A 102,627-nucleotide genomic window follows, 5' to 3' on the forward strand; every position below is an offset into this window, starting at 1 on the left:
TGGTAACTCATCTTTTAAGTTGGCAGTTACTAGTTAGTACAAGTAGGTACTTCGTTGGGTACTTCCATGTTTGAACTTCAAAATGTCAGTCTTAATACGCTGCCAACCTAAAACTTAACGGCATAAAAAGTGTTCCCAACATAAAACATGTTAGTTCTAATGTTCCCTATAGTTTCTGATAATGATTTTTTAAATTAAATTTAAGCACCGAAATAGAAAAAATAGTATGAAAAACGCGTGTTACAATGCTTTATTGTAATACTCCTATCTTGCGGGCACTCGTGGCTACGCTTCGCGTCGCCACTCGTGCCACAAGATAGTCGTATTACAATAGGTCGCATTGTAACACTTGTGTTTCAATATACTATTTTGTGGTTTACCAGGCCCTCATGTTAATTTTAATATCAGCCAATGCATTTTATCAATCGTAATTATAAGTATATTATAGCTATCTTGTGAAGAATGCTTATAAGTACTTACCTCTTTGCTTTAACTAGTTAGTTCTACTACCGAGTTTACCCATTTCCTCAATTCACTTTTTTTGATTAATTAAAAAAAGGTATTATAATGGGTCTAACGTTAATTAAAGAGAAGCCAAAAATTCTTTCTGTATATTTGAAAATTGTCGTACACATAGTATCTATACCCTCCGTCATCAGTGCTTTAACATTTGTTTTGCACAGTATTTTTGATATAATACATGGCTGTAGAAAGGCTTGTGGATTCAATTCTTCTGAATGCTTTAATAACTAAGTAATGAATTCAAGGCTGTTTCGTACTTAACCGTCCATCTAGTCGTCGGGTTCCAAAACGTGTACCTTGCTGCGGTTTCCCGACTTTTCAGATATACATGAATTTTTTGTTTCAAATATTGCAAATTCTTCTTGATGAAGAAAACGAGAAAAGCTTCCCTGCGGAGTTCGGCTCTTAAGTAACTATTGTATTATTCGTTTCTTGATATAGCCTTTAGGTCAACATAAGCTCCTAGAAATTATAATTACCTTGTCAATAAATGTATGGATAATAATAGGGAATTAAATGAAAAAATGAGGTTCTAAACAGCAGTAAGTAGAGTCCAAAAACCACAATTAGTTAAATGCGAGATTCTGTCTCCACCTGCATTTTTGAAAGGGATTCATATTCCAATTATTTGGAGTAAAGTTTCTTACCTATAATAGCAGCAGTATCGTTTTCAACAACGACCGTTTCAAAATGAACTCGATTTCCACTTCTCCACATGTGGACAATTAACGTTTGGCTCGGTTCCACCACTCCCGCGAATCGTGCCTAGAAAACGGGCCAATAAGGCCGTGAAATTATTTTCACTTCTTACTTTAACAGCCCTAAAGAGCTCCGGGTCGTTAGACGCGAACGCACCCATTATTAAACGAACCGATATACCCAACGTACACAATCCGTGCAGTATTGGTTTGTCATATCCGACGAGCGTAGAAAAATTGGGATCGATATGGATTGGATTAAAATCGCCTACAAGTGAGTCAGAATAAAACTTAACATCATAATGCCTTACCGCTTAATCTGTAAAGCGCTGCTTGGTCTATTGTTGTTTTGTACGTTAGGGATAGGTCGGGTTTACGGGCTGGTTTGGGCAGACAGGGCACGATGTGCTTGCTAGTTCTGGGCCCACCGAAGTTGCCAGCTCCAACGGCAAATAAAACATACTGATTTCGCATAATTATCGCATCTTGCTCATTGTAACAGTTACCTAAACTTTAGTTTTAATATAAATATTCTATTTTTTCTACATCTTACTCTCCACGACAACTAAGGCACCAGATCCCTTATCCAATACCTCCACCTTTTTCGGAATACTCAGTAATGTACCAGCCTCAGGAAGGCTTTCGTAGATCTCCAGGTATTGTTCACCGTGAAGTGAATTTTCGAAAGAAAGTTTTGTTCCATTAATTGTTTGCGTTAATAGAAAAGGTATAGTCGCTTGATTACCAGGTAAAATGTAAAAGGACGGAATAGCTCTGAAGCTGTGGTGATTTTCGTACAATAAATTTCGATCCTCTTCATTTTGAAGGGATGCTCCCACTAATAATAGAAACGCATTATTTTGACAACGAATTGAAGGAACTACCTCCCAATGCATACAGAACAATATCTTTAGAAGAAAATGTAAATATGTCGGTTTCCCTAAAGGGAGTGGGTTTTTCTTCTCCTTTAGAACGACATATTTGAAGCTTCCCAGTGCTGCATCCAGACGATTCTAATATTGATCCGTTCTCTTGACAACTTTCGTGACATAAATAATTCTGAAAACATTTAGTTATTTTATTTTATTTTTATTTCTAAGTGGGCGGAGTTTCAGCTAAAGCTGCTCTACCAACCCAACCCACTATACATTTATAAATATCCATGCCCGAACTGGGATTCCAACCAGAAACCCTTAGTACCGCAGTACTGCGCCACCCAGGTCGGCTTATTTACGTAAAAAAATACTTACAACGGGTACATTCAATTCCGATTTCAAATCTTGGTACAATTCTTCAGGAAGAATATCTTGTGTAAGCCTGTTAGTGGCAAAACTGCCAGAAAGACTCGAACCCGAAGATGTTATAGTAACTCGACCATATCCTTGCTTTTTCATAACTCGAAATGCGGATTGTGGTATTTTGAAGCTTCCCTTTAAATGCCCAATCTGAATTACATCTAAAAATTTCATAAATTACAGACTATTACAATAGTGAATTGTACCCCAATCGTCTTCAGAGAGGTCTACAAAGCTTCTATCTCTTAGAATACCAGCATTGTTTACAAGTATATCGATCCGCCCATAGGTATCTAGGGCTGTTTTAATTATTTTCGCCACCTCGGATACGGAAACATAATTGGCCACAGTGGTACAACCTGTAATGCGTATGCAATTAATGCAAAAGTGCAATTTAGTTATGGACCTGCTTCTTTAATTTCTTTATCAACAACATCTGCTGCTTTATAGCCCGTACTTGGTCCATGAAGATCATCGTCCATATCGTTTATAACAACTTTTGAACATCTGGATGCAAACAACAAAGCGTATGGTTGCCCAAAACCCGCATTGGTACCAGTAATTACCGCTACACTACCATCAAATCTAATTTTCGACATTTGAGGTTCAATCTAGAGCCACTCCACAACTCAATTAGCATAAGAATAGGCGCACTTAATCTCTTGGCATATTAAAACAATAACTCAATTGCTGTTATCAGTAATAAGACAATTATACTCATCATGTCACACCTTTACGACTAGATTAATAGTTCATTTTTATCAGCTTTGAAGGTAAGTTTGTCCATATTGGAAGTTCTCAGTTATGAAGATCTAGATATAACTAGATACAACAATATAGCTCAAAAGACGGTGCCATCTATTTCTATCACTCTCAGTACTTCAATTACGATTAGCTCTATCTTTTAAAAGGTTCTCTCATCATGGAAAATCAAATTCACATTATGTTGCGTCTCGCATTCAAATTATCAGATTTGAGTGATATAACACTGTACAGTGTACAACATGCCAGATCTATGTTTATTAAGGACCCGTGTCGTTATCCCTCTGTTCATCTGTCTGGCCGTATGTTGTGCGCACGATAGACATGATTCTAAGGTCTTTAAACTTATTGAATTTGAGGTCAAATGTCCGTCCGCGAGTTTGTGCACTTACTTTGGTGACCGTTGACCTCAAATTCAATAGAGTTCTTACTTGCACCAAGAGAACACAAAATACCAAGTTCCAAGACCCTCAAAGGCGTTAAAGAATGTTATTGTACGGACGATCAGTCGGATCCTTTTGATACTCCGTTGTATCGATTTATTATTTATTCAATTATCACAAAAATTGAAAATGTGATAAATAAATAAACATGCAAAAGAACCAGACACATCAAATAAAGATTTAGTAAATAATTAATAAATCCAACGCATTAGCGATTGGCTAAAGCGTATTTTTCAGACGTACTAACCGATCAGACGTTCGTCTGCGCCGAATCGAAAAATTATTCGACTATCTTTTTCTCTTTTCCCCCATCCAACGTGGTGCTAGTGTTGAGATCTCATACCCTCAGACGGACGGAGCTACGTAATTCACTCAACTATATATTTTTTTTTCCGCGGCTTGAATAACAGATGGATAACTAGTCAAATGCTCGCGACTTCATTTTCGATCCACCATCGTGTCAGTTTGAAAAATATGTACACACTGTATTGAGTAGCATTTTTTATTACTCCGGGTATAATTTCAAAAATAGCGAAACGTTGAAGGTTGTTTGAACGTTCTTAAAAACCAGAAAACTTTCTTTGCTGGGTGCAACTTTTAACTAGCACAGAATATTGCGAATACAGTCATAAATTTCGCAGATTGATTACCGATTGATATTTTACAAAAAAAGAAAGTATACTTAATTACTGAGCAAGAAATAGCAAAAGCTGTATATACGGTGCGGTAAACTTTATTATATAAAAGCAAAAATTGAACGGTATGTATGCAAAATACATTTACGGAACGAGAGTATCCACAATTAATACGGTACTTACAAATGTAACTAGCAAAACATCAAAGGCAAAAGATCTTACGTTTCGGTTAAGACACCAAATGCAAAAAGATCAATGATTTAAATACGGTACGGTTGAAAACGTAAATTTACGGAAAGGCTCAACATTACGGTACTTACGAACGTAACTTACGAAGCAAAGGGCAAAAAGATCCCCTCTAAACAACGGCTTTACCTTTTACAAAATTCGGTCATGTAATGGAGAGAACGACGGTTTTCCAAGCCGACAGTATGTATTCGGGTATCTACATTCAAAAATTAAGACTTCCTTGATTAATTGTGCGGTCTGTGGACGCCCCAACAATCTGTAATTGGTCTTAACATTTAAATTAATTAAGATACTGGCCTAAACCTGCATAGCCTGGCAGTTTTAATGCTCGTTTTAAATTAGCATAGTAAACTAAAACCTGCTAATAATTATTTAACGGGACTGATTCCAAAATATTCTATATTCTAAAATATTAATTTGGAATCATCTTCTAAATGGCAAGAGCTGTCGCGCGCACCAAAAATAATTGAAATATCTTGACGGGAACGGTTGCAAACGGCGATTTAATTACAACTTTTGTTTGCTGTAACGGCAGCTGAAACACAACTAGAAATTAAATCAATTCCCTTTACCTTCTACCATTGTATTTATAAATACAATGCTTCTACCTTCAACTCCCAAATACTTTCGGCACGTTACTTTTTCGTAACTTCAAGATACCGGGTGTTTACATACCGAGTGGTCATGAAAGTATATAAACTTCAAGGTTGAAAATAGGTGCCTCATTATATATTGAGCATTTTTAACACCAAAGGTGAAACCTTTGTTTAAATATCTAAAGGTAATATTTTGCTTGTTTCCACCAAATAATACACTGACTTTGTCCACGAGCCTTGAAAATTTTGGAAATTACGAATTCCGGCCAAAACGATTTAACTTTTTGAAAAGCGACCTTAAAAATTCTGATACCACGTCAGTAATCTAGTCACCCCAATGACAAAAACGCGAGGACCGTACTGGTCACTTCGAAAATCAAAACACGAATCCTTCAATTGTAGGCACCTTGAATGCAAAAATGGAAATTCTTCTTTTCTAGAGCATCGTACTGGTCACCGCGAATGGCAAAACGCGAATGCCTAGATGTTTTCCAAAACCAATCCCCCCTTTTATTACTGAGTCAAATTTGACTATCACTCAAAATGGCGATGTCTAAATTTTCATTGGTTGCTGTCTTTATTACTACCAAGAACAAACGGTTAAAGATCCTACTCAATTCAAAATATGCAAGATCAGCAGTTCCCCAGTACGAGTTTACCTCACGACGAGCTATATCTCCATTAATCAAAGCTGAATTTGCACCCCATCGCCGATATCTTAACGCCTTAAGCCCGCTTCCCAGCTTCACCGTCTGATTTCTACGTAGGTATTGCGGGCGTAAGCCGTTAATCCCTGGGCCGGCTAAGAAGGAATTGATCCCCTTCTGTATCCAACACAATGAACCATTATTTTACCTCGGTTAATAACATACTTTTACTTTACACTTAGTTGTATACACATGCAATTTTTTAATGTAGCTTAGCGGAAGAACGGGATGTAAATATTATTGTAGCGAATATTCCAAAAATCCCGATAGACATCGAGGCGCCATGAAAGATTAGTGGGCGGTGAAAAAAAACGAAGGCAGATATGACGCAATCTCTCTCGGAAATATGACGTGTTGTGTTTTAGAACACTGAAGTAAACTCGCGAACACCTGCGTTTACTATATAAGTAAATCGAATTGCGTTTCATGACAGTTCCAATTTCAACGCCGCAAGTAATAAATAGTGTGCGCCGTTATAAATTGGGTATATGTGGTTGATAAATAATATTTTAATTGTTATAAATCGATTCATTTCAAGACTTTTTATTATCTGTAAATATATAAAGGACGTAATTCAATTTACGTTACATTATTATTGTAATTTGTAAGCTTTAAGTTTATTGTATTTCAAAGATTGCGAAGAATTATATTTAAACAAGTGTTCAGCAAATAAAGGAAGTAAGGAAACCTTTAATATGGAAATCTGATAACATAAGAAAAGTTATATGAGTTGATCATATTATTTTTGTTTATAATATTAGCCCAGCAATTTCCATAATTTTCATCGGTATCTAATGACAGAATTCAGACTATCGCATAATATTGTATTCCATTTAACTTGACACCATGGTGTTATGCCATGGATTTTCTCAATTTGGATGTATAGAAGATTTGAATAAATTACTGGAAGTGGTACGTAAAGAGGCTATCTTTGTTATCAATGAATAAATTTGTCTTCTTATAGTCCAAATTTATACGTTTTATTTTAATACCTGTAACAAAAAATGTACATTTGAGCTTTCGGAACGTTTCTCTGCAGGTTAACAGAACAAAATACCGTATCATCATTGAGTTCTAAGTTTAATATTGCGTCGTATTGTTACAGTTCATTTCGTATATAATGGGATTATGAAAGCAGTGAAAACTAATTATATATACCAGCTCATCATGGAAACTTGTGTTAATCAGTCTAAAACGTCAGAACGCGTGTAACATATTGCTTCACAAATGCACATTAGAGAATTCCGCATGTGTGAAACGAAGGCGCTTCTAGGGATATTAATGTAACAAGTTAGTGTGAAATGTTCACCAAAATGACTACTTGTGGCTGAATAACGACGCTTCATAAATCACGAGTGGGTTACAATCGTTTGCTATATCCCGCCTTTCTTACTGCCCATTACCTACATGAATTTTTTTTGCTAAATATCATTTCGGAGCCCAAAGTTATGGTGCGCATCCTTTCGTGTAGCGGCTTCCTCCTGAAAATGAGGAAAAGTTGTATATTTTTATTTCTTACTACGTCCGTCAGAAGTATAACCATTCTGCAACTCTGTATAAATCTGCATTTCCGTTATCCTTCCGACAATTTGTTGAAAGTACTGAATCACAGGTAAATAGCTTGAAAGATTGGAAGGTACGCGACTGATTCTTCAACTTTCTACACCAAAGCAATATGGAATGGAAATTTGTTCATATTTGGAAGCAACAAAGTTCGGTAGCAAATAATATTTTAGTTTGAAAAACTTCACAAGCGCAAATCGCACCTTCTTGTCACACGCAAGCATAAATAAGAGCAGAAATTTTTTATGTGTGGGGATTTTGGACGAAGGTACATTTCATAACATTCGAAACGACCATCGTAAAAAACATTTATTAAAGATTGCTTGTTGTTTTTATTAGCCGTCCAGCATCACGTTTACTTCGTGTTGATTTAGAGTTGTCGTGGAAAATGCCATAATACTATAGAAATACGTGCCCAGCATCCAAAATAGCCTGAATTCATCTCAACACAATACTCCCTTCTTATACAACCGCAATATTAAATAAGGAGCCCAGTCATTCACATCCCGACTTCATTTTTGTATAAAGCTCTATTATATTTTCCATCTACCAGATAATAATTTTCTATTATTGTTCATTAACTCTTTTATTTCCTTTTTTATAGAGTCCAACGCCGCCGCAGTACGTCTTCTGGTACCACAACAACAACATGATTAATTATGACACGAATAGAGGTGGAATTAACGTCGAAACACTTCCGGGTCATCCAACACAAAGTCGATTAACCATAACCGATACGCATGAGGCGGATTCTGGAAATTATACGTGCTCTGCTTCAAATACCGAACCGGCTTTTGTTTACGTTTATGTGTCCGAAGGTAATTAATATTCACACCTCTTAGTTAGATTTTCGTTTTGTTCACACCCCATGATAATGAATGTTATATTCAAAATTTAGAAAAGTTTCTTATGAATTTGGGTGGGTTGGAATTATTCAAATTAAATTATTCTAACAGCGAAATACAATACAACGAACCTATAAGTGAAATATTTAAAAGTACAGAGAAGTGGTTTAAGGCTATAAAATAATAAGTATAAATTCAATTTTTTGAATAATTGCAACTATTTTTGCCGTTTTACAAATCGTTTTCGACAGTTGTGTAGAAGATTTAAAATAAATCAAAACATTTATCAAGGACTATAGGATAAGATCTTTTGATAATTTCATAAATGCCGGAATCAAATGTCATGCAAGTATCTTATCATTATTTCTGTAAAAGTAACCATATTTGGGAGTTAATTATTATTTTATTTAGATTGTTCATACTTTATGTAGTAAGTGAATGTTTCACATATAAGGTTATGAGATTTTTTAGTTATTTATTTAAGATTTAACGTTCATGTTTATGGGTTTGACATGTTTTTAGTCGAAGTTAGCTGTTATGTGAACATGAGCAGTTTAATGACTTAAAATAATTCTAAAAGTAATACATAAATCACTCGAAACGATATTAGCGAAACAGAATTTGACTTCAGAGATGAGGTAGAAGCGCGAGATGTATCGTTCTCGATAAATTTGTCTATACAGACCATTATACAGACATACAGCCCATTTTAGATGCTCATGAAATTGAAATTTTGCTAATATCAACCTACAAAATATAGGTTAAATCAACGTCTTTCGTAATTTGTTGACCATCAAATGACCTCAAACAACATTAATTTTAGATGTCCAGTGTTCGAGTTTGCAGCCTTAAAATTTTACTTGAAAGTAATTTCGCGTCCAAGCCGAAAATTCGAAAGTTATTTCACCTAAACTAAATAACAAAATACGAGTACTATGAGTGACTATGACCAATTACGACGTTGCGTTTTATAAAGTCGCTAGGTACAAGAAATGTGCTGCTGCTCGAAGGATCAAGTGAGATACAGCAGTAAAACCAGTCCATGCTTTAAACAGAAATTTAATCAAAATAAATTAGCCTTGCATGAATAAATTTTGAAAATGATAGTTCACCGAGTAGAAATATACGCTGGATAATAAATAAAGTAGGTACTGGATTAAGACAAAAACTAGCCAACAAATTTATATGAAATTGTACAGCAATAGTTATTAAAAAGTCAGGAAAATGACACGTTACTGACGAGGAAATATTGAAGTACGAGGCCGCTCTGGGACAGAGTACTTTAATTTCCGAGCCAAGTAATGTCATTTTACTAACGAGTTTTGTATTAAATTTTACCCGAAATCCTATTTTAATACAAAACGTTTTGTAACTTTGGACCTACAAAAAAACACCCTGTAAGCTATTTTTTAATGTTACATATTATAAGTAGACGTATTTATTTGACCCTTAATTTACCCAGAATAAAAGATACAGAACCTGGAATCAAAATTTAAGTAATAATTTTGACAATATACTGACGCTTGCAAATGTCAAATTTTTCTTACAAATCGAATTATCTTTAAACTACTAGTTTTTCGGATTATGAACCATATAATAAAAAAGTCGTACAATTACACGTAGAATTAAAAAATGCATTCACATACAGAGGATTCAATTTAAAAAAATGTACAATTTTGGCGTCCTACTTTGTGAGCGCACTCTGTATAATTCCAAATATTTTTTCAATGTGGATAATATTCAACCATATAATACAAAAGCACTCTGTCGAAAAAGTGTATCTTCAAGGCATTAAGTTACTCGGCACAATCGTTGACTCACCCTGTACTATGTGATCAAAAATGAGTAGCTGTCGAGTCATGGGAAATCGTACTTAACTAACTTCCAAAGGCGGCAGCAACAGCGGCAACTGGGAGTGATGAAGGAAGCATTAAAGAACAGTGAGGGAAGAGTTGAAGGAGAGGTAAAGAAGGCGAAAATGCCGCGAGATGGTGACGTAAGTGGACGCAAAATAGACGTGCAGTACGTGACGGTGGCGTGGAGAAGGCGCGGAGGAGGAATGAAGAAGACGTAGGGGAAATGTGAAACGGATGGAAAAGAGGAGGTGAAGGAATTATAAAAATGACTGACGGAGCATTTAGACGCGGCGGAGACGGCAAGAGGTGTTAAAGAAAACGTGAAGAAGATGTCGGTATGGCAAAAGGGTAAAGGGGGCATAAAGTAATAATAGTAAGATAATATAATATGAACTTTCTGTCTGTCTGTTTCTAAATTCTTTAAATCGGGTGCGTTTTCTTTTCCCCTGTAAACTGTTCTACTTTTTCCACCACAACCCTTAAACCTGCCATAAACCCCGTACATGCGGGAACCCCTCTTTAATTCTTCTATTTCTCTGTCGCACTTCTGAAATCTTTCCACGCACCCTTGCTTTAATTGATCTGTATCATGCGCATTTTAGCGCATTTTTTAAGATTTAAAAAAGGGGCATTGCTTGCGTTTTGTCCGTCTGTCCAGTGTCCGGACCCACTTCTGCAGTTTTTCACTTTTAGGGGACGATCCTAGAGTCCTGGATATTGTGCAATAGGTAAGCGATACCTTGAAACTGTGCCAGAAGGAACTGTTTTCTACTAACTACTGCCCTTCCATCTTACCCCCTATCAATATAGGGGGTGCGGGGACGGAGAACTGGTTTTATCCTTCCTGATGCTCTAATGAAAGCTCTCAACGAAAGAAATCAATTTATACTAACCATAGTCCTCCTTGACCCTTTATAGTGATCGTGATCGGTTATAATTCCTTATATTTCAAGAGGGGACAGTTTGAGGAAGATATCGCAAAGGGGTATTGTGACGTCTGGAAGAAGTACATTCATCGATGATGGCAAAACTTTAGGAACGAATATCTCAAAAACAGTTATTTGAAGGGGAGTATATCTATTGGTGCATTCCAAACTTTCAGTGTAAATGTCTGCAGAAAGGAGTGTCAGATGACACACTCTCTCCAGTTTACACTCTCCTCTGCGGCTTTTTTTTGTTGAAGTCAGACGCTATTTTGTTAATTGTTGCCTCTGATTATGATCTTCAATGCACTTCATTCCAAAAAGTCATGTACCCTCAATTTTATAACGACGAATATGTCTCTTTTTAAAGAAGTCGTACTTATCTTATCACGTAAATAAAATGTTATCAATTTCTTTCTGTTCGAAACTCGTTTACATTAACTACAGACTACAGATGCTCCTTTTACATGAAAATCATTTCTAAAGACATTCTATGCAAAAAGAAAAACACCTGAACGTTGATCATTTTACAATGTCTTATCAATTTAAATAGAAGCAATAATTTTGTGTTTTTATCTAGTAATGGCCTACTTCAAATTAAATACAAGAACGTACCATCCACAATGGCATCAGTCTTTATCATAAATTCGTAAATTAAAATTTTGCGTGGTGTCACAGCAATATTTTATCACTCAGTTTCATGTCGTCAAAATTCGCTAAGAATTCGTTCGGTGTATTTTCCAGTGTGTACGGCTTTCTGCAGTATTCGCAATGGCTCTATACAGCGTATACATACGTGAAAATAAACGAGTGCTTGAGAAAGCAGTCGTTCAGAGGTATATAGGCAGAAGTATTAAGGTCGAACGAATTTGGGAGAATTCGGACCGAATTTCGTGTCACCCTATTAAATCTGTACGTATGCTCACAAACCTCGTACGAAGGCCATAAACGGTAACTGTACTCCACATATTGGGATGACAAAGAGAATCAATTAATCTATTAATATGTCAGTTTATTATTTGTGAATATTTAGGTGGCGCTGGGAAATGACTTGTCGTAGCTCGCTATGTGCCTCTAAAACTGACTTTGTTGCAGGTGACAACGTCGACGCAATTCTAATGCGAAAATCGTGTGCAATGTGCGTTGCGAGCCAACTAATACTTCTACTGATACCAAGCATTGCTGCAGCCATGCGATAGAATAATCAACTTCCGATAGCTCAAAGTGCATCTTCGTTAATGAAAATATTGACTGCGTAAAAGAAACCAAAACCAAGAAACAATGTATAAATGTGAACTAAAACAAACTTTTCAATTCGTTTATAGTGTGTATGTGTTAAAAAATCACAAAATATGTTTTTAAGGAAAAATTCAAAAAATTTCGCAGGGTATTGCAGCAGGCATATATTGTATATAACCAAAAAAAAACTCTATTTTAAATTTGAGTAATAGAATTGTTAATTTTTCGTAAAAATTTTAAACTAATTGGAACTTGGTGGAATTATGCCCGATGGATTGTTCGTCTCGTGTAAGAAATATATTCAAATTCATAATTGCACTACATTATCAATATGTATATTTTTCTTCTCACTGTTACCTTGTATAATTCCTATGTTGTGTTATAGAAGTATGAAGAACGAGATTAGATACGAATACGATTTTTTGTAACGTTCGTAGAACGTATTGTAAGCGCGAACTGCCAAACAGTTTAGTTTACTTTGCCCTAAGTCTTGTTTGTATTGCCAATCATCTTTGAGCATGTTTTTAATGTAAAAAACACATCTAATGTAAATATTAACAAATTTATCTATATTAAACTAAGGGAATGAATGGATAGACTGATGAAAGGTATCTATGTGACTAAAAAATGTGTAAAAGACTATGCGTACTAAACCTATATTGTATTACCTAATGAATCAAAACTGCGAATGATGAGTGCTAAATAAATTTACAACTATATGTTTAGAAATCACATTGATAGATTACTTTGTTATGTTTTTTCTTTGTTTTGTTTCGAACTGTTAATGATTGTACTTATATGCGTACATAAATAGAGTAAGAATGTTTTAAAAATAGTTTTTAAAGAAATTGTATTTGTTATTCCCTAATTTTCCATTTCAACTGTAAGTCACAAAGTAAGGATTCACATTAAATGCTAATTAAATCAACATTAAGTTATCTAACCTTCACTTAGATTTCGTCATATGAGCTTAGATCGTGCTAATTGAGACTGGAAAATGATTAAGGACTTCTCTTGTCTTCTAAATTCAGGGTAAAACGGGTGTGTCTGTAAATATCCGATGAAAGACGATTTGGGGCACATGTCATAGTTTAAATATAAGTACATAGTTACGTCAATTAATTAACTGCCTAAATATGCCAATAAAAGCAAATGCTTAATAATAAAAGATAATGAGGACTATAAAATCTAATCGCAAGTACCTTTAACTGCTATTGGAGTGGAATGGCTGGTACGTTCACTTCAAAAGCTAATATCTCAAAATCGGTGAGGCCGGTTTTAATGGATTTTTTTTAGCATAAGGACATTAAGGGTATCGATTTTATTTTACAGTACGATAAATCGCGTGACAGTCGACGAAAGTTCGTATGTATCGTGCAACAACATAATAATGACACAAAAAGCCTCCTCCGTTAGGTACTGGAAATCGTTTTGAAAAACTTTAACTTCCCAGAAGGAAAAAAGAATAGTGTAGATACAATTCTGCTTAATCAACTAACAAAACGCACTGCACAGTGCTTGGGAAAGTAGTTAAAAGTTCAGTGAAGAACAAACAAATGCTACTGGTACAGTAACATGACCAAAGTCAAAAAGTGGTCGTCGTAAGACAAATGCCGATGATTTTATAAAGGACGTTGGAAAGTGCTATACTTCATTTCACGGTTTTTACCATGCGTTTCCATGGCGTTTAGTCCTATCTATAAACAACAGCATCAATTTTTGAGTGACAGTAAATCGCAATGTCAGTAATATTCAATTGGGAGTTATTAAGGAGCGCCCGAGTTAATCAAGCAAATTCATGAAAAAAGACACTTTCAACACGTGGTATACACGAATTTTTTTTGCATAGTGATGCTTAATTTTCCATAATTGAATAATATCATTGACATTCGCGATTACTGTCACTCAAAAATTGATGCTATTGTTTGTAACAATTGGAAATTGAGTATAAGAGTAGTTTAGGATAGCGATAGGTATAGTAACATTTTAGGATAGGATGGAATAACTGCATTGAAAGTTGCATATATGTAGGGTAGTACATTTCTAGTTTTAAACATTTAATTTCATCTTAATGTCATTTTTCTATAATCCACATTTTTTGGAGATAAATTTTGAAACATAACGTATTTCTGGAATCCATTGAGAGATTGGCTTTCAGCGTGACTAGTCAGAATTAAAAATTGTTAGAGTTTGAGTGATTTATCGGGGGTAGTAAATACACGAGCTTGATTTTTAATCGGATAATTTTATTTTTACACGAAGGTTTTGTTGCAACGGAAAAAACTAGAGATCAAAAGTTTAGCTGGAGCGATTTTATCTTATTCTTTTGATCCTGATTTAAAACCAAGATTGAGTGTATTTTAGGGAAATTAATACAAGACTAAATTTCACAACCACTGTATATTTTACGCATTGCTACAGCACGTATTTTTATCGATGGTAAAAAGCTACCTAGCTTTTAATCAGATAAAAAATCATCTGATTGGTTTCAATTTGAAACAATCACTAAGCTGATTGGTTGAATATTAATGGAATGGAGGTAATCAGATTATTCAATGACATTTGTCAAACTTCCACCAGTGAAATGTCGCGAAATTTTTTCGTATTAACGGGAACATTCTTCTTAGTTTGTTAATCAATTTCGACAACTGACTTATCACCACATCTTTTAATTTGATCACTCATAACGAATTAGTTTGGAGCACAAAAGTTCGAATAGAATCAATAGCAAAATGAAAAGCAACTTTCGTAATTTATTTTGACGTTTATTGTTGTCATGGAACTAATGTCATGGCTTCGGGATTATCACGTATATAAATATAAATTCGTGTGGATAATTACGCTTAGCCCCAGTTGCACCAACAAAATTAAGCTTTGCTTAAAGTTAAGTCGAACTTAAAATCTATGGCAACGATTATTAAGACAATCGTTGCTATGGTATTTAAGTTATGCTTAACATTAAGGGATACTTAATTTTAGCGGTGCAATTGGCCCTTAAAGTTTCTTTTGATTCATTAAATAGTCTTTTTTGAGGTGCTGTTCCACTCATGCTAGTAACTAGCATTCGTGGCAGCACCTCAAAAATTATCCACAATACTTCGACTACTCATGGTATTTATTGATAAAGCTATAACACCTTAGTTAACCTCCGTAAGATTTACCTTTTACTGTAAACAACCAGCAGAAGAGTATTTCAGCTTTTTTTAAGACACCTGTCACCTACCCAAGTCTCCCCTTGGATCAGTGACGCGGCACTGAGAACCACCAGGTTTGTTAATCACACAATTATCTATATCTTACGCTTACGATTTCTTGTGGCGTTTCCTGTCCAATCCGAGGTCCAATCTAAAAATAAGGTCGGAGGTTAACTTTTTGGAATTAATTAATATACTTATATCATTTACTTACTTCATTATTTTTATGGCGCTGAGTTGATCCCTCTTCAAGGTCTATCTAAGTTGACGTTGAGAGCTTTAAAGTTTGCAGGTTTTGTTTCATAATTAAATTCAAGGTATAGGCTACCTACTGCAAACAAATCCAGGACTCTAGGACCATTCCCTTAGAAGTAGTTTAAAACTGTAGAAGTGGGTCCGGACGGACGGACGGACGGACAAAACGCAAAAAATAGCACATTTTTTTAAATTGTTTTAGTTGCCCTTTACAACTAGTACACGTAAATATGCACGTTCGCATAGAAACGATCGCTTTTCAAAAATCGAGTTCCTGGCCTTTGCTCTGGTCGAATTGTTACTATAACCCACAGATAAAACACCCAATTTATCTATGCTATATAAGAGATTACTTTGTGACGGAGGTAAACAGCGTCATCTGCGACTATAGTGCTTTCACAACCCGTTACCTATAGTAGAAACGAGTAGATTACTGGTTTAGTAAATTTTATTGATGTGTGGACATAAATCAGTGACTTTTTAGTTATCCGTTAAGGGAAGTTGACAGAAGTCTCGTCATGAACAATCCTGAATTATACGATACCGCTGGGAAGGTCTTAGACGCTCAAACGGAATCTATTGTTAAAAATTACATACTTCAGTTGCTTAGAAATGGAGATCAAAAGGTTGTCTTAGATGTAGGCTCTGGGCCAGGTTGCTTCAGTTTCAATTACCTTTACAAACCGCTAAGTGCCGAAATAAAAGAAATGATTGGTATAGATCAGTCTGAGAATATGGTGACCTACGCCAATAAACACTATGGAAATGATAAACTCAAGTTTGTGAAATTGAACATTGAAACCGATTGTATACCCGAACAACTTTTGGGACGATTTGATTATGTATTCTCGTTTTGGGCACTGCATTTTCTTCACGATTACACGTAAGTAAACGACGTTTCATAAGGGTCCCTTACCAATATGAAATTCCAGACGTGGGTTTAATAATATATTTAAAATGATGAAACCAGGTGGATACGCGTTGATGGTCTTTCCGGGGAGTGGTCAGCTGTATGATATCTACAAAACGGTATGGACAAAGCCCAAGTGGAGCAAGTTGATTGGCGAAGATAAGCTGATGAATATGCCATTTCATAATTGCGAAAACCCAGAAAATAAATTGCGTGATATTTCGAGTCCCCTTGGCTTCGAATCACTACGTTGCGAAATACAGGATCTAAGCATTTACCTTACCTTGGAAACGGCTAAAGGTGCTGGTCGGCATTTTTAGTTTCATTTTTTTCACTTTATATACTCTTACAGATTATTTCGCTTCGATTATTCCGGTGTTTAGTGACGTTCCAAAACACTTGCAAGAAGAGTTAATTAACGACCACATAAAAGAGTGGGCACCACGTGACATTTCTTTAAATGAAGATGTGATGTATGGTCTCGATTATAAGCTCATGGTAATAAATGCTAGGAAATAGCAAATTCCGATGCATCACCTGTTGGTTAGATGTTTACAACTAGGAAATAGGGTTAGATGTTTGGGAACAGAGCTGGGCAGTATTCGATTTTGTAAATACTTTTTAGTATTCAAATCCTTTAAAGTATTCAAATACTTTGTAATTAAATACTTTTATGGAAGCAGTATTTGTATTTGTAACTCAAATACTTTCACAAATATTTAATAATAATAATAATAATAATAATAAATTGTCTTTTATTGGATAGTGGATAAAATATATAAAACATAATAGAAGAAAAAGAAAAGATATAATTTTGACACAATCCAATGGGGCGCAGTTCAGATGGGGTACATGACCACACATCCGCTCTTCCATTTAGTATTCGAATACTTCGCAAAGTATTTGGCTACTTCGTAAAGTATTCGAATACTTCGCAAGGTATTTGAATACTTTGAGTATTCAAATACTTCGCATAGTATTTGAATACTTAACCTTCCTTTTTTACCAAAAATCGACTACACCAAAATTTCTCGGGAAACCACTTTTTCTTATTAATTTTGGTACGTAGAATCCAAAACAATTCTTACTTTTTCGATTAGACCTCTCAATAAAAAGTTATGGACAAAAAACAAATTTCAAAAAAAAATTCAAACTTTTGATCTAGTAGCCCAATCTTCAAACTGTTTGAAATTATGGATTCTATGGGCCAAATTCTATAAGAAAATGTTTTTTGCCGGTCGATCTCAGACAATTTTTTTTCCGGCCTCAAAAAAAGGCAGTACTTTCAATAGTCCAATCAAGATGTACATCCGTGCTTGCAAAAGGTCCGGTCGTTCTGAATTTGTTATATGTTGTTAGTACCTAAACCAACAATAAAAAACCAGATTTGCAATTTCCAAAATGCTGTGCGATCGGCGGTATATCCAAAAAACCTTGAAATTTTCGGACTTTTTTCAGTTTTTACTCAATATCTCAGTGAAGGAATGGTCTGATCGGTATAGTCATTCTATAATCTTTTAAGGTAGACTAAATTTGCTACAATTTGAGACTCTAGCGAGGTCTATACAGCCATTGGCTCCCAAGATACAGTTCTTCGAAAATAGAAAGTTTTTTAAAAAATAATTTTTTTTCAAGATCAAGAGCGCATTTCCCAACGAAGTTGGGTGCGCTAATGCAGCCACTTTCTCGGTCCGTCCGTCTGTCCGAGGCCTTAACTACTCCTACAGTTTTCAAGATATTAAGTTCGTTGTTTTTGCATTCGGTAACGTATAGCGTCTAGCACCTGAGCCAAGGAAAATCTTGAGAATTAAACTGCGCAATGTCAACTTACTTATTTATTAATATATTTTGTTAAAATTTTAACCACAGATACTTCTGGTGAAGGCAAATGTATCGCATATCGTAAAAATCAGTTGTGCGTGTGCGCAGACTGCGCAACGGCAACTTTCTTATTTATGGGGATATTTCTTTGAAATTTTAACCAAAGTTGCTTTTAGTGTAAGCAAACGTATCAAATTAATGCGCGCATGCGCACTGTTATTTATCGAGATATCTTTTTGAAATTTTAATCACAGATGCTTCTGGTTTAAAGCAAACGTAACTGATATTGCATAAATTAAATGTGCTCATGCGCGAACTGCGCAACGCCAACTTTTTTTTGTTACGGAACCCTTCTTTTATGTGAAAGGGAAACAAAAATATAGATTTGTTCGCGGAGACATATTTCTTAATTATTGCAACAACATAATTTCATATAATATTGACGTGGGATTCGTATTTTAGAAGATATTGTACACAAAAATTGGCCATTTTGAAAAAATCATTTGTTAAAAAATCCTATTTTCGAAGAACTGTATCTTGGGAACCAATCGCTGTATAGACCCCGCGCTAGTCTCAAATTGTAGAAAATTTAGTCTATTTTAAAAGATTACAGAGTGAATATATCGATCAGGCCCTTCCTTCACCGAGATATTGAGTAAAAACTGAAAAAGGTCCGAAAATTTTATGATTTTTTGGATATACCGCCGATCACACAGCACTTTGGAAATTGCAAATCTGGTTTTTTATTGTTGGTTTAGGTCCTAACAACATATAAAAAATTCAGAACGACCGGACCTGTTGCAAGCACGACCCCCCTTTTCATGTTTAAATTTAGAGGACTATAAGTTATTCAAATATTTGAGAACAATTTAGACATGTTTAGGGAAAGTTTCCATTGTCACAAAATCAAATATAAAAATCCGACACAAATGAATACCGAACGATCCTGGAGTGTGCTACGGGGGTTCCTTCTGGACTTGAAAATTACCATCGGTTCCGCCCGGCAAAGCAAACCATCTTCTTCTCAGGCTGCTCAATCGATAAAAATAAATGCTCCGGCTAACTCAAATCGGTGGGCTTTTAACTCTTGTGAAACTGCGTAACAAACCTTAACCTGCCGCCTACCAGTCTCCTGGCGCAACTCCTACTCCTCTCTTTCCTTCCCCTCGTTCTTCGTTAAAGACATAGGCACATTGAAACCAAATAGATAATATATTTAAATGATATTAGAGATACAAACAAATTACAGGGATCTAGCAGTTCTTCTCTCCTCCTTGTAAAAAAAAATAGCTTAACAATGACAACTAAACTAAATAAAAAATCCTACCAGGTGAGACTAATTTACTCAAGGGGTGGCCATCCTCTACAGTTTGAAAATTTCAACAACAGGTAATCGTTTTTTACTCCAGCGTGGGCTGGGACTTATTTAAATAAACACAAAAATTTATTCTACTCTTTGGTAATCGTTCATTGGACTTTAATAAACAATCAAATCAAAATTTTTTCTATAGCTTCATTACCAAAAAGTGGGATTTTACAGAATGTTACAAATTTAATTAGACTAACCTTTACAATATTTGTACAGCCGATCTTGTGAACTGCTCTTTCCTCTGGTACAGGGTGGATGTGATGAAACCTGACACTTAGGTCTCTGTGACTTTCTAGGGGGTGGCTTGAAGTTAACACACGGAAACAAAATCCACGGTGCCTATCCTTCCTCGGAACGAAAGCAAAGTTTAGTGTTTGAACGGAAGCTTAGTCCAGGAAATCCTTCGCGTGGCGAGTGGGAGACGGCTACTTGCCAAAGTTTCTACACAGCAGGTGTATTTAATTTAAACAGTGACCCCTACTATTTCCTTCCACCGGCTCTTAGAGTTTATTGACTTTGATTCGCCTGCGGGAGACGGATTTTTGAGTTAGCGGCACGGCAGAACACAAATTTTTATGATCACTATCCGACGGTAAACCGCGATTTGTTCTTGGGTGGTTCGACTTATTATTTCACCAGCTCTTCTTGGGGCAAATATCTCTCCAAAACGCAGCGCTCCTTCGACAAATGACCGTACGGCACTAGTAGGAAATTCCACCTGGGGCGGATCCCGAATATCGGCGCCTTGAGGACTAGGGCAGCACTTTGAATTATATATCCTCGAGAAATCACAACGTATCCTAACGCGATTCACTGCATCCAAAGTAAACTGGGGTGAAGCTCAAGGGTTCGCCTAAATATCACCTGATCGGAACCTGGGTCTTCGTCGCCAAAAAATCAACGCGAAAAGAAAATAACACTTCGAAACGGGTGCAAAAAGCACGCAACTGCGAGCAACCGAAATAAACCGGTGGCTCAAACCGCTAGGTACCCCCAAAAAACGATCACTCAAGGTACGTGTTGACCCCTTGACGTACTAAACCGCGAGTCTCCCCAAAACGATCACTCAAGGTACGTGTTGACCCCTTGACGTACTAAACGCGAGTCTCCCCAAAACGATCGCTCAAGGTACGTGTTGACCCCTTGACGTACTAACCGCGAGTCTCCCTCAAAACGATCGCTCAAGGTACGTGTTGACCCCTTGACGTACTAAACGCGAGTCTCCCCAAAACGATCACTCAAGGTACGTGTTGACCCCTTGACGTACTAAACGCGAGTCTCCCCAAAACGATCGCTCAAGGTACGTGTTGACCCCTCGACGTACTAACTGCGAGTCTTCTCAAAACGATCGCTCAAGGTACATGTTGACCCCTCGACGTACTAACCGTGAGTCTCTCCAAAACGGTCCCCTTCTTCAGAATTGAAATGAGAAAACCACACCCAAATTACCATAAAACAAAAATGGCTCCCGCTAGAAATTCTCCCATTGGTTTAGATAAAGAAGACTTAACCCACTCTAACTTCGTCGTCACCCTCCAGGAACTGCTGAATAAGCTGATCTCACGGTTTTCTGCTGACGAAATGAAGACCCCTTATCCCTTGATGGCTCGGTGCTATATCCGCTCCTATTCTCGGTCTAGACGGCGCCTTGGGTGATAAACGAACGACAAAATTCGCATTACTCATGATGACGTCAATCAACTTTGCAATCTTCCCACGACGAAATTAAATCTGAGCGAAATTAAATCTATCGGACCATAGTCTTGAGCGAACCGAAATGCCCAAACACAAAATTTCTAACCGGAACAAATAATGAAATATACAGGGTGACCTGCACTATCATGACAAGAAATTTCGAAATTTTTAATGAATCTTGGCGCGAAATAAAACCACTCGTTACAAGTGAAACTTTTTGATCTACGTAACTTAAAAACAATATGGATCTTTCTTATATCCTTAAGACCATGTGTACCAATTTTCAAAGCGATCGCACTTTTCTAAACACACTATCATGCACACGGACAAACGGATGGTCAAAAATGGATCTGTTCCAAAATCGCTAGGATTAATTTCAGAAAGGCGTACGTATCATATGCACGACGCTTTGAAAACTGGACGTAAAAGTATTTAGTATTCAAACACCTTTGATTTGTGTAAAGTATTTACTATTTAGTACTTATTCAAATACTTTTTGAAAAGTATTCTGCCCAGCTCTGTTTGGGAAGGTGTTCTTACAAACAGTATCCTCATTCAGGATTGATGAACATTACTCCATCAATCCCTCATTGCTTCAAGAAATGTTCGAGCTACCCAGGAGCTTTTAGAAACAAGTATTGCAGGGTACAACATCAACGGCTTCTTTCTTTTATCTAGGCAGCGGTAATATTGTTCACGTTTTTTTAGCGTAGCACAACAAAGTTGGGGTAACGTTTATGTGCTCGATTTTCCGTCGTCTGTCTGCCTGTCTGTTTCATAGAGATCTCGGCCTCTGAGCCACCTGGAGACTTCGGATTTTCGCCAATTGGTAGCTTATATTTCTACATTTCTACCTCCACCCCCCTGTCAGCCACTGATCCCGAAAAAGAGTCGCGCGGGAAAGTTATAGTTTGTACAAACCAATTCATTTCGATGGAGCCTTTCATTAGAGTAGCATAAAGGGTAGGACGTGTGTCTACTCCCCGCTCCCCCCCCTCCATTTTCAAAGGTTTTACTTGGCACCGCTAAAGGCATGCGTATGCAAAATCTGAGATCACGTTGATGGCTACCTATTGCAAACCATTCAAGTGGGTCCGGACGAACAGACGGAGGGACGGACAAACCTCAAGCAAAAGCACATTTTTTTATTCTAAAAATAAGTTATGTTTGAGCTAATTTAACATGTTGCCAAGTGTCTCGTTTGAAACTTTATACGATGATCGCGAAAGCATTTGCGAGCGGTTCAAGCTATTGGTCGAGAAAGCAGTTGCCTTTCGCAACTACTATCTACACCCTACACATAACTTTCGCATGGAAACTATCAGTTTTAAAAAAATGCTCCCCTGACCTTTGCTCTGATCGAATAGTTACTAGATTAATATATGTGGAGGAGGTAACCAGCGTCGACATCTGTGAATATGTTGTTTTCACAACAACCGATTAGTATTAATTAGTAGATTACTAGTTCATCAGCAATTGATGTGTGGACATAAAGCGACAGCATTTTAGAGCACAATCTCCATTACTTAAGCGAAGTTACTACGAGTAAAATTCTTCAGCACCCAAGAGCCTCGTCATGAACAATCCTGAATTATACGATACAACTGGAAAGGTTTTAGACGCTCAAATGGAATCTATTCTTAAAAGTTACATACGCCAATTGCCTAGGAATGGAGATCAAAAGGTTGTCTTAGACGTAGGCTGTGGGCCAGGTCGCTTGTCTTTCAATTACCTTTACAAACCGCTAAGTGCCGAAATTAAAGAAATGATTGGAGTCGATCAGTCTGAGGATATGGTAACGTACGCTAATAGACACTACGGAAACGATAACCTCAAGTTTGTGAAATTGAACATTGAAACCGATTGTATACCCGAACATTATTTGGGGCGATTTGATTATGTATTTTCTGTTGGGGCTCTGCATTTTCTTCGCGATTACACGTAAGTAAACATCTTATAAGCGTGTCTTACCTTTATGACATTCCAGATGTGGGTTTACTAACATATCTAACATGATGAAACCAGGTGGATATGCTTTGCTGGTCTTTCCAGAGAGCGGTCAGATGTACGACATTTACAAAACAGTATGGACAAAGCCCACGTGGAGCAAGTTTATCCGCGAAGAGAAACTAATGAATATGCCATTTAATAATTGCAAGAACCCAGAAAATAAATTGCGTGATATTTCGAGAACAGCTGGATTCGAATCACTACGTCGTGAAATACGCGATGTAAGCATTTGCTTTACCCGGGAAAGGGCTAAAGGTGCTGGTAACCATTTTTAATTTCACTTATTTCACTTTATATACTCTTACAGATTATTTCGCTTCGTGTATTCCGGTGCTTAGAGACGTTCCAAAACGCTTGCAAGAACAGTTCATTAACGACCACATAAAAGAGTGTACACCACGTGAGAATTTATTAAATAACAATATGGTGTATCGTCTCGATTATAAGTTCATGGTAATAAATGCTAAGAAATAGTAAAGCAAGTTAATTAAAGTTGTGTGAGAAGTTTAAAGCGGTTCGTCCGTTTTATGGAAAAAGTTTGTTAAGCCTCGTTTGAGGCCAAAGGGACTTAAACGCATTTTTGTGTGTTTAGCAGATCAGTATTCTATTAGCCAGTTTTGATTACAATATCAATAAGATCTTGTCGAAGGCTACCCCATTTCCTTTGTCGGTACACACTTCCGACATCCCGTTCACTCGCAATCCGCGTTTGAAGTTTTGACTCCACGATCAGTAAGATCTTGTCGGGAGCTACCACATTCCTTTTGTCGGTACCCAGTTCCGACGTCCCGTTCACCCACAATTCGCATTTTGGTGGATTTCGATAAAAACCCGCTACAAAATAGTACTCAATTTACTGCTCGTAGCCGAGTTTCTATTGGTGGCACGAGAAAGAGAGACCGCGATTGGAGCTCGAAGAAACTTTTGGGCGCCCCAAGTCGACTACTCCTCGAAGACTTCTTATTTTCACTATCGATTGCCTGCATGCGTGGTATTTGGTCCAACCAAGCTTTGTAAGCTTGTCTTTGTTTCAGGAATATTGTTTTAATATGCGTTCCATGTTCCATGTGTTGCCGAATAAATTTTCATCTTTGTCCATCAATTAGTTGTGTGTTTATTCAAACCCATTGTGCGACACGGATAGTGTTCAGATTCAGATTTACCTTTTCCGATCCAAGGTTTATTTCAGGTGTTGATCAAAATCCCCCAAATCATCAATTAAGGTCAATATTGGGATTTTTTGCAGCAGATGCCGGAAGTGTACGCGCGCGCAGAAATTAAAAAAATTCAAAGTTTCAATTTTGATTTGTTTAAGCCCTGGTTTAAGCTAACTGGACAGGTGTTTTGTGGATGGTGTAGTTGACCGCATTTCACTCAGCATTATTTATCTGGTGCCCAATATGGGGCCACAGCAATTTCAAAACTGTGATAACCCCCCCCCCCCCAGTGGTGTCATCCGGGGTATACGAGAGTATACGGCGTATACCTTGCCCTTTTTTTCCTAGAAGCGTATACCATGACCTTTTGTTAAAAATACGGAGGTATACATATACGCGGTATATACGCAGCAATCCACAGTTTGAACTGGGAAGCCCTCACATGACACACAGTCCAGGAAGACAGCGCAAGAGGACTACAGCACAAATGAGCGGATGTATTATAAATAAATAAATAAAATGTGTTATATACCTAACTTGAAACTTCCAATTCATATTTCAATTTGTAAGGTATAATTAAAATTAATGTATAATTAAATTTTCTTTTCTTTTTTCAACAATTAGGAAACTACTTCCATTACAAGAAAGGCCGATTTTCTACCTATGAACAGTGGGTGTTCATTGTTCATTTACAATTTTTTATTTTTTTATCCGAAACGTACTATTATACAATGCGGCGGTTGTAGAAGTGAACTTGTGCGGGATGTTACGACTGTCGCTGCGAATGCTTTCAATATATGGATGTTGCAATTGAGACCATAAAAAGTGATATTGTTTCGGTAAACAGTTTGCCTAAATGTGCCCTTTATATTTGTTTTATCCTAATTCCCTAAAAGCAGAGCGACCAGCGTATACTTTGCCATTTTTTTAGGATGACACCCCCCCCCCCCCCCCCCCCGGACCACTTCATATCACTCATTTTCACTTTTACACACACAGAGATGGACTCTCAACTCTTATAGTTGTATATAACAATGTTACAGAGAGTATGTGCTGATGCAACTAGCCGGTAGGTAAGTCTGTCACACTGGGCGATAGGTTGCTAGCTGATAGTTGGTCACGTGACACACTCGCCCGAGTTAATAGCTCGGAAAATTGAACATGTTTGATACTTGATGGAAATGAATTTTTACTAGCGCGCTGCTGTTAGTCGCTGCACAGATTAACTATCTGTGGTAGCTGCTATTCCCTATGTCACATGATCACAGCGTAGTATTTTGGACAGTCTTAGGGACGATCTATGTCGAGTACGTAATATTCCAAGATCTTTAAATTCATTGTTCCTTAATAAAACGTTACCTTATATCAGAGCTAGAAAGTAATCGATTACAATTGATACAGTATTTAATGACTTTCTGTGTAATCAGTAATCAGTAACTAAATACTTTGAAAGTACTGTAATCAGTATTGTAATTTATGTCTTACTAACCTATCATAGCACATTTTATATCTGTGATACGCGGGCATAAAGTACCACTTTATGCCCTAGGGCATTAAGTATCACCATAGTAACTCATTTATACTTAATGACGAAACAAACAAATATTTGCAGGTCATTGAAAATTAGAAACGTCAATTATTAATTGTCAATACCTACTAAATCACAAGATTGGCCTTATTTCGAACAGTTTCTGGAACTTCCTCCTCATTCACAATGAATTGAATTATTTAAAATTACGTTTGACGTTTGGATGGTTTCAATCACATTAACAAATTCGAACCACGCATACTCGATTAAACATAATGAATTATTTTGTAAATGAATTTTGACGAAGAAAACTACTTGTAAAACATAAAATTGTGTATGTACCACGGGCATAAACTAATGTTTATACTCTCGGGCGACTTTTTAACTCGTCGCCCTCGAGAATATAAACATCACTATTATGCCCTTAATACATAAATAACTATTAATTACTTTTCTCAGTAGTTAGCAGCACTTTTATCCATCAAACTGTCAAAATGAAATGTCACATAAGTTTTTTAGACGTTTATTCTTTACCAAAAAAATTACTCGTGTAATGATCGTGAGATCTTAATGTACAATTCTTATCTGAAAGAGAAGCTTGCAAAGGTAGGTAACGCTTCGCAAGAAACATCACAATAATTATTGCTCGATGTTATTCGGATGTCAATGGCAAATTAGAGTCAATGACATACTTGCGAAAATTTAGCATTATATGAAAATTGAAAATCCTGTTGAAGTTTCCACTTCATTTACGATACTTTCCTCGATACCGTCACTTTTCTTTACCTACTTGTAAAACAATCTACTATTTCCGCACCCATATATGGGTAGGTATTGTTTTTATCACAGAAAAAAGTCCGTTGTCGTTGTTTAACGGTTTATATACTTCTTCTTATACAAGCAAATCCATGTCAATAATTGCTACATCGACTAGGTACTTCGCTTAATAAAAGACAAAGCAGTGCATTAAGAAGTAAATAAAATCGTGCTGGGTCTCAACAGATTCTACCGTGCAGAAAGGTTACATTTTGAAGAAACACATTTTTTTCGAGAGGAAATCATTATACCCACAGCATTTCTTAAAGCTTCCGAGGCTATACGAATTAAATAAAACGTTCGTTACATTGCCAATGTTCAAAATCGTACTAATCGTCTGGAAATAATAAAACTGTTATGTTAGCATATATCGAAAGAACAACGGATCACAAGGTTCGATCCACGCCATTATTTGCTGCATAAGTATCGTAATGGACACCTTTATGTTCATTAACTGATTTCAATCAGCACTTGGCGCGACACCACTGTCTTCTTTTCTACTTGCCGAAACTGGTAACTTCATACACATTTCCAAGCGAAAACTTTAGATAAAGGACTTAGAATAGCAATCCGTCTATAATTTGGTACTTCAGATATGCTGCCTGACCGAATATGGGAACAATTCTGACATACCAGTTTTGAGAATAAGCTTATAGATTTGAGTAAGTGGTCTCTTCAGCTCTATTCACGAAATTGGATTTAGCTTGATTCAAATTTGAAGTTTCGTCCTAATGTTATTAAACTCTAGTTAATAGGATTGATAATATCAAACAGGATACCTAGTTTTCCAAGACTATTGGCCAAACAAATTGTACCTATAAGCAGTATACAAAAATTCGCAAAAACTTCTTGATTTCGTCACTCTAATCCATTTGGAAAAGTGCTTCGTAGAGGAGCGGAAAGTTTGCATATCGAAAATTTTACTTCGTGTTAGGTAGTTGCATGTCTAGAAAATGGGCAAACGGACGGAAAATGAGGACGTTGGCGATAAAAACGATATCTCAAAATGCGTAACTGGGTTTTTGAATGTTTACTTCTATAGCACTCACATGCCGTCCTGTACATCATGTGGTGCTCAACAGTTAGGTATATCTTAATAATAATAATAATAATAATAATATATATTTGGTCTAGTTGATTACAAGATTTGGATATAAGGGAAGTCGTATAAAACAAACATATGTAACATAACACATTAAAAACAATTTAAAAAGCAACACATTTACCTACATTAATGTTTAAAATTTAAATAATCTTGGACGGAATAAAAAGCGTTTTTTAAAAGTATTTTTTTAACCTCGCACACAAATTTGCTAGTAGTTAGGGTTTTTACATATTCTGGTAGCTTGTTATATACTAACGGCCCTACATAATAAGGATTTGAGTCTGTGTTTCTTTACATTCTAAACTCTAAACTCTAAAGCATAAGCAATTACAATCTATGTCGTAATACTATAATCAACGAAATGTTTGACTTAATACTAAACAGTCCCTAATCTGCAAATTGGGACATTTTGACGCGGAAAGTAACAGTGATACTGATATTATTTGTTGACTATTTTTTAGCGTAAATTACAAACAGCCTATAATCAATAACGTATTGGATTTGTTCATTATCTGCATTCCTTCGTGGGGTCCATTCTTTCATGTGATCTTCTACAAACTCACTGCGCAAACCCTTAGGTATCTTGTCAAGGACAGGAAGGCACGCCCATAAACAACCTGAAATGTTAATAGCAGTTGGGATTCGCTAGTGAAATAACTCCTAGATATATTTTATAATCAGCCTTTTTTGTATTTATATTATAGAGATATCATACATCTATGAGCTTGACGCATTTCACACGAAGCAAAAAACATTTCTGGTTGAAGTGATGAAAAGTTCAAAGTAATTACGTTTCTCGATGACCCCTAATGATACTGAGTGTCTATTAAAAAACTATAGTAGGTATACGATAATTAGAAAACGTATATTTTTGATCAACATCATAAAATCGCTAATCATAGCAAGTCTCAGATATTCAAAGAAAATAAATAAGAAATTTGTGCAAATACATAAACTACACCATAGTATAAGAATAGAACAACACTATGACTACACCAATCGAGTAAAATGATATTTTTGTTTCGCGATTTTTGGACCTTGAACTTTATTACTGGGTGCAAATTGCACTTGCAGAAATATCTATCTCATCCGATACTAATATAACGTAATGTTTATATCACCTTTGGCTGTTTCCTCACAAAAATATAGGCTGAATTCTCTTATTTCGGAAACCATTGTGTGGAAACCAAGTGGACACAAATATTCTCGCAGTGTTTCTTCCCGATTTTCACAATTTTGAAAAGGAACATCCATTATGTCGTCTTTCTCGATAAATTTCGACCATTTTGGGCTTGTCCAAACCACTTTGTACATGTCAAAAAATTGGCAACTGGCTGGAAACACCAACAAGGCATCCCCACCCGATTTCATCATTTGTAGTATTCTGCCAAATCCATACCTATAATCCATGTTCTGATACATTATTGACTTTCGCGTAAGTGACTTACCTACGTATAATCACTGAGGTACTGTAAGGCCCAAAACGAGAATACGTAATCGAATCGTTCTTGAAAATCTGAAGGGATCTGATCGGTTAAAAAGTTAAACTTTCGAAACGTAATTGCTTCGCATCCGTAGTGGTCATTTGCGTACTTCACCATGTTCTCCGATTGATCAACGCCAATCATTTTTTTTATGTCGCTGCTAAACATTTGATACAAATATTTATAAGAAAACCAACCGGGACCGGACCCTAAATCTAAAGCAAGTTTTTGCTTCGTCCCATTTCTTGAAAAATGTCCTAAATAATCTTTTATAACACACTCCATATGAACATCTAAAATTTTGCCAGTTTTGTCGTATAATTCTGGGTTATTCATGGTTAAAATGACTTCAGTAGTCTAGTACCTACTATAATATGTTTCTCGGAACTGAATTAGCTCTTGGTGCGTTCGAGTATATGTACATACGTGCTTTATCAAAAAAGAGTTCCATAGTTCAAGTAACGAAATTATTGTCTTAATATTCATATTGTGTAACAAATACGTAAAATAGACTTACACGACAAGAGCCGAACGATAAGCGGCGTTTCACCACAACACGTATCATATCGGCTACCTAACAGCCGCTTGTGTTTAGAATTGAAAAACATTTATTTGTTTAGGTATTAAGTCTATGGCGTTGACTATACATATAATGTAGTTGACAGACCATTTTTTTTTTATTAATGCAGGTCCTGAATGAAACTGTTTTTAAAACCTTATCAAGAAGAAGTCATAGGTCCCTCACTTTATATTGTAGAGAAGTTTGGAACTGTGTAAAATAAAATTGTGTTTCCATTTGAAATTTTGGTGCAGACGATTTTTGGTAAAAAAGGGAGGTCTGCCTTTTTTTGAGGCCCGAAAAAAAATTGTCTCAGATCGACCCGGAAAATAGTATATTAAGATACAAGTGTATAATCAAGTCTTTAAAGCACGCGCAACGAGTTTAATGGCACGACGCAAAGCGGAGTGCCTTTAACGTTGCAAGTGCTTTAAAGACCAATTATACACGTGTGTCTTATAGTATTTTTTATTATACCTGCAGGTTAATTAAAAAATAGCAAATACAATGAAAGCATATTGACGTTGTCCTCGAATACATGTCTACTTTAAGTGGGCCGGGTGTTCGTAATTTTACGATTGCCATGGAAATGTCACTTGACGTTTGGTTATAAAAATCATCGAATTTGTTAATAAAACGATTTCCGTTGAAAGAGATAATACACCGTCCATTAAATCGCTTGTTGAAAAATCTAAACAAACGTTGGTAGGTGAAAAATCCAAATCCAGTAAAGCCTATTATAAAGAATATGAAAAGTTGTTTCCATGGCTGAATAGGAAGTTACTTACGAATAAAGTCTTAAATGCATCGATAATGCTGGCATAATATGAAGGAAATGTCAAAGGTATTTAAATCTTCTATCTTTTGGTGCATTCATTCAAAACTTGAAACAATGCTGCGATTAAAAAGTGGGACAGATTTGGAAGTGTGCCCTAAATTACGCGCGTTTGTGAAAGCTTCAACCAAAGGATAGGTACAAGCCAAAAGAAATGTTTTACATTTACAGAAAATGACCTAGGAAGATTTTTTATTTCTGCCCCAGATGACAGTTTCAAAAGTCATACTTGAAGTATCGTTCTATCGTTACTTAGCAACTTTAAAGCACGTGTGTTTTAAAGGTCTCTTTTCGCACGCATTTGAGTGTTTAAAACGGAGATTGTGATTCAGGTATAATAAAAAAAATTTTCTATTTCAGTGTCACAATGATGATTTTGTACAACTGTTTTCGGCCGAAAACAGTTGTACAAAGACAGTGATTATAGTCGTTTTTTTTTGGTAACTCATCTCTAAGTTGGCAGTTACTAGTTAGTACAAGTAGGTACTTCGTTGGGCACTTCCATGATTGAACTTCAAAATGTCAGTCTTACTACGCTGCCAACCTAAAACTTAACGGCATAAAAAGTGTTCCCAACATAAAACATGTTAGTTCTAAATGTTCCCTATAGTTTCTGAGAATGATTTTTTTAATTAAATTAAAGCACCGAAATAGAAAAAATAGTATGAAAAACGCGTGTTACAATGCTTTATTGTAATACTTCTATCTTGCGGACACTCGTGCCTACGCTTCGCGTCGCCACTCGTGCCACAAGATAGTCGTATTACAATAGGTCGCATTGTAACACTTGTCTTTCAATATACTATTCTATTTCGGTGTCACAATGATGATTTTGTACAACTGTTTTCGGCCGAAAACAGTTGTACAAAGACAGTGATTATAGTCGTTTTTTTTTGGTAACTAATCTCTTAAGTTGGCAGTTACTAGTTAGTACAAGTACGTACTTCGTTGGGTACTTCCATGTTTGAACTTCAAAATGTCAGTCTTACTACGCTGCCAACCTAAAACTTAACGGCATAAAAAGTGTTTCCAACATAAAACATGTTAGTTCTAATGTTCCCTATAGTTTCTGATAATGATTTTTTTAATTAAATTAAAGCACCGAAATAGAAAAAATAGTATGAAAACCGCGTGTTACAATGCTTTATTGCAATACTCCTATCTTGCGGACACTCGTGGCTACGCTTCGCGTCGCCACTCGTGCCACAAGATAGTCGTATTACAATAGGTCGCATTGTAACACTTGTCTTTCAATATACTATTATCTACGAGTAAAACATTACACATTCACGGAATTTAAAGTTACCAAATGTCAGTGTTGTGTTTATCCACGGTGCCAACTTAAAATTTGTCAACGTAAAAGGTGCTGCCAACTTAAGATATATTAATTCTAAAGTTTCCTGTAGTTTTTAATAATTACTTTTTAATTAAATTAAAGCCCCGAAATAGAAAAAATAGTATGAAAAACACGTGTTACAATGCTTTATTGTAATACTCCTATCTTGTGGACACTCGTGGCTCCGCTTCGCTACGCCACTCGTGCCACAAGATAGTCGTATTACAATAGGTCGCATTGTAACACTTGTCTTTCAATATACTATTTTCTTATAGAACGTAGCCTGTAGAATCCATTCAAACAGTTCCAAGATTGGGCTACTATATAGTTCAAAAGTTACAGCCCTTTGAATTTTCTTTCGAAATTGGTTTCTAGTCTATAACTTTTGATTGAGAAGTCTGATCGAAGAAGTACGAATTGTTTTGGATTCTACGCACCAAAATTAATAAGAAAAAGTGTTTTCCCGAGAAATTTTGGTGCAGTCGATTTTTCGTAAAAAAGGAAGGTTATACACTGCCTTTTTCTGAGGCCCGAAAAAAAATTGTCTCAGATCGACCCGGAAAAAAAATTTTCTTATAGAACGTGGCAATAAATTGAGTAGGTATATACTAATCGTAGAAGTATCTATCCTATAGAATATCTAAAAATGGGATAGAAAACAACGCTGGTAGGGCCTGTAAAATTTTGGAAAGGACCTCAAAAGGTATAAAGGCAGTTTTGATAACACCATCTATAGGCTTTGGAATGTTTTCGATTACTGGGTGAATTCTTTGAATGCTCTATCAAGCATCAAACTTTCTAAAACTATAACATTTATGTGATGCACTTAGGGGACTGACAAATGGTGTAAAAACTGTGGAAATGGCCTAGTTGCTTCCGCAAAAAATGGTAAACTGCTTTGGATAGCCTTTGAACCCATCGACTTCCCTAGCCATCGGTTACAACGTGTTCCAAACCTTCCGGGTTGGTCCCAATTCCTTCCAAGAAGACTCAGAAAATGAATGAATTTGAAGTATAAATGAACGGAACTTTTACTGCTATCCGACTAGAATACAGGAACTGTAATAATAGATGTAAATTGAATTAGTAAGGAAGCTATCGAATTTTGAAAGTTGGAAAGCGGCACCGTTTAAAGTTGGCACTACGTGCTTTAGAATTTTTATTTTGTGCCTAAATATAAAATAACGATTCGGAAATTTATCTACTGCCGACGCAAAAAGTGTGTGCACTCGAGTTTGAAGGTTAATAAAAAAAAATAACCATTGGGTCGATTTTAATGGGACTTGTACCAAATTAAAGCCTGTTTTGTTCTGCACTCCTTTGACCTAACAAAAAATTTTTTAGTAATATTATCACTACAGCCCGCGTACCATAAAAAGTACCCCGTTTTCGCGGTTTCCTACGTCGCGTCGCGGTAAACTTTAGACTCAAATAGAAACAAAACTATTGCAGTTTGTATATTTTAAAGCAGATATCCAAATGCTGGAGTCGCTCCTTTACCGCTACTTTACGTAAGTTAGACCTATGATTCCATTTTTCTGCGCGCAGAGTTAATTCTACGTTGCTTCAGGATGGAAAACGTGATTGTAGTGGCAGTTCCGGCAGATATTTTTCTATAGTGAAATTTTCAGTTTTCTTTTCGTGGAAAAGTGTTAAACATGGTACGTAGAAGACTTAAATACAGACAGATCGAGCTTTTAAAAGCAAGTGCAGCAAAGACAAGATATGCTGGATCCCCATCAGGAAACCAAGGTAACAATGGAAACTAAATTACTGATGAACTTGGGGCCCACAGTGGCCTTATGAACCTAGCAGCTAGCACTGCACATAGGAATCCAAAAAACCTGGCTCATGCTCATACAACCATCTATGACTGAATAATGTGTAACATCTGAATAGATAAAAAACATATAAGCAGGAGTCGCTCACTACAGAAAGCCCAAACCCAGATACCGCAAGAAAGTTCAAAATCATCAGCCTGTTGACCTGAGTTGGAGGGTGTAACACATCCATGCTCAAGATTATCATTTGTAGAATTATAGAGATGAATCGGCCTACATGAAGGAAGAAACCACCACTGAGTACCAGTATAATAAGACAGGTGTTAGAATCTGGGTTTAAACACACCAACAGCACAGTAAACCAGAGATTGACGTGCAATGTGTCGAATCTAGGCAATCTAAGATGGGTCAATGGTGATAAATTCAACAGTTAAACAGACAACAAATTCCTTCTTCTGTTTGAATGTAAACATGGTCTATGATTTCAGCGGCCTTTAAATCAGAAACACCCTGTATCTGGACAAAACAGTGGATTTATTCCCGTTAGTTCAAAAGTGCATAATTTCAAATTTCTATGGCTTAAAAATTATAAACATTTAATAGGGTTATGTTTATTTTTATTCTACTTTATTAATTTATTCTAAACCAATTTCAAGGGAGCAACTTGAATATGTTAAGGTTTTATCATTGTACAACAAACCTTCAATATAACTTGAAGTAACTGCCATTCGCAAATTTTATTTATTAATTTCCTCTTTTTAGGTATCTCATTAACTTACAGCGGAACACTTTTAAAACTTTTATACACAACACTGCCCAGTCCTTAAAATGTACACAAAAAGTACCGTTGTCATTGTGTTCTGTAACAAAATTTGGACTTTTTATAACATCGAGCTCCGCTGTAAAATTGTACTTCGGCAGAGCGGCGCAGTGCAAAGTATCTCGCACCAGGTTAACAGGCTATCGATCAATTAGTGATAAAGATTTACAGTTTGATTGGAACAAATTATGGCATTATTTAAAACCACACATCAATTTTTTCCTCGCAGCAATATTGGTATATTCATTGCGGATGGTTGTGCTTAATGTACATTTGACTTTAGGGAGCGTTAGCGGTTGCAATTTTAAACATACAAATTCCACAGTTGATGAGCGGTATAGTAAATGTAGTTGCACGCTTCAGCGATACTCGGGATACTGTCATCTTCCTGAAAGAAATTAAACTGCCTGCCCTACGCCTTTTATCAATGTACATTGCACAGGTAATATTGGAAACGTTTGGCGGATATTCTTAAATGTAATCACAGAACAGTCCGTATTTACAGCTTTCTACATAAACATGCTGTCTCATCTTGGAGAACGAATGGCTTACAATATTAAGACGGACTTATTTAGTTCAGTATTGCATCAAGATATTGCATTTTTTGATCAACAGCGTACAGGGGAAATCATTAACAGGTATGTACTGTATGTGCTATTAGAATTACGTCTGCCGCCTAATCCAGTGGTGCTGCCAGAAGTGGTTTCATTGGGTGAGTCAAGCATCACTTGAAAGGTGACAAAATTGTTATTCTATTTTACCTGTACATTATTAAGATTGGTTAGCGAGATGACATAAATTGCAGGTGCCCATTGTGGAATAGGACACCACTTATACAGGGTGGAACGTTAGCCTTGAAAACATCCCAAGGTCTCAAGCCGACATTTATTTTGGGACACCCTGTATATTGAATTTTTACATAAACTGATATTAATACTCAGACTAAAACGAGTCTCAGTGAGTGGGAAAAACTAAAATAATTCAATACCCAGTTGACAGCGCCTTAACCGCTGATGTAGAATACTTTTTAGCGCATTTTCCAATTCATGGTGGAAGGCTCTATTATGGCACTTATTGTCAGTCCGTCCGAGGCCTTAACTACTATAACAGTAATCCGGAACAAAGATCAGGAAACTTTGTTCCGGATTATCATTTACCCCATTTCGAGCTTCCCTGAGAGAATGGGTACTCAACAAGTTACTATAACAGTTTTCAATATATTTAATTCACTCCTGGTACCTGAGCCAAGAAAAATTTTGATAATATTAATGTGCGCATGCGATCAACTTTTTTTTTTTGATTAATATATTTTGTTGAAACTTGAACCACCTGATGCTCCTAGTAAAGGCTCGAGTAAAGGTAAACATCGCATATAGTAAAAATCAGATGTGCGCATGCGTAGATTACGCAATGCCTCCTTGCTTATTTATGGAGACATTACTTTGAAATGTTAACCAGAGATACTTTCTTGTTAAGAAAAATATAGTTCATATAGCTATGGCGCTTTGGGAAATACTCATGCATTCGCCTTAGGGCGAAAACTTTTTTTAATTTATTTATATGGTCAGCACTTTTTCCGAGGTGCGTCAAGTGAGAGGCACACTCTTAACATATATTTTTTTTATATTCTTTATGTACATGAACATTGTTATTGGGGTAACCTGTTATGTTCATAAATAAATAATATTTTGGGTAATTCCCCTGGCAGCGCCACAGTGCTGATCATCTGTATAGTATTGGAAATACTTTAGGTTAACGTCCGATGTGCAAGATTTCAAAAGTAGCTTCAAGCAAGTTATTTCTGGTGGTTTGAGAGCCACTACGCAAATAATCGGCTGCGCAATTTCTCTCATTGTGATATCACCACAAATGACACTTGTGACGCTGTTATGTGTGCCAGCCGTAATCACAACGGGATCTGCTTTGGGTTCGTTGCTACGGAGCACTTCAAGAAGCGCCCAAGCTCAGGTGTGGTGTACTTATGTATATATAATTTTCATCGTGGACATTTTTGCTTTGACAGATTGAAAAATCAACAGCAGTTGCCGATGAAGCAGTCAGTAACATTCGTACTGTGAGAGCGTTTGCAATGGAAGAGCTGGAGCTTGACATGTTCGAGCGCGAGGCAGAGCGGGCGCTCGTGCTGAATGAACGGCTTGGTTTAGGCATAGGATTATTTCAAGGGGGTGCAAACTTATTCCTAAACAGCATGGTATTGGCTACACTGTACATGGGTGGATATTTGTTATCCGTTAATCAGCTATCACCGGGGCAATTAATGGCATTTTTAATGTCTACACAAACGATCCAACGTTCACTGGCCCAAATCTCGCTATTATTCGGATCAGTGGTTCGTGGAATGGCAGCCGGTGCTAGAGTTTTCCAAGTATGAATCATGATTTAAATTCTCTTATACCCACAAGGATTCTTTGATCCCAATAACAATTGCAAATATAAAACTGGGGAAATACTCCATCCACTCAGGTTAATGGTATCAGCGCCACTCACAAGGATACAAAACTATACAAATTATAAAATCTGTACCTATGTGGGTTCAGGAGTATGTAACCCCACGGTGTGCAGAATGTAATAGTGAGATAAACTCCATATACTTTTTTTTAATATTGTGGGATTTGATTTAGCCAAGAGTGGGTCTAGGTTCAGGGCACATAACCGCCATGGCGCCATATACTTACGGATAAATTGATTTTCGATTTTTTTCGATATTTTTAATAGTTTCTCAGAAAAAATGTAAGTGGTTTTTTCGAAAAAAAATTAATATCTCCGTAACCCGTTTACCGATTGGACCGATATATTCGATCATTTTAAAGAGCGTTTAAACGCGTCTCACGTATAAATTTGGTTTTAAAAAAAATGGATTCTACACTGAAAATCGAGGACATTCAATCTAAAATGAACAGTTTTTGTAGATAGAGGAACGATATGAACATTTTTTCAAGTCAGTTTCTTTCTACTGAAGGACCTCTCACTATTCTATTCTTTGCACCAATGTAACCCTCAAGAACCTTCCACAACTACTTTTCATTAACTCTTATTTTCAGTACATCAATTTAAAACCCGGCATGCCTTTGACAGGTGGAAAGATACTCCCCTCGGAAACTATGAGGGGGGAAATTGAGTTCAAAGATGTTGTATTTGCGTATCCCACTAGGCCAGAACAAGTAATGTTTTCCAATAACTTTTTCCAACTTGTAAAGCTTTGGATCACTTGTAGGTCATTTTACAAAATTTCAATTTGCGAATACCAGCCGGTAAAACTGTGGCAATCGTCGGAGGTTCTGGAAATGGAAAGTCAACAGTAGCTGCATTACTAGAAAGATTTTACGAGGTTAATAAAGGATCAATTACACTAGATGGGGAAGATATTTCCGAGTTAGATCCTACCTGGATGAGGCAATCGGTTTTGGGGTACATAAATCAGGAACCAACACTTTTTGCTACAACAATAATGGAGAATATTCGGTATGGTCGACCTGATGCTACCGACACAGAAGTAACAGACAAATGTAAAATGATTTTTAACACATCTTGTAATCATAGGTTATTGAAGCAGCTGAACTTGCAAATGTACATAGTTTTGTTATTGGATTCCCAAGAGGCTATAACACATTAGTTGGCGAACGTGGCACAACATTATCTGGAGGGCAGAAACAAAGAATTGCAATTGCCAGAGCGTTGTTAAAAAATCCTTCCGTTCTAATTTTAGATGAAGCTACAAGGTTTGCATGGGAGTTAGTATGTTTACCTACAGAGTGTCGTTCATGTAATTTCAGTGCTCTTGATACGGAATCTGAGAACATAGTTCAACAGGCTTTAGACAAAGCGAGAGAAGGGCGAACTGCATTGGTTATAGCTCACCGCTTATCAACAATAAAAAATGCGCACATCATTGTAGTACTTAGTAAAGGACGCATTGTCGAGGTAATAATCTTAACAAAACGTTCCACTTCTACACAAAGTGTTCCAGATGGGTACGCATGAAGAACTTAAAAATTTGAAGGCGCACTACTGGTCTCTTAATTTCCAACAGAACAGCGGCGAATAAAAAAAAATAAGAATTTATTACTAGTCGAGATTGAAATACAAATATTTAAACACAATTTAAAATTATTTAATACTAGGGTCAGTTCTAGTTTCCCTTCGAGTATCTCTTCCAAAACTTTTTTACATCATCATGGCCTGATTTATTTACAACCATCGTTCGCTTCTCCTTATTGCTCCAAATTAAATATCCGCTTGATTGAGCATATTCACGTAATACATTAAAGTCCGCCTACAATACATTGCAAATAAGTAAAGTCGCACAAACTGAAACAAAATCATCAAAAAACCAGGTGCCAAATTCTTGACAGAGCAGCTTCCTAGCTCAAACTAAAATCATTTTTAACAGTCTTTATGCCAAAATTTTAACGAAACCATAATACCGGTTTTATAAAAAAAAACTTGAGTCTTGCCGTTATCTCGGAAAATGGCCTAAGTACAAACGGAAAAAAATGTTGCTTAAAATGATATAAAACGTCGAAATTTTATGAAATTTTGACATGTCCAAAAAACGGTGACCGCAATAGCCATCTAGCTCAAACTGAAAAGCCGTATGAAAAGCTAAAAATGCAAACTTTAACGACACTTTGCTGACGAAACGCGTTTTTTTGGTGTTGACTACAAATTTACTTAATTAACAAAAAAGCACTTACCTGAGACAAAAATTGGCTATACAAAACTCCATCGGAATAAACTAGACGATTTCGTTCTAACTCCCACAGCTTGATTTGATCGATGACCGTGGGAGGTAACGCACTTCCCACTTCGCTCTGAAGCATTTGAGGATGTGCGTGTTGAGTGAGATATCCGATAATTTGTTCGGCAGTTATTCCCCCTCGTAGTGCTTGCCTAATTGAGTCGCGAGTCAATATTCCGACTACGACATTTGGAAATCGATATAATAAATCTGTAAATAATCCTAAAAGTGCTACTTGTAGATTGGAATCCGTATAAGCGTAGACCCTGTAATTTGTTTCGACGACTATGTAACCTTTCGGAACGTCTTCCTCTAACACTTGCGTTCCTTTACTTTGGCTACTGGTTATATTTAATGCTAATCTCGTCGGGTAAAAACGACCCGCTTTGCGCTACAATTGGAAGAATTACTTGTGGGTTTAAGGGTGCAGATAAACAAACAGATTTCTTATCGTATAATCTACTGAATAAAACTAGCTATATGGTCGCAGTGCTATAATCTCAACACCAGATGAATGACAACAAGATAATATTATACGGTGTTCCCGAGGATGTCCCACTTGTAAAGAAAACTTCTCACAACACAGCTTCTATCTACGGAAAATTAATTTGTATGTATTTTTTTGATAACAGTTGCAAATACGAAAAAATTACAAAGACCAAAAAGTTTCTAAACAAATCAGAAAATTAATTTCTTATTTTACAATCTACCAGCGATGCACCGAAAAATATTCACGGGGAAAAAGTGATAGTGAATCGCGCTTCACATCTTCAAAATGTAAACAAACTAATATCAGCAAATTCTTCAGAGAAAACAAATATCGTACTAAAAAATTCGGCGCTGTCACACTTGCGGGTCCAAGTAAAACTGCCGGGTCGTAACCAATATCCAGGTAGATCAACGTAAAAGGTAATCCAAAAGAAAGAAACGATGAGAAACTTAAAAGAAAACTATAAGGGTTGAGTTTTGAGTAAAGGTAAAACTTGAGTGAAAATATGTAAAACACCAATCCATAAAAACGTTTCAATGAAGCCACCACAGACATCAAAGAGAAGGACACTACAGGAATTAACTTGCATCAAAGATAGAGTAATATTATCTTTGCTTGCATCTACACTAATGGATTACAAAGAAGATACCTAGATGGCGTAAGGATATAAATAAGCGCAAGAAGTCAAATACTTAAACGGAATTATAAATCAGTAATATCAATTGGCAAGAAAATAACATTACAAAAAGAGTGAATGTTTTTAACGCAATAGTACTAATGTCGAGACTAATGTATTAGGGCGCGGACGCGATATTAGAGCAATGGGTTTAGTATTGTATGTTTGTCTTCAAGTACCTACGGCCTTGTGTAGGTGTAATCTAATCTCATCTAAGAATACCTATCACCAAACATTCCCCAAAAATCTTTTAAACTGCCATATTTTTATAGGGAATGCTGAATGGTTTTCCATTGATTGCATGATGCTATGTAAACATACTTAGTGATGACGTCATAATACTCCAATGACATGCGCACAAATTAAAGAAAATCGTACTATATCTAGTATCTGTATACCCTACTACACTCTGTGCTCTGATATTATGCCTCTGATGGAGACATGACTATATATAAAAAATACAAGTTGATATGCCCAACCTATTTCGAAACTCACAAACCACCACTGGGCTGATATCTGGGCATTCAACAAATGACACCTTTTTAAACAAAATTCTTTCTGTTCATATGCATTAAATAAAACATGTGGCTTTCTACACGAAATTGCAACCCTCAGATAGACAATGGATGTAATTTCATTATTTGCTCACCTTACATGTTAAAATTTTACTGTACTGTACTATAGAGATCAAATTTTGTTTAAAACTAGGTACCTAAGATCAGAGATATAGCTGCAAACCATCTATGCATCACATTAACACTCTTCTATGGTGAGACAAGACAATCCAAAATTGCAATTGGGGCGCCTAGAAATTTATTGAGTTGAAAGTCATGAAGAAATTCTGTTTGTTTATCTTTGAATAAATGTTTTACCTTTCTTTGATACACTAATCCAAATTCACGCAAATGTTGTAAAAATATCAATAATCTAGGACTCATACCCTCCGTGCTATAATCCTATAAAAAAAACTCGCATTCAAGCCTAGGTCTACAGGTGAAAAATGTCTCACCTTTCCGAGTGTACTAAAACTAAGTTGAAACAGAAAAGTCAAACACTCTGCTAGATCTAAGCCTCGTTGCTCGACCGTATCGAGATACTGCAGCACAAAGTGCCACACTTGTGCTTGCCTATCTAATAATAAAAATTGAAAACCTTGGCGCGTAATCACAGGACTGCCGTCGCTTTCGTCCCGTTTCATTAGGCCGGCGTGCAATAAGATACGAACGGCGTCGGCCGATATTCCTTCTTGCTGTTGAGAGCCCACCATATAATGAAGGACGCACTCCCATCGTTCGGCGGAATATCCGTCTAAGAATGCGACATCTCTCGCCTTATTATCGGGATCTAAGGCAGAAGACATACTCCATGGTTTACCTCTGAGGAAATTCTTTCAATTACACTGCAGAACTTTGTAAGTACTCACCCCCCCAAAAGGGCTATTTTTAGATTATGTTTAAAAGTTGATGATAAAATCCATCCTTGTAAACCTCCAGGAATTGAGGCTTCCTGCCATACATACAGATTACTTAACACTTTACTAACATACACATGCTCTCTAGAAATAAGCAGATAAACCTCAGGAAATGCGTATTTAAAAAGTACCTACTTTGAAAACGCTTGGTGTCCCCAAGACGCTACGACTGCTTGGGGTACCGGTTGTTCAACAAACAGAATACGTATCACATACTGGCGTGCCAGCTCAGGCAATTCTCTACAAGAAATACTTTACAAATTCTTACAGAAAATGTTCAAGGCAGCACCTGTACACTGCTAAACATATAGTAGGGCGATTATACAGCTTTTCGAGAACATTTTGAGGTCTGGTAGTTAAATAATCGTATAAATTTTTACATTCCAAGTTGGTTGGTTGTATGAGCACGGAGTTATTTATTTGATTTGAACTCGATATGCCATTATCTGCCATTTAACTTAATATCACAAGTATATTTATTATTGTAGATGTATTTTACAGAAGCAAGTTTTATAGGTTAAGTTTACATTATCATATCCCCTGTTTTAACCTTTAGGGATTTTTATTTTATTCAATACCAATCTGTTATATATAGGAGGGCTCGATGTATCATGCCCGCCAGGAATGGCGGACACAGAACACCCGATACCGGTCTACAATCGTATGTTTTTCATAGCGAACCATACGATTGTAGACCGGCATCATCCTGTTCAAACCAACAGGTTCCAAATGTTGTTTGTTTTGCGAGCCGTACTTCGTGGTATTCATAATAAAAAATTTGCTGTGGCTAACATAGATGCCGCGATTCTGCCCTTTTATGTCCAAGAATATGTCGAATATGCCGGAAATGAAAGTTTGACACACTTGCACATGTGCGATTCTGCCCAAAAGCTTTTCAGCTCTTCCTTTTGTAGCCAAAAATATGTGTACTAAGTTTGATTTCAGTCGGTTCAGCCGTTTAGCCGGAAATGAGAGTACAGACAGACAGACCGATCGACATTTTGCTCGATTCGGATTCCTGGTGCTTCAAAACGTGTATTTCCTTACAACAGCGTGCGGGTGGTAAAATGGTACCCAATACAGTAGGTACCTATATTCTTTTTTCACGGACCGTATAAAGAAATAAATATGATGATTTCTCAGAATTGTCCCCAGACGCGTCCTTTCCTCCTACGCCTCTGTAGGAACACATTGAAAAACTGCTGTTTTTAGTTAACCTATTTATTTCCTAAATGTTTAATAAGAAAAATTAGAACATTTCTTATTCATTTACTAGTTTTAATTATTACAGGCATTAGACTCCCACTCTCAAGAGCCTGTGTTCACTTCCCGATCACAATTCTTCTGTTCAGGGTTCGGCTAACTTAGTACCTAGGGTAATGGTGCGCTGCTAAGGACCGCAATACTAGTCAGATTGCCGCTAAATGGACTCCAGATATGGCCAGGCCTAGAAGTACGTGGCTCTAACACCCTTAGACCCGTAAAAAATATTCAGATATATAAATAATATATTATAGGTACTTACCTACTACTTATTAGATTTATTTACTTATTTTGTAGACCATGTTACGAGGTTTGATTACGACTCCGAAAGTTCGGAACTTCCAATTGATTTTGCATTTTCGATTCCAATAAATTTTAATCTAGTTATAATTTTATATTATATTTTTATATTTATTAATCTAGTTATATCAGACGATGCATAGCGATTTCCTCACCCCATGCCTTCTGTTGATTGCTCTTTTACTTGTTTTGTTCATTAAATCTAATATGCTTCTTTTATTTCATTTACTACATGTTTGATTGTTTTATTTTCACACCCGGATATGCACCTGTGTATTATTTTTTCAATTGATAATAAAGATACCTATAACCTATAACAGACCCAATAACTATATTTTTATTTTATTAGACATTTCTCTTCTGCCTCAATTCCAATAAACCAAAATTGAAAGCTTTGAATTCGGTTCCCATATATAACCGCTTCCGTAATATCCCTAATTACAATGACAATTCAACACATGTATAAAAAATCGCATAAGACGCAGTGCAATTGTCACTTTTACAGCGGCAAAAGTTACCTGCAACTTTTCCAGCGACAAATGCACTAGTGGTTTTTTCACTTATTCATTTTCGAACCAATTATCACATTATCCTTTCCCATATGACTAGTTTGACGTCTGTCAATAATTGATTAGTTGGTGAATTTCTTGTTCGTTAAATTGTCCTGCCGAATTACACTCGAGGTTTGTATTTAAACCGAGTAAATTTGGGTTGTTGCAATTCAAATCTGTTTCCTTTTAGCAATTGAACTCGAAAAACTGTCAACCTAAAAATGCTCCACCTTCGGTGTCGCATTTTTATTAGTTAACAGTTTTTCTCGTCTAATTGCTAGGCAACAGATTTTCATTACCTTAACAACCCAAATTTACTCGGTAAAATACAAACCTCTTGTGCAATTATAAGTGACAATGAAACTATGAATGTCATATTTTATTACCACCTGCGCACTTCTATGGTAGCAAATGAGTACCAATATTTTATTACTTAGTATAGTTTACTGAAAAACATATAAAGGCAGTAGAATTTAACCACAAATGAACAACAATAAATAACGATGTATATTAGTGTCTCATATACAAAACAAAAATTTATACAGGACGGGTGTAAACTTAAAAAAAATACAGATGTTGCAAATTAAGTAGAGTGCACAAAGCAAATGTTTTCAATTTGGGATGGAACATGGTAATTGTAAATTTTGAATTTTTTTAAAAACAAATCTGTACTGCAATCAGCATTAAAGTCCTGCTACAATAATGCGAGGATCTTCGACAGCCGCTTTAATTTTCCTTAGGAAGAACACAGCCTCACGACCATCAATTAATCTATGATCATACGTCAACGCGATGTACATCATTGGTCTGATGACAACCTGCAATGAGCATTTTAATATACAAACATGAACGCAGATTAAAAACATACTTGTCCCTTAAGTGCGATTGGTCGTTCAAAAGTACCATGCATACCTAATATCGACGATTGTGGCGGATTTATAATGGGCGTGCCCATCAAGGAGCCGAAAACACCACCGTTGCTTATAGTGAAGGTACCTCCGTCCATATCCTCCACAGTTATTGCTCCTAAAAAAGAGGATCAAACATTTGCACGCAAGAAATAACGAACAACAAATAAAGCTAATGTATTGAGTGCCCAAAACCTGGAGCTTTCAAATTTCCCGTATAGTTCAATAACCCCCCCTCCCTCACTAAATCATGAACAAACCTTTTCTAGCCTTTTCTCCCAGTGCGTTTAGTGCAAGTTCAATTTCTGCATAATTCATACTTTCCACGTTTCTTAACACTGGAACAACGAGACCTTTAGGTGTTGCAACAGCAACAGAAATATCAACATAATCTCTGTAAATAATCTCTTGCCCTTTTGCATCGATGACTGCATTTACAACGGGTTGATCTTGCAATGCATATGCAGACGCTTTCAAGAAAGCGGACATGAAACCGAGTTTAATACCATATTTCTTTTGGAAAGCATCCATGTTAGCTTTGCGGAATTCCATGATAGACCTGAAAAATAGCAATGTTGACAAATAAGTACTAAGTGATTATGGATTGAGTACGTCATGTCAATCTCATTAAATGTAGTAAGCATAGCATTCACATTTTGTGCTTCTTTTAATCTCTGCGCGATTTTTTGCCGCATCCTATTCATCTTAACTCGATGTTCCGTTCGGGTGCCGGCAATTTCCTTCGTTGGATCCTTGGGTGGAACCTGAAAGATGTTTAACTTGACGCATTGATTTTGGAAAGATACGGATGTACTTTGAGAATTGTAGGTGCTGGTCCCACGGGAATTGCAGATACAGGGGCCGCTGGTTTTGGTGGTGCGGTAGCTGGTTTGGGTGGGGCAGATGGAGGAGCTTGCGGGGGCGGTGGTGGCGGCGTAGCGGCCGGTTTCGGTGGCGGAGCCGCTGCTGGTGAAGGTGGTGCTAGAGAAATAGAAACAATAATATTTTATCCTTTAACATAATAATAATATCAGCTATTCTACTAGATAGACTGAAATCAATTTTTTGTGTTTTCAATTAAACCGCCAGTGGTAACGGCGACGAAAAGGAAAATGGAGACCAAATATATTGAGATCGCCATTAGATTTTTGGGTCATTAGTATAAAAATTCATTACATAAAAAATTGAATTGAACTTTCATATGTAGCATTGTACCTTTACAAGTACTTATTCAATTATTTATGGCTGTTTTTATTTTCCTTACATTCGCCAACATTCTATAAATGCTCGATGCTCACAGCTCTATAATCTATATAATAGTGAATAGGTAATTAGAACAGTTTATTGCAGCATATTGCACCCATTAAATAACGCAAGGCAGTTACTGTAGTTTCATAATAAAACATTTGAATACAAAACGTTCAGCAAATTTAAATGTACATTAAATGAAGTCTCCAATTTTGATAATTGACTACTTTAGAAGATGACTCCAAAAAAAAAGTTACAGCGAATACTTAAATAAGGTAATTTTCCAACCAAGGATGACACTATAAGTGTAGTCAACAAAAATAAACAAAGATGCATAATTAATGGGTCATCCATTAAATATAAACTCGCACAAATAGAAAAAATCAGAAAAACGATTAATTACAAAAATGGGAAATAAAATATTATCAAAATATCAACCACAGTCTTTCCGTAGATTACCACTAACATCCTACACCCTATATTGTTTACAATAATTGGCATACTATAGTGACTAAGATCGCAACCAAACGCCACGAATTAATCAAAGATCCATTATTCCATTAAAAAATACAGGGTAATCATTGCTACACCAAAAGAAGTAGAAACTGTACATTTACTCGCCAAATAACAAATGTTCGATGTGTATCCCATTTGTCACATAACACACGTCCAAACAGCTCAGACCATTTTGTAGTATGTCCATACCTATTGTTACCTGACCCGAGTCATTTGCACTGGTACGCGCGATCCAGCGATGTGGAAGTTCGTCATTTAATGTCCTTCATTTAGGGGTATGTTTATGTCTATTTTTCTTAGTTAAAAGAGAGAAAAATGTTTAATATAAAAGTTTCTTTGTAATTTTTAAATAATCTGCCATTTTCAAACTAAGTATACGGGGTCAGCTAAAAAAGTTATCAGACTTAACCTCATTTTTATCTTCATAGCTTGAGCTAGGTGGCAATTTTCCAAGGTAACGGCTCGACGGATTTTGTTCAAATTTTGGATAGATATGTATCTTAGGCATACTGAAACGAAAAATAACGAGCATGATTTTTGAAAATTTTGGATTGAGCTAGGAAGCTGTTCTGTCAAGAATTTGGCAACTGGTTTTAGGGTCGAAATTTTTTTAAATGATAGTATGGGGTAAAAGAAAAACTTTTCCAGACGATTCATTTTGCCTTTGAGAGTACTTGCCTCCGACAAACCGTTTTTGAGATATTCACTGTTATACGTCTTCAAAATGCACGAAATCATATTTCCAGGATTAATGGTGGGATCCCAAGTGTCGATTTTGTCTGGTTCTGGGTGTTATTCAGCAGATTCCTATATAAACGCTCTTTAAGAACGTCTGATTTGTAAATTCAGCTTATAGTCGATGCCATGTAAGAGAAATGGGAACAAGTCAACGCAATCTATCCTCGAATCTATCACACTTCCACTAGCGGAGTCTTATAGAGTTGGATAGGGCATTTATTTCAAAACACAGGGCAAACCGTAATAGATAAAAAGTTGCGCTAATCACACATTCATTACTCATAAACATTGTAAAAATGACACCATATAGGTAAGACACTTTTTTGCAAGAATGATAAACTATGCAATTTTGCACAAAATGTGTCTTCTTAATCCGTTTACATAATCATTAGTATTGCAGACGTGAATACGAAGGAAAAACCCCACTCATTGAAAACGGGTTGAAGAGAGAAGTATGTCCTTGGTCGACTTTTTTGTAAAAAGTAACTCTAAAACTCCACTAGCAGAAGTGTAATATTATACTGAACCCACTTTTGCAACCACTTTCTTATGTTGGACGACCACGAACAGTTTATACACCTGTATTTATTTTACACTTGGGTTCTAAATACAGAGAACCCCCTCCCTGAACCCCTGGAGACTATGCAATTATGTTTTACTTTTAAGACAAGTCTTTTAGTTACTTTGACCTTCTTAATTACATTGCACAGTTCCAGGCAACTTTACCTTAATATTTTAGAGGCAAGTGCAAGGCTGTTACCACACCTCCCACTTACACATATTGCCATTTAATTAGCAATAAATACCCAACATTATTGTGCTGATTCACATTTCTCATTTCTAAGAACTCTAGGAATGCATTATAACAAAGAATTTGGATTAATGTTTTTAAATCCTGACGTTATTTATCCTAACTCAAGGTTAAAGGAGAAAGTACCTGCTATAATTTAAATCAAGCAATTAAAAAAAATGGGGGCCACTGCCTAAATTTATCTAATCACCGACAGATGACTGATATAATTCTTTATATTTACATAGTTCCCTTGACCCTGAAATTAATTATCTGAAAGTACTACCTAATTGCTAAGCAAATATTTAAAAAACGTAAAACTATACTGTCCAACTTTAAGATACTCACGTGTGGGTGCCTTGGCAGCAGGTGCTGGTTTAGCACCACCGCCTGCGCCGGATAAGTCAATTTTTGCCAAAGGTGTTTTAGCCTTAACCGTCGAACCATCCTGTACTAATACTTCGGCAATTGTGCCGTTACCGGGCGACATGACTGGTAAGGCGGTTTTATCCGTTTCAATCTCTGCGATAACTTCATCTGTACTAACACTATCACCAACTTTCTTCTGCCACCTAAAGGATAATTGTTAACTTTAACTTTGAACAGGGAGGTGCTAACCTGATGTCACCCTCAGACACTGAATCGGGGAAATCTGGCGCACCTACAGTGACAATCTCAAATGACGGTCCGGATGTACGAAAGTGCCTAACCGATAATGGTACCAAACGCAAATTGTGCCTAAAAGTAATGGTAAATAGGTACACTGAAATTTTAACATGATGATACCCACCTAAATATATCATCGCCGTGGCTAATACGACATGCTCTCTGTACTAATTTTGTGGCTTCGTAAAGCGACTTGTGTCTAATGGGTACCTGAAAAATTACATAATTTAAATCTTACCTGTTAAGGTTAAGTTTAGACTGTTATGTAATGGGTAATTTCTACATGGAAACTAAAGAAATAAGATGTATGATAAGTACCTCGGAAACGTTTTTTTTTAAATAAATTTTTACTATTCTAAGTAACGGCCGTGGTAAATTACGAGAAGAGACGGAGAGTATACCAGCCATAACTACAAATTAGGATTTAACGAACCGTCTGAACATGGCAAAAAGAAATCGTCTGGCATTGACATTTGACAAACCAAAGTACCCAAACACGTGAGCACTTGAAGTATGCACTTTTACCTTACGAATAATATACAAGTTGGTGCATAAGATGAATCACATTCCCTAGCTGTTGTCTTTTATTTTCCAGTTTCAGACTTGTCCTATTTCTCTTCCTTCCCCTTCAAACACACTTTTCTCCTCCATCTTACGCTGCCCAACCGTCTCGATTGGAGGGAGCTGGGCTATTTTTATCCTGATTTTACGCTAGAGGTGTATCTTCTCGGTAGCATTGATTTAATCAATGATGGTAGTTTTCTTATTTCATATACATTAATACTTGCGCACCTCCCACATATGAGGTTTTTGAATATGTTCAACAGGAAAGTCCAAAGAACATTTAGACCAAATTTCTCAACTATAAACTTTTTCTTTTTATTTGTTGATTTTAGGCGATTTACTGCGGTATCCACAATTTTCGCAGCACTATGTATATTGTGGCTACGAAAGCGTTATGTGAGCTTAGTTGATCAAATTATGATGAAGTTTGTTTTTGATTTATAAAAGGAATAATGAGCAGCTCTGGTATTTATAATAGGATTATTAAATTAATAGAACGGTGGCCTCTTGACAAAAATAAGCCAGGAAGGTTTGTATATTAATTTTATGCAAAGGAACCTAACCTAAAATCCCCGTTTAACCTAAAACCTTGTCATAGGGATCTGGGACAGCACCTTCGAGATTACATAACTAAAGCTAATCAAGACGGATCATTATCCGGTAACGAAAAGTACTGGGACAAGCAGTATTTGGCAATTCAACGGTTAGTCAATAACGAGCACGGTAACAAGTACATTCGGAGCTTATCGTCAACATCAACAGGATTAACTGCAGAGCAGTGCAGTGAAGCTTTGACAAAGGAAGTTTTGGATACTCTCGAGAAGGAGAGTCGTTCTCTGTGGGAAAAGATATTTTATTTTCGGTCTAGTAAATAATGTTGCGACTCCTTAGTAAGGGCTTACCCATAGTTCGTTATCAATGTACCCAAGCTGCATGCAAAGTTGCAGAAAATGCCCCCCATACGCCTGTAATGGCTAACGAAGTATTGCACTACCTGGACCCCGATCCACATCATCTAATTTTAGATATGACATTTGGGGCTGGTGGTCACAGTCGAAAAATCTTAGAGACCACAGCAGATGTCACCCTGCTTACATTGGACCGAGACCCTTCAGCCCAAAGGTACATGGCTGATTTAGCGGTCGACTATCCTGGTCGAATTATACCACTCCTCGGACGTTTCTCAGAACTTCCAACTCTTCTAAGCGCCCTTAACATTGCACCTGGTTCGATTGACGGCATATTGTTTGATTATGGTTGTTCTTCAATGCAGTTCGATATTGCAGAACGTGGCTTCTCTGTCTCAAAAAATGGACCACTAGATATGCGTATGGACGGTGATCGCTTTCCAGACAGTATCACTGCCGCCAAAGTTTTAGCTAATGCAACTGAAGAGGATCTGTATAAAATATTAAAAGTGTACGGAGAAGAGAAACAGGCACGAAAAATTGCACGAGCCATAATCGAGACCAGATATTTATTTAAGAAATTAACAACAACCGAAGAATTGGCAGATCTAATCGACTCAGTTTGTGGAGATGAAGTTCGATTTGACAAGCTGCATCGAAAGTCTCACAATGCCACCAAAACCTTTCAAGCTTTACGCATTTTTGTTAATAATGAATTGAACGAAATTAATTACAGTCTGATTTTATCTCAGAAATATTTAAAGTTAGGTGGCAAATTGATTACAATCACGTTTCATTCTTTGGAGGATACAATTGTCAAACGACACATGCTCGGAAATATCATCCAAAATGTTGCAAATCAATTGCCACTTAAATACGTTAGTCATAGTGTTAACATTGACAATGATTTCTTTGTTGAGGCTTTAGAATCTAATTGGAAGTGCTTGCATAAACATGTTATTGTACCAAGTGCTGAAGAGGTGGAGGCTAATCCTAGGAGCCGTTCAGCAAAGTTGAGAGCGGCTGTTAGGATTAAGTGAATGTTAGAATTAAAAATAAATTTATTGGATTTGTATTTGCGTGTTTTTTCTATGGTACCACTACCACAATATGTTTTGTAGCAGCAGCAGATTTTTTAAATATTTGTTTATATATATTGCAACCATGTTTGGTGCTTTATGTGCACAGCTGTAGGTAAGAGACCAGGTTTCAAAGCTTGATCCTTTATAGTCATCGTTATTCCCTTTTGAACAACAGCAAGAGTTTTATGCAGCAGCTCTCAAAAAATTTTTTTGAAAGGCTTGATCCTACTGGGTGTTGGTTTTAATAATAATAGCCTTTATTTCTCACACATCTTATAAAATATGCCAAGAAGAGAACAAAAACAAAAATTTCCAAAGATGGGGAGAAATCACACGGTGACAATTCAAATTGTTAGAATGCTACCTTGGTCTTCCAGTTGAATCTGCAGTCAACAGCCTAGGTACATCGCCTCTTTTTGGCTTAAGACTGAGAGCTCTAGAGTCTCAACGCGTCCCGCCGGCGTGTGTGGTGTAGTGCAGTTGAGGACTGCAGTACTAAAAGGGTCCCGGAGTCGGGCATGGATATTTGTAAATGTATAGTGGGTTGGGCTGGTAGAGTAGCCTTGGCTGAAATCCCACCCACTCAAATAAAAGCAAAAATAAATAATAAACACTAATTTTATACAATTGTTATACAGGGTCATTCTTGACGAGCGTCAGTTAGAAAGATATGGAAAACCTTTGAAAATGAAGATAAACTGATAAGTTCTTTAAGGGTTTTGGCACATGATGAATTGAACTAAAATATTTTCAAAATGGCACCACTTCCGGAAATACCGGAAGTAGCCAACAACTTTGTTATTTTATATAGGGACCCCCTATTTTTTCTACATTTTCGGATTCTACGTCGAATTTGGAGTACAACGATACCCCATAGTTGACCCTTTGCTCCAAGGGCTTCGCCGATATTCAAGTTTTTGTGTCTAAAATTGAATTTGCAGGGGTAACTTTAAAAATTTATTATTCGAAAACGGTGAGAGATATTGCAAAACAGTTTTCAATACTTTATTAAGGAAAGATCGAATTTTCTTATGGTATGCGTAACAGTCTAAAGTCTGAGACTACGTCACTTTTTCAAAGCTCTCATCTTTTAAACTTTTAAATATCAGTAATTCCATTTTTTCACCACCCATATTTTGTTCTACACCCTTGTTTTCCTTTTTTCCAGACCTTTAATTTGATGCAAAATGTCAAAAGCTGCTTTAAGCGGTTTCCGAGATATTCCATGTTTTAGTTAGGTACTTCTTGTGGAAAATTGATAAAAAAAATCGCTTGATGTTATTCTTTTGTTTTTATTATGATAATGTTTAAACGTCAAATTTTTCGCTGTTTGAACTTATAGTTCTGGTCAATAATGGCTCGTTTGGGTTACACTAATGAAGATTTTGTGATAATACACGGTGATTGTAATAGAATAGCTGCCAGGACTTGTCTTTTTTCCGAAAGATACCCTGACAAGGCGCAAATAAGAGGTCCCTATTTAGAATAACAAAGTTGACGGCTACTTCCGGTATTTGCGGAAGTGGCGCCATTCTTTGTGCACTCGTGTCTGATATTTCAATTTCTCTTTGGATATCATTAAGCGATGCAGTTGGATTTTCAGCAAAATACACCAGTACAGTTATTTCCTGTTCTTCAGAGTCTACCACAGGCTTCCTTTTTTGTATTTTTGTTTGAAAGATACCGTTATTCGTGAAATGTTTTAGTAATTTGCGAATTGCGAATAAAAACTTAATTTTTTTATCAATTTTCCTCAAGAAGCAACTAAAACATGAAATATCTCGGAAACCGTTTGAAGCAGCTTGTGACATTTTTGCATCAAATTAAAGGTCTCGGAAAAAAGAAAACAAGGGTGAAGAACAAAATGAGGGGTGCCATTTGAAAAAATGGAGTTACGGATATTTAAAAGTTTAAAAGTTGAGAGCTTTGAAAAAGTGACGTAGTCTCACTTTTTTAGACTGTTACGCATACCATAAGAAAATTCGATCTTTCTTTAATAAAGCATTGAAAACTGTTTTGCAATATCTCTCACCGTTTTCGAATAATAAATTTTTAAAATTACCCCTGCAAATTCAATTTTTGACACAAAAACCTGAATATCGGTGAAGCCCTTGGAGCAAAGGATCAACTATGGGGTATCGTTGTACTCCAAATTCGACGTAGAATCCGAAAATGTAGAAAAAATAGGGGGCCCCTATTTAAAATAACAAAGTTGATGGCTACTTCCGGTATTTCCGGAAGTGGCGCCATTTTGAAAATATTTTAGTTCAATTCATCATGTGCCAAAACCCTTAAAGAACTTATCAGTTGATCTTCATTTTCAAAGGTTTTCCATATCTTTCTAACTGACGCTCGTCAAGAATGACCCTGTATAGCGGTCCCATTCCACACTCCCGGGTCCCGGCGCGTCTCCTCGTCGACGTGCGCACAGAAAAGACCGGCAAGGGGGTGACTATGGAAGTCGGAATCTGCTATCAGTGTGTGAACTAACCTGTCAAAGTTACCAGCTTTAAAAATGGACGGCGCTTGAGCATCGTATCGTGCTTTTGGAAGTCGCCAAGGGCATCGCTGCGTTGCTCGGAACGAGCAAAGATAGTATGATCTTTGGAACGAGCAAAGATTAATGTAGTATGATCTTTCGAACGAGTAGTGGAATCGCGACGGTGAACCAGAAAGAGCGGGCGCAATTTTGTAGAACTGCGGAGGCAAGTCGCGCTTCATCTTGAACAGCTATAGGAGACTATAGTCAATGTCTGAAATACATCGAGGAGAACGTAATAGTAGATCTCTTGATTCAAGCGATTTCTCGCGGACGATGGTATGAATTCGGTTGGCGAAAGCCAAATTGATAATCAGGAATCAAACTAATTCTTTGTGTGATGAACGGTCTAATTTGCTTCACCGGAATTCTTTAAAATAGCTTAGATTTGCAGTAAAGAAATCTCATCATTCGGAGATTGTGGAGAAAATTTACGGTCTTCGTCGTCTTGAGCACAACGGTGGTATGGAGGCACAGAGCGCGACGCTGACGGACCTGGTGGAAAAGGTTAAAATGCAGACGAGTATAGTAGAGATTTTGTTTAGCAGTCTCCCAAAGATGTAGGTATCACGTATATCCTGAAGTCAGCTGGTTTGCATCAGGGTGTCAAGTCGTCCCCTTTTCTCATTGATGTGGGATATTTCAAGCCACGTACATGGCAAAGACATAATAAAACCACTTCCTGATAACTTGGAACGTTGCTATTCGTGGCTGTCAATAGTAGACAGACTCTTCTATCCATCATCATTGGTAAACTTTCAAATCGTACGCAGTTCGATCAACCTGAAGGTTTGTCTTAGCAACCGTGGCGATGATTCTGGTTTGGTTAGATATAGGTACTGATACGTGATACGAATTGGACACGGAAAGCCGAACTGATCGAAAGTTTAACAGGGGATTTTTGTTGACTTGGTTTCTTTGTGAAAGAACGATTGCATCCCGTTCTGAAGCTCATCAAGCTACCAAACTTTTAGTTCATCCGTCCTCACATAGATCTATAGGTAGGTATATTGATTTACATTCATTGACCCGGATTATGTGCGTTTTTGTAAATAGTTCAACCTGCAAAAGGGCATAAGAGAGAAATGGGATTGTGTACATTAGTTGATAGAAAAACGTGAGGTTGGTTGTAAAATTTATACACTTTATACAATTTAAAATAGTCCTTCAATTTCTCCCGTTTCCGTATTTAAGTCAATGTCGTATATCGATGGTCGTGTGGGTAGTCCTGGCATTTTGGTAATCTGTAAATAACAATTCAGCTATGCTCTAATATGAGTCTCGGAAGCACCTACCTCTCCACAAATCGGAACTATAAATCCGGCTCCAGCAGATAACGTCACATCGTTGATTTTCAGGGTAAACCCTTTTGGAGCACCCTTAATTGTAGGATCGCCTGTTAAAGATAAAGGCGTTTTGGCCATACATATGGGTAAATTTCCGTAGCCCTTTAATATAATTTTAGATACTCATCGGTGTAATGGTAGAAGCTCACCTGTGCTTGGTATTGTTCAACCCTTCCCCTAACATTTGGAGCAAGTTCAACTGCTTCTGCACCATACATATCTCTCGCTATTTTGCTCATTTTTTCTTCCAGGGACAGATTCAGATCGTATAAGTAGTGGAAGTTTGGTTGTTCCTCACTGGCGCGAATAACAGCTTCTGCAAGTTTTACAGCGCCAGCACCACCTTCTGCCCAATGTGTACAGAGAACTGCATCAAAAGCGCCATTTTCTACAGCCACTCTTTTAACCAAAGCAATTTCTGCATCAGTGTCGGCCATGTGCTTATTAATAGCAACGACCACTGGGACCCCAAACTGCCGCCCATTATTTATGTGCTTTATGAGGTTGGGTAAACCTTTTTGGAGGAGATCCAGATTTTCGTTGAGGTACTCATCTTTAAGCGGAGTTCCAGGAGTTACCAAGGGGCCACCTCCGTGCATTTTCAATGCTCGAATTGTAGCGACTAGCACCACAGCGCTAGGAATGTCTCCAGAAGCTCTACATTTAATGTTGAAGAACTTTTCCATACCTAACACATACATTAAGTTACTTTCTAGGTCTGTAACAGCACCCTGATGGTATTTTATCATTTTCCCAATTAAAATCAAAAACATGGAAATATCGCCTAATAACGCACGTAAGAATAATCGCGAGTAATTCCGCCCATTGCTCATACGTTTGGGGAAACGAAACGTATTCGCGCAGAACACGAAACATTGGAATTTTACGAAAAATGTCACTTACCAATGTCAGATCCGAAACCGGCCTCTGTTACTACGAAACCTTTTTCTCCCACCAACTTTAGAGCAACCTTGTCTGCCAAAATGGATGAACATCCATGGGCAATATTTGCGAAAGGTCCGGCGTGTACTAAAACGGGGCTTCCTTCGAGCGACTGCATTAACGTCGGCTCAACGGCATCTTTTAATAAAACCATAAGGGCGCCCGTTACACCCAAATCGTCTGCGGTCACTGGCTTCCCAAATTTATCGAACGCAACCACCATTTTGCTAAGTCGCTCTTTAAAATCGCCCAAATCTTTAGCGAGAGCTAAGATGGCCATAATCTCGCTCGAAACGGTTATCGCAAAACTGGATTCGCGAGTTAAGCCTTTCTCGGTTGGAGACTGCCCGATGGTAATTTTGCGCAGGTATCTGTCGTTTATGTCCACCACTACAAATAATGCATTGGTAAATGCATTTAAAGCGTATGATTTAACATAAAAACAGAAAAAACGGGAAAAGTACTCGAAACGTTTCATACCCACTATGCGTATCATGCGTACATTGCTATTCATTCGCATATTATAACCGGAAGAAATCCTTCTAAAAATATTCGCCGAGCCCGAGAAATTTTCGATTGACGCTTCTTCTTTAATTTTTCTTAACATAGAAGCAAAGAATATTGATAGAAGGATGGAATTAACGACAATGAAAAAATCATTAGATTTCTAATTACTCCAACGCGCACAACATAATCAATAAATTGAGATCTAGAAATTATAAACATTTTACATTTGTGTGGCCCAAGCAAGAATTGCAATTGGACTTTGTTTCGAACTTTTAAAAATAAATTTTTGATTCGTTTTTTGTGGTGGGAGTTTTGGAAATATTTTTACAAAACAAAAAGAGAATGCCCAAAAACCTAAGTAAAGCCGCAAATTGCATCCTTATGTTTCTAAGATGTATTATTTTGCATGTTTTGAATCCATACTAAGATATGGCATAATTTTCTGGGGGAATTCCACCTCTGTCGCTCGTGTATTCAAATTGCAAAAGAGAGCCATGCGTCATATGTTCAAGTTGTCTTACCTTCACCCCTGCAAATCCATATTCATTTCAAATGACATCCTTACCTTTCCATGTCTGTACATATTAGAAGTTTTAGTTTTTGTTAAGACCAATTTAGATATTTTCAATCGTCTGAACTTTAATCATCAATACAACACACGGTATGGTCATAATTTGCAATATGAAAGACATAATCTGGAAAAGTATAAAAAAAATCCCGTGTACATTGGAGCTGTGCTGTATAATAAACTTAGTTTACAATTAAAAAGTATAGATAACATATATAAATTTAAAGCTGAATTAAAGAAAATATTATTAAGTCACGCATATTACTCTGTAGATGAATATTTAAGTAACTGAATGTAAGTACGCTAGACCGTAGGACTTGTCTTATATCATAATATGATCGCTTAGACAAAATATATATTATTATTATTATATTGGTGTTTCTTGTGAGAACTCAGGTCTAGCCTGGTTAACTAATCGCACGGATTAAAATCAAGTAACGATTAGTGTCTGTGTCTGTGTCTGGTGAAGTTATGTAGGGTTCTAAAGAATAAAATAAAAAAAAAAAAAATATTCACACACTCGCATTGGAAATCTACGGATAGTATGTAATTCATACTTACCAACATAGCTATTAATGGCCACAATAGTCAACGCTATCAGGAAAGAAGAAAAAAAACAAAAATATCATTATAATAATTCCTGTAATTTTATTAAATAGAGTTTATTGTGTAAGTGTTTCTTTGGCTTTGCGTTTGGGTTGAATACGAGTGGGTTGTGATAACGTGGTGTGTTTATGTGAAAAGGGAGTTTTGTGTTTTTTAATTGTATTTATGGTGTTTCTTTGTTCCTGAGGTCGTATTTGTGAGGTTGTTTGGGTTTTTGGTGGAGATATTGCAGTATTTTGTGAGCCTGTGGTGCTGTTAATGTTTTTGCGCTTCGGTTGTATACGAGTGGGTTGTGACAATGTGGTGTGTTTCTGTGAAGAAGGAGTTATGTGTTTTTTAAGTGTGCTAGGGCGTGTAACTTTATTGGGTGGACCTGTTTTTGTAGTGCATGTTGCGTTACTTGTATTTGTGGTGTTTCTTTGTTCTTGACGTTGTATTTGTGTGGTTGCTTGGGTTTTTGGTGGGGGTATTACAGTATGTTGTGAGCATGTAGTTCTGTTAAGGTTTTCACGTTTCGGTTGAATCCGAGTTGGTTGTGATAATGTGGTGTGTTTCTGTGAAGAAGGGGTTTTGTGTTTTTTAATTGTGCTAGGACGTGTAACTTTATTGGGTGGACCTGTTTTTGTAGTGCATGTTGCGTTACTTGTATTTATGGTGTTTCTTTGTTCTTGACGTTGTATTTGTGTGGTTGCTTGGGTTTTTGGTGGAGATATTGCAGTATTTTGTGAGCTAGTAGTGCTGTCAAGGTTTTTGCGTTTGGGTTGTATACGAGTGGGTTGTTTCTGAGAAGAAGGAGTATTGCGTTTTTTAACTGTGCTAGGACGTGTAACTTTATTGGGTGGACCTGTCTTTGTAGTGCAAGTTGCGTTACTTGTATTTATGGTGTTTCTTTGTTTTAGAGGTTGTGTTTGTGTTGTTGCTCGCATTATTGGTGGAGACATTACGGTATTTTGTGAGCCTCTAGTGCTGTTAAGGTTGCTGCGTTTGCGTTGAGTACGAGTGGGTTGTGATAACGAGGTGTGTTTCTGAGAGGAAAGAGTATTGTGTTTTTTAGCTGTGCTAGGCCGTGTAACTTTATTGGGTGAGGGCGTCTTTGTAGTGCATGTTGCGGTACTTGTATTTATTGCGTTTGTTTGTTCAGGAAGTTGTGTTTGTGTGGTTGGTTGAGTTAAGGGTGGAGATATTACAGTATGTTGTGTGTCATGTTGTGATTTGTGAGTCTAAAGTGCTGTTTAGGCTTTTGTACTTTTTGGGTTGAATACTAATGGGTCTGTGATAATGTGGTTTGCTTCAGAGGTGAATCTCTGATATGTTAGTATATGTTGTATCATTTGTTGTACTTGTTTGTTCGGTTAAGTTGTATTTGTGTGTTTGTTTGGAGTTAGAGGTGGAGATATTACAGTATGTTGTGTACCGTGTTGTGATTAGGGAGTGCTTGGTGTTTACATGTATACGTTGGGATCATTTCGTGTATGTAGTATCTTGTGTTATGTTTAGAAATTTTACGAAACAAATATGGCATGTGTGTAATGACTGCTTTTTGTAATGTTTGTATGTGTTTTTTGTCCAAACCTATAGTTGTAAATTGTGGTGTATTGTCTTTGGCTTATTATTATTATTATTATTATTATTATTTCCGATGTCCACTTTCGAATATTCGATTGCAATCGTTTGTCGGTCGACTAAAATTATTCAGCTCTGTGACGTGGTGAAAAATGCCTGCGTTTGTTTACACATATCCCTCATGTTATACATGTTGATCGGGCATACATTGATATATACAATGTACTACATGTTTGTCAAAACCTGCAGTACGTAATGGATATCCAGATTACACACATCATCATCTGGTGGAGTAAAGTTGATGTACATTTGGCACAAGAATGAACTATCATAGGATGTCCAAGAATAACACTCGGTGCCATTGAATAATGACATGAAGTGTTTTTTCAAAATAAAAAATACTCAATAAAAATCATTATTATTTTATACGTAATGCAAACAAGTTAAAAAGTAATCGTAACCGATTTACATAAAGCGCATTTCCACTTGCATTCATTTCCCATTTGTAAGATGCAACTTCTGTTAAAATCGTAAAAATCCGGCCACAAATATGAAAGATAGCGTTGCACATGGGCAATCCATTTTTGACGTGCTACTTCAATTTCAGTTTATGAGAAGAATTTCATTTCAATGCTTTTCTAAATAAGAAAGTTGGAACTGCGCATGCGCAAACCTAAATTTTAAAACTAATGTTAGATTTTCCTTTGTTCCAAGCGCCTAAGTATCAAATTTCACTTAAATAGTTCCATAGATAAAAAAGTTGGCACTGCGCATGCGCAAAATAAAATTTTGAAACTGGCGCTAGATTTTCCTTTATTCCAAGTGCCTATGTATCACATTTCATTTAAATTCTTCCATAAATAAAAAAGTTGGCACTGCGCATGCGCAAAACCAAATTTGGAAATTGGCGTTTGATTTTCCTTTATTCGAAGTGCTTATGTATCAAATTTCGTTTAAATTCTTCCATAAATAAAAAAGTTGCCACTGCGCATGCGCAAAACCAAATTTTGAAATTGGCGTTTGATTTTCCTTTATCCCAAGTGCCTATGTATCAAATTTCATTTAAATTCTTCCATAAATAAAAAAGTTGGCACTGCGCATGCGCAAAACCAAATTTTGAAATTGGCGTTTGATTTTCCTTTATTCCAAGTACCTATGTATCAAATTTCGTTTAAATTCTTCCATAAATAAAAAAGTTGGCACTGCGCATGCGCAAAACCAAATTTTGAAATTGGCGTTTGATTTTCCTTTATTCGAAGTGCTTGTGTATCAAATTTCGTTTAAATTCTTCCATAAATAAAAAAGTTGGCACTGCGCATGCGCAAAACCAAATTTTGAAATTGGCGTTTGATTTTCCTTTATCCCAAGTGCCTATGTATCAAATTTCGTTTTAAATTCTTCCATAAATAAAAAAGTTGGCACTGCGCATGCGCAAAACCAAATTTTGAAATTGGCGTTTGATTTTCCTTTATTCGAAGTGCTTATGTATCAAATTTCGTTTATATTCTTCCATAAATAAAAAAGTTGGCACTGCGCATGCGCAAAACCAAATTTTGAAAGTGGCGTTTGATTTTCCTTTATCCCAAGTGCCTATGTATCAAATTTCGTTTAAATTCTTCCATAAATAAAAAAGTTGGCACTGCGCATGCGTAAAACCAAATTTTGAAATTGGCGTTTGATTTTCCTTTATTCCATGTGCCTATGTATCAAATTTCGTTTAAATTCTTCCATAAATAAAAAAGTTGGCACTGCGCATGCGCANTTTTAGGTATCTCATTAACTTACAGCGGAACACTTTTAAAACTTTTATACACAACACTGCCCAGTCCTTAAAATGTACACAAAAAGTACCGTTGTCATTGTGTTCTGTAACAAAATTTGGACTTTTTATAACATCGAGCTCCGCTGTAAAATTGTACTTCGGCAGAGCGGCGCAGTGCAAAGTATCTCGCACCAGGTTAACAGGCTATCGATCAATTAGTGATAAAGATTTACAGTTTGATTGGAACAAATTATGGCATTATTTAAAACCACACATCAATTTTTTCCTCGCAGCAATATTGGTATATTCATTGCGGATGGTTGTGCTTAATGTACATTTGACTTTAGGGAGCGTTAGCGGTTGCAATTTTAAACATACAAATTCCACAGTTGATGAGCGGTATAGTAAATGTAGTTGCACGCTTCAGCGATACTCGGGATACTGTCATCTTCCTGAAAGAAATTAAACTGCCTGCCCTACGCCTTTTATCAATGTACATTGCACAGGTAATATTGGAAACGTTTGGCGGATATTCTTAAATGTAATCACAGAACAGTCCGTATTTACAGCTTTCTACATAAACATGCTGTCTCATCTTGGAGAACGAATGGCTTACAATATTAAGACGGACTTATTTAGTTCAGTATTGCATCAAGATATTGCATTTTTTGATCAACAGCGTACAGGGGAAATCATTAACAGGTATGTACTGTATGTGCTATTAGAATTACGTCTGCCGCCTAATCCAGTGGTGCTGCCAGAAGTGGTTTCATTGGGTGAGTCAAGCATCACTTGAAAGGTGACAAAATTGTTATTCTATTTTACCTGTACATTATTAAGATTGGTTAGCGAGATGACATAAATTGCAGGTGCCCATTGTGGAATAGGACACCACTTATACAGGGTGGAACGTTAGCCTTGAAAACATCCCAAGGTCTCAAGCCGACATTTATTTTGGGACACCCTGTATATTGAATTTTTACATAAACTGATATTAATACTCAGACTAAAACGAGTCTCAGTGAGTGGGAAAAACTAAAATAATTCAATACCCAGTTGACAGCGCCTTAACCGCTGATGTAGAATACTTTTTAGCGCATTTTCCAATTCATGGTGGAAGGCTCTATTATGGCACTTATTGTCAGTCCGTCCGAGGCCTTAACTACTATAACAGTAATCCGGAACAAAGATCAGGAAACTTTGTTCCGGATTATCATTTACCCCATTTCGAGCTTCCCTGAGAGAATGGGTACTCAACAAGTTACTATAACAGTTTTCAATATATTTAATTCACTCCTGGTACCTGAGCCAAGAAAAATTTTGATAATATTAATGTGCGCATGCGATCAACTTTTTTTTTTTGATTAATATATTTTGTTGAAACTTGAACCACCTGATGCTCCTAGTAAAGGCTCGAGTAAAGGTAAACATCGCATATAGTAAAAATCAGATGTGCGCATGCGTAGATTACGCAATGCCTCCTTGCTTATTTATGGAGACATTACTTTGAAATGTTAACCAGAGATACTTTCTTGTTAAGAAAAATATAGTTCATATAGCTATGGCGCTTTGGGAAATACTCATGCATTCGCCTTAGGGCGAAAACTTTTTTTAATTTATTTATATGGTCAGCACTTTTTCCGAGGTGCGTCAAGTGAGAGGCACACTCTTAACATATATTTTTTTTATATTCTTTATGTACATGAACATTGTTATTGGGGTAACCTGTTATGTTCATAAATAAATAATATTTTGGGTAATTCCCCTGGCAGCGCCACAGTGCTGATCATCTGTATAGTATTGGAAATACTTTAGGTTAACGTCCGATGTGCAAGATTTCAAAAGTAGCTTCAAGCAAGTTATTTCTGGTGGTTTGAGAGCCACTACGCAAATAATCGGCTGCGCAATTTCTCTCATTGTGATATCACCACAAATGACACTTGTGACGCTGTTATGTGTGCCAGCCGTAATCACAACGGGATCTGCTTTGGGTTCGTTGCTACGGAGCACTTCAAGAAGCGCCCAAGCTCAGGTGTGGTGTACTTATGTATATATAATTTTCATCGTGGACATTTTTGCTTTGACAGATTGAAAAATCAACAGCAGTTGCCGATGAAGCAGTCAGTAACATTCGTACTGTGAGAGCGTTTGCAATGGAAGAGCTGGAGCTTGACATGTTCGAGCGCGAGGCAGAGCGGGCGCTCGTGCTGAATGAACGGCTTGGTTTAGGCATAGGATTATTTCAAGGGGGTGCAAACTTATTCCTAAACAGCATGGTATTGGCTACACTGTACATGGGTGGATATTTGTTATCCGTTAATCAGCTATCACCGGGGCAATTAATGGCATTTTTAATGTCTACACAAACGATCCAACGTTCACTGGCCCAAATCTCGCTATTATTCGGATCAGTGGTTCGTGGAATGGCAGCCGGTGCTAGAATTTTCCAAGTATGAATCATGATTTAAATTCTCTTATACCCACAAGGATTCTTTGATCCCAATAACAATTGCAAATATAAAACTGGGGAAATACTCCATCCACTCAGGTTAATGGTATCAGCGCCACTCACAAGGATACAAAACTATACAAATTATAAAATCTGTACCTATGTGGGTTCAGGAGTATGTAACCCCACGGTGTGCAGAATGTAATAGTGAGATAAACTCCATATACTTTTTTTTAATATTGTGGGATTTGATTTAGCCAAGAGTGGGTCTAGGTTCAGGGCACATAACCGCCATGGCGCCATATACTTACGGATAAATTGATTTTCGATTTTTTTCGATATTTTTAATAGTTTCTCAGAAAAAATGTAAGTGGTTTTTTCGAAAAAAAATTAATATCTCCGTAACCCGTTTACCGATTGGACCGATATATTCGATCATTTTAAAGAGCGTTTAAACGCGTCTCACGTATAAATTTGGTTTTAAAAAAAATGGATTCTACACTGAAAATCGAGGACATTCAATCTAAAATGAACAGTTTTTGTAGATAGAGGAACGATATGAACATTTTTTCAAGTCAGTTTCTTTCTACTGAAGGACCTCTCACTATTCTATTCTTTGCACCAATGTAACCCTCAAGAACCTTCCACAACTACTTTTCATTAACTCTTATTTTCAGTACATCAATTTAAAACCCGGCATGCCTTTGACAGGTGGAAAGATACTCCCCTCGGAAACTATGAGGGGGGAAATTGAGTTCAAAGATGTTGTATTTGCGTATCCCACTAGGCCAGAACAAGTAATGTTTTCCAATAACTTTTTCCAACTTGTAAAGCTTTGGATCACTTGTAGGTCATTTTACAAAATTTCAATTTGCGAATACCAGCCGGTAAAACTGTGGCAATCGTCGGAGGTTCTGGAAATGGAAAGTCAACAGTAGCTGCATTACTAGAAAGATTTTACGAGGTTAATAAAGGATCAATTACACTAGATGGGGAAGATATTTCCGAGTTAGATCCTACCTGGATGAGGCAATCGGTTTTGGGGTACATAAATCAGGAACCAACACTTTTTGCTACAACAATAATGGAGAATATTCGGTATGGTCGACCTGATGCTACCGACACAGAAGTAACAGACAAATGTAAAATGATTTTTAACACATCTTGTAATCATAGGTTATTGAAGCAGCTGAACTTGCAAATGTACATAGTTTTGTTATTGGATTCCCAAGAGGCTATAACACATTAGTTGGCGAACGTGGCACAACATTATCTGGAGGGCAGAAACAAAGAATTGCAATTGCCAGAGCGTTGTTAAAAAATCCTTCCGTTCTAATTTTAGATGAAGCTACAAGGTTTGCATGGGAGTTAGTATGTTTACCTACAGAGTGTCGTTCATGTAATTTCAGTGCTCTTGATACGGAATCTGAGAACATAGTTCAACAGGCTTTAGACAAAGCGAGAGAAGGGCGAACTGCATTGGTTATAGCTCACCGCTTATCAACAATAAAAAATGCGCACATCATTGTAGTACTTAGTAAAGGACGCATTGTCGAGGTAATAATCTTAACAAAACGTTCCACTTCTACACAAAGTGTTCCAGATGGGTACGCATGAAGAACTTAAAAATTTGAAGGCGCACTACTGGTCTCTTAATTTCCAACAGAACAGCGGCGAATAAAAAAAAATAAGAATTTATTACTAGTCGAGATTGAAATACAAATATTTAAACACAATTTAAAATTATTTAATACTAGGGTCAGTTCTAGTTTCCCTTCGAGTATCTCTTCCAAAACTTTTTTACATCATCATGGCCTGATTTATTTACAACCATCGTTCGCTTCTCCTTATTGCTCCAAATTAAATATCCGCTTGATTGAGCATATTCACGTAATACATTAAAGTCCGCCTACAATACATTGCAAATAAGTAAAGTCGCACAAACTGAAACAAAATCATCAAAAAACCAGGTGCCAAATTCTTGACAGAGCAGCTTCCTAGCTCAAACTAAAATCATTTTTAACAGTCTTTATGCCAAAATTTTAACGAAACCATAATACCGGTTTTATAAAAAAAAACTTGAGTCTTGCCGTTATCTCGGAAAATGGCCTAAGTACAAACGGAAAAAAATGTTGCTTAAAATGATATAAAACGTCGAAATTTTATGAAATTTTGACATGTCCAAAAAACGGTGACCGCAATAGCCATCTAGCTCAAACTGAAAAGCCGTATGAAAAGCTAAAAATGCAAACTTTAACGACACTTTGCTGACGAAACGCGTTTTTTTGGTGTTGACTACAAATTTACTTAATTAACAAAAAAGCACTTACCTGAGACAAAAATTGGCTATACAAAACTCCATCGGAATAAACTAGACGATTTCGTTCTAACTCCCACAGCTTGATTTGATCGATGACCGTGGGAGGTAACGCACTTCCCACTTCGCTCTGAAGCATTTGAGGATGTGCGTGTTGAGTGAGATATCCGATAATTTGTTCGGCAGTTATTCCCCCTCGTAGTGCTTGCCTAATTGAGTCGCGAGTCAATATTCCGACTACGACATTTGGAAATCGATATAATAAATCTGTAAATAATCCTAAAAGTGCTACTTGTAGATTGGAATCCGTATAAGCGTAGACCCTGTAATTTGTTTCGACGACTATGTAACCTTTCGGAACGTCTTCCTCTAACACTTGCGTTCCTTTACTTTGGCTACTGGTTATATTTAATGCTAATCTCGTCGGGTAAAAACGACCCGCTTTGCGCTACAATTGGAAGAATTACTTGTGGGTTTAAGGGTGCAGATAAACAAACAGATTTCTTATCGTATAATCTACTGAATAAAACTAGCTATATGGTCGCAGTGCTATAATCTCAACACCAGATGAATGACAACAAGATAATATTATACGGTGTTCCCGAGGATGTCCCACTTGTAAAGAAAACTTCTCACAACACAGCTTCTATCTACGGAAAATTAATTTGTATGTATTTTTTTGATAACAGTTGCAAATACGAAAAAATTACAAAGACCAAAAAGTTTCTAAACAAATCAGAAAATTAATTTCTTATTTTACAATCTACCAGCGATGCACCGAAAAATATTCACGGGGAAAAAGTGATAGTGAATCGCGCTTCACATCTTCAAAATGTAAACAAACTAATATCAGCAAATTCTTCAGAGAAAACAAATATCGTACTAAAAAATTCGGCGCTGTCACACTTGCGGGTCCAAGTAAAACTGCCGGGTCGTAACCAATATCCAGGTAGATCAACGTAAAAGGTAATCCAAAAGAAAGAAACGATGAGAAACTTAAAAGAAAACTATAAGGGTTGAGTTTTGAGTAAAGGTAAAACTTGAGTGAAAATATGTAAAACACCAATCCATAAAAACGTTTCAATGAAGCCACCACAGACATCAAAGAGAAGGACACTACAGGAATTAACTTGCATCAAAGATAGAGTAATATTATCTTTGCTTGCATCTACACTAATGGATTACAAAGAAGATACCTAGATGGCGTAAGGATATAAATAAGCGCAAGAAGTCAAATACTTAAACGGAATTATAAATCAGTAATATCAATTGGCAAGAAAATAACATTACAAAAAGAGTGAATGTTTTTAACGCAATAGTACTAATGTCGAGACTAATGTATTAGGGCGCGGACGCGATATTAGAGCAATGGGTTTAGTATTGTATGTTTGTCTTCAAGTACCTACGGCCTTGTGTAGGTGTAATCTAATCTCATCTAAGAATACCTATCACCAAACATTCCCCAAAAATCTTTTAAACTGCCATATTTTTTATAGGGAATGCTGAATGGTTTTCCATTGATTGCATGATGCTATGTAAACATACTTAGTGATGACGTCATAATACTCCAATGACATGCGCACAAATTAAAGAAAATCGTACTATATCTAGTATCTGTATACCCTACTACACTCTGTGCTCTGATATTATGCCTCTGATGGAGACATGACTATATATAAAAAATACAAGTTGATATGCCCAACCTATTTCGAAACTCACAAACCACCACTGGGCTGATATCTGGGCATTCAACAAATGACACCTTTTTAAACAAAATTCTTTCTGTTCATATGCATTAAATAAAACATGTGGCTTTCTACACGAAATTGCAACCCTCAGATAGACAATGGATGTAATTTCATTATTTGCTCACCTTACATGTTAAAATTTTACTGTACTGTACTATAGAGATCAAATTTTGTTTAAAACTAGGTACCTAAGATCAGAGATATAGCTGCAAACCATCTATGCATCACATTAACACTCTTCTATGGTGAGACAAGACAATCCAAAATTGCAATTGGGGCGCCTAGAAATTTATTGAGTTGAAAGTCATGAAGAAATTCTGTTTGTTTATCTTTGGATAAATGTTTTACCTTTCTTTGATACACTAATCCAAATTCACGCAAATGTTGTAAAAATATCAATAATCTAGGACTCATACCCTCCGTGCTATAATCCTATAAAAAAAACTCGCATTCAAGCCTAGGTCTACAGGTGAAAAATGTCTCACCTTTCCGAGTGTACTAAAACTAAGTTGAAACAGAAAAGTCAAACACTCTGCTAGATCTAAGCCTCGTTGCTCGACCGTATCGAGATACTGCAGCACAAAGTGCCACACTTGTGCTTGCCTATCTAATAATAAAAATTGAAAACCTTGGCGCGTAATCACAGGACTGCCGTCGCTTTCGTCCCGTTTCATTAGGCCGGCGTGCAATAAGATACGAACGGCGTCGGCCGATATTCCTTCTTGCTGTTGAGAGCCCACCATATAATGAAGGACGCACTCCCATCGTTCGGCGGAATATCCGTCTAAGAATGCGACATCTCTCGCCTTATTATCGGGATCTAAGGCAGAAGACATACTCCATGGTTTACCTCTGAGGAAATTCTTTCAATTACACTGCAGAACTTTGTAAGTACTCACCCCCCCAAAAGGGCTATTTTTAGATTATGTTTAAAAGTTGATGATAAAATCCATCCTTGTAAACCTCCAGGAATTGAGGCTTCCTGCCATACATACAGATTACTTAACACTTTACTAACATACACATGCTCTCTAGAAATAAGCAGATAAACCTCAGGAAATGCGTATTTAAAAAGTACCTACTTTGAAAACGCTTGGTGTCCCCAAGACGCTACGACTGCTTGGGGTACCGGTTGTTCAACAAACAGAATACGTATCACATACTGGCGTGCCAGCTCAGGCAATTCTCTACAAGAAATACTTTACAAATTCTTACAGAAAATGTTCAAGGCAGCACCTGTACACTGCTAAACATATAGTAGGGCGATTATACAGCTTTTCGAGAACATTTTGAGGTCTGGTAGTTAAATAATCGTATAAATTTTTACATTCCAAGTTGGTTGGTTGTATGAGCACGGAGTTATTTATTTGATTTGAACTCGATATGCCATTATCTGCCATTTAACTTAATATCACAAGTATATTTATTATTGTAGATGTATTTTACAGAAGCAAGTTTTATAGGTTAAGTTTACATTATCATATCCCCTGTTTTAACCTTTAGGGATTTTTATTTTATTCAATACCAATCTGTTATATATAGGAGGGCTCGATGTATCATGCCCGCCAGGAATGGCGGACACAGAACACCCGATACCGGTCTACAATCGTATGTTTTTCATAGCGAACCATACGATTGTAGACCGGCATCATCCTGTTCAAACCAACAGGTTCCAAATGTTGTTTGTTTTGCGAGCCGTACTTCGTGGTATTCATAATAAAAAATTTGCTGTGGCTAACATAGATGCCGCGATTCTGCCCTTTTATGTCCAAGAATATGTCGAATATGCCGGAAATGAAAGTTTGACACACTTGCACATGTGCGATTCTGCCCAAAAGCTTTTCAGCTCTTCCTTTTGTAGCCAAAAATATGTGTACTAAGTTTGATTTCAGTCGGTTCAGCCGTTTAGCCGGAAATGAGAGTACAGACAGACAGACCGATCGACATTTTGCTCGATTCGGATTCCTGGTGCTTCAAAACGTGTATTTCCTTACAACAGCGTGCGGGTGGTAAAATGGTACCCAATACAGTAGGTACCTATATTCTTTTTTCACGGACCGTATAAAGAAATAAATATGATGATTTCTCAGAATTGTCCCCAGACGCGTCCTTTCCTCCTACGCCTCTGTAGGAACACATTGAAAAACTGCTGTTTTTAGTTAACCTATTTATTTCCTAAATGTTTAATAAGAAAAATTAGAACATTTCTTATTCATTTACTAGTTTTAATTATTACAGGCATTAGACTCCCACTCTCAAGAGCCTGTGTTCACTTCCCGATCACAATTCTTCTGTTCAGGGTTCGGCTAACTTAGTACCTAGGGTAATGGTGCGCTGCTAAGGACCGCAATACTAGTCAGATTGCCGCTAAATGGACTCCAGATATGGCCAGGCCTAGAAGTACGTGGCTCTAACACCCTTAGACCCGTAAAAAATATTCAGATATATAAATAATATATTATAGGTACTTACCTACTACTTATTAGATTTATTTACTTATTTTGTAGACCATGTTACGAGGTTTGATTACGACTCCGAAAGTTCGGAACTTCCAATTGATTTTGCATTTTCGATTCCAATAAATTTTAATCTAGTTATAATTTTATATTATATTTTTATATTTATTAATCTAGTTATATCAGACGATGCATAGCGATTTCCTCACCCCATGCCTTCTGTTGATTGCTCTTTTACTTGTTTTGTTCATTAAATCTAATATGCTTCTTTTATTTCATTTACTACATGTTTGATTGTTTTATTTTCACACCCGGATATGCACCTGTGTATTATTTTTTCAATTGATAATAAAGATACCTATAACCTATAACAGACCCAATAACTATATTTTTATTTTATTAGACATTTCTCTTCTGCCTCAATTCCAATAAACCAAAATTGAAAGCTTTGAATTCGGTTCCCATATATAACCGCTTCCGTAATATCCCTAATTACAATGACAATGAAACTATGAATGTCATATTTTATTACCACCTGCGCACTTCTATGGTAGCAAATGAGTACCAATATTTTATTACTTAGTATAGTTTACTGAAAAACATATAAAGGCAGTAGAATTTAACCACAAATGAACAACAATAAATAACGATGTATATTAGTGTCTCATATACAAAACAAAAATTTATACAGGACGGGTGTAAACTTAAAAAAAATACAGATGTTGCAAATTAAGTAGAGTGCACAAAGCAAATGTTTTCAATTTGGGATGGAACATGGTAATTGTAAATTTTGAATTTTTTTAAAAACAAATCTGTACTGCAATCAGCATTAAAGTCCTGCTACAATAATGCGAGGATCTTCGACAGCCGCTTTAATTTTCCTTAGGAAGAACACAGCCTCACGACCATCAATTAATCTATGATCATACGTCAACGCGATGTACATCATTGGTCTGATGACAACCTGCAATGAGCATTTTAATATACAAACATGAACGCAGATTAAAAACATACTTGTCCCTTAAGTGCGATTGGTCGTTCAAAAGTACCATGCATACCTAATATCGACGATTGTGGCGGATTTATAATGGGCGTGCCCATCAAGGAGCCGAAAACACCACCGTTGCTTATAGTGAAGGTACCTCCGTCCATATCCTCCACAGTTATTGCTCCTAAAAAAGAGGATCAAACAAGAGGATCAAACAAACAAATTTCCCGTATAGTTCAATAACCCCCCCTCCCTCACTAAATCATGAACAAACCTTTTCTAGCCTTTTCTCCCAGTGCGTTTAGTGCAAGTTCAATTTCTGCATAATTCATACTTTCCACGTTTCTTAACACTGGAACAACGAGACCTTTAGGTGTTGCAACAGCAACAGAAATATCAACATAATCTCTGTAAATAATCTCTTGCCCTTTTGCATCGATGACTGCATTTACAACGGGTTGATCTTGCAATGCATATGCAGACGCTTTCAAGAAAGCGGACATGAAACCGAGTTTAATACCATATTTCTTTTGGAAAGCATCCATGTTAGCTTTGCGGAATTCCATGATAGACCTGAAAAATAGCAATGTTGACAAATAAGTACTAAGTGATTATGGATTGAGTACGTCATGTCAATCTCATTAAATGTAGTAAGCATAGCATTCACATTTTGTGCTTCTTTTAATCTCTGCGCGATTTTTTGCCGCATCCTATTCATCTTAACTCGATGTTCCGTTCGGGTGCCGGCAATTTCCTTCGTTGGATCCTTGGGTGGAACCTGAAAGATGTTTAACTTGACGCATTGATTTTGGAAAGATACGGATGTACTTTGAGAATTGTAGGTGCTGGTCCCACGGGAATTGCAGATACAGGGGCCGCTGGTTTTGGTGGTGCGGTAGCTGGTTTGGGTGGGGCAGATGGAGGAGCTTGCGGGGGCGGTGGTGGCGGCGTAGCGGCCGGTTTCGGTGGCGGAGCCGCTGCTGGTGAAGGTGGTGCTAGAGAAATAGAAACAATAATATTTTATCCTTTAACATAATAATAATATCAGCTATTCTACTAGATAGACTGAAATCAATTTTTTGTGTTTTCAATTAAACCGCCAGTGGTAACGGCGACGAAAAGGAAAATGGAGACCAAATATATTGAGATCGCCATTAGATTTTTGGGTCATTAGTATAAAAATTCATTACATAAAAAATTGAATTGAACTTTCATATGTAGCATTGTACCTTTACAAGTACTTATTCAATTATTTATGGCTGTTTTTATTTTCCTTACATTCGCCAACATTCTATAAATGCTCGATGCTCACAGCTCTATAATCTATATAATAGTGAATAGGTAATTAGAACAGTTTATTGCAGCATATTGCACCCATTAAATAACGCAAGGCAGTTACTGTAGTTTCATAATAAAACATTTGAATACAAAACGTTCAGCAAATTTAAATGTACATTAAATGAAGTCTCCAATTTTGATAATTGACTACTTTAGAAGATGACTCCAAAAAAAAAGTTACAGCGAATACTTAAATAAGGTAATTTTCCAACCAAGGATGACACTATAAGTGTAGTCAACAAAAATAAACAAAGATGCATAATTAATGGGTCATCCATTAAATATAAACTCGCACAAATAGAAAAAATCAGAAAAACGATTAATTACAAAAATGGGAAATAAAATATTATCAAAATATCAACCACAGTCTTTCCGTAGATTACCACTAACATCCTACACCCTATATTGTTTACAATAATTGGCATACTATAGTGACTAAGATCGCAACCAAACGCCACGAATTAATCAAAGATCCATTATTCCATTAAAAAATACAGGGTAATCATTGCTACACCAAAAGAAGTAGAAACTGTACATTTACTCGCCAAATAACAAATGTTCGATGTGTATCCCATTTGTCACATAACACACGTCCAAACAGCTCAGACCATTTTGTAGTATGTCCATACCTATTGTTACCTGACCCGAGTCATTTGCACTGGTACGCGCGATCCAGCGATGTGGAAGTTCGTCATTTAATGTCCTTCATTTAGGGGTATGTTTATGTCTATTTTTCTTAGTTAAAAGAGAGAAAAATGTTTAATATAAAAGTTTCTTTGTAATTTTTAAATAATCTGCCATTTTCAAACTAAGTATACGGGGTCAGCTAAAAAAGTTATCAGACTTAACCTCATTTTTATCTTCATAGCTTGAGCTAGGTGGCAATTTTCCAAGGTAACGGCTCGACGGATTTTGTTCAAATTTTGGATAGATATGTATCTTAGGCATACTGAAACGAAAAATAACGAGCATGATTTTTGAAAATTTTGGATTGAGCTAGGAAGCTGTTCTGTCAAGAATTTGGCAACTGGTTTTAGGGTCGAAATTTTTTTAAATGATAGTATGGGGTAAAAGAAAAACTTTTCCAGACGATTCATTTTGCCTTTGAGAGTACTTGCCTCCGACAAACCGTTTTTGAGATATTCACTGTTATACGTCTTCAAAATGCACGAAATCATATTTCCAGGATTAATGGTGGGATCCCAAGTGTCGATTTTGTCTGGTTCTGGGTGTTATTCAGCAGATTCCTATATAAACGCTCTTTAAGAACGTCTGATTTGTAAATTCAGCTTATAGTCGATGCCATGTAAGAGAAATGGGAACAAGTCAACGCAATCTATCCTCGAATCTATCACACTTCCACTAGCGGAGTCTTATAGAGTTGGATAGGGCATTTATTTCAAAACACAGGGCAAACCGTAATAGATAAAAAGTTGCGCTAATCACACATTCATTACTCATAAACATTGTAAAAATGACACCATATAGGTAAGACACTTTTTTGCAAGAATGATAAACTATGCAATTTTGCACAAAATGTGTCTTCTTAATCCGTTTACATAATCATTAGTATTGCAGACGTGAATACGAAGGAAAAACCCCACTCATTGAAAACGGGTTGAAGAGAGAAGTATGTCCTTGGTCGACTTTTTTGTAAAAAGTAACTCTAAAACTCCACTAGCAGAAGTGTAATATTATACTGAACCCACTTTTGCAACCACTTTCTTATGTTGGACGACCACGAACAGTTTATACACCTGTATTTATTTTACACTTGGGTTCTAAATACAGAGAACCCCCTCCCTGAACCCCTGGAGACTATGCAATTATGTTTTACTTTTAAGACAAGTCTTTTAGTTACTTTGACCTTCTTAATTACATTGCACAGTTCCAGGCAACTTTACCTTAATATTTTAGAGGCAAGTGCAAGGCTGTTACCACACCTCCCACTTACACATATTGCCATTTAATTAGCAATAAATACCCAACATTATTGTGCTGATTCACATTTCTCATTTCTAAGAACTCTAGGAATGCATTATAACAAAGAATTTGGATTAATGTTTTTAAATCCTGACGTTATTTATCCTAACTCAAGGTTAAAGGAGAAAGTACCTGCTATAATTTAAATCAAGCAATTAAAAAAAATGGGGGCCACTGCCTAAATTTATCTAATCACCGACAGATGACTGATATAATTCTTTATATTTACATAGTTCCCTTGACCCTGAAATTAATTATCTGAAAGTACTACCTAATTGCTAAGCAAATATTTAAAAAACGTAAAACTATACTGTCCAACTTTAAGATACTCACGTGTGGGTGCCTTGGCAGCAGGTGCTGGTTTAGCACCACCGCCTGCGCCGGATAAGTCAATTTTTGCCAAAGGTGTTTTAGCCTTAACCGTCGAACCATCCTGTACTAATACTTCGGCAATTGTGCCGTTACCGGGCGACATGACTGGTAAGGCGGTTTTATCCGTTTCAATCTCTGCGATAACTTCATCTGTACTAACACTATCACCAACTTTCTTCTGCCACCTAAAGGATAATTGTTAACTTTAACTTTGAACAGGGAGGTGCTAACCTGATGTCACCCTCAGACACTGAATCGGGGAAATCTGGCGCACCTACAGTGACAATCTCAAATGACGGTCCGGATGTACGAAAGTGCCTAACCGATAATGGTACCAAACGCAAATTGTGCCTAAAAGTAATGGTAAATAGGTACACTGAAATTTTAACATGATGATACCCACCTAAATATATCATCGCCGTGGCTAATACGACATGCTCTCTGTACTAATTTTGTGGCTTCGTAAAGCGACTTGTGTCTAATGGGTACCTGAAAAATTACATAATTTAAATCTTACCTGTTAAGGTTAAGTTTAGACTGTTATGTAATGGGTAATTTCTACATGGAAACTAAAGAAATAAGATGTATGATAAGTACCTCGGAAACGTTTTTTTTTAAATAAATTTTTACTATTCTAAGTAACGGCCGTGGTAAATTACGAGAAGAGACGGAGAGTATACCAGCCATAACTACAAATTAGGATTTAACGAACCGTCTGAACATGGCAAAAAGAAATCGTCTGGCATTGACATTTGACAAACCAAAGTACCCAAACACGTGAGCACTTGAAGTATGCACTTTTACCTTACGAATAATATACAAGTTGGTGCATAAGATGAATCACATTCCCTAGCTGTTGTCTTTTATTTTCCAGTTTCAGACTTGTCCTATTTCTCTTCCTTCCCCTTCAAACACACTTTTCTCCTCCATCTTACGCTGCCCAACCGTCTCGATTGGAGGGAGCTGGGCTATTTTTATCCTGATTTTACGCTAGAGGTGTATCTTCTCGGTAGCATTGATTTAATCAATGATGGTAGTTTTCTTATTTCATATACATTAATACTTGCGCACCTCCCACATATGAGGTTTTTGAATATGTTCAACAGGAAAGTCCAAAGAACATTTAGACCAAATTTCTCAACTATAAACTTTTTCTTTTTATTTGTTGATTTTAGGCGATTTACTGCGGTATCCACAATTTTCGCAGCACTATGTATATTGTGGCTACGAAAGCGTTATGTGAGCTTAGTTGATCAAATTATGATGAAGTTTGTTTTTGATTTATAAAAGGAATAATGAGCAGCTCTGGTATTTATAATAGGATTATTAAATTAATAGAACGGTGGCCTCTTGACAAAAATAAGCCAGGAAGGTTTGTATATTAATTTTATGCAAAGGAACCTAACCTAAAATCCCCGTTTAACCTAAAACCTTGTCATAGGGATCTGGGACAGCACCTTCGAGATTACATAACTAAAGCTAATCAAGACGGATCATTATCCGGTAACGAAAAGTACTGGGACAAGCAGTATTTGGCAATTCAACGGTTAGTCAATAACGAGCACGGTAACAAGTACATTCGGAGCTTATCGTCAACATCAACAGGATTAACTGCAGAGCAGTGCAGTGAAGCTTTGACAAAGGAAGTTTTGGATACTCTCGAGAAGGAGAGTCGTTCTCTGTGGGAAAAGATATTTTATTTTCGGTCTAGTAAATAATGTTGCGACTCCTTAGTAAGGGCTTACCCATAGTTCGTTATCAATGTACCCAAGCTGCATGCAAAGTTGCAGAAAATGCCCCCCATACGCCTGTAATGGCTAACGAAGTATTGCACTACCTGGACCCCGATCCACATCATCTAATTTTAGATATGACATTTGGGGCTGGTGGTCACAGTCGAAAAATCTTAGAGACCACAGCAGATGTCACCCTGCTTACATTGGACCGAGACCCTTCAGCCCAAAGGTACATGGCTGATTTAGCGGTCGACTATCCTGGTCGAATTATACCACTCCTCGGACGTTTCTCAGAACTTCCAACTCTTCTAAGCGCCCTTAACATTGCACCTGGTTCGATTGACGGCATATTGTTTGATTATGGTTGTTCTTCAATGCAGTTCGATATTGCAGAACGTGGCTTCTCTGTCTCAAAAAATGGACCACTAGATATGCGTATGGACGGTGATCGCTTTCCAGACAGTATCACTGCCGCCAAAGTTTTAGCTAATGCAACTGAAGAGGATCTGTATAAAATATTAAAAGTGTACGGAGAAGAGAAACAGGCACGAAAAATTGCACGAGCCATAATCGAGACCAGATATTTATTTAAGAAATTAACAACAACCGAAGAATTGGCAGATCTAATCGACTCAGTTTGTGGAGATGAAGTTCGATTTGACAAGCTGCATCGAAAGTCTCACAATGCCACCAAAACCTTTCAAGCTTTACGCATTTTTGTTAATAATGAATTGAACGAAATTAATTACAGTCTGATTTTATCTCAGAAATATTTAAAGTTAGGTGGCAAATTGATTACAATCACGTTTCATTCTTTGGAGGATACAATTGTCAAACGACACATGCTCGGAAATATCATCCAAAATGTTGCAAATCAATTGCCACTTAAATACGTTAGTCATAGTGTTAACATTGACAATGATTTCTTTGTTGAGGCTTTAGAATCTAATTGGAAGTGCTTGCATAAACATGTTATTGTACCAAGTGCTGAAGAGGTGGAGGCTAATCCTAGGAGCCGTTCAGCAAAGTTGAGAGCGGCTGTTAGGATTAAGTGAATGTTAGAATTAAAAATAAATTTATTGGATTTGTATTTGCGTGTTTTTTCTATGGTACCACTACCACAATATGTTTTGTAGCAGCAGCAGATTTTTTAAATATTTGTTTATATATATTGCAACCATGTTTGGTGCTTTATGTGCACAGCTGTAGGTAAGAGACCAGGTTTCAAAGCTTGATCCTTTATAGTCATCGTTATTCCCTTTTGAACAACAGCAAGAGTTTTATGCAGCAGCTCTCAAAAAATTTTTTTGAAAGGCTTGATCCTACTGGGTGTTGGTTTTAATAATAATAGCCTTTATTTCTCACACATCTTATAAAATATGCCAAGAAGAGAACAAAAACAAAAATTTCCAAAGATGGGGAGAAATCACACGGTGACAATTCAAATTGTTAGAATGCTACCTTGGTCTTCCAGTTGAATCTGCAGTCAACAGCCTAGGTACATCGCCTCTTTTTGGCTTAAGACTGAGAGCTCTAGAGTCTCAACGCGTCCCGCCGGCGTGTGTGGTGTAGTGCAGTTGAGGACTGCAGTACTAAAAGGGTCCCGGAGTCGGGCATGGATATTTGTAAATGTATAGTGGGTTGGGCTGGTAGAGTAGCCTTGGCTGAAATCCCACCCACTCAAATAAAAGCAAAAATAAATAATAAACACGTAATTTTTACAAGTCGCCAAAGCGTCGCTGCGTTGCTCGGAACGAGCAAAGATAGTATGATCTTTGGAACGAGCAAAGATTAATGTAGTATGATCTTTCGAACGAGTAGTGGAATCGCGACGGTGAACCTTGATTCAAGCGATTTCTCGCGGACGATGGTATGAATTCGGTTGGCGAAAGCCAAATTGATAATCAGGAATCAAACTAATTCTTTGTGTGATGAACGGTCTAATTTGCTTCACCGGAATTCTTTAAAATAGCTTAGATTTGCAGTAAAGAAATCTCATCATTCGGAGATTGTGGAGAAAATTTACGGTCTTCGTCGTCTTGAGCACAACGGTGGTATGGAGGCACAGAGCGCGACGCTGACGGACCTGGTGGAAAAGGTTAAAATGCAGACGAGTATAGTAGAGATTTTGTTTAGCAGTCTCCCAAAGATGTAGGTATCACGTATATCCTGAAGTCAGCTGGTTTGCATCAGGGTGTCAAGTCGTCCCCTTTTCTCATTGATGTGGGATATTTCAAGCCACGTACATGGCAAAGACATAATAAAACCACTTCCTGATAACTTGGAACGTTGCTATTCGTGGCTGTCAATAGTAGACAGACTCTTCTATCCATCATCATTGGTAAACTTTCAAATCGTACGCAGTTCGATCAACCTGAAGGTTTGTCTTAGCAACCGTGGCGATGATTCTGGTTTGGTTAGATATAGGTACTGATACGTGATACGAATTGGACACGGAAAGCCGAACTGATCGAAAGTTTAACAGGGGATTTTTGTTGACTTGGTTTCTTTGTGAAAGAACGATTGCATCCCGTTCTGAAGCTCATCAAGCTACCAAACTTTTAGTTCATCCGTCCTCACATAGATCTATAGGTAGGTATATTGATTTACATTCATTGACCCGGATTATGTGCGTTTTTGTAAATAGTTCAACCTGCAAAAGGGCATAAGAGAGAAATGGGATTGTGTACATTAGTTGATAGAAAAACGTGAGGTTGGTTGTAAAATTTATACACTTTATACAATTTAAAATAGTCCTTCAATTTCTCCCGTTTCCGTATTTAAGTCAATGTCGTATATCGATGGTCGTGTGGGTAGTCCTGGCATTTTGGTAATCTGTAAATAACAATTCAGCTATGCTCTAATATGAGTCTCGGAAGCACCTACCTCTCCACAAATCGGAACTATAAATCCGGCTCCAGCAGATAACGTCACATCGTTGATTTTCAGGGTAAACCCTTTTGGAGCACCCTTAATTGTAGGATCGCCTGTTAAAGATAAAGGCGTTTTGGCCATACATATGGGTAAATTTCCGTAGCCCTTTAATATAATTTTAGATACTCATCGGTGTAATGGTAGAAGCTCACCTGTGCTTGGTATTGTTCAACCCTTCCCCTAACATTTGGAGCAAGTTCAACTGCTTCTGCACCATACATATCTCTCGCTATTTTGCTCATTTTTTCTTCCAGGGACAGATTCAGATCGTATAAGTAGTGGAAGTTTGGTTGTTCCTCACTGGCGCGAATAACAGCTTCTGCAAGTTTTACAGCGCCAGCACCACCTTCTGCCCAATGTGTACAGAGAACTGCATCAAAAGCGCCATTTTCTACAGCCACTCTTTTAACCAAAGCAATTTCTGCATCAGTGTCGGCCATGTGCTTATTAATAGCAACGACCACTGGGACCCCAAACTGCCGCCCATTATTTATGTGCTTTATGAGGTTGGGTAAACCTTTTTGGAGGAGATCCAGATTTTCGTTGAGGTACTCATCTTTAAGCGGAGTTCCAGGAGTTACCAAGGGGCCACCTCCGTGCATTTTCAATGCTCGAATTGTAGCGACTAGCACCACAGCGCTAGGAATGTCTCCAGAAGCTCTACATTTAATGTTGAAGAACTTTTCCATACCTAACACATACATTAAGTTACTTTCTAGGTCTGTAACAGCACCCTGATGGTATTTTATCATTTTCCCAATTAAAATCAAAAACATGGAAATATCGCCTAATAACGCACGTAAGAATAATCGCGAGTAATTCCGCCCATTGCTCATACGTTTGGGGAAACGAAACGTATTCGCGCAGAACACGAAACATTGGAATTTTACGAAAAATGTCACTTACCAATGTCAGATCCGAAACCGGCCTCTGTTACTACGAAACCTTTTTCTCCCACCAACTTTAGAGCAACCTTGTCTGCCAAAATGGATGAACATCCATGGGCAATATTTGCGAAAGGTCCGGCGTGTACTAAAACGGGGCTTCCTTCGAGCGACTGCATTAACGTCGGCTCAACGGCATCTTTTAATAAAACCATAAGGGCGCCCGTTACACCCAAATCGTCTGCGGTCACTGGCTTCCCAAATTTATCGAACGCAACCACCATTTTGCTAAGTCGCTCTTTAAAATCGCCCAAATCTTTAGCGAGAGCTAAGATGGCCATAATCTCGCTCGAAACGGTTATCGCAAAACTGGATTCGCGAGTTAAGCCTTTCTCGGTTGGAGACTGCCCGATGGTAATTTTGCGCAGGTATCTGTCGTTTATGTCCACCACTACAAATAATGCATTGGTAAATGCATTTAAAGCGTATGATTTAACATAAAAACAGAAAAAACCGGAAGAAATCCTTCTAAAAATATTCGCCGAGCCCGAGAAATTTTCGATTGACGCTTCTTCTTTAATTTTTCTTAACATAGAAGCAAAGAATATTGATAGAAGGATGGAATTAACGACAATGAAAAAATCATTAGATTTCTAATTACTCCAACGCGCACAACATAATCAATAAATTGAGATCTAGAAATTATAAACATTTTACATTTGTGTGGCCCAAGCAAGAATTGCAATTGGACTTTGTTTCGAACTTTTAAAAATAAATTTTTGATTCGTTTTTTGTGGTGGGAGTTTTGGAAATATTTTTACAAAACAAAAAGAGAATGCCCAAAAACCTAAGTAAAGCCGCAAATTGCATCCTACATGGTTTATTAGAAAAAATGTGCTTGTTTTGACTCCTACACATTTGTCACGCTCTGTATATAGATGAAGTTGTGGAATTCACGAACTGTTCGGTTATGAAACACCATTCGAGTACTTTCCAGTGAAAGAAATGTTAGGAATGGACAGACGTACAGATATAAGAGAGTTTTGATGGAGATAATCTCACCTCTAGTCCACACGATATTTGAGCTATCAATATTGAGACGAGCAAATCTAGCCTTTTCCTCGTCGGTTAAGGCGTTCGGGTCAGTACTGGTAATTCCCAAACGGCTCAAACGTCTCAACTGAATGTTGGAGAACTTTCTCCTTCCTTTAATCGTGGGGACTAATCTGTCGTAAAGGGCCTTGTCAGATTGAGTAGCTTCGTGGAACATTCGAGCGTCAAGTTGTGCGGCGACCAAATTATGTGCGGCGGTCACCGCGTGTATGTCACCGGTTAGATGAAGGTTAAAGTCTTCCATCGGAATTACCTGGGAGTATCCGCCACCGGCCGCTCCACCTTTAATACCGAAGGTGGGGCCTTGAGACGGCTGCCTGAGGCAGGCGAAAGTGTTTTTGTTTTTGTGAATGCTGAGAGCTTGCACCAACCCAAGCGTTGTGGTGCTCTTACCTTCGCCTAGAGGGGTGGGGGTAATTCTACGAATCGAGAGATTATAGCAATGCTAGGCACAAGAAAAGACATACCCAGCAACGACCACGTAGTTTCCATTTCTTTGGTGCTTCAAACGGTTTATCACCGATAAGGAAATTTTCGCCTTTTTGCTTCCGAACTGAGAAATTTCGGCAGGGTACAAACCAATTTCGTTGGCCAATTGCGTTATGTCTTTTGGTTCTTGGGAGTGTGCAATTTCGATATCACTAAAATTGTCTATTAAAGCCCAATTGGACCAGAATACACCCGTACCTTGGAACTGGGTTTTGTAGACGAAGTCGTAGAGGTCTAAGATTCCATTTGGAATCGAGTAATTTCTGTGCAGATTTCTGCGCGCTCAATACAGTGTTCTTCATTAACATTGCAACAGTCATAGGACCTACGCCACCAGGTACTGGAGTAATGTATGACGCTACTTCACGCGCTTCATCAAATGCAACGTCGCCTACCAGTCTTTGACCTGATTTCTTGGTGGAATCTGCAACAGAATATCTCTGATTAATTTCATTTTCTGCTAAAGGATACCTACGTACCTGAAATTGCGTTTATTCCACAATCGATGACTATCGCCCCTGGTTTAATCCAATCGCCTTTTACAAACTCCGGACGTCCAATTCCAACAACAAGTACGTCAGCTCTCTGACACTATAAGAAGTACCTACGTTAGTAATATTGAAGTTAAGCGATAATACATTGATAAGGTTTGTCAATTTGGTTAACCTTTAATGGGTCAACGTTCATTGTGCATAAATATTTTCCATCATTACCTGCTCCTTTAGGTCTTTGGTTCGTGAATGGCATACAGTCACCGTCGCGTTATTCCACTTTAATAACTCGCTGGCGGGTGTACCGACAATTTTACTTCGGCCTAAGACAACGGCTTCTGCACCATCCACTTGTAATCCACATCGTTTGATGAGTTCAATGCAACCGTTTGGTGTACAAGGAAGAAAAGCTGATAGATCTCCAACGGCTACACGACCTTCGTTGATTGTGTTCAATCTGTAATGTTAGCACTATTGTTATGGTGAGAGTTATAGTCAAAGATGCGTACCCATCGACATCCTTATCGGGAGAGACAGAATCAGTGATGAGGTGTGAGTCAATTTTGCTATCGGAGTCCAAAGGCATTTGTACGATTATTCCGTGCACGGAAGGGTCGGAATTTAATTTGTTCAATTTCAAAAGTAGCTGAAAAATGTTCTTCGTTTTGTCTCGACTAAGTGGACGGAGAAAACACCTACCTCGGCTTCTGTAGTAGTTCTTGGTAGTCGTACGTGTTCAGCTTTGATACCGATTTCTTCAGCAGCTTTCATCTTCATCCTAATATACACGTTCGAGTCTTCTCTGTCACCCACTTGAACAATTGCCAAACCTGGTCGGAATTCAGACAAAAGGGTTTTCATTCCCAAAACATCCCTGGCCAGCTGTTGCCGAATTTCCCTAAGCACGTCGAAGATAGCATAAGTACACTCAATAAAACACATTAAAAAAACTTACTTGGCAATTTCCGTCCCGGAAAGAATCTGGGCTTGCACCTCTTTCGCTGCCATCTTATGGAAGTATCCTAAAAATTTCAAACACGGTCTTAAAAACGCTACCGTTGTGAAACACGATTGCAATTGAAAGACTCGAGATATTCATTTTAATATTGATATCTCCGAAAGGTTAAAGAGTTAAACGTTACTTACTCTCTTATCAATTACTCAAAAACTATTTTTACATTCCTTAAAAGTTAAAGCATATTTACCCAGCTAGGAAAATGCCGCCACGATTAAGATAAGGAGAAATATACCTTGCGTACAATTAATCGCAAAGCTAAATACAACGCTTTTTTTAAGTGGTATCGGCGGCGTCTGTTTTAATTGAGTAATTATCTAATGGTAATTAAGATTCGCTGCTTATATAGTTTCTAATTCAAGGATATTTTTTATTTATCCAGAGTTCAATCAATAGTCAAATTGTATTCGTTAGTCTTGGCGCGTGAGTCTGTTATTAAAAAATTCCGTTTATTTTGAGAACACGCGATGTTTCAACATTTTTTGAAGTGAAATTGAGGGCAGGTAATTTTCAGCTACTAACTCCCTCGAAATGGGTGCATTATGAATAATAATTGCCCATTTCATTTAGGTCGCTTTACTACTCAACGCAAAACCCAAAAAACTAACATTTTTACCCTTTTTTCTATTTTTCGGTTATAATACCCTACAAAAACCTTTACAAAATTAAAATAGATAAAATTTGGAAAAAGCTGAAACCATTCTGACCGTTGGCGTTGCAGTCATAGTTTATAAATTATAGGAAACACATAATTGCTCTACTGATTTAAATTAAAATTACCCAATTATCCTTCACATACTAGAGGTATAGGAATATATTGTAATGAAATGCATATTGGGCAAACGGAAAAATCACTGAAAATTCGTTTTAAAGACCACTTACTTCAATACTTCGGGGTTTGGTAATTTTAACCTTTTTGCTGAATTACAAAAAATCAATGTCCCTAGTCCTTCAGTATGGTCCAGCGTCAATACCACTGACTGGAAAATCAAAGTACTATAAAATATTGTACTTTAGAGAAAATGTTGTTTACTTTAACTTTACATTAAATGGCTAGTTTCGGAAATCCAGAAATAATAGAAAAAACTGAAAAAGTTATTTTTCATTACGAAGCAGAGACCCTGAAAGATCGCAAGTTTAATATTTGGATTAGGTACAAAAAAACCACTTCCTCATTATTTATCAAAACATGATTTTTTTCATGGTGAAAAAATAGTTGAACAGGTTTTCTACTACGTTTGATTTGTTATTCCAATTTCATCATCCTTAATAAATTAACATGTGTGATTTCAGAAGAGTTTAATTTAATTAACATGTGAGTAATGCAGAAAATGGGTTTCATTACAATGATAAAATAAGTTAAAAAATCCGATTTAACTGAATACCGAACGGTCCTCGAGATCATTAATCGTTTTTGTGCTTTGGATAGACAGTGGTATTAATCCCTCACTTTTATACAAGTTTAAGTTTAAAGCGAATTGAATTTATTAGTTAGTGTTGTCTAGTTATTTCGAGGTCAAATTTAATTAGATGAGAAATATTAAATTAGCGAGCTATTCTATAAATAGGTATATTTAAAAACTATAAATACAAATATTCGAAAACAGCATTAGAGATACTTTTATTCAAAGTCTTTGCACATAAAATATCATTTAATTAACTCAACAAATAAAAAAGTTGAGTTACGCATGCGCATAACAAATAAGTATGTTGAATCGACATTAGTTTTACTTTTAGGTGCCGACATTTACAAATATTCATGCCCGAACCTGGATTCGAACCAGGGACCCTTAGTACCGCAGCCATGGCTTCAAATCCACTACGCCACACGGATCGGTTCTCTTACAGTAAAGGTGATATTTAAGAAAAATAAGAACCAATTGAAAGTTAATAAAGATTATTGAATTATTATTTATTTTCTTACCCCTTATCCTTGAGGCCAGAAGATAATTATTACCGACGAGCAGCCGAGGCATATTAATATAATTACACAATAAGAACCATACCCAATTTAATTAACCAGAAGGAATAGTGTAAATTTGTAACATCCGTTACAGCACAAACACGTTAAATCGTTCCTTATAGGCATTCCCTAGAACCATATAAGTTTCCAAGCTTTGACGGGATATAGGGGCTTCTCGAAACAATACAAAACACCTAGAAAGCTCACGAGGAGTGTACAAAGTTCTGAAAAGAACAAAAAACCTGTAAAGATCTCGAAAGTTATGGAATAAGCCTGAAAAGTTCCAGAAAGGACTCCAGAAAAGCGATATAACGCTTTTAAAAGGTCCTAAAAGTAGAAGTCTCCGGGAAGCACCGAATTGCGCCTTCCAATTGTTTTCTTTTTAAGGTTTTAGACATATGTCTGGATTTTTTGTGAAAAATTTAGTCCTATATAATTTATTTTCTATAAATTTCTTCTTATTTCTTTCGATTTTCCCTGGATTTTAAGTCAAAGGGGACCTACACCATTGTGCAAGTGTGCCTAGTTTTCCGTCTCTCTTATATGGCATCGACCATAAATTAGATTCCCTATGTGCCTATACGATAAGAAGTCGATCCCACCCCTCTTATTTTATACCGTGGTTGTATAGCTAAAAATATTAAACATTTCTTTGTGTTTTGTTTTATGACATAACAGCATTTGTTTCTTATTGATTGTTCGGTTTTAATGTAGTTTCGCTCCACTTTCTACTAAAACGGTTTACCATAAATTGTAATTTGATATGTAATATTTTCGAGTGTAAAATCCAAAATTAATGAGAAAAAAAGATCCATTTTCAAAACTGAGAACTGTAACATGACTTTTTGGGACCTAATTCCAATTTTTGAAAAGACAAAAAGAAGCAATACGTTTAACCTGTTACTAAATCACTTCCTTTATTACTTACCTATTCTCCAAAATCGTATTTACAACTTTAAACGCGTGTAATATAGTATCAAGTCAAGGTATATAAAATACTTAATTAAAACAGCACCTAATTCGAATTGATGGACACAAATTGAATTATAAAATAGTAAAATCAAGCGCGGTTGATACTAATAATTTTCTGATCATTCTATAAGTATTTTATCCCAAAATTCATGTAAATGAATTTTATTTAAAAAAATAGTTAAGAAATATCTCATAAACATCTTTTCCCACGTATTTTCCCACGACCTATTGCTTCAAAAATTAATACAGAACTTGGAATGAAATTAGCACTTAGAAACACACTCGCAAGAGTACCATAGCATAGTAGGCCGTTAGTAGAACTACAACAGAATGGCGCCATTGTGGGACACAAGACCGAAAATGAGCCGTTCGCTGCAAGAATCGCAGGGCTACTAATTTATTTATTTATTTATCGTATGGGTTGTACTCCCAAGAATCAACAGCCTCCTGTGTAACACCACTACCGGAAACACCAGCCTTACATGCATTCCGAAGCATCATAATTCATAAGAGATGTTCTGTACCACTAAAAACTGGCGAATTGTGCGATTCGAGCTCACCGCCTGTGAGGTTAGAATCCGAGTCTTAAACCATTACGCCAAACTGACTAGGGCTACTAATTAATCGCCCAGTATAGTTGTAAAATTATTTTACATAATAACAGCGGAGGAAGTGAAGTTATCCCCTCATTTTTAAAATTGTAAGTAGACTTCTGGAGGTCCCTAGAGTTCTTGATAAACTTTAAAAAGAGTTCCTAGTCATAAAGTCTTTTCAGGGTTTTGAATAGCTGATCATCAATAGTTGTTATTAAAACTCAATGGAAAAAACCTCGTCAAATGTTAAGAAAATAAAAACTTCCAATATTTACTATCAACAATATCTCATAATAATTAATAGTTCAATAACTTCTACAAGGAACTGAGGCCAAAACTCCGAAATTCTACCAGAAAATCTGCTCACCAATAATTTATATGGAAATGTTTAAGATAAATGGGTTGTAGAGGGAATCACTTTTTCCAAATATACCGAGGGTCAATGTGTTTCGTTTGGGAGCCACATTCAAAAAGTGGTAAAATTTGCATTTCTTCCCTAATTTTGTTCTCAGAAACTATAAGAGTTGCAAAGACAGGTGGCTTTAATAATTTAAGTCAATATTATGATCAAGGCAGTGATTTTATGCAAATGCATGTTTTAAATTAATAATATGCCATGTGTGTGCTTTTGGATCTGGGCTGATCAACTTGAATAGAGTTCAAATAACCCAATTAATATTTGCATATTTTGCATATTTCAGTGCCCTTGCGCATAACATATTATCAAGAGCATATTCAAGCATTTTTGATCCCTATGTAGTTATTTCTAAAGAATTTTTGTCTCTGGCCTATTATAAAATTGCAAAGCAAGAAACTTTTGTCCTTTCCTGTTCATAAGTCGACGCCACGGGTTTTGTGCATCTTAGTGAGTCATAAATTCCGACGATTGCATAAAAAGCTTGCAGTTTTTACGTCTGCATTTGTAGTCGCTGCCGTAATTATTAGTTTTTCTTTGGAGTTTTACGAAGCAGTACCTACTTAGTAGCATTTTCTTTCTCGTTGTTATCAAAGGATAGTGTAAGTTGAAATTAATTAGTTTTTAGCCTGGTTTTTAGTTATATTTTGTGCATTTTTTTTTTGAAAATTATACTATGAAGTTGTTGCAACCTGTTGTTTTAAATACAAAATTTGTGGAAAAATTGTGCATTTTTAAAAGAACATGATGCATATTTGGTGCATAATTATCACTATTTTTGTGCATATATATGCGCATATTTCTACATGTTGAAGTGCATATTATTCCTTGCCTTGATTATGATACTTGGAATTAATTTGATCATTAAATGATATTAAAAAATTCGATGTGTCGCTTCCAAAAATATGTAGATTGTGCGTGGCTGCGGGTAGTGGAATCTTTGAAAATGTTATATTTAAGTAAAGTTCCATAACAATAAATAAGCAGTATTCTAAGTATCATAATATCGACTTAAATCGTTAATTCTTTGTTGTTTGCGAAATTTTCAACTAACTACATGGAAAATTATAGATGGCTCAATATAGTAGGCTGGGAACACATGAGTGTAACAAGGATTCAAATGGGCTTTGGTTTAGACCCTTCTAGTCAAACAAAATTCGATTATGTCTAGCAAACCGCCATCTTCATCAAGGAAAATTTCATCTTCAAAATTTCGTTATTAAAAATTACCAAAGCCGGACGCAACACTTTTTGTTTACAAAATGCAAATTAAATTCCGAACTATATTAATGATGTATCAGACACTTTAGAACTATCAATGATCTTTTCAGAAAAAAATTCACTTTTGGCGCATTGATGGGATGCCTGAAGTTGCCCCTCCACCCTACTATTTCCTAAATTGATTTTTAATTACTTAATTGTCGGAACTCTTTCTAAGATTAATTAGGACCTTATAATAGGGGGCCTTCACTTGCGCTGCGATATCGATAACTGATTGAACAATATATATTGCTTTGTAGGTACATACACTGATTAAACTTTACCATTACACTAGGTAATTGTTATTGCTCACTACCTATAGGTACTGCTTAAATAAAGGAGCATAAAATGCATTTCGTTTTCATTAGCGTTAAAAAGTTTCAGCATTGAATTGTTTCAGTACAGAATTTATCCGTTATGACCTACCTACTTACCCTGTACACAACAAAATTAGAGTAGGTATATATTTACCTGTAGCGTTAAATTTTATGATTTTCACCCCTACAACATTTAATAAGGAATACTTAATAAATAATCGCGAGATCATTAAAATGCCCAATAATACTCTTCAATTTATAATACCCACTCATAAATAAACTATTTACATTACGTCGCAACAATGTTTCGTATTTATACTTTTTGAAGAAAACGTAAATCCGTTCATTAAAAAATAGGGCAAATGCAAAGGTTATCAAACTATTATGGAAATAATGTTCCGTTACGTCGATTCTAGCAGGGGGGTCGACTTTTAGAATTTTTTAGTTGCGCAAATTCAATCAGTACGTAAATGACATTTGAACTGAAATTATTCCCACATTTTTATTTAAAAAGATTACCAACATACGTAAACAATTTGGGGATTTTTCGCATTGTGAGGTTGAGACGCTTGGAAAAGTGAGCGAGTTGCCAAAGTCGGTGTAAAGGTTAGGTTTCTGTTAATCGTTAATCGAGTAAGAAATTTTTAATTCTTGTAGTTAATTGAATTAATTATAACTTTCCCAATTACCAATTCAATAAATAATTGTTACAGTAATACCTGAAGACTTCTACAAATTGCGTATTGCATTCGCGTTACGTAATAACGTAACCTGCCTTGATTTCAGTTTCATATTTTGTTACAGGAAGGACTAAGAATGGCAAATGAAGCGGAGGCTGTTGCAAGACCCATGAAGTATCCTTACACATTTTCCGCAAAAGTAGCGCAGTTCCCGTTCAAATTTTACCTGAACAACTCCTGGCTGTATCGCTACTATTTCATTGCAGTAGGCGTCTCTATTCCCATCTTTTACAAGATTCAAAAGCTTGGTAGGTTACGCCATTATCATTTAAGTCCACAGTCTAACAAATAAATTACAGCAAACTCACCGGCTAATAAGGCAAAATGGGCAGAAATGAAACGTAAAGAAGCCGCAGAACATCATTAAACTGTAGTAGATTATTTGTATATTGTCCATTGTACAAGTTAGGAAAAAATGTGTATACCTACCCAGAAATATATTGAAATAGTACACTACTTTGTTTATTATTGTACCGTACAGATTTCGTTTATATATTAATGGGAAATTGATCTAACCTCCGTAATATATAATTTAATTATTATTGTTAACAACTTACATGGTTATTAAATATGACTTGCTAAAAAATTTTGTTTGCTATTATAATAATTATATAATAGTGCATAATTAACGGTTACACATAATTAAGTATGAAACCGGTAGTGTTACACAAAAGAGAACAGCATTTTGTATTAGGTACCTACCTAATAGCGGCGGAATCGGATGAGGTGAAAAAATATGCGGAACTTTTGTACTTGCGGAGGCAGCGACCTGATGCATCATAATAAATTACTTAACCAGTTTCTCCCTATAACAAGATTCCCTGACCCTATTAGACAAGGGATTTAAAAGATGGAGAACAAACTCGTGTTTATTCTAACATTATTATTTTCCAACATATCACAAATCAACAGAACAATTTTAATCCACTGTATACAGACCATTGCACATATGCGAACCCCTTTTTCAACGTCGAAAAAAAGCACCCAATCATAAAAACATTCTGCAATATATGGCCCGCTTATGAAAATATTTATATTATCATTAATATAAATGTAAAGTTGCTAGAATGTTGTAAAATGACGACAAATACAAATTGGTTCTAGGAAGACACACAGTTACAAACAAGAGCATAAAGGCACATATATATGTCACAGATGTGGTTTTTGCTTCTCCGTTAATCACACCATCAATGTCATGTGATACATAAGTTAAAAGTTAGTATTAATAAAAACTGATAAGTAACATTAATAATACAATGTACAAAAATAGAAATACATCTATAACATACTTAGTTAATTATATAAGATTAGTTGTTCTAATGTTTATATTATAAAGATTCAAATTATGCCACACAAAACAGTCAATCAATCAGACCAGCAAAAGTATCATTAAAGCTCCATATAAAAAATGCAGGACCTGATTAAATGACTAGATATATATTCGATTAGTTCATAAAAAATAAAACTAGCAAGCCAGTTGACTGTAAGCTTACAAAAATTGTAAATCTCGTATAGTTAAAGCTTCCAACATGTAGTAGGCACTGTAACAGAAGAATAGTATTATTAAAAACAAAACTACGTACAAAGGCTCTTGATTGTCCCCATATTTTTTATGTAATTCTCCCAGCTAATCAAGTTATCTCAGTATTTAAATAAAAATTAAATCAGAAATAGATCTCGACATGATTTTATTTACCTCGGTTTAGAATAAGTCGGTTTACCAGTTATCTGAAAAATGCTTTCTTTGAAATTCGTCATGTTTCTGTATGGCGCCGTCGATCATTTCATTAGTTTTATTGAATATTGTGAAGAATACGGTGAGAAAAACAATCAATAAAACTAGAAATACCACTACAATTATACCAATAGCAATATAATTATGTTTGGGGTTTCTAAATCCAATCTGTAAATACAAAATTTAATAGGCATTATATCAGAATACCATAGTTTACCCCTCCAAACGGTCGAGGTTGATAATGTCGTGGTGTAGAATTTATTGCGGCAATTGGAGGTTGCTGTATGAGAGGCGAGGACATATAAGGATCCTGTGGAGTTGGCGATGCATTGTAGGTATTTAAGGGAGGTTGTGGCCCTCCAAAGTTGGGTTGGGGCTGTCCATGGTATGGATAAGGTGGATTTTGTATTTGTGCCATTTGTGGTTGTTGGCCTTGACCTACTGCCATTGGCGAACTAACTCCGGATGAATAAGGTGGTGGTGGTGCTTGCAAGAAAACTTTATCTTCCATTTCCAAAGGCACAGCCAGTTTACAAATTTAGGTTATAAGTACAAATAAAACTGTACGTGTTTTGTGACTGTATTTGATAAATTAATAATAGGCGAAGTTGCGAACACGTGGTATAGTTACATCATATACAAATTTCATTTCATGTCCTTGAAAAAAGAGACAGAAATTCTCTTATGTACAGGGTGTTATTAAAAGTACGAAATAGAATAGATTTGTAAACACTCGTTCAATAATATCCAGAATGTTCTGTCTGATTACTATGTCGGGCTGGTATCCAACTAGGTTACCGTTGGAAGAATGAAGCTGATTTTTTTTTCGACTAATTACAGCCAATGACTATGGATAGTGGTTCTTTTTTTCAAATTTTTTTCCTCTAATTATTAAGATATCTTATAATGTTAAGAAATAAAGATAATCTTGTAATTAGAGAAAAAAATTTAAAAACGAAACACCGTTAAGTCATATAGTAGTACAATAATCAAAGTCTGTAAAAAAAAAATTCAGCTTCAATTCGTCCCACCGTAAACCTAGTTTAGGTATCCGTACAAATTCGTGAAAAACCGACTAAGAATTTGGTTTTTTACGGAGTTATCAAAATGCCGCGCGATTTTTTTAAATATTTTTTTTAAGAGCTATTATCAAACGTTTTCATTTGTGTATAACTTTTTTTTCGAAAAACACCTTTCAAGAATTGGTACCGCAAGAAGTACCCGCAGCGCCTTAAGTCGTATGAACCTGAGGCGGCAAGAACGACGATTTTAGCATACTCTGATAGGGCAAAATGGAACTCCATCGGTTTAAAAATTTTGATCATTCTCGTCACGTGGATTTCGGTGTTAGCCCCCTCTACAACATTCTATAAAAATGGTATTTTAATAGAAATAGAGCAGTATGAAATAAATGTTTTACATATTTGTAATGTTAAATCAGTTAACGTTACTCGTTTTCGAAATTCCTGCCTCAGCTACGCTTCGGCAGAAACATGCTCAATCGTTAACGTCAAGATATATAGAGACTGGTAGGCGCGCTTATACCTGTAAAATTTGACGCCAAATGCGGCGCTAGGTAAACTCAATCCATAGATGGCGCCAGGGTGATCAGTGTACTTCAAATGAATGTCATTTAAATTGTTTTAGGTTATGATGTTATGACCAAAAATTTTGTACTTAGCGACTTGGTGTGGTTTGGCATCTACAGTGTGTTATACCTAGTTATTATTGCAAACAATTTCGGTAAATAAAATAGACAAGTAGGTACTAATTGGATGTATAAGCAAGCAAACTTGCACTTCGCACTGTTCACTTTGCTAAAGTTAATTAAAAGTTACAGAGGAATGGGGGGTTCCACTGAAAAGGATACTCGTTATCACAGTAAATAGTAGCGCAATACCTGCATTACAGACTTCTCACCTCGCCTAGCTGTCGGAGCTTGTACTGGATCAAGCGAAGTCAACAGGTCATTGATCAATGTAAACCATGTGAACAAACCAGGAGCCACCCTTCGTATATTAAGAGAAGCATCAAATGACCCTCACCTACACAATCTACAGTGTAAGCAATCATGCCGAGAGATGTAAGAACCTCTGACACAAAATCATTATTGTCCGTTTGATTACAGAGATTCTCGGCTGCTGAGATGTGGATTAGAGGAACTAGCAAAAGTCTACATTATTACTGTTAAGATGGAAGGTAGGGGACCCGACTTGTTCAACCTACCTTGTTATTTTATAACTTAATCTCGGAAGCTCCAGGGATCTAAATTCTTGATAGAAGGGGACTAGTGCAATAACTTTAACCAACTTCCGTTCCAGGAGTGTGGCAGTGCTGGAGGCTGAACTACAAAACGGAAGTAGGAAAATGTGGCTTATCCTAACCTTAGTCAACTTCCCATCTAACGCCTCTGCAAAACGACCAACTTCGGACTTCAGAAGAATGACAATCACTCCCATCACAGTGTGTGGGAAACACAACTACACTACACTTCTGCACAGCTTCCTTGCCGTCGGTCTCATGCCGAGTACAATTACTTAGTTGTCGCTCTCCTACTTTCCATGGAAATTTAAAATACAGATGCGTTAAAACATAGACCCTTTTTCCATATAATTATCAGGGAAACAACCTGTTACATTTTTTACAAATATTTACAAATAAATTTTCTATAATAAACGTCAACAATTTAACTAGACACTAGACCAATTTTGCTAGTTTCGCATATTTTTTTGAAGCTGCGCGTTGTGACAATCTACAAAACAAGAATTGTAATTATTGCATTTACACAAAGTAGGTAAATTATTTTGACTAAAAAAAAGTCGAAATGCTTCAATTACATACTGAAGGAACTTGAAATAAAGATGCATCACTAGTTAAGGGCGTATTGTGGTCTCAAATCAAACACTTTCTCATATTTGATGGTTTAATTCAAATTTAAATGACGTGTTGAATAAATTGACAGTTTTGTGAAGTACACTGGGATGGGTGGCGACATCTAGGGAGCGATTTTAACTGGCGCCGCATTCTGTCTTACATAATGGCGGCGAGTCATCCTACCATCTTTAATATATCTTGGTTAACGTAAACCTTGATTTACCATACTCATATGTAAATAACTATTATTATGACTTTATTTAGAAATATATATTCGTGAGAGAGATCTCTACTGTGTTGTTACTACTTACGAATCGATTACCCATTTACACGTGGAGAAAGCATTCTAATACCGTTTCGATTCTTCGCTTATCTGCCCCTTTCGTCTTGGGCCCGCTTAATTAATTTTTCTTCTATTTGGTATGTGGGTCTGTTTCAGCGATAATCTATCTCTTGGATACTGCTTGCATTCTCACCTGCACTTTTTATTGAAAAATGACAGCCATAAATGGGATATTATAAAATAACTTAAAAAATAAATGTAAACTTTTTTATGTTAAATTAACGGTAGACGATGCCGGACCGACACCTTACCAATTTTGATATCCTTTAGGTATATACAGTTTATCAGTTTACGTGTTTATTATTGTCTGAATTGAAACGTAGAATTGCATTTGACTCGATTACACGATTTTCATTATACAATTTGAGATGTTTAATTTGTATAAGTTTCTTATTCTTATTTTAAATAAAACGCGGAGCATGATATAAAATGACGTTCATATGACAATGTTGCTTCTATGGAAACGACTGTGACGGTAGAACCTAACCTTTTGCTATGTTTCACGTTCACGTATTAAATTCAGAATTGTCAGAAGCTTTACAATGACTTATATGGCTTTTGCTCAGGAGTTATTATATTAGTGCCATAGAACCGGTATTTTTTGGTTCTCTATCTCTTGTAGATAGAATGGACACGTTACGTTCTGTTAGAGGGTAATCCGTCTTACATTGTTGCTCTTAAAATTTGGTTCTGAAATGTTAAAGTGTGTTAAAAACTTTTCTTAGTTCCCATTAGTGGTAACATGTAAACGTTTATAACACAAGCGCGAATTTCACTATTTATCACTTCGGCTTTGTAACTTATATTAAACACGCTTCAATTTTATATAGGAAAATATAGAGAATTCTGGAGTCAAAAGCCAACAATCAAAGTTTTTCTTTGTTATCAGAGCTGCCACAGTAATTTCGACCAACTTCTTACTACTAAACAAACAAAATATTTTAGAGTGTGTGGGGAAAGCAACAGTTTAACTACTGTCGAAGAAAAGGAAAAAGTAGAAAAAGAGTTAACAGGGGTGGAACGAAAGCGCAACCTAAAAAAATGTATGCAAAATAATAATGTACTTACTATAATTTTGTGTATTATTTGTCCCCTATAATAGCTATTTATATATCAAGTACATAAACTGGATCTTTATGGACGAGCCATTTATTTAGCCGAGCGAGCTTGCTTTCATTGCCTAGGTACTTGCAAGAACAATAAGTATACAAATATGCTGGCAACAAATGTACCTTGTCTCGACAGCCCAAATTTAGCAACGTGGGACTTCTTTTTGTTCAAATATCTAAAAAAAATACCTTACGATTTCCTTCATAGTTCGATTGAGAAGCAAGATTGCCAATGCTTCGTTATATAAGTTGCCTACTATACAGGAAGTTCCATCTGCAGACTAATCAAATAATTTTACCCTCAAAGGTGCAGGTAAGTTACCAGAGAAAGTATTCTAAAAGCGCAAAATCGTGTGAACAATATGTTTAATAATCAGTTTGACACACTCGCGCTTTCAGTTTAACTCCAGATTTAAAAAAGGAAAAACCGCGCGCGCCGTGCAAGTTCCCAACGTTACGTAAATTCCAACATATTTTTTCAAAAAATTCATAATTAGGAAAATAAGGTGCTACAATACCAAATAAGTAAAACGAGTGGCGTTTTAAGTTTTGATTAAAATGTAGTTACAAAAAGTGAAAATGGCCCTTTTGGAGTCCTGTTTTTGTTGTAGTTTAGCTATCGCAGCGGGATTTTTGGCCGTTTATCTGCTGGTAGGTTTCTTTATAATTTAACTGTTGTCAGTCCGAAGGGCTAATTGTAATATGTTTACCACTTCAATTTATGCTACCTACATTGTACAAAAATGTGTCCCATGAGTTTAGGGTGCCTATATTCAGGTTACACCTACTCCTCAAAACCATTTTGAATTAGAGCTGTTTACACGAAACAGTAAGAAACATTAAAATTACGCACACATTCAAATTACATCACGTTCTCAATTTAAATATTTCGAAGTCCTCCAGCTATATTGTTTATAACGTTTTGTTCGCTGTCAAAGAATTTCAATTACGCAACCACCTTATAAGTTTCTACGTTTATATTCTATAACCAAGAAGTAGATGGCAAAGAATTTGTATTGGAATATTTAAGTATTCTTGTCCTGAAAATCTAGAACGCCGCTCTTAACCAGTGAATTAATTAGGTATATTGATTCACGACACTGATGAAAGTTTACCTATTACCTTTGAATTCAAAGCTATTACTCTTGAATTTTTATTAATGCCTCTAAAATTAATCTACACAACTCCTTCTAGCTTCCACATAAGCTATAGCTCTGAATATAAAATATATTTTATATTCAAAGGTTATAGGCAGTACATAGATGCTATATGTACTGAACAAATTTGTTTTCTAGAAGTTTTAGTACCTATGCAAATTGTGGAAATCCCGTAAAATTTGACTAGAAACGTCATAAAAACGAATTTATATAATCCACCTGTAAGAATATTACTAAACCAAACAATTTATTTACGGATACGTTTTGGAATTGATTAAAATAAATTTCTGCACAGTACCACTTACTATGCTTTGAGATGACAAGCTTTAATAAATTCGTCATTTCATGCTTGTATTTCATATAGTATGGAAATTGGTCTATTGCCTAAGTTTTATTTTCGTTTATTTCGAATTTCGGAATAAACTTATGCTGTAGGATTTCCCTTGTATTTTCCATTAATATGTACCTGCCAATGTGCTCCTCGGAGGTGACTAGATGCGCCACCCCATTAAGATTGATTTCCCGAGAATATTTAGTACCTAGAGATTTTGAAATTATGGCAATAAAATTATGAGTTATAACACAGGTATCAGATTTCCCGTAAATAACGTGAAAATTTCGACTTGTTTGTCAAAGTTGTGTTAAAATATTCAAAAAATTAGTGTGCATTGCAACATAGGTAGGTAATATACATTATCTATTTATTAGGCACCTTACTACCCAAATTTAATATTGTTTTATTCTATTCTAACTATTCCAATTTATTTCCGAGATCCGAACACTCGGTGGTATTCCGCAGAATTCGCAGGTACCTATTCCTATATATTTAGATTTATTGAAAATTTGCACCCAAAATAGTGGACAGAAAATGTTTCCCATTGATCAAATTCGTATACAGGATGGTGACTTGCGTCGCGCATCATAGGGATTTCAATGTAAAATTCATAACATGCCATTATTGGCTCCCCAAATTATTTTAGAGCAAAAATGTATTAAGGTTTTTTATAGACAACAATTTTTTACGTCAATCAACCGCGTTAGTTTCCAATTTTTTACATAATGAAGACAAAAAATTGGAAAAATAAAACCCGCATCTTTTTCAATAGTCTGTGATGCCATGGAATTTTCTAATACAAAAACTACGCCAATATCCATCATGCCATGGAATGTGCTATAAAACAAATCAAATTCTATCAAAAAGTATTATATTCAGAACAGCGAATTCAACATAAAGAAAGACCAAATTACTAAAAACGGTTTCCTAATAACAATTTACAATAAATGCTCGAATTAGTCATCATTAACTGCAAGACAGTAACCAAGTCGATCATAAAATCCATTTCGAACTGCTGCTAATTGATAACTGGACATCTTTTTGTTTTAGAAAATTCCATGGCATCGCAGATTATTGAAAAAGATGCGGGTTTTATTTTTCCAATTTTCCGTCTTTATTATGTACAAAATTGAAAACTAATACGGTTTATTGACGTAAAAAATTTTTTTCTACAAAAAACCTTAATACATGTTTGCTCTAAAGTAATTTGGGGAGCCAATAATCGCATGTTATGAATTTTACATTGAAATCCCTATGATGCGTGACGCAAGTCACCACCCTGTATACCGAAAATTTATTATACATCCATTCCGATCATTCCACATTCCCCTCGAATTCATATTTTGCGACATATCATGCAAGGAATCAAAAAAATTGGTAGATGACGGGAATAAACTATTATTCCCAAACAAACTGAGGGCACAAATATTTGTTTTTGTTTGGTAGAAGACCTAAAAGGATCGAGCAAACAACGTTTACCTCGGGTATATTTATTTGTATAAATAAAAATTTTTGAAAAACAACAAAAGCGGAAAGGTCATACCCAAAAACCTAGGCCAGGGCTTAAGTTCACTTAAGGATGCGGAGAAAAATTCTCCCCGAATCTTCAAAATGTTATTTAGCAATGTGTATCACCGATTTGCATTAAATTTTGGATTCAAGTTCTACCTACCCTCTACTTCAAACATTCCGTGTGCAACCTGTTGTTTACTATTTTCTTAGGAATGTTTGCAAATTATAAAATGGCAGATTCAAGATTGTAATCGAAATCTTCCTTAAAATAAATAATATTCATCAATATACACTCTCAGAGATAAATTATGATTTAAAATTAATTATATATTAATTAATTAAAATATATAATGTTGTAAAATGTTATTCAGCAGTAAGATTTCTTTACCGTTTGAATTTTTATCGTTAAGTTTTAATCCTTATAAGAACAACGTCTTGCAAAACATTCGAAAAAAAATTAAAATATACAATTCCTGCAAAAATACGTGATTGGTTTTTTAGCCATAACTCTCTAATAGGTCTTTTAACAGCTGAAAGATCATATATATTAAGTTTTCAGTTCTTATTTTTGAAAGGGTTTGAGCTGAATGAGCCTGAACGAGTTGCTACTACATGCAAGCTATAAACGGTCATATCTTACTCAATTTTTATCTTACAGAAAAGAAACGAAGATTTTCAGAAAAGTCATTGTATCACTTATAATTGCACAAGAGGTTTGTATTTTACCGAGTAAATTTGGGTTGTTTATGTAATGAAAGTCTGTTGCCTAGCAAATAGACGAGGAAAACTATCAACTAATAAAAATGCGACACCATCAGAGGTGGAGCATTTTTAGGTTGACAGTTGTGAAGATATTTCTTTGAAATATTAACCATAGATTCTTCAAGTAAAGAAAAACACATCACATGTAGTAAAAATCGAAATCTACACATGTCACCCCGGACCCCCCTCGTATTTCCCGTCCCGTTCCAGAATTCCGCCCCCACCCACATATTTCTATTAATCCGTCCTTGATAACAACTTAAGACCATCTCTAAAAAGCATTATGTGGGTCACTCTGTAATTGGGTCAAAGGGACAATACATAAATTAAATAAATAAATCACTTCAAGAAAAAATGATAAACGAATATAGGTACCTTTTGGTGGTAAAAAGGTTCTTACCTACTACTTTATTAACATTTACACAAACCTTGAGTCTTACATGCACCTACAATAAGTACCCATATACCACCTTTGTGCTTTATACCAATTACATATCTACCTATTCATACTTGATTAATAAAAAAATGGGCGCGTACTAATGTATCATACTACTCGTTCTTCACATTTTGCCTTATTTCAATATAGGTATACCTACGACACATTTTGCATTGTAATGAGCTCTTGTGTGTAGTTCATTAGCACATTTCTTAATGAGTCAGAAGTTTAAATGGTAAAAACCTTCCCACAAGTACTAAACAACCTTGGTTACTATAATAACTATTTGTTCAATATTTACTAATCATAATTCTATTAACACGTGTCTTTGTTTTCTCCACTAAAAAAATCTTCAAAATAATTGACTTTCTCCTTTTAATAATTTTAACTTTTCAAAATGAAAATTCTTCACTTATGCCTGTTACTTTCAGCGTAGGTATATATAAATAACTGCCTTCCATTTAATTAACAAAAAAGAATACAGCCGTGGATCACATTTTGATTTGTTTGTTTAGAATTGTACATTTGCATTTGCCTACATTATATTTTAAGTTACCTCACTTCCAAGGATGACAGATATAGTTTCAAATTCCGTTAGCAATTAAAGATTACGTTCACAAATTTTTCAATGTACCAAGGCACATACTTATGCATTTACTTGAAAATGTATTAACATTAGTATATAACCAAACGAAATCGTTTCTTAACAAGTAGCTTTCACTTCCCTCAGAGTATGGTTTACAAGGTCTAGCCAGATGAAATAAGTGTTATACTTTTAAATTGACAATGTTGTCACAATTACTGTGGTACTTGATGGTGATGGAAACGTCGTAATCGTAGCATTAAAAACTCTTCAATCTGTTACGAAAGGAACTGGAATAGAACGTATAGGTATGGCAGTTATAATTGGGCACGTTTAAACGATAAATTAACACAAGCAACACTCAATGGGATGCAATTTCCTTTACTTTTGTTCTGATTTCATTTTCTATAATATACCTGTAACTAATTCCAATAATTGAAGAGAAACTGCAATGCATTTGTAAAGAGAGTTAACTTTCCTAATTTTCGCACGCATAGTTCGTTCATACAGGGTAAGAGGCGAAATGGGTTAAAGTACCTAATTCAAATAAATTACAGGTTCAAAAATCTTTTTTACAATAAGTTTAAATATACAATTACTCATTAGACTCTACCCTCAGCAAATTTTCCCCAATCAAATAGTTATTTCATATTTTTTAGTTGAATAACCAAAATAAAATAGAAGTAAAATATAGGTAACTGTAAGTAAGTAGACAAATTTGTAATAATTTCGAGATTGTTCGTATAAATTCAATCGAATCTTCCGGTGGTTCTTAATAAATCAAATGAATTCGTGTGGTAAAATGTTCTCAATTCGACCACTAAATCAAAAAAAAATGTAAGGACTTAGCTTCCAGCATTGTTACCTTTTTATAGTTGATTTGTCATCAAGAAAGTAGGTACAGGTATACAGAAGTGTAACAAAAAAAGAGAAAATGTGTTAACAATGCACAGTAATTACACATTGCCCGTAAACTACTACAACACAAGAAGAAAAACAGGAAAAAGTAGGTACCCACTCAAAAAATAGACATCATTGTTCAATGTTCAATTAGGTAAGCATCGCATCCTAATAGGTATTCCAGTGTTGGTTGTAGTTAACTGTTACGTTAGTACGTGACAATAATGAGTCATTTGCGGATCTTTGTTCAAACACTACTAGTTGTTGATAATTTGCAATTATATGATCTCTTTAATTAACGATTTAATTGAGAAAATTGCAAACAGGATTAGATTCGTGTGCGAGTTGTACCAGTCTTTCAGTTTCACCATACTTTATTTATCATAACCCACATATTTATGTTAACCAATTCCAGTTTTAATGGATATTTTATGTAATACCTACATTGAAGGAGTATATGTATTGATTATATGGTCTATAAAAATCTTACACTCCATGGCAATAAATTCCGTTCATATGTAGGTATAATCATGTTTAA

General features: G+C 36.3%; 17 protein-coding genes and 2 long non-coding RNA genes across 25 annotated transcripts in view; 10 read left to right on the forward strand and 9 right to left on the reverse strand.

Moving 5' to 3' along the window:
• Positions 1-13,067, forward strand: part of LOC116177053 (lachesin-like) — a gene marked incomplete at its 5' end in the record, with an annotated part of 91,685 nt that extends 78,618 nt beyond the window's left edge. The window contains 2 exon segments of the mRNA XM_031495917.1: positions 8,075-8,288; positions 12,190-13,067. Coding sequence (XP_031351777.1) covers positions 8,075-8,288; positions 12,190-12,293 — 318 coding nt within the window.
• Positions 598-16,063, reverse strand: LOC116176974 (peroxisomal multifunctional enzyme type 2-like). 2 transcript variants are annotated; one of them, XM_031495822.1, is made up of 13 exons: positions 15,860-16,063; positions 15,742-15,804; positions 15,640-15,678; positions 15,495-15,587; positions 2,922-3,135; positions 2,722-2,874; positions 2,471-2,676; positions 2,105-2,279; positions 1,774-2,058; positions 1,532-1,726; positions 1,334-1,488; positions 1,170-1,287; positions 598-984 (listed from the first exon to the last, which is right to left on the reverse strand). In XM_031495822.1, exons 5-13 carry the CDS (start codon positions 3,112-3,114, stop codon positions 944-946), a joined length of 1,521 nt encoding a protein of 506 aa, XP_031351682.1. In that variant the 5' UTR covers positions 3,115-3,135; positions 15,495-15,587; positions 15,640-15,678; positions 15,742-15,804; positions 15,860-16,063; the 3' UTR covers positions 598-943. The 2 variants fall into 2 exon arrangements, with proteins under 2 accessions (XP_031351682.1, XP_031351686.1); XM_031495826.1 differs by lacking the exons at positions 15,495-15,587; positions 15,640-15,678; positions 15,742-15,804; positions 15,860-16,063 and having other exon boundaries at positions 2,922-3,778.
• LOC116177063 (juvenile hormone acid O-methyltransferase-like) lies at positions 15,982-17,215 on the forward strand. Of its 2 annotated transcripts, XM_031495936.1 has the most exons (4): positions 15,982-16,218; positions 16,267-16,665; positions 16,715-16,992; positions 17,045-17,215. In XM_031495936.1, the coding sequence occupies exons 2-4, from the start codon at positions 16,301-16,303 to the stop codon at positions 17,209-17,211; spliced, it is 810 nt and encodes a 269-aa protein (XP_031351796.1). In that variant the 5' UTR covers positions 15,982-16,218; positions 16,267-16,300; the 3' UTR covers positions 17,212-17,215. The 2 variants fall into 2 exon arrangements, with proteins under 2 accessions (XP_031351796.1, XP_031351788.1); XM_031495928.1 differs by having other exon boundaries at positions 15,982-16,665.
• Positions 17,216-22,680: 5,465 nt separating this feature from the next.
• LOC116159431 (juvenile hormone acid O-methyltransferase-like) lies at positions 22,681-24,035 on the forward strand. Its single transcript, XM_031472398.1, has 3 exons — positions 22,681-23,518; positions 23,565-23,808; positions 23,895-24,035. The coding sequence occupies exons 1-3, from the start codon at positions 23,154-23,156 to the stop codon at positions 23,970-23,972; spliced, it is 687 nt and encodes a 228-aa protein (XP_031328258.1). The 5' UTR covers positions 22,681-23,153; the 3' UTR covers positions 23,973-24,035.
• A 4,153-nt stretch (positions 24,036-28,188) lies between these two features.
• LOC116160142 (juvenile hormone acid O-methyltransferase-like) lies at positions 28,189-30,145 on the reverse strand. The gene is made up of 3 exons (XM_031473279.1): positions 29,646-30,145; positions 29,315-29,592; positions 28,189-28,810 (listed from the first exon to the last, which is right to left on the reverse strand). The coding sequence occupies exons 1-3, from the start codon at positions 30,011-30,013 to the stop codon at positions 28,644-28,646; spliced, it is 813 nt and encodes a 270-aa protein (XP_031329139.1). The 5' UTR covers positions 30,014-30,145; the 3' UTR covers positions 28,189-28,643.
• Positions 30,146-34,748: 4,603 nt separating this feature from the next.
• Positions 34,749-39,140, forward strand: LOC116169289 (ATP-binding cassette sub-family B member 8, mitochondrial-like). 2 transcript variants are annotated; one of them, XM_031485346.1, is made up of 11 exons: positions 34,749-34,905; positions 34,951-35,245; positions 35,292-35,450; positions 35,501-35,646; positions 36,760-36,976; positions 37,032-37,394; positions 38,071-38,190; positions 38,244-38,522; positions 38,570-38,748; positions 38,803-38,950; positions 38,997-39,140. In XM_031485346.1, exons 1-11 carry the CDS (start codon positions 34,859-34,861, stop codon positions 39,072-39,074), a joined length of 2,031 nt encoding a protein of 676 aa, XP_031341206.1. In that variant the 5' UTR covers positions 34,749-34,858; the 3' UTR covers positions 39,075-39,140. The 2 variants fall into 2 exon arrangements, with proteins under 2 accessions (XP_031341206.1, XP_031341214.1); XM_031485354.1 differs by lacking the exons at positions 34,749-34,905; positions 34,951-35,245 and having other exon boundaries at positions 35,320-35,450; positions 35,514-35,646; positions 38,997-39,139.
• Positions 39,072-42,943, reverse strand: LOC116169339 (general transcription factor IIH subunit 4-like). The gene is made up of 7 exons (XM_031485413.1): positions 42,694-42,943; positions 42,540-42,644; positions 42,357-42,488; positions 41,943-42,309; positions 41,806-41,889; positions 39,724-40,158; positions 39,072-39,302 (listed from the first exon to the last, which is right to left on the reverse strand). The coding sequence occupies exons 1-7, from the start codon at positions 42,855-42,857 to the stop codon at positions 39,159-39,161; spliced, it is 1,431 nt and encodes a 476-aa protein (XP_031341273.1). The 5' UTR covers positions 42,858-42,943; the 3' UTR covers positions 39,072-39,158.
• Positions 42,944-45,006: 2,063 nt separating this feature from the next.
• On the reverse strand, positions 45,007-49,865 carry LOC116169310 (dihydrolipoyllysine-residue succinyltransferase component of 2-oxoglutarate dehydrogenase complex, mitochondrial-like). Of its 2 annotated transcripts, none has more exons than XM_031485385.1 (9): positions 49,703-49,865; positions 49,509-49,594; positions 49,337-49,456; positions 49,067-49,290; positions 46,241-46,398; positions 46,039-46,190; positions 45,687-45,985; positions 45,387-45,544; positions 45,007-45,336 (listed from the first exon to the last, which is right to left on the reverse strand). In XM_031485385.1, the coding sequence occupies exons 1-9, from the start codon at positions 49,790-49,792 to the stop codon at positions 45,202-45,204; spliced, it is 1,422 nt and encodes a 473-aa protein (XP_031341245.1). In that variant the 5' UTR covers positions 49,793-49,865; the 3' UTR covers positions 45,007-45,201. The 2 variants fall into 2 exon arrangements, with proteins under 2 accessions (XP_031341245.1, XP_031341237.1); XM_031485377.1 differs by having other exon boundaries at positions 46,241-46,407.
• Positions 49,866-50,312: 447 nt separating this feature from the next.
• LOC116169368 (probable methyltransferase-like protein 15 homolog) lies at positions 50,313-51,931 on the forward strand. The gene is made up of 2 exons (XM_031485446.1): positions 50,313-50,477; positions 50,547-51,931. Exon 2 carries the CDS (start codon positions 50,823-50,825, stop codon positions 51,894-51,896), a length of 1,074 nt encoding a protein of 357 aa, XP_031341306.1. The 5' UTR covers positions 50,313-50,477; positions 50,547-50,822; the 3' UTR covers positions 51,897-51,931.
• Positions 50,401-50,823, forward strand: LOC116175887 (ubiquinol-cytochrome-c reductase complex assembly factor 2-like). Its single transcript, XM_031494284.1, has 2 exons — positions 50,401-50,477; positions 50,547-50,823. Exons 1-2 carry the CDS (start codon positions 50,401-50,403, stop codon positions 50,821-50,823), a joined length of 354 nt encoding a protein of 117 aa, XP_031350144.1.
• Positions 51,932-55,599: 3,668 nt separating the features above from the next.
• Positions 55,600-57,300, reverse strand: LOC116169359 (C-1-tetrahydrofolate synthase, cytoplasmic-like). Its single transcript, XM_031485435.1, has 4 exons — positions 56,727-57,300; positions 55,973-56,511; positions 55,773-55,925; positions 55,600-55,721 (listed from the first exon to the last, which is right to left on the reverse strand). The coding sequence occupies exons 1-4, from the start codon at positions 57,283-57,285 to the stop codon at positions 55,632-55,634; spliced, it is 1,341 nt and encodes a 446-aa protein (XP_031341295.1). The 5' UTR covers positions 57,286-57,300; the 3' UTR covers positions 55,600-55,631.
• A 4,846-nt stretch (positions 57,301-62,146) lies between these two features.
• Positions 62,147-65,966, forward strand: LOC116169299 (ATP-binding cassette sub-family B member 8, mitochondrial-like). Its single transcript, XM_031485366.1, has 9 exons — positions 62,147-62,277; positions 62,341-62,473; positions 63,587-63,803; positions 63,859-64,221; positions 64,898-65,017; positions 65,071-65,349; positions 65,397-65,575; positions 65,630-65,777; positions 65,824-65,966. The coding sequence occupies exons 2-9, from the start codon at positions 62,355-62,357 to the stop codon at positions 65,899-65,901; spliced, it is 1,503 nt and encodes a 500-aa protein (XP_031341226.1). The 5' UTR covers positions 62,147-62,277; positions 62,341-62,354; the 3' UTR covers positions 65,902-65,966.
• Positions 65,899-69,771, reverse strand: LOC116169349 (general transcription factor IIH subunit 4-like). The gene is made up of 7 exons (XM_031485425.1): positions 69,522-69,771; positions 69,368-69,472; positions 69,185-69,316; positions 68,771-69,137; positions 68,634-68,717; positions 66,551-66,985; positions 65,899-66,129 (listed from the first exon to the last, which is right to left on the reverse strand). Exons 1-7 carry the CDS (start codon positions 69,683-69,685, stop codon positions 65,986-65,988), a joined length of 1,431 nt encoding a protein of 476 aa, XP_031341285.1. The 5' UTR covers positions 69,686-69,771; the 3' UTR covers positions 65,899-65,985.
• A 1,604-nt stretch (positions 69,772-71,375) lies between these two features.
• Positions 71,376-76,182, reverse strand: LOC116169326 (dihydrolipoyllysine-residue succinyltransferase component of 2-oxoglutarate dehydrogenase complex, mitochondrial-like). Of its 2 annotated transcripts, none has more exons than XM_031485404.1 (9): positions 76,020-76,182; positions 75,826-75,911; positions 75,654-75,773; positions 75,384-75,607; positions 72,558-72,715; positions 72,356-72,507; positions 72,004-72,302; positions 71,756-71,913; positions 71,376-71,705 (listed from the first exon to the last, which is right to left on the reverse strand). In XM_031485404.1, the coding sequence occupies exons 1-9, from the start codon at positions 76,107-76,109 to the stop codon at positions 71,571-71,573; spliced, it is 1,422 nt and encodes a 473-aa protein (XP_031341264.1). In that variant the 5' UTR covers positions 76,110-76,182; the 3' UTR covers positions 71,376-71,570. The 2 variants fall into 2 exon arrangements, with proteins under 2 accessions (XP_031341264.1, XP_031341255.1); XM_031485395.1 differs by having other exon boundaries at positions 72,558-72,724.
• A 447-nt stretch (positions 76,183-76,629) lies between these two features.
• On the forward strand, positions 76,630-78,248 carry LOC116169374 (probable methyltransferase-like protein 15 homolog). The gene is made up of 2 exons (XM_031485459.1): positions 76,630-76,794; positions 76,864-78,248. The coding sequence occupies exon 2, from the start codon at positions 77,140-77,142 to the stop codon at positions 78,211-78,213; it is 1,074 nt and encodes a 357-aa protein (XP_031341319.1). The 5' UTR covers positions 76,630-76,794; positions 76,864-77,139; the 3' UTR covers positions 78,214-78,248.
• LOC116175964 (ubiquinol-cytochrome-c reductase complex assembly factor 2-like) lies at positions 76,718-77,140 on the forward strand. The gene is made up of 2 exons (XM_031494397.1): positions 76,718-76,794; positions 76,864-77,140. The coding sequence occupies exons 1-2, from the start codon at positions 76,718-76,720 to the stop codon at positions 77,138-77,140; spliced, it is 354 nt and encodes a 117-aa protein (XP_031350257.1).
• A 1,623-nt stretch (positions 78,249-79,871) lies between the features above and the next one.
• LOC116169280 (C-1-tetrahydrofolate synthase, cytoplasmic) lies at positions 79,872-89,901 on the reverse strand. Its single transcript, XM_031485338.1, has 13 exons — positions 89,759-89,901; positions 84,025-84,091; positions 83,769-83,967; positions 83,579-83,715; positions 83,292-83,526; positions 83,058-83,169; positions 82,777-83,002; positions 82,557-82,730; positions 82,039-82,508; positions 80,999-81,427; positions 80,245-80,783; positions 80,045-80,197; positions 79,872-79,993 (listed from the first exon to the last, which is right to left on the reverse strand). Exons 1-13 carry the CDS (start codon positions 89,832-89,834, stop codon positions 79,904-79,906), a joined length of 2,907 nt encoding a protein of 968 aa, XP_031341198.1. The 5' UTR covers positions 89,835-89,901; the 3' UTR covers positions 79,872-79,903.
• Positions 89,902-91,186: 1,285 nt separating this feature from the next.
• LOC116169383 lies at positions 91,187-92,740 on the reverse strand. Its single transcript, XR_004144946.1, has 3 exons — positions 92,297-92,740; positions 92,041-92,247; positions 91,187-91,885 (listed from the first exon to the last, which is right to left on the reverse strand). It is a non-coding gene; the product is annotated as an uncharacterized LOC116169383 (long non-coding RNA).
• Positions 92,741-93,590: 850 nt separating this feature from the next.
• LOC116182343 lies at positions 93,591-94,674 on the forward strand. 2 transcript variants are annotated; one of them, XR_004147486.1, is made up of 3 exons: positions 93,591-93,839; positions 93,920-94,162; positions 94,208-94,674. It is a non-coding gene; the product is annotated as an uncharacterized LOC116182343 (long non-coding RNA). The 2 variants fall into 2 exon arrangements; XR_004147490.1 differs by having other exon boundaries at positions 93,591-93,822.
• The last annotated feature ends 7,953 nt before the right edge of the window (positions 94,675-102,627 follow it).

The sequence above is a fragment of the Photinus pyralis genome, unplaced genomic scaffold (assembly GCF_008802855.1).
Source record: "Photinus pyralis isolate 1611_PpyrPB1 unplaced genomic scaffold, Ppyr1.3 Ppyr1.4_LG1, whole genome shotgun sequence".
Classification (NCBI taxonomy): Eukaryota; Metazoa; Arthropoda; class Insecta; order Coleoptera; family Lampyridae; genus Photinus; species Photinus pyralis.

What these genes read in the sequence shown, in the direction of transcription:
- LOC116169299 (XM_031485366.1), top strand. Translation starts at nt 62,355, where the DNA reads ATGCTGTCTCATCTTGGAGAACGAATGGCTTACAATATTAAGACGGAC. An exon ending in ACAGGGGAAATCATTAACAG is followed by an intron (nt 62,474 to 63,586) that starts GTATGTACTGTA and finishes GAAATACTTTAG; the next exon opens with GTTAACGTCCGATGTGCAAG. An exon ending in ATCCCACTAGGCCAGAACAA is followed by an intron (nt 65,018 to 65,070) that starts GTAATGTTTTCC and finishes GATCACTTGTAG; the next exon opens with GTCATTTTACAAAATTTCAA.
- LOC116169349 (XM_031485425.1), bottom strand. Translation starts at nt 69,685, where the DNA reads ATGGCAGATAATGGCATATCGAGTTCAAATCAAATAAATAACTCCGTG. An exon ending in GGACACCAAGCGTTTTCAAA is followed by an intron (nt 69,317 to 69,367) that starts GTAGGTACTTTT and finishes GCTTATTTCTAG; the next exon opens with AGAGCATGTGTATGTTAGTA. An exon ending in AAAATAGCCCTTTTGGGGGG is followed by an intron (nt 69,138 to 69,184) that starts GTGAGTACTTAC and finishes GAATTTCCTCAG; the next exon opens with AGGTAAACCATGGAGTATGT.
- LOC116176974 (XM_031495822.1), bottom strand. Translation starts at nt 3,114, where the DNA reads ATGTCGAAAATTAGATTTGATGGTAGTGTAGCGGTAATTACTGGTACC. An exon ending in AGCGCTTTACAGATTAAGCG is followed by an intron (nt 1,489 to 1,531) that starts GTAAGGCATTAT and finishes ACTCACTTGTAG; the next exon opens with GCGATTTTAATCCAATCCAT. An exon ending in AGCTCTTTAGGGCTGTTAAA is followed by an intron (nt 1,288 to 1,333) that starts GTAAGAAGTGAA and finishes CCCGTTTTCTAG; the next exon opens with GCACGATTCGCGGGAGTGGT.
- LOC116169289 (XM_031485346.1), top strand. Translation starts at nt 34,859, where the DNA reads ATGTTAAGGTTTTATCATTGTACAACAAACCTTCAATATAACTTGAA. An exon ending in CAAGAAGCGCCCAAGCTCAG is followed by an intron (nt 36,977 to 37,031) that starts GTGTGGTGTACT and finishes TTGCTTTGACAG; the next exon opens with ATTGAAAAATCAACAGCAGT. An exon ending in GTAAAGGACGCATTGTCGAG is followed by an intron (nt 38,951 to 38,996) that starts GTAATAATCTTA and finishes AAAGTGTTCCAG; the next exon opens with ATGGGTACGCATGAAGAACT.
- LOC116169374 (XM_031485459.1), top strand. Translation starts at nt 77,140, where the DNA reads ATGTTGCGACTCCTTAGTAAGGGCTTACCCATAGTTCGTTATCAATGT.
- LOC116169339 (XM_031485413.1), bottom strand. Translation starts at nt 42,857, where the DNA reads ATGGCAGATAATGGCATATCGAGTTCAAATCAAATAAATAACTCCGTG. An exon ending in GGACACCAAGCGTTTTCAAA is followed by an intron (nt 42,489 to 42,539) that starts GTAGGTACTTTT and finishes GCTTATTTCTAG; the next exon opens with AGAGCATGTGTATGTTAGTA. An exon ending in GTTTTAGTACACTCGGAAAG is followed by an intron (nt 41,890 to 41,942) that starts GTGAGACATTTT and finishes TTTTTTTTATAG; the next exon opens with GATTATAGCACGGAGGGTAT.
- LOC116175887 (XM_031494284.1), top strand. Translation starts at nt 50,401, where the DNA reads ATGAGCAGCTCTGGTATTTATAATAGGATTATTAAATTAATAGAACGG. An exon ending in GACAAAAATAAGCCAGGAAG is followed by an intron (nt 50,478 to 50,546) that starts GTTTGTATATTA and finishes ACCTTGTCATAG; the next exon opens with GGATCTGGGACAGCACCTTC.
- LOC116169368 (XM_031485446.1), top strand. Translation starts at nt 50,823, where the DNA reads ATGTTGCGACTCCTTAGTAAGGGCTTACCCATAGTTCGTTATCAATGT.
- LOC116159431 (XM_031472398.1), top strand. Translation starts at nt 23,154, where the DNA reads ATGAACAATCCTGAATTATACGATACAACTGGAAAGGTTTTAGACGCT. An exon ending in CATTTTCTTCGCGATTACAC is followed by an intron (nt 23,519 to 23,564) that starts GTAAGTAAACAT and finishes ATGACATTCCAG; the next exon opens with ATGTGGGTTTACTAACATAT. An exon ending in TACGTCGTGAAATACGCGAT is followed by an intron (nt 23,809 to 23,894) that starts GTAAGCATTTGC and finishes ATACTCTTACAG; the next exon opens with ATTATTTCGCTTCGTGTATT.
- LOC116175964 (XM_031494397.1), top strand. Translation starts at nt 76,718, where the DNA reads ATGAGCAGCTCTGGTATTTATAATAGGATTATTAAATTAATAGAACGG. An exon ending in GACAAAAATAAGCCAGGAAG is followed by an intron (nt 76,795 to 76,863) that starts GTTTGTATATTA and finishes ACCTTGTCATAG; the next exon opens with GGATCTGGGACAGCACCTTC.
- LOC116169326 (XM_031485395.1), bottom strand. Translation starts at nt 76,109, where the DNA reads ATGGCTGGTATACTCTCCGTCTCTTCTCGTAATTTACCACGGCCGTTA. An exon ending in GTGTCTGAGGGTGACATCAG is followed by an intron (nt 75,608 to 75,653) that starts GTTAGCACCTCC and finishes ATTATCCTTTAG; the next exon opens with GTGGCAGAAGAAAGTTGGTG. An exon ending in TGCTGCCAAGGCACCCACAC is followed by an intron (nt 72,725 to 75,383) that starts GTGAGTATCTTA and finishes CTATTTCTCTAG; the next exon opens with CACCACCTTCACCAGCAGCG.
- LOC116169359 (XM_031485435.1), bottom strand. Translation starts at nt 57,285, where the DNA reads ATGCGAATGAATAGCAATGTACGCATGATACGCATAGTGGGTATGAAA. An exon ending in CGGTTTCGGATCTGACATTG is followed by an intron (nt 56,512 to 56,726) that starts GTAAGTGACATT and finishes TGTATGTGTTAG; the next exon opens with GTATGGAAAAGTTCTTCAAC. An exon ending in TTGAACAATACCAAGCACAG is followed by an intron (nt 55,926 to 55,972) that starts GTGAGCTTCTAC and finishes ATTATATTAAAG; the next exon opens with GGCTACGGAAATTTACCCAT.
- LOC116169280 (XM_031485338.1), bottom strand. Translation starts at nt 89,834, where the DNA reads ATGATCTCGCGATTATTTATTAAGTATTCCTTATTAAATGTTGTAGGG. An exon ending in CATAAAATTTAACGCTACAG is followed by an intron (nt 84,092 to 89,758) that starts GTAAATATATAC and finishes TGAAATTTTTAG; the next exon opens with GATACTTCCATAAGATGGCA. An exon ending in TGGAATAAACGCAATTTCAG is followed by an intron (nt 83,003 to 83,057) that starts GTACGTAGGTAT and finishes ATTCTGTTGCAG; the next exon opens with ATTCCACCAAGAAATCAGGT.
- LOC116160142 (XM_031473279.1), bottom strand. Translation starts at nt 30,013, where the DNA reads ATGAATAACCCAGAATTATACGACAAAACTGGCAAAATTTTAGATGTT. An exon ending in CAGTACCTCAGTGATTATAC is followed by an intron (nt 29,593 to 29,645) that starts GTAGGTAAGTCA and finishes CATGGATTATAG; the next exon opens with GTATGGATTTGGCAGAATAC. An exon ending in TTGTGAGGAAACAGCCAAAG is followed by an intron (nt 28,811 to 29,314) that starts GTGATATAAACA and finishes TTAACATTTCAG; the next exon opens with GTTGTTTATGGGCGTGCCTT.
- LOC116169310 (XM_031485377.1), bottom strand. Translation starts at nt 49,792, where the DNA reads ATGGCTGGTATACTCTCCGTCTCTTCTCGTAATTTACCACGGCCGTTA. An exon ending in CACGGCGATGATATATTTAG is followed by an intron (nt 49,457 to 49,508) that starts GTGGGTATCATC and finishes CATTACTTTTAG; the next exon opens with GCACAATTTGCGTTTGGTAC. An exon ending in GGGAGAAAAGGCTAGAAAAG is followed by an intron (nt 45,545 to 45,686) that starts GTTTGTTCATGA and finishes CCTCTTTTTTAG; the next exon opens with GAGCAATAACTGTGGAGGAT.
- LOC116177063 (XM_031495928.1), top strand. Translation starts at nt 16,301, where the DNA reads ATGAACAATCCTGAATTATACGATACCGCTGGGAAGGTCTTAGACGCT. An exon ending in CATTTTCTTCACGATTACAC is followed by an intron (nt 16,666 to 16,714) that starts GTAAGTAAACGA and finishes ATGAAATTCCAG; the next exon opens with ACGTGGGTTTAATAATATAT. An exon ending in TACCTTGGAAACGGCTAAAG is followed by an intron (nt 16,993 to 17,044) that starts GTGCTGGTCGGC and finishes ATACTCTTACAG; the next exon opens with ATTATTTCGCTTCGATTATT.